Consider the following 131,382-nt stretch of genomic DNA (forward strand, 5'->3'; position numbering starts at 1 on the left):
AAAGAAAGAAAGAAAGAAAGAAAGAAAGAAAGAAAGAAAGAAAGAAAAGAAAAGAAAGAAAGAAAAACTCCCTGAGGAGGAGGGCAGCTTCATTTTTGTCTTTCAATCTGAAGCACTAACATAGTACCAGGCACAGAGTAAGCACTAAATAAAACTTAACTTGGTAGTTAATATGTTGTTTGATTCTTTTATTCATTGCACTAATCCCTGGCCTTGCCAATGTGTAACATCACATTAGAATGTCATCAACATAAAAAAGCTCTTATTAAGAACCCACCTGGGACTGTTTATGCTTGATGTTGTAATAAAGAGAGTGAATAAACATGAACCCTGCTCTCTGGAGTTTTTTAATCTAGGATAATGACCTAGAACACTGAGGAGGATAGGTATAATGGGGCATACAGGCAGCTGAACAAATATTGAACAAGTACTTAAATTAAATAAATAACATATTTACATTATCCTCAAATGGAGTGTGTGTATGCCTAGTTTCAGGCAAAGAGGGGTGGAATCTTAGGGAATATACACACAGAAGAGATGAAGCCAATGGAAATTCACTACCTCTCTCCCAACGAATCATCATGGTGCAATGAAGCAGGCTGATATTATGATTGTGGCCTATCTTGACCTGATTGAAAGGTATGGAATCATCCCGGGAAGGGGAGATCTAGCAAATAGCCCCAAGAAATGTCAGTCACAAAGGGGTTAGCTCTTAAGGCAATAGCTGGGTTGGTTTTAAGCCTTTTTCACTAACAGTAACAAAGCCTGTGTCAGTTATTTCAAGCATTCACTTCAATCGATATATATTTTATCACATGCATAACCCAGTCCTTGGCACTGTGGGGTATACAGGTAGGGGATGTGCACCAAGAGGACTCAAATAAGACATTCTATTCTCATGCATGAAAAATTCATATTCCATAGACACAAAAGGGGAGTCGCTGTTATGTAAGGAAGACTCCAAAGGTAGTGCTGCCCTACAGGCAAATATGGACAGAGGTCTGTACTACAGCTGTGCAAAGACAGAGACATAGAGCCAGAAGTAGAAGGAGATGAAGATGTAGCCACATTTGGACCTGGAGGTAGAGACAGAAAGAGACAGAGAGAGAGAGAGAGAGAGAGAGACAGAGAGAGAGAGAGACAGAGGCCTATGCTATCCTTGTACAGCCCCTGAAGGAAAATAACTGGCACTAGATGGAGCCACAGAGCTGCATACAGACCTGGAGAGAGGCCTGGGCCAAAGGCACTGCATCTACACAGACTGGGGATATTGATGTGGTTGCAAAGCCATTGGGCCCAAAAGAGGAAAAGGGGATCCACAGAATGAACAAGTGTAAGACAAGACAGAATCAAAGAGCAATAAGGCACAGAGCCATGATAGGGAGCGGTAAACTATATGTTGCCCTTTGCTTATATCATGAGTCACACAGGTCAGTCTCTAGAAACACCACCACCACCACCACCAAGTAACACTGGGTGCTTCAAAGGATCAGAGAATTCATAGAATCATGGATTTAGAGACGGAAGGGATCCTAGAGGCCATTGCATTCTACCCCATCATTTTAATATGAGAATAAAACTGAGCCTAAGAGAAGTGATTACCTTGTCCCAAGGTGGTAGTAAAGGACAGAGCTGAGAATCCAATCTAGACCCCATAACTCCAAAATCAGCACATTTTATCACTCTATGCATACTTAAGTCAGAAAGATTGTATTAGTCACTATTGAAAACTGGAAAACTTTATTGATTGTTTATGAGCTCATGTGCAAATCCTTTCTGTCTTTCCTGCGGGAAGGTGGAGTACTTTCTTAACTTATCTTTGGGCTCAGGAACAAGACTTTGTTATATTTTTGTTGTGAAACTGAAACCTTTTTTTATATTTAATGTCTAATTAAGCTGAGTGCTTTCAAGAGAGCTGAGGGCTCTTTTTGGAAGCAAAATGAGTCAGATAATAGTTTCCAGGGTTCCTTGGGTAGAGACATGATCCAAAAACAGCTTGTGAAAGGCATTCTGAAAATTATGCCCAGGTCCTTCCATAAGGAAGAATAATCATATATACATAACATACATAGGTAGAAGACATAATATTCATCTTTCTCATATGTAAAATAGATATACAAATACTGTTTTATTTCATCTCAGACTTAGATTAAAACGCAGTAATAAATTCAAAAGTATTTTCAAAAGTTAAAATTAGCAAACAAATTTATTTATTGTTATTATTTTTATAATACCTTTTTGACAGAGTATATTAACCAATCAAGAAAAATGTATAGAGCCCTTTTTGTTTGTTTGTTTGTTTTGCTTTGTTTTGTTTTTTGCTAGGCAATGGGGTTAAGTGACTTGCCCAGGGTCACATAGCTGGTAAGCCTCAAGTGAGAGGCCGAATTTGAACTCAAGTCCTCCTGACTCCAGGGCCGTTTTTTCATTTTTTGTTTTTGTTTTAGAGCCCTTTTTTAAATTGCAAGTACTATAAACTAGGGCAAGTAGGTGGCTCAAAGCACTGAGCCTGAAATCAAGAAGACCTGAGTTTAAATCCAGCCTCAGACACTCACTAGCAGCATGACCATTGGCAAGTCATTTAACTTATGTTTGGCCTTAATGCAGCGTAGAAGGAAATGGCAAATCACTTCAGTATCTTTGCCAAGAAAATCCCATATGTGGTCACATACAGTTGGTCATGAATGAATAACTGAACAACAACTATAAACTAAACACTGAGATAAATATAAAAAATACATGAAACATGCCTTCAAGGAGCCCACCTTCTAGTTGGAGGAATAGAATAACCCAAATGAATGAGCAGATTGGCTACAATTAAATGCTAAAGTATATGGTAGAAACAAGTTGCTAGTCTCATAGAAGGTCTCAGAACACACTTTCAGACATGAGCCTACAGACTAAGTTGAGGTCATTTATTATCAGTGAATACCAAGTGTTAATTGACAGCCTTAAGATCCACCTCCAGAAACCTCTAATCCCACAAAAAGACTCATAGGTCAATTAGTCAATTGGCAATCACTTATTCTTTTCTTTTTTCTTTCTTTTTTTTATTGAATAATATTTTATTTTTGGCCCAGTTACACGTAAAAACAATTTTCAACATTCATTTTTTTAAAAATTTTGAGTTCCAAATTTTCTCTCTCCCCTCCCTCCCCTCCCTCTTCCCTGAGATGGTAAGCAATTTGATATAGGTTATACATGTTTAATCATGGAAAATATATTACCGTATTAGTCATTTTGTGAAAGAAGACACACATCCGAAAGGGGAAAAAAACATGAAAAAATACAGAAAGTGAAAAATAGTATGCTTTGATCTGCATTCAGACTCCATCAGTTCTTTCTCTGCAGGTGGATAGTATTTTTTTTTTTGTCATATGTCCTCTGGAATTGTCTTGGATCATTGTATTTGCTGAGAATAGCTGAGTCATTCACAGTTGGTCATTGTACAGTGTTACAGCAATCATTTAAGTGCTTACTATGTTCCAGGCACTGTGCTAAGTGCTGGAGATACAAAGAAAGGGAAAAAGAAACCCACCATTCCCTGCCCTCAAGGAATTTATATTCTAGTTGGGAAGACAATACATAAATGACTAACTACATAGAAGATATTTTCAGAGTAGATGAAAGTAATCTGAAAGAAGGTACTTGGGGACTGTGAAAGACCATCTCTAGAGTGTAGGATTTGAGCTGATTCTTGAAGGAAGCTAGGGAAACTAAGAGGTGGAGGTGAGAAAGCAGAGTATTCTAGACATTGGGGACCGCCATCATCAAGGTAGTTCGTCGTGTTTGAGGAAATAAAGATAGGCCAGTATAGCTAGTGTATAGATTACATGGAGGAGAGTAAAGTGTAAAATGGCTAGAAAAGTAGGAAAGAGACAAATAATGAAGAGCTTTTAATGCTAAATAGAAGAATTCATATTTGATCCTAGAGGTAAAAAGGAACCACTGGAGTTCATTGAAAAGGGGGCAGTGACATGGTCACATCTATACTTTAGAAAAATCACCAGGGTAGTTGAGTAGAGGATGGATTGGAGTGGATAGAGATCAGTCAGAGAGGTCAGCTAACAGGATACTGCAATAGTTCAGGCAAAAAGGTATTGAGGACCTGAACTAGAGTGATGGCTGTATAAATGGAGAGAAGGGAATGCACATAGAGATACTGTGAAGGGAGGTAACTATAAACCAGCAAAGGAGTTCTGTTACCACAGGACATGAAAAACCAAACCATCTCCTCTGGAACAGACCCCACAGCACTGATCCAGGAGAGAGATCACAAATTTATAGTAAAGGGGGCAGAGGGACTAGCCACCAGACATTGCAAAATGGCATTTCAAATGCAAACTTTCTGAGCACTTGTCTCTCTAAGGCACATGGTTCTGTAATACTTTCTCCATGTGGAAAGAAGTCAGATTTCAAAGACCAATAACCAAACACATCTTGAGCTGGTTCTTATAATTGCTGTGGCATAAGGTGTTAGTAGGTGGTATAGTCACAGCTACTGAAGACCCAGAAAAGAAAATTTTTGTCACCAAAATCTTTGTCACTGTTAAAATGGTTCACCATCAGAAACTGATGGGATTTTATCAGTGGAGATGACATTAAAGAAGAGGTATTACCACTTGTTTTACACTTTACCCTAAGGACCATGAGATCTTTCCATCTAACTTGCAACTGAAACCTTTTATATGTATTGTCTATTGTATTGTATTGTCTATTGTGTCTGTATTGTCTATGAGAAAGTAAGCTCATTGAGAGCAGAAAATGGTTTACTTTTCTATTTGTATCCCTGGCATTTAGCACAGTGCTTTGTACATAATCAATTAATAAATGCTTTTTTCATTCATTCATTTATTCACCCATCCATCCATCCATTTTTTGATGTTTTGTGGCTGCTCTTGGGAGGGGAAATCTCTTCTGTGACTGTCACATTGCCTTAGCTGCTCTCTGCACAGAAATTTTATAACGAAGTTAAAGAGATACGAGCCATGAAAAACATTGAAGTGGAAAACATAACTGAAGAGGAAGACAGTTTTGATGATTATTCGATTCTATATATTCTCTGCCAATAAAGAAATTCAGAAAGTATAGAAATCAACGACGGCTAGAATCATCAGGGGAGGCTTTAAAAGGGAGGTAAAACTTGAGTTGAATTTTAAATAATAGGTAAGATTTGGACAGATGGAAGGGGCAGGAGGAAGAGCGCATTCCATCATAGAGGCCATGAGTGGTAGAGAAGTCAGAATGAGCATAATTTGTATAGATGGGAGAATAAAGAGATCCTTCTTGACTTTGCCCTTTTCCTCACACCATATAGCCAACCAGTTGCAAAATCTTGTTTATTCTTCCTCAACAATATTTCTTACATCTGCTCCCAATTCTCCACTCACATAGCCACCACCCTAGTTTAGGATCTCACTATTTCTAACCTGGTCTATTCTAATAGCCTCCTAATTGATATCTTTTCCTCAAGTCTCTTCTCTTTCCAATGCATCCTCTCTACAGCTGATGAAGTAATATTCCTAAAGTGCAGGTCAGACCAAATTTTTCCCTTGCTCAGTAAACTCTAGCAGCTTCCTATTACCTCCGGGATTAAATACAAACTACTCTGTTAGGCATTTTTAAAGCTCTTCACAACCTAACTTCAACCTACCCTTCCAGACTTGTTATATATCACTCCACTTAATTACTCTTTGGTCCTGCTAAACTGTTTCTCACATGTGACACTCCATCTCCCATCTCCATGCCTTTACACAGGCTTGTACCCATGCCTAGAATGAACTCTCTCCTCACCTCTGCCTCTTAGAAGGCAGTTTTCTTTAAAGCTAGTTCTCTTTTTTCCTTTTTTTTCTTTCTTTCTAGGCAATTGGAGTTAAGTGACTTGCCCAGGGTCACACAGCTAAGTAAGTGTCAAGTGTTTGGTCTGAGGCCAGATTTGAACTTAGGTCCTCCTGAATTCAGGGCCAGCGCTCTATCCATTGCACCGCCTACCTGCCCCCAGAGCTAGTTTTCTTTAAAGCTCATCTCAAATGCCAAACCCAACCTGAGGCCTTCCTGATCTCGCAAATGGTAGTGCTTCCGCTGTGAAACTACCTTGCATGAGATTTGTGTGTGTGTGTGTGCATGTGTGTATGTGATATATGTATATATATATATATATACATATATATATATATGTATGTGTGTGAGCATATGTTGTATATTTTGTCTACCACTATAAAATATAAGGTCCTTAAGACTAGGGACTGTATGTATCTTTTTTATCTTTGTATCCCCAGCACCTTGAATAGTGCCTATCAGTCAATCTACAAGCATTTATTAAGTAAGCACTTATTATGTTGCAGGCATTGTGCTAAATACTGGGAGGTACAAAGAAAGAAATAATCTCAAGGTGCTCACATTCTAATGGGGGAGATAACATGCAAACAACTATGTGAAAGAAAGAAAGGAAGGAAGGTGGATGTATAAATATGTGTGTGTGTGTGTGTATGTGTGTATGTTGTTTATTGTTTGTATATGTGTGTATGTGTATGTGTATGTATAAATATATATAAATATAAAATTTATATGTATGTGTAAATATATATTTATTATGTATAATATATATTATACATATGTATAAATTATATACATATATAAAATATATATATTACACATATGTATAAATATATATAAATATAAAAATATGATCAATTGGAAATAATCCAGGAAAGGCACTAACAATAGATACTCAATAAATGTTTCTTAATGGATCATCCTAATTAGAGCTGAGGGTGCATGTTCATGAAGGATGAAAAATAAGTTTGAAGGCCTGATAATGGATGATTTTGAAAACCAGTCTGAGAAATTTAGATCTGACATGATAGAAGAGACAGTGTAGTACAGTGGGAAAAATTCTACATCAGGCATTCAAAGATCTAAATTCTAGGCTGAGCTTTACCACTAATTAGCAGTGTTGCCTTGGGCAAATCAATTCACTTCTTTATGCTTCATTTCTTCAACTGTAACATGAAGGAGTCAGACTATTTGTTCTAGCTTTTATCCAAGATAGGCTCTTTGCAGTGTTAAAATCATGAGTCTTAAAAAAAAAAAAAAGAATCCATTGAATTGTCTTAACCAGGGTAGTGGAAGGATGAAAGTGGTATTTAAGGAAGAATAATCTCAAAGGATTGGTTAGAGGTGGACAAAGTAGAGTTATGTAAGTTGTCTAGGTGTTAATAAATTAGGTACAATGTAATGAAGATCTAGGGGATGATGGAAAAGAGAGGAAGGGATAAAAGACTTTTCATGGGAAGAAAAAAAATTACAGAATTTGGTGATTTCATATGAGGGACAGAAGAGTGTCAAGGTCTCAGTCCTGGTACAAAACTGATAGGACAAGGGAAATTGGAATGAGTGCCACTTTGAGGGGAAGAGTGGAATAATTTTATTTTAGACATGTTGAGTTGAGGTGATGGCAAAAGATTCAAATAGAAAAATTTGTTAGACAGCAAAAGATATGAAAGTAGAACTTGGCAAGAGGATAACATTGGAGATATACATTTGGGAGTCTTTAGCATAGGAGTTAAAGCTGAAGCTGTGAAAATGGATAATTCTAAGACACTACAAAGAGAGAAAAGCAGAGGCCCTCAGGAAAAGCATATTAAGAGGGCAGAAGAGGAATCAAAGAAGGAAAAAAAGGATTAATCAAAGAGGAAGAAGGAGAACTGGAATAGCATAGTATCAGTCAAGCAAAGAGAGGAATGTTTCAAGAAGGTAAGAGTGCTCAAAAGTGTCAAATACAACAAGAGGAATCAAGAAGAATGAAGACAAAGAAAAGACAATGTCCATTTTGGATTATGTCTAGCATCAAAGAAATCACTGACAACTTTTTCTATTATAGATTCAACAGAGTGATGGGACAGGGAGGGAGATGTTAAAGATGGAGTAATTGGAAAAGACATTTGTTCCTAAAGTTTGGCAGTGAAAGGAAGGAAGGTTTTAGATGGTAACTAGAGGGCACCAAAGGGTCGAATTAAAGATTTTCAAGATAGAAGAGACATACAAAAATTTGGACCAGAGAAAGGAGGTCATTTATCCTCCATTTGACTCTTTCTGGGAAATAGAATTCTCTCTTTGCATTGCTTTTATTCCTGTTCTACATTCTCCTCACTATGTCCTATAATTTTTAGGAGAGTGCACACAAACAGGCCCTGAAGAAATCCTTGTGGAATACAAATGGGAAAAGTATCCATGAATTGGATTCTCTCACCATGGCACATATCACTTTGATGTCATTGAGGAACATCTGCATTTGCTCTTTGAAAATGATTTTTCTTGTCAGTTCTTGCTTTTTGAATTCAGTTTCTCTGTCCAGGAAGATAGCAGAGTGAAATCATTATAAATATTTTCCTTTTTAGTCGTGTTTTCCTTTATGGTGATATTTTTCTTCTCATTAATGTTTTCCATGGCACATAATGCTTTGATTTTCTTGAGGATTGTCTGACTTTTCTCTTCTGAAACTGTTTGAAATTCCAGTCTTTGTTTCTCATATACAGTTTCTCTGGTTCTCCAGAGAGATAATAGAATTGAATAATCATCAAAACTGTCTTCCTCTTCAGTTATGTTTTCCACTTCAGTGTTTTCCATGGCCCATATCTCTTTAACTTCATTATAAAATTTCTGTGCTCTCTCTTGACAAGCTGTTCTTATGACCAGCTCCTGTTTTTTAAATTCAACTTCTCTGATTTTCCAGGTAGTTGCCAGAGTTGAAACATCATAACTAACGTATTCTTTTTCTGTGATGGATTTCAACCATGTCTTCTGTGGTAGCTTCATTGTTTTCCTTGTTCAATGCATTAACTGGTTTTGTTCATTGTTTTCCTTTTCTTCTTCTTCTCTTTTATTGTTTAAAAATATTTCTCATAAAGTGTATGGAGGTCTCTGAGAGACAGGAGGGACACTAGGAGAAATTGTGGAGATCTTGAAAAACAAAAGCTATTAATAAATTTTTTTGATCTAAAAAACATTATTTCAGTAGTCCAGGTAAGAGGTGAAAGCACCCTAAACCAGGTTGAACAGTGTTTCTGTGAGTTGAGAGAAAAGAATAAATGCCAGAGATATTATAGAGGTAGAAGTGCCAAGATTTGAAAACCTATGTGATGATATATAGATATAAGTGAGGATGGGCGAAGAGTCAGAGATCATTCTGAGTGCTGACAGCTAGACAGAAGGTAGTGTTCCCAAAAGAATTAAGCAAAGTTTAGTGAGAATTCTGTCTTAAAGAACATAGAATACTAATCTCCCAAACCATGTTCTTTGGCTGGCTAGTTGTTACTTTCTTAAATGTATGGGTGGGCTATACAAAAGTAGGGTGAGGTTGGGGTTGGTCTTAGGAGTTTTGAAAAATGGTCAAGAATAAATCATCATAGCTCTACTATTACTGAGTAGAAGGGTGCCTATAATCAAAATTCATCTTAGATAATTTATGTATCCATTGAGCTATGTATTCATTGGGCTACACCAGAGCCCAAGCTATTATATCCCAATAATAATTATCATCACTTCAAAGGAAAATAGGGTGAAGGTCACAGAAAGAGCCTATAAAAGCAGTAAGCAATTTTGGGGGAGAAAGGAGCTATTTATATAGAATGGTAAGTTTTGGGACCAGACAAATGGCCTACAACGTAGATGATAGGAAGCATCCTGGTGGGGCTAAGTACCAAAATATGAGATGAGATGACTCTGGTAGGTTAGTTTCTATTGCATCTTGGAGGTCACCCTAGTCCAAGCCCCCTCATTTTGCAGATGAGGAAACTGAGACCCCCGTTGTTTTTTTTGTTTTTGTTTTTTGTTTTTGCATTTTGGAGTGAAGCATAGCAGTATGATGGAAAGAATTTCACATTTGGAGTCTGAGGAACTACTTTCAAATCCAGGCCTTGCTACTTACTACCAGTATGACCTTGGGAAAATCAGTTCACCCGTTGGGGCCTCAATTTCCTCATCTGAAAAATGAAGGGGTTGGTTTTCGGTGCCCTCCACGATCCCTTCCAGCTCTAAATGTATGATCCTTTAATTAAGCAGAAAACTCTGCCCTCAGATTCTTCCCTGGCAGTTGCCATTTTTCTCCTTTAAATTCACACCGATCTATCATTTAAAAATAAAACAGGAGTGAAAAGACTTTTAACGCCCCCCCTCCAAAAGCATCCTTTGCTGGTGTAGAGTTTTCGTGATGATACATGTCCTCGAGTATGAGTGATAGGTGTCTTCCTGCTGCCGCAGTGTCAGCTCAGGTAGGTAGAGTAAAAAGCATGTGTGCGTATGCCTGTGAGCTTAATACATTGTAGATACTCGTCAGCCTAAATAAGAACAGGAGTGCTCTGCTGTTTGTTTTTTTTTTATCTCCCACCTCCCCAACCTTACCCAACCCCAACACATTTTGGGGTTAGAGTTACTCTCCACTGTAAGGTGCCCAGCCTAGTTGTCAGGGATGATCCTGCCCTTCCCAGCAACATTTAAACCAGCACCCTGCCCAACACCTTTAAACCGTGGTTCAACCTGTACTGCATTTCCCAAGAGGCCGGCGCGAGGAGGTTCACGAAAAGGCATTATGGGTATTGTAGTTCGATCCCGTATCTGCTCTTCTGCCTTTCTCTTTTTCTCCGGGTGCCTCGCCCTAGCTTTGTTGAGCCCCGTAGCTGCCAATTAGCTGGGGCCATGTCGGCGCGTCCGTGACCCAACTAAAGAGGCCGGCGTGCAGGACGGCGCGCCGCGATTGGTGGCTGGCTGACCCTGTGGGGCGGGACGATAGGGCGGGTGGGGTGGCTGCGGCGATTGGCCCCAGCACCCGACAGGATGAGAAGCGGATTGGCTACGCATCAGGGTTGAGGGGCGGGACGGGAGGGAGGGTGCTCCGAGTGGCCGGAGCAGGAAGCCGGGCGACAGCGGCTGATCCTGTGGCTGGGGAGGCAGCAGCGGCGACAACGAAGACACCACTGTTGACGGGAGGGTGGCATCGGCACCTGGGCCCCGGCGGCGGAGGCGGCGGCGGCGGTGGCAGGATGCGCGTCCGGGTCAGGCTGGCCCTGCTGCTCTATGGGGCGCTGATGGGCTGCGGCTCGATGTGGGCGGCTTCGGGTCAGTACCCGCCCCCCTGCTCTGGTCCGAGATGAGGGACTCCGGGGCCGCCGCCTCCTGCCGCCTCCCCCCTTCTCGGAGGCCAGGCCTGGGCTGCGAGGGGGACCCACCAAGAAGGCCGGGCTGGCGGCGGGATAAGGACCCTCTCTCTATCGGTCCTGGCCCGCCCCAACCCCCGCCTGGAGGATTCCGTCCCCACGCGCTCCCCCTACCCTGTCACTCCTTCCCTGGCTTCGGTTGACCCGGGTTGTGAACGCTTGGGATGTGTAGGGGCGTAGAGGGGCTGGGGGTTACAGAGACTGTCGGGGCCGGGGGGGAAGGGGGGTCCTGGAAGAGGCTGGAAATGGAGGCCTTTCCGACGCACCCCACACTCACACGCACACACAACCCACATAAACACCTCACTCATCCTGCCTCAACAGCTGGCAAGGGCACACATCCAGGAGTAGCAGGACCCCTGCAGCCCCCACCCCACTGGCTGGGTTGCTCTGGGACCCAGGAGGAGCAGGAGCCAAGCTTACGTGCTTGCCTCTTGCAAGGGCCCTGCCTTAAGCATTAAGGATACTCCAGACGTCAGGGCACCCCACAGTTTGGGTTTCCAGATTTTGTGTAGCTCGCGCTCTATGAGATGTCACTTTGGAGAAAGGGGACACCCAGTTCTAGTAGTTAACAGTGTATTGGTTGAGTACCACATGTGCTGGCTCTTTTCTAACCTTTTTGTGTCTTGGGATTGTTACCCTTGTTGGTTTTTTGTTGTTGACTGAAAATGAGGATGGGGAATCGGATTAGGAATTGCATATCTGAATGGCTTCAGGTTTGTTTGCGGTAAGGTTTAAGGAAGAAATTAGTTCAGAATGGGTGGCCAGTTGTTTTTGATGTTTTGATGTGTGGCACTAAAAAAGGCATCCTGAAGGAATGTCTAGAGATCTGTTTTGGTCTCTGCGCTTAGAGTTGTTGTTCTTTTCTGTTTATCTACTTTGGGGCCTTAACTGGAATTTGATATGCCTTTCAAGACCCTTCCTCAGTTGCCATCTCTGTAGGACCTTCTTAACGTATGAAAGTGTTTCTTGCCTAAACTAGTATAGTGTAATGCTAGAATTTCCATCAGGTTCTATAAATAAATAATAATGATAATAAATCTATATAGTGCTTCATATTAATCTCATTTTTAACTGTAAAAATAATTTTCTCTTGTCTTCTGCAAGAAAATTCATAAGTAATTATTTGGATCCCCAAATATCTGGCCTAATTCTAAATTGTTGCATTCCCTTAATTATTCTGCTTCTAAAATGAAAGTTTCTATTTTTAAATTCTATTATTGGTGTCTTATATAGTTTGATATCTCTCATTTTAAAAATGGACTACACAGTCGACCTTCTTATATAAATGAAATTATGTGACACATTGTCATTATTAGGACACGGGCCTTGAGTTGTTTTTCAAATGATATGTGAGGTTTGCATTAATGACCAGGTCTTGCCTTTGAAATCTTTGTCAAATGGAGTATTGTAGTCAGTCAGTATGCATTTATATAGCACTAAAATCTAGGCTCTAAGCTGGAAGGAAATCTAGGAGAAAAAATTTACTCCACCCTCAGGGAGCTTACATTGTTATGGAGGAGAATTTGCAAACAACCATGTATATAACAAATAACCAGTAAGAATTTGTATTGTTGAACTCTGGTTCAACTGATACTTAACCTGAAATGCTATAGTCCTTAACTTTGTATCTGTGTGAACAGGATGATTTTCAGTAAAGGTTTTTTGTCCTAGCTCCTAGCACAAGCAGTCAGTCAGCACTTAAAACCATGGCATTTGGATCATAGGAAGGGAAAGAACCCTAGAGACTAGTTCAACCCACTCATTTTACAAATAAGGAAGTTGAGGCCCAAAGAAGTTAAATGATTTGTCCAAGATCATACAAACAGTAAATTTCAGAGCTAGGATTCAAATTAAGGTTAAGTCTAAATCCCTTCTTCTTCCTACTGCACCACACTGTTTTTGCGTGACAGTTACATAATTTTCTTAAAGGGTTTATGACAGGCATTAAAACAATATAGATATTGCATGTTGGAAGATAACTCACCAAAAAAATCAGTTGTGTGCAAGATAGGTAAAAGCATTTTGAATAAGATTAAATCTTACAGATTATCGTCATGGTAGAAATTTAGGTGACTTTTGCTTTTGTTTTGTTTAAACTGCTTGTTTATATGGCATTTCACCCCTTTTTAAAAGTTTAAATGCTCAGATGTTGAAAAAAATTGCATACCTCTCTATAGTCTAATTGTAGGTGTTCTGTATTGATCAATTTTATATTTCTAATTCTGTACTGAAGAATTAAAGTGATACTGTTATCTGGTACCAGACACATTTTTGGCAACTTAGAACATGGTCAGTATTCAAAGAGTCATTTGTCATTTACAAATACTAGCTAGAATGTCTTTATTCAGAGACAGAAGTGTTTTTATCCTAAGTAGTTTTTTTTAAAAATAATAATATTAAATAATTTTAAAGCAGAAGGTTTGGGGTTTTTTTTCTTTGCACTGCCACAGGCACTGATAATTTATGGAGACAGAGATTCTTCATCTTAAAGAGTTACTTGTGAGTTATTTTTTGTTTGTTATTATTGTTAAATGTTTTCAGGTTTTTTTTTAAAGTTGCATTTAAAGGCCAGCCCTTTCCACAGTCAGCCATTTAGCAAGTAGGTTGAAATTTTAGAAATTTGGGAGGTAGCATAGTACAGTAAAAAGAGTATTGACTCCAGAGTCAGAGGAGCTGGGTCCAAATCCTGCATCTTATGCTACCAGTTGGTATGACCTTGGATAAGTACTTAACCTCTCTCTGAAAGTCAATAAGTATTTATTAAGCTCCTACTATATTCCAGGAACTGTGGGGTAAGCCCTGTTTCCTCATGTATAAAATTAAAGAGTTGGATTCAGTGTTCTGTGAGGGTCCTTTCAGCTCTAGAGCTGTGACCTAATGAATTAAGATATCTCTTGTCTATCCATAGAGTTGGGAATCTGTTAGCTTTTTAAAAAAATTTGTTAATTGAATTTGTTAATATTTTAAATTTGTATTTCAAAGTAGTTGGTTTCTTTTGGAGCATTACAACGAAAGATGAGCTTCAGTTTTTTCAGAAATGCCCAGCCTAAGGTACCTGCCTAAATAGCTGGCAACTGCTTATCTACTGTCTTTCTTATTGTTGTTGTTCAGTGTGTCTGACTCTTTATGACTTCGTGGACCATAGCTGTCCACAGGGTTTTCTTGGCAAAGATGCTGGAGTGGTTTGCCATTTTCTTCTCCAGTGGATCTTTTTGTCAGGCAATCAAAGTGACTTTGTCCAGTGTTACACACCTAGGAAGTATCTGAGACTGGATTTGAGCTCAGGTCTTCCTGACTCCAGGTCCAGTGCTGTATCTACTGAGCTACTAGCTGTCTTTCTTAGATCTTTGCTTTATTATTTTATCTAGCTATATTTAAAGTAATTCATAAAATGATTTGAACTGTCCTCCCAGTGATATTATTTTTTAATATTCCACTGAAATGACTGAGCATCAAATCTAATTGTCCCTGTCCCAAATGGACTGCAGAAAGTGTAAGACCTGCATAAGCTAACAGTTCACAACAAGGTCCTGGAAAATGTTGATACTTGTTAGCTGTGGAGAATGCAGCAACTTCGTAAGATAACTTAGGACCTTTGTTCCATCTCCCTCATCTTACAGAAGAAAAAAACTGAGACCCAGAAAGGGAAAGTAACTTGCTGCTAACACACGGTTAACAAGTGGCAAAACTGGGATTTGAATCAATTAAATTTGATATTGTTTATCTTAGATTTATATACTGACTTTCCCGTCTCCCAAAGTGCTATCATTAACCCTTACAGTATCAGTATGAGGAAAGTAAGGTGGTATCCTTTTTTTACATTGTGGGGAACCAAAGCACAGGGAACCTTATTATTTAACTGAGGTCAGTCAGCAAAGGATGGAGGGATCTCTTTTCTTCTACTAGATTGTTCAGTTTATCGCCTCTTTCTTTTTAAAGTCTGTATCATTCAATTTAATTTATGTGACAAATAGATTAAATTTTGATCACTTTTCTCTGAAACCATATCAACAGCATTATGCTGCTTTGCTAAATGATGTAAAAAATGTATATTTCCCATTTTACCAAAGGAAAATTTCAATTTAAAAAAAGAATCTAAGCTTTTACCTATGATGAGGTATGCTATCATGGATGTGACAGTGTTGAATGGAAAATCAGTAAGGATTAATTGAGCATGTACTAATCTCTTCTATGCCCTAACTTTTTTTTTCTTTTAGTTTGATCTTTCTAATTTCTGATTAACTGTAATGCTAAAAAACTAATAATCTGGAGTCTCTTTAACTATTCATCAAAAGCATTGTCTTTTTTAAAGGGTCCCTCCTTTAAGAGGAACTCCAATAGCTTCATTCACCCTTTGAACATATAATGTCAAAAGTTATCAAGTAAGTCACCATAACAGAATGTCTACTTGTTTCAGAGAGAAAATAGCTTATGCTTTGTGAACAGTCTTAACATTACCAGCTGGAGTAAATTTCTTTCCGGGTTTTATAGGTTAAGATCTGTCAATATTTTCTTTACCTGAAACCTGTTACTACTTAGTTGTTTCTAAAAAAGAGGAGCTGTGCACATGATGCAATAGGGCTGAAATCTGGTAACAGAAACTACCTTGTATTCATAAACAAATTTTCTCATTGTGACATCTTATATTTAGCCCACTAACTTTTTTTCCCTTTCAGTAGCTAAGTACAGTTACTTATTTTAAAGCATATTTACCATCATAATAAATATACATAATAATTTTTAGTGAATATGTAGGAGATATACATATTCATAAGGAATAATCCAAAAAGTTGATTTAAAAGTTTGAAAAATATAGATAATTCTATTTCTATGCATAGTGCCACTTTTATGTTCACTGAATAACCAAGCAAGAAACATATTTTTAAAATATCAGTAAGCTACAAATTATTTGGAATACATGTTAAACGCAACAAGTTACAGTGATTAACTTTTCATCTTTAAACATAAAGAAACATAACTATGTAACTTGCTTTGATAGCATGTAACTCAATAAAATTAGCACTGTAATTATTGATCAGATGCTACACTTAAAAATAAAATTTAGACATTTAAGAGTACATACCTGAAACTTTTCATTTTCTTTTCCTTGATGAGTGAAAAGGTGAATATTCATGAAGTTGCTGAAAAGCTTTGGCCAAAAAGAAATTTATTTTGAATAAAGAATCTTTCTTTAAATATCCAAAGAGAAGCTGAAATGGAAAGAAAACATTTGAGTTCCCCCACACTCACACTTTTATTTAGCCTATTGTTTTTCCTTGAATCTTATTGTTAAATTTAACCTTTGGGATAATTTGAGAAGAGATCAGATTGAAATTGTGTGGGAGGGAGCATTTGATTTTGGCAAGTCAATGACAATATTATCCATGTGTTATGATTACATAATCAAAAGGACAAAAACATTGCTTAATCATTGTGATAAATGAGAACAGTAACCATCATTTGATAATACTAGTTCCATACTTCTGTTTTATATACCATAAACCTCAATTATTCAGACTTTTCCAGCTGGTTTGTTTGAGAGTAATGTTAACACCATGTAGTGGAGTGGCACTTATATATAGTACGTAATGGATAGGTATCTTCAGGTAGACTAAATTTATGACAAGAATTTCCTCCTGTAAACTCTGCTTTTGATAACTCAAACCCAAAGTCTATTTGCATTGTGGTATTTTAGAGCAATGTTTCCTGAACCATTTTGGCCGTGGAACATTTGGGAGCTCAAAAATATATTGATGGAAGTTGTAACTTTGGTTCCCTGGGAGGTACTAGGAATTTAGTATGATCTAGGAATAAAGAAGGCTATGAGGAAGTTTTTCATATTGAAAATTTTCTGTACAAAAGTATTTTTGATAAATACTTTAATAGTTAAGATCTTGATTGGAAAAATATTGGTAGAAAGAACTTTTTTGTGGGCTTTCAGCACATGGCACAGAATACCAGGGTTTGATGGAACTTTGAGGAATGCTGAAAATTGGGAATTGCATTGCAATGAGGACTAAATGACAGCTTTGATAACAAATTTTAAAATTTCAGTGGGGGTAGCTCTTGGAAATCCCATTTGTTCATCTAACACCAAGATTTTTAAAAATAATCAAAATATGTTGCCCCAACTGGTCAAGACTTGTTTAAGACTATTTGGGGAGGAACCCCAAAGACAGAAAACTCCTGTTTGTTTTGACAATTTTACTGGGCAAAGAAAACAGACGTTTTGGACAGTGAGCCTTTGCTTGTTGGTTACATAAGAGCAGGGGGGGAATGCATAATAACTGAAGGAAACAAGAAGTAGCAGGAAAACTTGGGAAGAATAGGAGAAAGAGAGGAAACAGGATCAGAAAAACCAAAGCAGTCGGTTTGAATCAAAGAGCAAATGCTATTTCTCCTTGACTGGAATTGTTACTTATTTAGAACAGACTATTGATTTCTTAATAAAGAAACCAACAGCAGGTCTCTTTAAGGTGGTAAGTATGTTACTGTTTATTACCAGCTTTTGGTTCTGCTCCTGCAGTATCTAGAGTACAATTAGTAAAAATGCACTTTCTTGGTTGTTTAGTGACTCCCCATATCTATGCAAATAGAAAAGTGAAACTATGCATACAAATGGAGTTATCTGTATTTTAAAACCTTTTTGCATCAACTTTTTTTATTCTCCATGTGAATACATACATTTCTTTCTATTTAGTTGCCAAATATTTGTTATGCATGACTCCTAAATATATAAAGATATTTCTCTGTGGTCTTAACTTTGCCTTTGAACTCTAGTCCTATATTACTTACTACCTGTTGGGTGTCTCTACCTGCATGTCTCAAAAAGCATCAATTCATCTTGTCCAGAATGTCTCATTATCTTCCCTAGTGGGCACATCTCTTCACAAAATTGCCTTAATTCTATTAAGATACCACCATTGTTTGAGTCATTTAGTTGTGCCACATCTGACTTATTCTTGATTTCTTCCTCCCCATTCCTTGAGCCCTATCTGCAGTAAGTTGCCAGATCTTGTCAATTCTACCTCCATAAGTCTCTGGCACTCATCCCCTTGTCCCCACTCATGGCCACTACCCTGATTCAGGCCTCTTCTTTCTGCTATTACAATATAGCTTCTCAATTAGTTCCTGCTTCTGGTCTCTCCCCTCTTCAATTTGTGGTCAAATCTGACAAGTCATTCCTGTATTCCCAAAATTTCGGTGACTTTCTATTGCCTCTGTTATAAAATACAAACCCATTAGCCTAATAGTTAAAATTTTTCCCTTGTCTGCTTTCCACCTTCCCTACCCAATTTATTTCATATTGTTCCCCTTTGTTCTGCATCTAGCCAAACCTGCCTGTTATTTTGTTCCCCAAACTCAGCATTTCACTTCCTGTCCCAGTGCAGCCCCAGTATAGTGTCCCATGTCTGAAATGAACGTGTTACCTTTCTTCAAGGCCCAGCTCAGATGTGATATCCCAAAGCTTTCCCTGTCTTATCCACCCCACCCTAATGCACCCCAGTTTGTTCATTCTTTCTCTGGTGATGACTTTATATTTATTTATCTGTGAACATGTTACATTCCTTGGTAGAATGTAATCTCTTTGATATCATGGACCATTTTAATTTTGTTTCATCTTTATACCTCTAGCACCTAGCACAGTGCTTAAACATAGGAGATGTTTAACAACTATTTATTCAATTGTTGAACTATCTACTGTATGAAATGTATTTTGTTAGTGTGTAGAGGAAGAAAAAAGATCCATGATCCTTTCTGTCTTGAGGAACAGTTACTGATAAATTTAATGAGTTGTAAAATGTTGATAAGCAATAGGGGAAACTAATTTTACTCCAATCCGAGTGGATCAAGAAAAAGAGGAACAAAGTCAAGGAAGTTAATTCTGTAAACACCTTAATTTTTGTAGTCTTGTGTATTTGTGTTTCAATTTATATTGTATTAATCTTGTACATATCATACTTAAAGGTAGATTGTAAGTGTTTTGAAGACTGAGACCATATCTTATTTGTAAGACAATATCTGCCTCCAAGATCCAATGCTTGCACTGCCTTTAGTTAGTAGCTGATAGATGTTAGAAGGAATGACTAATTGACAATTTGTCACTTAGGGTATGTAGGAAATAATGAAATTAAACCAGAAGAATTGATTTGACTTTTGTCTTACCACCTGTGTGGTGATGAGGCACTTCTTCTGGGACAGTAAACATTTGCTGAATAAATTAATTTTAACCACCTCTGGTGTTGTACTAGGTATTTAATGAATTAATAATAAAGCATTTATTAAGCACTTACTATGAGCCTGGCACTGTGTCAATGAAAATGCATGCTAGACAGCTGCTGCCCTCAAAGGATTTACTTTTTTTTTTTTTTTTGCTCTTTTTGTGTGGCAATTCGGGTTAAGTGACTTGCCCGGGTCACACAGTTAGTAAGTGTCATGTGTCTGAGGCCGAATTTGAATTCAGGTCCTCCTGGCTCCAGGGCCAGTGCGTTATCCACTGTGCCACCTAGCTGCCCCAGGATTTACATTCTAATGAGGAAAAATAACAATGCCAGGCTAGAAGTGTGTGTATGGGGTGGGGGGGGGGTATTGGAGGTATAAAGAAAAATAAGACCTGGATTCTGCCCTAAAGGGCAAATCTGCCCTAAGATTATATTCTTAGGGAGATAAGTTGTTTGCCTTCCCTTCGAAATCATAAAGCAAAACAGAATACAAGAGATGTGGATGAGATGCAGTGACCTTGACACCTGTTGAATAGCAGGATCCAAAAAGATTTCAACAAACTAGAATGAAGATGTGAATATGAGTTTAAATCTAATGGGGGTAAAGTCCAAACCAACATTAAAAACCTACTGTGTGGAGGGCATGAGGTTCAACCTGACATTAGAGAGCCATTCTAGGAGTGAGGACCATCTGGGTCCAGTTCCTACCTCTGACACATGAATGAATGAATAAATTTTTGAAGTATTTATTAGGTGCTTGCTATATGCAAAGTACTGTGCTAAGCACTGGGGTTACAAATAATAATTATGGCTAGCATTTATGTATTGCTTTAAAATTTGCAAATATCTCATTTTGTTCTCACAACAACCCCAGGAAGTAGATGTTATTATTATTCCCATTTTACAGATGAGGAAACTGAGGCAGACATCAGTTAATGATTTGCCCAAGGTCACATAGTAAGTGCCTGAGGCAGGATTTGAACCCAGGTCAAGTCCAGATCTCTAACCATTACATTACTTAGCTGTCTAGAAAAGAAAGACAGTACTTACTGTTAAGGTACTCACATTCTAATATTTCACACATATGGAAGGTTTCATCTGTAAGTCAGACAAAAAGATCCTATGATCCTTAGAGTGCGCTGGCAAAGCAGATGGCAATCACTCTCCTATAATGTCATTTCTACTAATGAAATCATATCAATTTCTGATGTTGAACCATTTTACAGTGCCAAGGACTGTAGTGGCAAGAACTTTCTTTTCTGGGACTTTAATAGCTGTGGCTGTAGCACCTGAAAGAGTAGTTGCCATCTCCACAGGGGTTACTTTCCTAGGTGATGGCTACAGGCACTGGACAGGAAGCATTGCTATTCCCAAGGCTCTTGGGTTCAAGGTCCTGGGTTGTCTTCTTCAAGCTCTGATGGGAGATGGTTGTCGTGGTGATAGTGGTGGTGGTAGTAATGGTGTGATTTGCCTGGTATATGCTGCTTCTCATCTCTCCTTCAGGGTACTTCGCACTTCAGCTGGACTGGATTGCCTACGTATTAACTGTGTAACCTCGGGCGAGTTAACTGGCAATGCCGTGGTCAGCACTCTTAAAACTGTAAAATACAAAGTAATTGCCTATCTGCATCAGGAGAAGGAGTTTCTTTACTGGGAGTTCCCTAAGCCAATGAAATTGTGCCACGTCTTCCCACCTCTCATCCCCCTCATCACCCCCTAAAAAAAGTAGAGTATACATAAAGTATACTAGTGTTCAAGGAATCAAGTACACCAATATAGGATTGGACAGGCACAGCTCAAAGAAGATTAACCAAAAAAAGGATTTTAGAGACTGTAAGTTCAATATAGCATGACAGTAAAAAGAATTTAACAAAATGCATTAATAGATGTTCAGTGTCTAGAGTGAGTAGTGTAACTATTTGTATGTATCCTATGTCCATTCACAATACGTTTACAGTAGTGTGTTCAGTTCTGGGTACCACATTTTAAGAAGGGCATTGGTGGGCTTTAACTTGTGGAGACCATATTATGTAAAAACTCGTTGAAGAAACTATATTATTATGTGTAATAGCTGAGTATGTATATTGCTTTAAGGTTTGCAGATTGCTTTACATATTTTATTTGAACATCACATGAAGTGGGTGTCACTGGTATTCCCATTTTAAAGATGAGGAAACTGAGGCCCAGAAAGGTTAACTAAGATGGTCACATAGCTCAATAAGTGTCAAAGGCAGAATTTCAACCCATGTCTTCCTGGCTTCGATTCCAGTATTCTGTCCCCAGATGCTTAGCTTGGTGAAGAGAATGCTCTAGCATTGGGGAAGAGGAGATAGGGAAGGTGGAGAGAATATAGTAGCCAACTTCAAATGTTTGAAGAATCACGTGTCATATGGAAGAGACATTAGAACCCAGAGGTCAGGACTATAGTAGGAGCTATATATAGGTGAAATTTGCAAAGTGGCACACTTAGGTTCACTGTGGAAAAAAAAAGTTTTTAACAAATAGTTATCCCCACGATTTGACTGTCTTGGTTATGCTTCCCTGGAGGTTTTGAGGTAAAAACTGGAATGTCTCTGCTCAAGGGTATTATTGGGGGGATTCTTGCTTAGGTACAGGTTGAATGAGCTGACCTCAGGGTTCCTTTCCCACTTTAAGCTTCAGTGAGAAGAGATTATGACTGGCAGGATTCTCAGTGAGGGCTTCATGGAGGAAGTGACATTTTAAACTTGAAGAATGAGTAAGACTTCAACAAAGAAAGATTGGTAAGAAGGATATTCCAAGCATAGGGAACAGTGTGAGTAGAGAGAGATGGGAAAGCACCATAGTTATTCAAAGGTTGATGAGTAGTTAAATTTAGCAAATGTGTAGTATGAAATAAGGGTGAAAGGCAGGGTGGAAGCAGATTTTGGAGTGTCTTTAATTCCAGGATAAGTAGTTTACATTTTATTTGGTCCCATAGGAAGCCATTGAAAGTTTTTAATCAGTTCAGTAATGTGATCAGACATGTGCATATGGAAGTGGCACGTATGGTAGATTAGCACGGGCAAGAAACTGGAGGTAGAGAGAGAGAGAGACTAGTTAAGAGACTTTTGCAGTAAGCAGGTGGGAAGTAATGAGAACCTGAATTATGGTTGAAATGGAAATGAAGATATCACTTATAGGAGGTATAGTTGAGATAGATTGACAATGCCTATGTGCTGAATGGGGGGAAGGATGGCGACAGAATTGTGGTACCATTGACAGAATTAGAGCTGTCAGGAAAAGGAGCACATTATAAAGAAAGAAGATGAGTTCTGTTTTAGACATTTAGCTAGAATTGTAGACAGGACAGTTAAGTGGGCAGCTTCCATAAGTAGTTGAAAATGTGATTCTGGAACTTGAAAGTCTTATAAAAGAGGTTTGTAAATCACTTTCATAGAGGTGAGAGTTGAAGGGAGTGATTGAGGTTATCGAAGGAAAGGATATAGAGAGAAGGAAAAGGACCAAATGCTGAAAATGCTTATATTAAGGGAATGGGAAAAGAAAAAATACCAAAGAAAGAGACTGAGGAGGAGCAGTTAAAGAGATAAAACCAAGAGGAGGAAGGCACAGTATTAAGGAAGCCAAGAGAGGAAAGAGTATTTGAAGAGGAGAGGGGGACAGGAGACTGCATAATGTAGTTTGCCGAAGAAAGATCAAGAAGGGAAGATTCCTAGGAAAGGCCACAGGCTTTGACTGGAGGGCAGTTTCATTAGAATGATGAGCACGGTAACCAGCTTAGAGTGGGCTTAAGAAAGAGCAGGTATTGAAGAAATAGAAACAATATGTATAGCTGACTCCTTTATGAAATTGGACAATAAAAGGGAGATGAAGGGTGGAATAGCAGCTTAATGGGGCTGCAGAATTAAGGGAACCCTTTTAAAAAACAGTTTTTAGTTCATTCTAGACTACCACTTGAAATTCTTGATTATTTCAGGGACTGATTATCCAGTTTGTGGATACTATTTTGGTGTACTTTGCTAAATGTTTGACATTAGTAATATCCTTAATTTTCCAACAATAAAACTAGTGATTGATTTATTTAAACTTTCCTTACAGATGACAAAGGAGGTCAGGATGAATCCTTAGATCCAAAGGTATGAACTAAAAATCTTCATTATATTTGCTGCTGTTTAGCTAAGTTTATCAATCACAAGCCAACAAGGTTTCCTAAGTGACTGCTTAAGTGTGAAGTGCTAGGAATACAAAGAAAGGTGAAAAACAGTCCCTGCTTCAAGGAATTCAGTCTAATGAAGGAGACAACTTGCAAACAACTATGTACAAACAAAATATACGCAGGATAAATTGGAGATCATCTGTTTTAAGGGTTTGCACAGTATAACTAAAGACGATATAAAGAATCCGCATTTATGTGATAAGTAGAATTAGACCTTTCTTATTTAAATGGTAAAGGTAGTATTGCCCTTTTACCAAAAAAAATTAACTTTGTCCTATAAGTGATAGGTTTATATGTGACACCAAAGTGTGACACATGTCTTAGATGGAGCTAACAGAACAGTAAAGGTGTTATCTTTCTCTTCTGAAAACAAACGGTAAACTTTCCTCTTTTCAAAAGTATTGTTTATGTTCTACTTGAAATTTTTTAAGCACCTTCATGTGGTAGTCATGAGATGTAACTTGATTCACTGGATAGAAAACCAGTTTTGGAGTCAGGACCACCTGGGTCCAAGTCCTACATCTGACACATGTTCGAATGAATATTTAAAGAGCATTTTAGTGGGAGCCACTTTCAGTTCTGTTTTTCTTTATTTTTGTCCTTTACTTGTATTAATGCTTTTTTTAAAACAAATTTTTTTTACAAATTTTTAAATTAATCTGTCCCTCCCGATACCCTCATCACTCAATTTTAAAGGAATAACAAAAAAAAAAATAACCCACAGTACACAGCTACATAGTCTAGCAAAACAAATTTCCATTTTAGCCTTGTCTGAGAAATGTGTATTTCTCTTTGCATTTTAATTTAATAACTTTTCTGTTATGAGACAAGTATTGTGTTTCATCTTTATTCTTTCAGACTCATGGCTTATCATCATGTTTATCATGTTTATCACAGTTGTAATATTTCAAAATTGTTTCTCTTGATAATGTTATCCTGGCATACAGTGTTCTACTTTTACTCACGTAACTCTGAATCAGTTCATAAAGGTCTTCCCATTTTCCTCAGAAATTGTCCATTTCATCATTTTCTTACAACACAACAATATTCCATTACATTCATATACCATAAGATGTTTAGCCATTTCCCAGTGGCTAATGACACTCCCTTTTCCCCCCTTTCCAATTTTTGACCACCACAAAAAGCACTATTAATGCTTTTTTCAAGAATGTTTTTCATATATCACTTTTCTAATATATAGGACACTTGTAATATTAGCCCTATGCTTAAAAAAAATCCATCCCATGTAAAAGTACTATGGTTGACAGGTCATTAAAGGCGATTTTGAAATGACAGAAGAGTTTATTTTACTACTATTTGAGGAAATAACTAGTTTTGGAAGAAAGTTATATTAAAATAGTAGAAAATGAAATAATTTTACTAAAGTCAATTAAAAGGTGCTAGTAGGTATGAATAAGGAATCTAAAAGGAGGTTAGCCAAAAATATAGCTCAAAGGATAACAATCACTTCTACATCTAAGTTAACAGAACCTGTCAGATTAGTCTAACTATAACACATGCCAAATATAGGTCACATTCCTGAAAGACACCTTTGAAGGGAAAATATATCAGTATTCGCTGGAAAATAATTTCATGAAATTAATATACTAAAATTATATTTACTGTGAAACTTTTTTTGTGACACTTCTCAGACTTCCTTGCCATCAGAAGAATCAGTAAAGGACCATGCCACAGCAGCCCGAGTAGTAGCTGGTCAGATCTTTCTTGAATCAGAAGAAACAGAATTGGAATCCCCTGCCAAAGATAACAGCTTCAAGAACCAAGACAGAGATGTTGAAAGTATTATAGAAGACTCTAGCTCTCTAGAGATGCCAAGTCTAGAAAACAAAGACTTGGAAGAAAGTGAGGAAGTATTGAAATCAGGTATTGTATTGCATCCTTCAGGTTTTCCTGATTTGAAAAGAATTTATTTGCTTAACTTTAAAGTAAAGGTAGAAGAATGTTTACTATTTTTGCTAAATGTGTAGTAGGAAGAGCACAGAACTTGGGCTCAAAAAACCTATGTTTGGATCCCAGTTTTGAATTCCCAGCCTTTTGGAAAGAAAACTTCCACTTAACCATGTACTTTTAGTGAATTAATTTATTCATTGTTTCCCAAACACAGTCTTTGCTTTCCCACCTCCACACGTTTGCTTATACTACACTCTGTGTTGAGAATGCCCTCCCCTACCACCTTCTACCCATTCCTCATAGCTCAATTTACACAGTACCTCTTCCTTGAGGTTTTCCTTGTAATATTAGCCCTATCTTTAAAAAAAAAAAATCCATCCCAAAGTAAACATGAAAGTATATGGTTAACAGGTCACTAAAAGCAATGTTGAAATCAGGTAGAAGAAACTGAACTAGTAACTCTCCTTCCTCCAAAGCTTCGTATCACTTCTAGTCTTTCTTAATCATTTTACGCAACAAATTTTATCTCAGCTCCCACCTCAGTACGTAGCAAGTACTCAGCAAAAGTTGAGTTGATAAATTTAGGTAACATATAGAAAGCATTTTGAAAACCTTAAGACATATTGTAAATATCAGCTGCCATTTTCAATATCGTTATCGTTATTGTTATTAAGCTAAAATGTACTTGTAGCCTTCAGTCTTTTTTTCTTTTTCTTTGGACCCTTGTGAACACATGTGACTTCCCTAAGAAATATGCATCGTGTTCTTGATTGGTCACAATTGGACCTAAGCTAAGCTTCAAGTGGAAAGAAAGATCATGTTTGTCAAAAGGTTGTTGTTGATGAAACTTTTTTTAAGCACTTCTTTTGTGCAGAGCACTGTCCTAGGCACTAGGGCAGATACAAAAATGAAGAGATTGGGTCTGTCAAGGAATTTATAATCTAGTGAGAGGGGAAAAAAACCACAGCCTCATCATCATCACCATAATTGGCCTTTCTATAATGCTTCTTGCAAAACACCTACAACCATTATCTCATATGACCCTCAAAATAACTTTTCAAGGTAGGTAGAACAGATATTATCTCCATTTTACAAGTAATAATGAAAATTAGCACCTACCTATGGTTGTGCGATAATATATATATAAAACCTAAAGGGTTTAAAAAGTGCTATATGAATGTTAGCTTATTATTGTTATCATTTTGCAGATGAGGAAACTGAGGCTTAGAAAGATTAAGTGTGTTGCCCATGGTCATAGAGTATCAGAGACAGAATGATATCTTTTGATTCAAGTCCTGTGCTCTTTCTACTACACCACTCACATATAAAAATAAATTACAGAATTTTAGACATTAATGAATAAAAGAGGTACAAAGAGTTATGTAAGGTCTAAGGAAGGAAAGATAACTTTTGATTGGGTGGGAGAAATAGTTTCATTGAGGAAATAGCGTTTGTGCTAGATCTTAAAGAATAAGCAGAATTTCTTTTTTTGCTTCATTTTATTTTATTTTTTATTTAATTTATTTTTAAAGCACAGAGTTTTTTTTGTCTTTTTTTTTAACTCTAAATTTTCCCCTTTTCCTACCTCTCCTCTCTCCCAACTAATGAAAAGGCAAGAAAAACAAAATCTAAGAATAGGTAAGCTCTCAATAGGCATAAACCTAAGGAATGCCTTGAATAAAGGAATGGGGCATCAGGAATAAGTGTGGGACATATTTCAGGGACTGTGAATAGTTGTTGCTGCTTTGGTTCTCTTAGCATTAGTAGGTTTCTTAAAGTGATTGTTGTGCTACCAACATAGTAATTAATTAAACCTGGCTTCGTACCTTGACCGTAAGGACAGTTTATTATTATTTCTTAAGACCTGGAAACTCAGGAGACTAATAGAGTACTCATTGCATTTTTCTTTGCTTCAGTATTACTATTACTACCTCTTTGATATTTCAAGGTATGGATACTCCTTCCACCAATGCAAATTCAAACTTATCTAAGATTTAGTAGCTAGCCTTCAGAATTACTTCATTTGTCATTCTGCAGCCAACCTGGTGATAAACTTTTCCAAATTCTGCAGTTTGTCCTTAGCTGATGGACATACAATCTGTCTGTAGGCTATACCCAAAACAGCCAACAAAAACCCCTTCTAGCTTAGTAAGATTCACCAAAGCTTGAGCTCTGCTGGCATAGCTTTCAGGAGCTCTTGACCACAATTGCATCATGATGAGGCATTGGACTGCAAATTTAATGCAGAATTATTACTACTATTGATAAGAATACTTTCTTCTTCCTGTAAAAATAATTGGATTTTTTTTTTCAGTGCTCAATTATAAGGTGGTTGCAGAAGGTAATAACTTGTTCTTTGGGCTAAGTTAATTTCCAGATGAGAATGTAAAGACTGGCTATTTACTCTGCTGTAAATGTAAAGTCTTTTCATAGATCTGTAGCTAGAAGGCACCTCGGGATCCATCTAGTTTAACCCCCTCATTTTACAGATGAGGAAACTGAAGCCTAGAGAGGAGAAATAAGGTCAGATGATAAATGTTAGAATTAAGATCATCCTTCCCCTTTTAATGCATTTGCCGCAAAAATCAGAAGAGGAACTAAGAATCTATAGTTTTATTATTTTCAAACTAAAAATCAGTCAGTCGGTCAATAAATAATAAACATTTATTCAGCAGCTACTACATATAAGGTACTCTACTAAGCACAGATGATGGAAAGAAAGACAAAAGATAGCGCCTGCCTTCAAGGAGCTCACACAAAGGCCCCCTTCTAGCCTGCATTATCCCATACATCCATACATGTTGAGATCCTAAATTTGTAGTCTGTACCTTTTCATGTGGAAGTGCCTGCTTTTTTTTTTGGTACATCTTGCATGGAGGATCCATGTAAAAATATGGACAAGAATCTCACAGAAAGGAACCAAGGTGTTGTCAGTCATTAATCATTTATTAAACACCTACTACGGTCCAGACACTGTGCTAAGCATTAGATGTACAAAGAAAACAAAAGATAGTCCCTCCTCTTAGGAGACAACACACAGCGACATACAAACATGTAAATCTAGTTAGAGATATATAGATATATAGGTATATTTGTATTATATATGATTATCTCCAATTGGAGATATCTTAAATTGGAGATAGTCATCAGAGACAAGGGACTGGTATTAAGGGGAGGGGAGGAAGTCACAAAGGTCAGAAAATAAGATTTTATCTGGGACCTGAAGGAAGCCAGGGAAGTGAGGAGGAAGAACATTTCAAGCATGAAAGACAGTCAGGGGGCAGGGGGAGTTAGTGGTAGATAAGCGTATTTACATTGATGAAATCGCAAGCACATCAAAGCAAAGTAACTCCAAACCAGGGTTTGACCATTATACTTTTCTCAGCCAATATGATTAAAGGTAATTGTTTTTAAATAGCAGATAGACTTTTAGTATATAACTTGGTTTATTTTCATAATGTTACTGTATGATTAGGAGATAGTGATTAGACCTGTCATTTCTTTGGCACAGAGAAAGCCCAGATGAAGACTCTCCCTCTGCTAATGCTGGTCAGCACCTTCTTTGTGATGTGCAGTCTTTAGAGTAAACAGTTAAGAGTCTTGACCAGGGTCACATAGCTAGTATGTATCAGAGATGGGAAGTAGGCCACCCAGAGGCCAATTCTATCCACTACACCCTATTATCTCTCAATGTTATTCCTTTTTTTTTTTTTTTGTAGTTCATTTTCTTTTTTTTTAAATTAATTTAATTTTAGTTTTCAGGATTTATTTCCATAAGCTTTTGAGTTTTAAATTCTCTCCCCTCCCTCCCTTCTCCCTCCTCAAGACAGTGTGCAATCTGATTTAGGTTCTACATAGACATTCCTAGTAAACATATTTTCACATTAGTCATTCAGTGAGGTTCATTTTCTTTTTTTTTATTAATTTATTTTGATTTATCAATAATCACTTCCATATGCTTTTGAGTTTAAAATTTTTCTTCCCCTTCCTCTCCACCACCCTTCTCAAGATGGCGCATAATCTGATATAGGCTATACATTTACATTCATATTAAACATATTTTCACGTTAGTGATGTTGTAAGTAGAAATTAAAACCAATAGGAGGAACCATCAGAAAGAGGAAACAAAACTCAACAGAAGAGAAAAAAAATAACAATTCGGTTTCCATAGTTTCTTTGGGTATGGATAGCATTTTCCATCACAAGGCCTCTGAAGATGTCTTAGATCCTTGTATTGTCAAGAAGGGTTAAGTTTATCAATATTAGTCATCACACAATGTTATTGTGTACAACATTCTCTTGGTTCTGCTCACTTCACTCAGCATCAGACCATACAAGTCTTCCCAGGTTTTTCTGATGTCAGCCTGTTCATCATTTTTTATAGCACAGTAGTATTCCATGACATTCATATACCACAACTTGCTCAGCCATTCCCCAGTTGATAGGCATCCTCTCAATTTCCAATTCTTGGCCACCACAAAAAGAGCTGCTATGAATATTTTTGTACACGTAGGTCCTTTTCTCATTTGTGTGATCTCTTTGGGATATAGCCCTAGAAGTGCTATTGCTGGGTCAAAGGGTATGCACATTTTTATAGCCCTTTAGGCATAGTTCCAAATTGCTCTCCAAAATGGTTGGATCTCTCAATGTTATTCTTAAGGAAAACAATGTAAAGATTTAGCTATCTAATAAACATTTGTCCAAACTACATGTTATAATCTAAAGATTATATATGCTGTAATGTATTTGGGGTTGGAAGGAGGCTTGGCAAGAAAGGATTATACATTTTTTCTGAATCTGATCTAAGAAGCATTTGTTAAACACAGCAAGAACATTACAGAATAAATATAAAAGAATAGTCACAAATACAAAGGAGTTAAATTCAGGGTAGTTAGGGAGGGCATTAGGAAATTAGGAATTAGGAAAGAAATAGGCAGAAATAGACTGGTTGCAATCTGCATTGTTGGAGGGAGTATCCACAACAACAAGATCACAGAATCAGGAGAGTATGGGAGTATAGGGGCAAGATACTGTGCTAGGGACTAAAGACTTCAATGGTCAAGCTAAAGATTATAATTCAGAAGTCCTTTCAGTTTCCTCTGGACACTTTTACTTTGTCATAAAGCTACAAAAAAGACATAGCCGGGTATTGTTCTGCTTAGGTGGTTTCAATACAGTAGCCGTTAAGACTTGTTTGACTGATTTTCTGTTCTACTTTCAGTGACACAGAGTTTAAACCTCTTATACAATGCTTAAAATTCCTGTTCTCAGGTAAATGAGCTGATTTGAACCAAAGGGTGACTCTTCCACTAAAGTGCTGGTTAAAAAGAGAATTAAGATTTCCCTGGAAACAAAATTAGCCTGAAAGTAGGAGATTAGAAGAACATAAACATCTGCCAACAACGTCATCATTGTGCAAAAAGTTAAAGGGAAAATAGAGGAATACATAATGACTGTCTAGGAGACCATTTCTTTTAGACTAGCACTTACCTAAAATTCTAGATTTTTTTTTTAACGTGGATTTTTAAAATACAAAGAACAAATACTTGAACTTATCTATTAAAAAAAAAAAAGTTTCTTTGAATAGAATCTTCAGCAAGATCTATTGTATTAGATTTCTACAAGGTCTGCTCTTTCATTCTCACTAAATTTGTCAGGCTTCTTTTTTTCCATGAGCACATAGGCCATTGTTTCCTTTTTTGTGACTCTAATAAAATGAGTGAGAGGCAGGATGCTTTAGTGGGTAAGGAACTGGCCTCAGAATCAGGAAGACCTTCATTTAAGTCCTGACTTTGACACATAGAGGATTTATGACCCTGGGCAAATCCCTTAACCTTTCAGGGCTCCAGGCAACTATGTTAAGCTATATAACTTGCTGAACTGCATTGGTAGAGTTAGTTTCCTCATCGAGGAGCTCCCTGTACCAGTGAAATCATATACTCTGGTTAAATAAAAAGTAAAATTAGTTGTTTCTCAGATAGGGTAAGTTAGAACTGAGCTCCCTTCAGGGGAATCCTGGTCTTCTGGGTTGGGTTTTTTTTTTTATCCTTCCTGGAAAAAATACATTTGAGGCACACAAATGCATTACTTTGGTTCAGTTCTTAAATTTTTGTGTGACATTGAACCTAAAGCCCTCTTAAACAGTTCTCAGCTAGAATTCTGCAGAAAAACAATTTGACATCCCAGCAATTTCCACTCCACCTGTATCTTTTCCCAGGAGATTTCTGTCACATGTTTTCACACCTGTAATGTTAAGTCTCTATTTGCTTTCAGCTATTTTATTTATTTTAGGTATGTTTTCTTTAAGTCACCTAAAGTAGGTCTTTGTTCCAGGTGTAATTTATTCTTAGAATTTTGCTAAGCTCACTAAGTACTATAAGATTCCATTAAATTGATGACTTTTTTGGTTTTATATCAAATAGTAATGTACACATCATGCATGTGGAAATGCAGTGAAGCTTTAGTTAACCAGCTTAGTTGGGAAATGGATGTTGTAGTTTTAAGTAATGGGAGAATGGGGGGTAATTAAAGGTTTTTTTTCCCCTTACTTAGTTAAAAATGAAGAAAGGACAATTTCCTGAAAGTATGAGCTTGCAAACCCAAACTGTGTAGACTACTACTTCCTATAATAGGTTCTTACCACATTTTACTTGGATTTAAAATTCTGAAGAGTTTTTATTTTTAAATCAATAAGTGAATGACAAGATCAACAAATTCTATGCTCACAAAGCTCTTGTAAACATCAAATTTTTAGTCCTGGCAAAATATGAGATGTTACAGATCATTTTTGCTGTGGCTTTCTGAAACTTTTTTTTTGTCATTAGACTTCAGATAGTAGAGAGCTTTTAAAAACTTAGGTTTCTTGCACTGCCTGCAACCTGTACCTAGTAAAAAATTCTTATTATTTGAGGGCTCTAGTTATTTGTGATGCAAACAAATAAGATTTTACTATGCATTAGCTCCCCCAGTTTTGGAATTTTGGAATACCACTCCAGTGCACTTACTTGTCTGTTGGAATTAATTCAACTTCCAAAGGTTCTACTGTATTTCCAAGGAGTTGCTGGTTGTTCAGAAAGATCTAGTCCTCTGACTAATATTTAAGAATATTTAAACGTCTTTACTTGTAACTGAAGGAGAAAAGATCCTTGTTGTGTTAATTATTAAAGAATTCTACGCAGTGTTGCAGGAACCTTTCCAAACTATGCATAGAATTTTTTCCTCTATTTTAAAAATCTGGATAAATTGTGTTACACTTAAAAATAAATTTGTGTTGATATCTTTTTTAATATCACTTACATTTCCCAATGTATCCTCCTGCATTACTTACCCAGAGAGCTGTCCTTTATAACAAAGAATAAAAAGGAGAGGAATTAAACAATTTAACAGTACTATACAACATATTGAGATTGTCAGACATAATGAATAATGTCCCGTACTAATAGTTCCCCACCTCTGCATTAAAAAAAAAACAACTGAGAGTTAAGTGCCTTATGTATTTCTTCTTTGGGGTCAAGCTTGGTCTTTATAATTTCACATAATCTAGTTTCAATTACTTTGTTGTTCTTTCCATTTACATTGCTGTAGTCATTGTGAATATTATTTTCCTGGTTGTTTACTTCACTTTGCATCAGGTTCCTATAAGTTTTCACATGCTTCTCTGTATTCTTCATATTCATAATTCCTGAGGCACAGTAATATTCCATTGTATTTGTGTGCCCCTGCTTCTTTTGCCCTTCCCCAGTTGTTGAACACCTACTTTTTGGGGGGGGGGGGAGCTAGGCAGTGGGATTAAGTGACTTGCCCGGGGTCACACAGCTAGTAAGTGTCAAGTGTCTAAAGCTGGATTTGAACTCAGGTCCTCCTGACGCCAGGACTGGTGCTCTATCCACTGCCCCTCCTAGCTGCCCCTGAACATCTACTTTGTTTCCATTTCTTTGCTGCTACAAAACATGCTATCTTTTGGTGAATATGGAGCCTTTCTTTTTGTCATTGATCTCAATGAGAGATAGGCCTAGAAGCAGAATATCGAGGTCAGAGGATATGAACAGTTTAGTCACATCTTCACAATAATTCCAAATTGCTTTCCAGAACAGTTGGACTATTTCACAACTCCTCCAAAGTAGTATGCCCGTTTTTTTTTCACAATTTGTTCCACTTTAGCAATGTAGCGATGACTTAGGTAATTCCTTCAGAGGTCGAGGAAGTGTGTATTTCCTTAAATGAATGGTATAGATTTGAAAGTCAACTTTTTTTTCTCTTGTATCTTAGAAAACTAATAAAAGGAGGAAATTATGGATCCTAGTTATTTTTAAAGTCATGCAAAGCAGTTTGGACCTGTACTTGCTATTTTTAGGAAGTGTTTCAAACATTAAACAAATCAAACAATTCTAGTTTCATATGATATAGCACTCTGGTTATTTGTGGTTTCAAGTGAGGCAATTTTACAGTGGATAGATTATAAAGTATCAGAAGGTTTTAAATCCAATGTAATATTAAGAGTAAGGAGGCTAAAACTTCAGGCTGCACCTGGTCAGATTGTTAAAACTGAAACTCCTCAAAAGAACTTTTTTTGGTAACTCTTTTCTGAATAACTAGGCAGGTTACTAGAATGGAAACACTTGTTTTCAGTCAGTTATCTTCTCTAGATATACTGGAGTAAGTTCAGAGGAAAATGTCCAGTAAAGAAGAAGAGATGCAAAACTGTCCTAAAATGAATGACTAAAGGAATATTTAACATTAGAAGAGATGATAATTGCCTTTTAAATATATTAAGAGTTGTTAAGTGAAGGAGCCTCAGAGGACAGAACAAGGATCAATGAATAATCCAAAAATGGAATAGACTGCTTTGAGAGAGTGAATTTCGTATCCCTGGAGCTCTTCCAGTATAATCTAAATGACTACTTTTTGGAGTTGGAGAGAAGTTTCATTTTTTAGGTGAAGGTTGGACTAGATCACTTCTGACTAATTTATTTAGCTCTAACAGTCTATAATTCCATATAAATCCTCAAAAGGAAAATGACTACCTTTTTAAAATTGAAAAATTCTATTATAGTTTCTAGCGTAGCAGTTTCTATTCCTGGATTGTAACACTCCATCTGTTGTTAATTGCTCTAAGACAGCATTATCACAAGAGTCAATTTTTAATTCACTATATTTTCAGATCTGTACCTTGGAGTACTTACCTTCAAATCATGTGGTTCACGTTTAAAAACAACAAAACTAAAAACACTATCATAGCTCTAAAACTTCTGTTAATCACTGCATTAGGATAGTGATGATGACTTACTGGACAATGTAGTAAAGTGGAATTAATTGTGACTGAACTGTTATTCTTAGGCTAAATGGTAAAAAAGCTACAATATTTATCAAATTTACTTTTATTCCAAATTTCTGTGTTGTTTGTGGTGTTAAGTAGGATTGCAAGTACTCTGTTAAACAAAATTTGGAATACGTACCAGTGTATAGATTCCTTTTTTCATATCATAAGATGTTAGAGTTGGAAGGGACCTTAGGACATACTTAACCTAACTCCTGGCTGAATCATGAATCCCATCTAAAACATTTCCAAAAACCTGTCCTTCAGCCTCTATCTCCAGAGGCAGTCCATTCTACTTCTACATGGCTTTAGTTGTTAGGAGGTTCTTCCTCTAATTCTTATTCCCCCTTCTAACAGTGTTGCGGAAGACCTTACAAGTTTTTCCTTGATGGTAACCACATACTTTAATGTTATCTGTGATCTCCTTAATTTGAGATTGGAGCTTATCCAAACCTTCTGATCTTGTGTAATTCTTTCCTGTGTGTCCCCATAAACCTGCTATAGAGGCATTGATGCTTGATGCTTTCTTCTAGGTGCTTTTTCAACAGTTTCTAAATATAGTGTAGCACATGGGTTATCTAGCTGTTATCTTTTTGTCTCACTATATGACTGTCCTTCTTTTTCTCATCATGAGTTTTTCCTCGATGATAACATTTAAGCTACTTTAAGTACATAGATTATGCTGCTTATATGCTATCATGCTGCATACACCCATGATCCATCTTTCTATTGCCCTTTGGATTTTTAGTAATTTAGATTCTTCAGAGATTGTGGTGGTCCATGTTAAAAACCGTACAACATCACTGGAGAATCTTAGTGTAAAAGTAAGGTTTTGTATCAAGGAGCAGCTTAGAATCATATAAGGTACTGCATGATTTCCCAAATGCAAGCTAGCTTGTTCTCTTGCTCCTTTTCAGTTCTGGGCCTAGCTTAATATCCATCTGTAGTGTCTATCTAAGACATAAATATTGATGGACTAAGTGGACTTTCTATCCGGGTGTATATCACAGTTTAGGCAAAAAGCATTTCTTATCCATTAATTTTTTTCCCACGTGGGTTGTTAGGTTGATCTCTCTTGAATGGTCATGAATTTCATCAAAGAGGCCCTATAATATTCTGTAATAGAGAAATCCTATTCTAGTGCTTCACCATGATGTGAAGGTGACTCTGGGTTTTAGAAAGCTCTATCAGTAAAGTACAAGCCCTGGCAGGTTCTCCCAAGTTGAAGAGCCTTCAAGTAGAGTCCTTGTCATAGACTTATCCTGTTAAGGACCAACCCAAAAAAATATGGGGAAAACTTATTAGTAAACTGGTCAGTAAGTAAAAAAATAATTCTTTGACCACAGCAGCTCATGAAAAAAGGAAAATGCAAAGTGACTCTGAGCCCTGTGTGGCCTCTTTCTGCTTCCTCACTGACAGTGGCAAAAAACTGGAATAGAGGGCAGAGCATGCTAAGAATCACACAATTATTATTTAGTGTCTATAAATGTTGATTTAAATGTTGATAGTCCAAATGTGAGATCTTTGTCCAATGACAAATTCATTGGTAGACTGAGACATTGAGCCATGTTAACATTGACATTCTTGCTATAAATGAAAGCAAAATACTTAAATAGATTGCATCTAAATGGAATGATGACTCATAGGCCTCCCTTTAGAGAGGCAAATGAAGCTTTTGATGAAGTTGGTGTCATCATGCTTTGAAGTACTATTCATGAAGAGAATAATCAAAAAGACCACCAGTACAGTTTATACATCATATTTGATTCACTGACATTCTGTGAGGTAGGTAAAATGGCTTGAGGGAAATATCCAGGCAGCATCAAACCAGCAAGTCCAACTAGGTCTTCTATTCAGTGGTCTTTTCCATTACATCTTAGTAGAGTAATTTATTTCCCTGGTTTATCCAATACAAGATGACATTAAGCAATATTAAGAGGACAAACTACCATTTAGGTATGACTAGACTATCTAATAAGAAATTATATATTAAAAACAAAGGATGACATAAAGTGAAATGAACTGAAAAACCAACTTCCTTTTCTTTACGTATTTAACTCAGTTTCTGTAAATAAAATTATATAAGTCATTTGAGTTGTAGGAATCTATTGGAGGGGTGCTCAAGCATTGAAAAAACTAGGATAAATGGATATATAGATGATTTAAAGAGAAGGCTCCTATATTTTATTTACTGTTTGAAAGGGGAAGGCTGGCTTTATGACTAAGCTGAATAAGTCTTTTAAATCAATTCAGCTTTGTTTTGAGACTCAAATGATGTATTTAAAGTGCTTTGTAAAACCTTAAAGTGCTATCTAAGTATTTATTATTGCTGTTTCTTTTATAGCAATAATAGCAAAAGGCCACCTGGCACAGTAGTACCCTGAAATTGTAATCAGGATATCTGGATTTATATCTCTCTTCTATTTTCCTCATCTGTCAATAAAAGGCTTAAACTAGATGACATCTGGTGTCCCTTCTTTCTTTAAATATATGATCCTATGATCTCTCCAAGGTTTAGTTTCCTCATCTAAAAAATGGGGACAATAATACTTGAACCACATATTTCACAGGGTTGTTGTGAGGATCAAATTAAATAATATATGTAAAGTGTTTTACATGCAGCATAGTGTAATATAAATGTCATTATTAAGAAGGAGAAAATATAGACTGGTAAGAAACTCAGAGTTGGAAAGAACATTAGAGATCATCTAGCTCAATATGTAATCTCCTTGGATAACATCCCCAACAAATGCTCCTCCTCTAATGAGGAACTTATAATTAGACTAATCTGAGTGGAATGAGGTGAGTTTCAGTTCATTGGAGGTATGTAAGCAGAGGCTGGATGACTATTATTGGTTATATTGTAGTGGAGATTCCTTTACAGGTATGAATTGAGTGTTGTGTATGAGGATTAATGAAAGCAGTTTGGTCAGACTGTAGTGTGGATAAAGGGAAGTAATGTGTAATAAATATGGAAAGGTAAGTTAGAAGCAGGTTGTAAAGGACTGTCAAATTTTGAGTGATGTGATGTCATCAGGCCTGTGTTTTAGGATGGGACATAGATTGGAGTGGCAAGATTCTTGACTAAGAGAACAATGAGATCTCAAGGGTATTGAGATATTCCAAGAGGTGATGATAGCCTGAGCTGGGGTTGTGGCTGTGTAAGTGGTGAGAGGGGATCAGATGTAAGAGATGTTGTTGAGGTAGAATTGAAAAAAATGGTAATTGACAAAGGAAAGAAATTTGATAATGACTTAAGGAAATGATAAGGTCTACTGAAGATTTTGTAAAGATGGAGGAGACTTGATCAAGTTAGTAGGAAGAAAGGAAAGGGTTAGGAGTTAGTGAGATGGCAGAAGAAAGGAATGATTATGGAAGCAGTTTGTCAAAAATCAGGTTTTCCTGATTTCAGGCCCAGTGCTCTATCCACCACACCACCTAGCTGCCTCATTGTAGGAGGAGTAAAGACATAGGGAGAGATGGAAAAATAAGCTATAATCTGATAACAGTGTTTCCAAGTTCTTGATCATGAAAGTAGAATTCTTGTGGGTTCGGGCAAGATCAAGAGTAACTATCTCTTTGCAAAGCTAAGGTGGGAGTAGAGAGACTAAGGAACTGAGAGGTTACAGTATTTAAGGGAACATCAATATGTATGTTGCAGTCATCTCATATAAGGGCAAGAGGTGAAATAGAAAGACTGAGTCAGTTCCTGAACTTCTTGAGAAAGAAGAGAAAATAAAACCAGTAGATAACAGCAGCCAAGATCTGGATTGGGAGAGAAATTTGGAGAGAGTGAATCTCAAAGAGGGAGAGGCAGCTGAGGGATGATGGGAGATGGAAATATATTCTTCCCTTCAGTGTTGTCAGTCTTCATCCTTCTAGACACCTTGAGCAATGGTCCTATCCATTTTTTCACCCCCCTCTTCCCCCTCCCCCACAATTTGTAGTTTTCATTAGCGACCTTGGCTCATTCTGAACTTTAGCACTTCTGATGATTGCTGTATTGCTGAGAATAGCTAAGTCATTCACAGCTGATCATCTTACAATATTGCAGTTACTTTGTACACAGTACATTTCACTTTGCATCAGCCCATGCAAGGCTTTCCAGGTTTTTCTGAGAGCATCTGCTCATCATTTCTTATAGTACAAGAGTATTCCATCATAATCACATACCATAACTTGTTCAGCCATTCCCCAGTTGATGGGAATTCCTTCAACTTCTAATTCTTTATTCCTGGAGAAGAGCTGCTGTAAATATTTTTGTATATATAGGTCCTTTTCCTTTGCTTTTTATCTCTTTTGGGATACAGACCTAGTAGTGGTATTGCTAGGTCAAAGAGTTGCATGGTTTTATACCCTTGGGGAACAGTTCCAAATTGCTCTGCCGAATGGTTGAATCAGTTCACAACTCCACCAACAGTGCATTAAAGTTTCATTTTTCTCACATCCCCTCCAACATTTGTCATTTACCTATTAGCCAGTCTAATAGGTGTGAAGTTGTACCTCAGAATTGTTTTAATTTGCATTTTTCCGATCAATAGTTAGATTACTTTTTCATGTGACTATAAATAGCTTTGATTACTTCATGTGAAAACTGATCATATCTTTTGACCATTTATCAGTTGGGGAGTGGCCCTTATTTTTTAAAGTTTGACTCATTTCTCTGTATGTTTGAGGAATGAGGTCTTTATCAGAGAAACTTGCTTCAAATTTTTTTTTCACAGTTCCTATTGTCTCCTATATTTCCCTCCATCCTATCCCCTCCGTTTGTTCTATTTTCTCTCTCCTTTCACCTTGTCCCTCAAAAGCGTTTTGCTTCTGACTGCCCCCTCACCAAATCTGCCCTCCCTTTTGTCATATACATTCCTTCTTTTATCCCCTTCCTCTCCTACTTTCTTGTAAGGCAAGTAGGTTAGATTTTATACTCAGTTCAGTATGTATGTTATTACCTCTTTGAGCCAGTTCTGATGAGAGTACAGTTCACTCGCTCCTCCTTACCTCCTTCCTCTTCCCTTCCACTGTAAAAGCTTCTTCTTGCCTGTTTTATATGAGATAATTTACCCCATTCTACTTCTTACTTTCCCCCAATACATTCCTCTCTCTCTCAAGCCTTAATTTTATTTTTTAGATATCATCCCTTCATATTCAACTCACACCTGTGTCCTCTGTCTATATATATTCCTTCTAACTACCCTAATAATGAGAAAGGTCTTATGAGTTACAAATATCATCTTCCCACGTAGGACTCTAAACAGTTTAAACTTATTAAGTCTCTTGTGATTTCCCTGTCCTGTTTACCTTTTTATGCTTCTCTTGAGTCTTGTATTTAAAAGTCAAATTTTCTGTTCAGTTCTGGTCTTTTCATCAAGAATGCTTAAAAGTACTCTATCTTATTGAATGTCTGTTTTTTTCCCCTGAAGGATTATACTCAGTTTTGCTGGGTAGGTGATTCTTAGTTAATTCTAGCTCCTTTGCCCTCCAGAATATCATATTCCAATCCCTCTGATCCTTTAATATAGAAGCTGCTAAATGTTGTGTTATCCTGACTGTGGCTCCACCTTACTTGAACTGTTTCTTTCTGGCTGCTTACAATATTTTCTCCTTGAACTGGGAGCTCTGGAATTTGGCTATAATGTTCCTGGGAGTTTCATTTTGGGATCTCTTTCAGGAGGTGATCAGTGGCTTCTTTCAATTTCTATTTTACACTCTGGTTTTAGAATATCAGAGCAGTTTTCCTTGATAATTTTTTTTTTTATAATTTCTTGAAAGATGATGTTTAGGCCCTTTTTTTGATCATGGCTTTCAAGTAGTCCAATAATTTTTAAATTATCTCTCCTGGATTTATTTTCTAGGTCATTTGTTTTTCCAACGAGATATTTCATTGTCTTCTATTTTTTTGACTCTTTTGGCTTTGTTTGATTGTTTCTTGATTGCTTATAAAGTCATTAGCTTCCGTTTACTCCATTCTAATTTTTAAGGAATTATTTTCTTCAGTGAGCTTTTTGACCTTTTTCATTTGGCCAATTCTGCTTTTTAAGGCATTCTTTTCCTGTGGCTTTTTGGACCTCTTTTACCATTTGGTCTAGTCTATTTTTCAAGGTGTTATTTTCTTCAGTATTTTTTTGTGTCTTCTTAAGCAAACTGCTGACTCGTTTTTCATGGTTTTCTTGCATCACTCTCATTTCTCTTTCTAATTTTTCTTCTACCTGTCTTACTTGATTTTCAAAATCCTTTTTGAGCTCTTCCATGGCCTAAGTCCAATTCATATTTTTCTTGGAGGCTTTGGATGTAAGAGCTTTCTTGTCTTCTTCTAAGTGTGTGTTTTGATCTTACTTGTCACCATAGTAACTTTCAGTAGTCAGAGTTTTTTTCTGTTGTTTGCTTATTTTCCCAGCCTATTAGTTGACTTTTAATGCTTTGTTAAGGTAGGTATCTGCTTCCAGTGTGGAGGGCACACTGTCCCAAGCTTCAGGGGTTTTGTGCAACTGTTTTCAGAGATACTTCTAGGGACCTGTAAGTTTTCAGTTCTCCCAAGGTGGTATGATCTAAGGAGAGGTGTTTACTCCTCTCCTGGCCTGGGCTCTGGTCTGGGAGTGACCACCAGCACTCTTTTTTGTCCTGGCACTGTGAGGAGGATCCCCACTCCACTGCTGCCGCAAGCTCTGCTATGCTAGTGCTCCTACTCCCCCTAGGACTGCCACCTAGGACTGCAACCTGGATCCCATTATGGGCAAGGCAATAGAGTCCTGCTTCAGTGCTAGCAAAAAGATTCCTGTAATCTCCTTCTGACCAGTTATTTGACTGTCTTACCATCTCTGGGTTCAGAGCTCTGGAAGCAGCCACCGCTGCTGCTGATTCAGTCACTCCCATGGCCTGCTCCTGGTTTCATAGGGCTGGAGCTGTGCTGGTAGACCTGTGTTGGATTGTGCTCCACTCTCACCCAGGTGCAACAGACCTTTCCTGCTGACCTGCCAAGTTGTCTTTGGCATCTATGGGATGAGAGCTCTGGAAACCGCCTCTGCTGCCTGTGATTCAGTCACCCCAAAGCCTGCTCTCAGTTTGCTGGGGCCTGGTCTGTGCCACGACCTGCATTGGATTTTGCTCCTCTCACCCTGGTGCAAAAGATCTTTCCTGCCAATCTTCCAGGTTGTCTTGGCCTGGAAATTTGTTTCACTCTATCCTTTTGTGGGTTCTGCTGCTGTAGAATTTGTTTAGAGTCATTTTTAAAGGTATTTGGAGGGATTTAGGGGAGAGCTCAAGTGAGTCCCTGCCTTTATCATCTTGGCTCTACCCCTCAGGAGTTGCTTTTTTCAGTGAATGCTTTTTTTTTTTTCCAGTGGGAATGATAATGCTTGTTATATACACTTTGTAATTTTTTCTTTCCAGTTTTGACTGCTATTGAAGGTACAGCGGATGGGGAGCCCTGTCACTTTCCCTTCCTCTTCCTTGAGAAAGAATATGCTGAATGTACATCAGATGGGAGGGAAGATGGTAGGCTGTGGTGTGCCACAACCTATGACTACAAAACAGATGAGAAGTGGGGCTTTTGTGAAAGTAAGTATATATTCAGAGACGTGTCTTTTTAATTTTTTTTTTTAATTTTTAGGCAATTGGGGTTAAGTAACTTGCCCAGGGTCACACAGCTAATAAGTGTCAAGTGTTTGGTCTGAGGTCGGATTTGAACTCAGGTCCTCCTGACTTCAGGGCCGGTGCTCTATCCACTGCTCCACCAACGTGTCTTAAGAAATTCCTTGTCCTAGCCAAGTTTTAAGAACTTTATCTTGTGGGACCTTTTTCTTCCCTCTTTCTCCAATTTTGGTTATTTAAAAAAAAATTATTTTTGTTTCAGTTTATTTTCTCTCTCTCTGTCTATCTCCTTTTCTCTCTCTCCCTCTCTTCCTCCCTTCCCTCTCTACCACTCCCTCCCTTTCCCTCTCTTTCTCCCTCTCCCGTCTCCTCCCATGACTCCTGAATGAAAAAAAAAAAAAACAAAAAAAAAGAAAGCCCAATCCCATATAACAAATATGTATGAGTCAAAGTTAATTTGTCTTTACAGAGTTGTATAAATTATTCTTCAGGTTCTACTTACATTATTCTTCATAAATTTATACAAGTCTTCCCAGGTTTCTCTGAAATTGTCCCTTTCAACATTTCTCATGGCACACTAAAATCTATTAACATTCATATACCATAATTTGTTCATCTACTTCCCAATTTATCCTGTTACTTATATTATTATAACATACATGGTATATATATGGGTCCTTTTTCTCTTTCTTTGATAAGGAGGAGGGGTGGGCGGGAATTAAGTCTAGTAGTGATATCTCTGGTTCAAAAAGTATGCACAGTTTAATGACTTTGGAGGCATAATTTCAAATAGTTTTTCAGAATAGTTGGACCAGTTTATAGTTCTACCAATATTTTACTAGTATGTCTATCTTCCTGCAGCCCCTCCGACAATTGTCATTTTCCCTTTTTTGTCATTTTTGCCAGTCTGATAGGTATGAGGTAGAACTTCATAATTGATTAATTCACATTTCTCTAATTATTAGTGATTTGGAGCACTTTGTCCTGGTTTTTAATATTTTGAATTTCTTCCTTACTCTCCATATCCTTTAGGATATGGGAACTTACTCTCCATATCCTTTGACCATTTATTAATTGGAGAAATTTTGTTCATTGTTGACTAGGTTTGCAACAGGTAAGAAGTATCCTTATAATCAGAACATATTAATTGCCTATTTGTGGGCTATACCTAACAAGTACAGTACCTCCCCAAATAGTAGATGCTTACTCAGATGTTCGTTAAATTGAATTAAAATACACGGAGCAACTGTCCCATTTATCAACTTCCTCCATCTTCCAATTATGCTATTAGTATGCAATTTTTTCATTTGCCATAATTTTAGGAAATTTGAGATTCATATTCTCTAATTTTTAAAGATATTGGATTATTCAAATTAAAATTATGTTCACATTTTGCGTACTGTATTTCATTTGACCCCCCTCTCTCTACCCAAATATATTCCAAAGTTAAGCCAGGCATTAATAAAGATCCTTTTGGCATAGTAAAAGTGATGTCTTGGTATCTCTAGCTACAAAAGATAATACATATTATTGCAGATTAATCTTTAGGCTAAAACTGAAATCACTTTTAACTTATGTGGCTTACTCTCTTAATTTTTAGCTGAAGAACAGGCTCATAAGAGACGACAAATGCAGGAAGCAGAAGCTGTTTACCAGGCTGGCATGAAAATTCTCAATGAAAGCAGTAAAAAGACCCAAAAGAAGGAGTAAGTGGCTTTGCCCTCACCTCCTGGTCTAGTACATTTCTAATGATAAAAATAGCCATTCTTGAAATAAATGGTTAGATATTTATTTAAGCCAAGAAGCCTTAGGCTGCCAAAGAACCATTGTTTTTCTTAATTATATCACAAAAGGAGCCTAATATGTTAGATAAACTTAAATGATACTGGGACCCCTTGACTTTTAAAGGCTGTTTAATATTATTTGAATATATTTTCAGAAGTGGGGGGAGGGGATGCTTGGACTGCCAACTCCAAGTCCTAGATATTGGCTCTGAGCATTGAAATGTAAACCAAATCTCCTGTTATTTTTCCTACAAAGATAAACTATCCTCACTGTGAAACAAAAAGTCCTTTGTAGTTTTAAGAAAGCTGGTTTCATAACATTTGAGTAACTTCTGCTGATTTTAATGAACTAGAAATAATACGTATTTACTTAAAAAAAAAAAAAAGGTTGTCTGTAGTAAGGGCGTTCTGCCAGACTGCCACAGGAAGGTGGAACAGCTCTATCCAGTCCTATTTTTCATGGATATTTTCTATGTAAAGTCAACACAAGACCTCTTTAGAAAGAGTAACAGTCAGCTTTATAGACCAGGCTCTCAAACACAAAGATTTTCACTAAATTCTTTCACTCCCTAAATCCATATATAGTTCCTTTGCAGTGTTTATTACCCTTGATCTTCATATTCAGAGTTGACTTTCCCACAATGTTTCTATCTATATGAATATGAGTGATGAAGGCAAGTAGTGCAATCCTTTCCACAATGAGTTCTCTGGTTAAGAGTTATATAGCTAATAATATAGATATGTAGGGCTTCTTGCTATTTCCAGTACCTGCTCTCATTTTAGGAGCTATACACAAGTTCATTTATTTAAAATCAACTGTACGCTATCCTGATTGCTACAGATATACCTAATTGTATCTGTTGCTGCTGCTCCTAGGTAGTACAGAATGGTCAGTTTTTCTTCCAGGTAAAGAATAAGAACCTAGGACTAGGACTAGAACCTAAGATTTCTACTTGAAACAGTCAAACATTTGTTCACAGTGTGTCTTGTGCTATTAATTCCATCTAACTCTGGCACAGCTTATGAATGGCTTTAAGTAGAAGAATTAAAACATCATTAAGATCTTTACCTCATGCCACTGCACTGAGATTCTGTAGTAAAAGTCTTGTGTTTAACTATGAACTTTGAAACAGCATTTTTGAACTACAACCGAATTCAACCCAAATATCTCATGAATAGGAAAAGTTCAGGTCTTGGGGGGAGGGGCAGGACTACAGAATATTTTATTCATACCAAATTTTCTGAACAATGTAACCTTAATGGAATTAAGAGCAGTAATATTCTGCAATGTCAGGGAGATCCATACTGTATATCTTAATTTTTATTTTCTGTTTATAAAAGATGCTAACTCTTATTATTGGTCTTTTAAGGGCATATCGATATCTTCAAAAAGCAGCAAATATGAATCATACGAAAGCCATGGAAAAAGTGTCTTATGCTTTTTTGTTTGGAGATTATCTAAAACAGGATGTCCTTGCAGCAAAGGAACTGTTTGAGAAACTAACCGAGGAGGGTTCTCCCAAGGGACAAACAGTAAGAATGCTTTTAGGGGACCCTCTGGGTATATACAGATTCCCTTGTTATTTAGTAGTACATTTTCTCACTCTGTATACTTCTGCATGTTGTAAAAGTAAGCTCAAAAGGTAAAATAGCTCTTATGAATGTTCCCATCATGTAAGTTTGATTGTTCAGTCTTTCTGCTTGTTAAAAGTAATGTTATAGTCAGTTAAAACAGTTTTATGCTACTACTCAGTGCATTGCTGTTGCTGAGGCTTATTTCTTTAAGTCTACAGAGTGGAAGGAAACAAAGGTACCCATAACATGAAGTCCATCACCACATCTTCAATTTCAAAGCACACAGAATTATCACTGTACCTTAAAAGCTTTGTTGTTATTAATCTGTTGAATTTATTTAAAGGTAAATACTAACCACCATTCAGTAGGTCTTGTTAAGGGATGAAAACAGCATTAATACTCTTGAGGATATAACTTACTCAAAACTGTCTCCTATCCTGTGTATTCTGGGTTTTAATACGTAATCATTTTAAATATGAACACCTTTTTTGTGCATAATCCATAGGGTGTGTGCATGAATATATATGTTACCCAGTTTCAGTGGTTGGACATTTGTGATTTGTTTTGATCTTTGCTTTCTTTTTATAATGTAACTTCATAAATCAAGAATCAACAATTCATATATCAGCATAGTCATCCTTAGGTTGGGGCACTGGGGAATGAAAACCTTCCTCTTTTTTTGGCCAGGTTATATCTCTGGCTGAAAACTAGAGAAATCTTTTACATAATCCTAAAATGAGTAAAGAGAACTTTTTTTTCCTATATCATTTACATCCCCTAGAGTGATTTTCAGGGCTGTACAGTTCCACAGTATTCCTGGTAGTTCATATTTGGTATTAGTATCCCCTTGTACAACTCTTTTATTGTAAAAACTTAAGTCTCATTTTGAACATCTTTTACAAAGAAACAAGTTTTATTTGTATCATGTATTTAATTTCAGGCTCTTGGCTTTCTCTATGCCTCTGGACTTAGTGTCAACTCCAGTCAGGCTAAGGTAATGCTCATAGTTTCATTTTGCTTTCATTTGAACTTGATAAAGTTGTGTCAGTGTTTATTTAAACCTTTTCTGCTCTCTTGTAGGCTCTGGTTTATTATACTTTTGGAGCTCTTGGGGGTAATCTAATCGCTCACATGATTCTGGTAAGTAACACCTAATTTGGAGGAAAATATTCCTGTCACTAAAATGGAACTTAGTAAGATTGCATGGCAATGGAGGAAGGTTGTTATATTTATAAGAGCTATGAGTATTTTTTTTAGTGCAGCTTTCAGCGTTACATTTGCTTGCATTAAGTATTTTAGACCAAAATCCATCAAACTCTATTTTGTGTTTGTGTGGCATACTGTTCTCTTAGGTGGATGATAATTGACATAGTTCACAAGTCTTTATAGCTTTAATAGTAAGAGTTAACATCTGTATAGTGCTTTAAGTGCTTTATGTGTTATCTCATTTGATTCTCAGAACCATCCTAGCAGATAGGCACTGTTATTATCCTTATTTTACAGGTGAGAAAAATGAGACAGATGGAGAAGTTGAATGACTTGCCTAGTGTCATACAGCTAGTAAGTGTTTGAGGCAGGATTCAAACTCCAGTCTTCTTGACTTCCGGGGTCAACATTCTCTTCACTATGCCACATAGCTCCTTTAAAAATAGAAGAAATAAAAAATAATAATTTGGCCCCTGGAAATCTATATTTGTGCAAATATATCATATCATTTTCTAGTGAAGTCATCACAAACTGTACATTTTGGTTGATAAGATTGTATCCTTGTTATGGCTCCTCTGAAAGATGTAGCATGGACTCTTTTTACCACAGCTGCTTCTGTTTGGGTGCCAGGGTGATTTGTATTGCATTTACGTGCATTTCAGTTGCCATGCCACCTCTAGTTTTTGTTTCCTTTTGCAAAATGAGTATATAATAGATTTAACTATCGGTCTTCTTACTGAGAATAGCAAGTCGTGTATTGCATACTTTCAGAGCTGTAAAGGAACTTAGAGATTATCTGGTTTAATCCCTTTGCTTTATAGATGAGGAAACTGAAACTCAGATGGGGTGAAGTAACTTACCCAAGGTCACACGACTAGTTAGCTGCCAAGCTGTTAATAACAATTAGCCTCATCTAATGGACTTTCCTCACTCCTTATCCTTCACCTCCCTACAGCTTTTGACACTATTGACCATGCCCATATTACACAGTAGAAAGAACGCTAGATTTGAACTCAGAGTTTCTGGGTTGAATCCTAGCTCTGCTACTTACTGCCTTTAAGATAAAATTATATCTTTGTTCATATCTCATTTATAAAATGAGGGATTTGGATTAGCTCAATCTCTAAAGTCTCTTCCTGTTCAAAATCTATGATCCATGATCCCTCCTCTTAAATACCCTCTCCTTGGATTTTCAAGATGCTACTTTCTCCTAGTTCCCTTCCTAGCATACTGCTCCTTCTGACTCTTCTTTTCAGGATCATCATCCTGATGTGTGGGTGTGTTCCCACCATGTCTAGCCCAAATCTTTCTCTGAGACCTCTGTAATGAATCACCAGAATCACAACTGGATGTCCCAGGCATCTCAAACCTATTTTATCCAAAACAGAGCTTATCTTTCCCAAAAAACCCATTCCTCTTCCTGACTTCTATTGTTGAGAGCACTACCATTTTTCCAGCCACCCTCATTTATCACTTTGGAGTCATTCTTGATTCTTCCATCTCCCTGACTCATCGTGTCTAATCCATTGACACTTTTTCAGTTCTACCTCCACAGTATATATCTCCTGTCCATACCCTTCTCTCCATTCACATGACCACCTCCCTAGTTAAGGTCCACATCTTGTCTCTCCTTGGCTTTTGTGATAGTTTCCTAATTTATCTCTCCCCCTAGTCTCCACCAGGTGTCCCCCCATCCAAGCCATCTTCCACACAGCGGCCAAATTGATATTCCTAAAGCACCAGTCTGACCATGTCATTCTCCAATGCAAGAAACTAGTGGTTCCTTCTTGATTCTAAGATAAATTAGAAACTCCTGTTTAGCATCTGAAGCCATTAACAAACTGTCTTCTGCCTACCTTTTCAAGCTTACTGTACATTATTCTTTCACGTACTTTATATTCCAGACTAGCTGGACTTACTGGTCCCTATACCAACATTCTATCCTTCATCTCCATGAATTTGCATAGGCTGACCTCATGCCTAGATTACATTTTTTGGGGGAGGGTGAGGCAGTCTGGGTTAAGTGACTTGCCTAAGGTCATACAGCTAGTAAATGTCAAGTATCTGAGGCTAGATTTGAACTCAGGTCCTCCTGACTCCAAAGCCAGAGCTCTATCCACGGTGCCACCAGGCTGCCCCTCCTAGAATACATTCTTTCCTCATGTCTGTCTTAGAATTTCTAGTTTTCTTTAAAGATTGGATCAAGTAGCACTTCTTGGGTCAGGGGACCCTTTCCTCATTAACCCCATCATCATCACCAGTTGCTTGTGCCCTCTTCCTAAAAATTATTTTGTTATGTATTCAGCGTTAAATTTTCTTTATACACATTATCTCCCCCTGTAAAAACAAACTCATGGTGGGCAAGGGCTGTTTTGGTTTTTTGTCTCTGTATCACCAGTGTTTAAGGACAGTGCATGGCACATAGTAGGTACTTAATAAATGCTTAATGAGTTGAGCTGAAACAATTTTGATTTTTTCCCTTCAAAGCAAATAATTCTACATTCTTCTAAATCTATTTCATCTACAGTAATACCTCATTTATCTGAAATTTTTCACAAAATGAGGCATTATAAATGTTTTCCAGATAGTTAGAGTTTACTCTTCTAAAGAGCTATTTTTAAACCACTTTTTATGAAATTTTTTTAAAAAATTGTATTACATACTCTGTCATACAGGATATGAAACATAATTCAACCTTTTGTTGATGTTTAAAGTCATCATTACAACTATTCAGAAATTAATGTAATGTTATATAATACAGCATAACATTAGTAACTATTCAGAGATGTAAGACAATTTGGCCCTTCACTCAGTATCCCAGGTTGCTTTACTTTTGAATTATGTCCTTTTAATAATTTTTCCTGATTATTTTTTGCAGTCAGTTGTCATTGTAGCTATTGTACCCTCTCTCTTACATACCTTACTCCACCCTTCTTATTTATTATTTTAAATCTGCTGTGGTTTGGGAAGCCAATTAATCAATTTTTTTTAGGAAATATGTCTAATATAAAAACAAATAAGTTCCAAGTGTGGCTTTCCTCTGTGAGCAAAATGTGTGATCGTTAATGCATGGCCTTTCATTTCTAGAGGTATTGCTGGAAACAGTTGTTAAATTTTTGGTGTGAATATTTACCCCTCAAAAATCAGCAAACCCGATTGTCTAGGCTTAAGAAAAGGATGGAGAATATGTTAATAATGCAGATCAAACTTAAAAATTTGTCCTGCACAGGTCCTTTTTTTTCCTCCAGAGAGCTGGTTATTAAAACTTTTACCAGCATGTCCCTGTTCTATTTTAGCATTAAGAGGCTTTTTTTTTTTAACTTCCCTCCCCAGTTCCCAACTGTGTTTGAAATAATTGAAATTGTTTAATAAATTGCTTTATGGTTAATGAGTATCATCACACTTGGGTGAAATAACAGCATAAAAATGTGTTTTCATGATGATTTAATTACTGCTTCTGTAAATAGCGCTACTGAAAAATACTATCCTTGTATATCATTGACTGTCAGTACTTTCCTGTTTCTTTTTCAGGGTTATCGGTACTGGGCTGGGATTGGAGTCCTACAGAGCTGTGAATCTGCACTCACTCACTATCGTCTTGTAGCCAATCATGGTATCTTACTTTTCTCCTTTCCTTTATTAATTTCAGAATTTGTCCCTAAAATTTGTATCTGGATAGTTAACTAATAAGATTAGCTAACATATATATTGAGTTTTAAGGTCTCCAAAGCACTTTACCTCTGTATTTTAAAATCTTTCCACATGTATTGTAGCCTGCACTAGAATACTGTCTAGGCTATCATAAAATCTCAGAATTGAAATGGCCTTCAATGGCCGTCTAGTCCAACTCTTACCTAAATAAGTATCCTTTCTACAAAATCCTAAGTGATCATCTGGCCTCTTCAAAAATTCTGGTGAGCAAGGACTAATTGCCAAAGCAACCCATTCCACTTGAAGAAAACACTAATCATTGCCAGGAAGTTCTTCCTTACATTAAACGAGAATCTTCCTTTCTGCAACTTCCAAACAATGTTCCTAGTGCTGCCCTCTAAAGCCAAACAGAGAAAGTCTAATCCAACCCATCATCTACAAGACAGCCCTTCACATAAAACTTTTATCTTATTCCCTCCACCTTGGTCCCAAGTTTTCTCTTTAGTTCAAACATTACCTCCTCTAGATGCTCTCTAGTTTATCAATGTCCTTTCTAAAACATGGTGTCAAAATTGGACACAGTATTCCCAGTGTAGTCTGACCAGAACATACCACAGTTGGACTATCATTTCCCTAGGCCTGGTTACTGTGTCTCTGTCAATGTAGCCTAAGAGCTCAGTAGCTTTTTAAACTGCTGTTATCACCAATGTTTATTCATTGAGTTTACAGTCCACTAAAACAATATGATGTGGCATAGGTTCTAGTTAAACTTCTCCCATCTTATGCTATCCCAGGTTGAAAATACAGTAACTAGATCCCAGTATTGATTGGGAGGGAAGCTTTAATTTGTTCTGTTTTTCCAACTGAGGCCAGTTTATTCCTCAGGCAATTTGTGGCCTTCCTGTGCTCAAGGGCACTCACCATATTGGTGTCAGAATCAGTAGGCCTTTAGCCCTACTACATCTCAGAACTCTCCAACTCATTGGATCCACCCACCTCAGTCATCCCTGCTGTTGGGACTACAGGCAAGCCCCACCATGTGTGGCCCATTGCTTCCCCTTCTTACTGCTTACTACCTCTTTGTGTGTTCTGGAATTTTGTCAGGAACCAAAGTCAAGCCCACTGGCCTATAGCTTTCAGATGCCACTCCCTTCCCCACCCCATTTTTTAAAGTCCTGTAGCTCAAGTCCTATAGCACCTCTCCCATTTTTCATCTTTTTTCAGAGGTCCTTGTTTAGAAATTTCATTTATCAATTCACTAAATAATTTGTATATACCAGCCAACTTAAATTCATCAAGGACATCTAATTGTACTTTTACTGTCTCTTTTCATGGGAGACTAGTTATTACATTTTTCTTCTTTTGGCTTCTGCTTTCTAAATTCTTTAGTGTGGGAAGGAGAAAGGAGCAGAAGTCCTTGATCTTTTAATATAACTCATTGTTTGCCTGCCATGATATTGAAAAATTCTTTTAATTATGAATAAGTCCATACAAACATTTGGTAATTTCCATTGCCAGTATTTCTACGTGGGACATTGTGCTTCCATGTGGTGTATTAATGCTGTTCTCCCTTGTTTTCAGTTGCTAGTGATATCTCACTGACAGGAGGCACAGTAGTACAAAGAATTCGTCTGCCTGATGAAGTAGAGAATCCAGGAATGGCCAGTGGAATGCTGGAAGAAGATTTGATTCAGTATTACCAGTTCCTAGCTGAAAAGGGTGATGTACAAGCACAGGTACATTTATCCCTCCTGGGTGGGGTGAGGTGAGGGGATTATATTTTAACCAGTTTGATTTGAGTTGTAATGAACACAAAAATTGTCCCTGGAAAAAACAGTTATCTATCATTGGCCATCTTGTGAAAAAGGAGATCACAAAGATATGATAGATAATAGAATGCTTCAAAGATCAGAATTTAATGATGACAGAGAATAGCATCCAATATTGACTAGAAGAATATGTCATTTGGGATTGCCTAAGTTTTTATGAGTAGGGGACATTCTTTAAGCATTACTGGTCTTAGATTTTAAGCTCCTGAGGTGATAAACTTTGTCTTTAATTTGGATTGTATGGGATACAAACTCACAGAACACAAAAACACTATAATCCATTAATCATTTTATGTATGAATTATTCAGTCACATTCTAGGCTACGGCAAGATAATAACACTTCTTTTAAAGAATTATGGAAGTCTAAGTTTTTGTTTATTTGACTATAATAGAACCTTTTTTGACTGATTTCTTTGTTGGTCTAATTTTGTGTTCCGATAACACCATAACAATAATATATGATGTTTTTATAGCATCAGATTTAGGGTTTCCCTGGAAAACATTGTACTCAGTAACAGCATTATTGTAATGATGATCAACTGTGAAAGACTTACCTATTCTGATCAACGATTTAAGACAATTTCAGAGAACTCATGATGAATAATACTAGCAGCAGCTAGGTGTGCAGTGGATAGAGCTGCGGCCTTGGAGTCAGGAGGACTTGAGTTCAAACCTGGCCTCAGACACCTGACACTTATTAGCTGTGTGACCCTGGGCAAGTCACTTAACTCCGATTGCCTCACCAAAAAGCAAAAAAAAAAAAACAAACATAAAAACTATCCACCTCCAGAAAGAGAACTAATGAACTCTGAGTGTGAATTGAAATATATTTTAACTTTCTTTTTCTTTCTTTCTTTCTTTCTTTTTGCAATATAGCTAATACGAAAATCTATTTTTTCACAAATTCACATGTATGATAGGTGTCATATTGCTTACCTTCTCAGTAAGTGGGGGAAGGGCCAGAGGGAGGAGTAGAATTTGGAACTCAAAATATTTAAAAATTTTTTAAAAGATATAAGGTTTACAGATATTTTACATACGTTTTCTTATTTAATCTTCACAACAACCTTGAGCTGTACGAACTATGAGTATTATTATATTCATTTTACAGATGAGGAAACTGAATTTTAGAGAGCCTAAATGGTCATAAAACTAGTGTCAGAAGATAGATATGAGGGGGCAGCTAGGTGGTGCAGTGGATAGAACACTGACCCTGAAGTCAGGAAGACCTGAGTTCAAATCCGGCATCAGACCAAACACTTGACACTTACTAGCTATGTGACCCTGGGCAAGTCACTTAACCCCAATTGCCTATAAAAAAAAAAAAAAAAAGAAGAAGAAGATAGATTTGAACCCAGATCTCTCCTGACTCCAAATCTAGTGCCCATAACTTCAACAATTAACCAGGCAGGTTTACTTGTGATTTTTCTTTAATTTCAGGTTGGTCTAGGACAGCTACATTTGCATGGAGGGCGAGGAGTAGAGCAAAACCACCAGGTAACTTGCCTTTTTTTATGCTTTATGTTTTAGCCAGATCTTGGAAGGAACAAAGTATAGAATAAGAAGGCTGCAAAAATAGAGTCCAAAGAATTATTTAGATGTATGTTGTGAAATACTGTATATGTATAAATGTCATATTTCTTGCCTTTTCAATGGATAGAGGAGGGGTGAAGTGAGGGAGAGAATATAGAACTGAAAATAAAAATAAAATGTTTGAATAAAAAGATTTTAGATGAACTTATGGTATCACAAAATCTAAGAATTGCTGTTATTGAGTCATTTCAGTCATGTCCAACTCTGTGACCCTATTTCGGGTTTTCTTGGCAAGATTACTGGAGTGGTTTACCATTTCTTCTCCAGCTCATTTTACAAATGAGGAGACTGAGGTAGATGGGGTCAACTTGCCCAGGGTCACACAACTAGTAAGTGTCTGAGGCTAGATTGGAAGTCACGTTGTCCTGACTCTAGGCCAGTGCTCTATCTACTTCACCATCTGAAGGCCATTCAGTTTGTTACCTGACCTAAAATTCCCTCTGCAGCACTGCTGTCAAGTGATCATTCAGTGTCAACTTAAAGATCTCCTATAAGGGGAAATGTACCATTTTCTGCAGAAGTTCCTTCTACTTTTGGACAGGAAGTTGTTATTTTTAATTATATTGAACCTCAAGTTGCCTCTTTGCAACTTCTACCCATTGCTCTTAGATCTGTCTCCTTGAGCAAAGCATACCAATTTTTAGACCTCTTCACAAAACAGCCCATTAATTATTGCTGTTGTGCTTGTCTCGGGGGAAAGAATACCAGACCTGAAGTCAGAGTATCTGACTCTGCCATTTATTACCTGTGTAACCGTGGTCAAGTTATTTCTCCTCTTCAAGTCTGAGTTTCCTCGTCCATAGGATGAAAGCTGGACTAAATAGCTTCTAAGGTCCCTTGTAGCTCAAAATGTATGGTCTTACATTCTCCTTAAATCTTCTCTTTGCTAAATACACTCAGTTTCTTTAACCAATTCTATTATGGCACGGTATTTAGTCCCCTCACCATTCTAGTTGCCTTTGGACATGCCCAAAGTTAACAATGTCGTTCCTCAAATTTTATCACCCTCAGCTAAACACGGTATTGCAGAAATGGTCTGTTCAGGGTTGAATGCAGCAAGGCTATCTATCACCTTTCTTGTTCTGGAATGTGCCACTCATTATACAGCCAAGGATAGCATTAGATTTTTTTAGCTAACACTTTTCACATCATTTATATCCTTTCAAGCTTAGTAAAAATTGGTCCATCATTCTAGCTCATCAGAATATGTTTGGATCTTGACTGTATTATCTATCGTGCTAGTTATCACTTTCACCTTAACATCATTTGCAGGGTATATCTTCTATGCCTTCTTCCAGAGTATTCATAAAAATGACAAATAGCACAGACCCAGGAAGATCTCTGGGGCTCTCCGCTTCCAAGTTGACATTGACCCATAAGTCATTACCCCCAAGGAGTGGTCGGATTCTTCAATCCAACTGCAATATCTTCACAGACCCAGCCCATGTCTCTTCATATTGTCCACAGTGATGATGCCTGAGAGACTGTCATATGCTTTGCTGAAATCAAGTTTACCATGTCTGTAACATTGCTCTGACCTAAAGTCAACAAAAAGTAATCTCAAAACATTTCGGCAACCAATGCTGGTCAGTCCCTCTTCCTCTTTCACTGGATAACCCCTCACCTCTTGGCACTTGTGGGATCCATATATTACCAGACTCATAGAATTTGAGATTTGGGAGGGACCTCAGGAGTCAGCCGGTCCAATCCACACACAGAAGAAATATTGGAGAGCGTGTCTAAACAATGGTCAGTCTCACCTCTGCCCAGAGACCTCCGAGGAGGCAGAGCAAGCCTTTGTAGTCAGCACTACTTGGAAATCCAAAAAGACTTCCGTCAGAAATAATCCAATTCTCCTTCTAAAGGAAAAGCTTCACACACACAGCATCACTTAGTTTCAAATATAAGTGGGCCTTCTTTCCTATTAGTACTTCACTTTCTTCCACCTTGAAACTTCTGATAAAGATAGCATTCCTTTCTGCCTTTGCTGGCCTTTTCTTCTTTATTTCTTCTCTGAAACCCTTCTATTATTTCAAGGAACATTTTAGTCTGTCTGACAACTTGTATAATAGAGATATGCTCCTCTAGTCCTTTATCCTGCTGTGGTCTAGGATTAAGACCAACTTGTACTTATAGTGTATATTTCCATGTTATTTTGTAACAACAGAAATACACACTCTGAGTATACTCTGCAGGATTTCTTTATGCTTCCTTGAAGCAAGCTCCCTATCAATTTCTTGCCTTCTTTTTTGGTAGTTCTCTTTGCTAACCCTTCTTGCTAACTATTTACTGTGTTGTAGTACTAAGGGCTTAGCTGAAGAGAGCTTCTGATGGAGATTTTTTTTTTAGATGGACTTCTGTCTTCTCTTAAAGTGGGATGACTTAGTCTGCTCAGATGCCTTTCATTAGCAATTAGCACATTATTGGTATGTCCTAATGCAGATGAAAGCTGCCACCAGATGCTGATCCATAAGAAGAAAATATGATTAGCTAAAGAAACCTTTTCACCTTGCATCTCCTTGCTGCTTATTTTCAGATAGTTCCTGGTTATTCCTTGGCTTCTTGGTTCTCTTACCAGTTTTTATACTTCTAGTACATATCACCTTTCCACTGTTTTTCATTATGTCTTGTTCTTGTCATGTTCTTGTCTGTGTCTTCCCATAAATCCTCCATAAAAGTTTTTTTCGGAATTCTTTATGTGATTCTTTTAATATCTTCAGAGTACCAATGCAGCACTCAAGCTCTCCATGTGTTATCCCTCTCTTTAACTGTGTATGACCAACTCACCTTTTCTTTCAAATTCATCCCTTGTTGACTGCCAATATCACCTTGCGGTGCTTAAAACAATAGATTAAAATTAATATCAAGATCTAATCAGATATTGAGGAAGGCAGAGAATAAAACTACATCACTGCATCCTTGCAGTCAGAGCTTCACTACATAAGACAATAAATTCAGTTCTTTATGCTTAGTATGCAGTCCATTGTTGTTCAGAATATTATAGAAATGAACATTTTTAGGTAAGCAGCAAGAGATATGTATATCTTGGGATTCCTATTAGAAAATAGTTTCTAGAATAAGGAAAGAGTAAATAGGAAGCAAGTCAAGTGGAGAGGAGCTTTTAATTAGAAAAGTATGTTAGTCAATCATACTTTTTATCTGATTATCTAATTAAACAATAGTTGCTTTGGTTAAATAATTTTGTCATACACAGTTGCTCAATATCCTATACAAAGGTTGCCAGTTTATAAAGAATCAGAATATATAATTTCATTTTTCTGTGATTCACAGTACCCACAGTTTTTTACCATGCCTCGGGGCCATCATTTGGAATGCTGGTTATCATTGTACCAAAAAATCATGGAACAGAATTCCAGATAACAGAATTGAGTGTGCACTTTTTAAAAATTTTTGCACTCCTGATTCTGCATGCTGCAACTAGCATTTTTGTATAATTGCAAAAGTCTTTGAAGGTGTCCTTAAGGAAAGAAGGAAGAGAAGGAACTCCTAAAGCATATTAATTCTACGTGGGCTTAAGAGTGTTTCCAGAAAGAAGGATTTTTCTTTTTTTAAAGTTTTTAAGTAAATCTGAAATTTGTATGTGTGCCTGTATACACACGTGTACACGGGGTGGGGAGTAGGAGGGCAGAACGCAAGTTGCCTAGTCTCAGCTAGAGCTAAAGCAAATTGAACAAGTTTAGGTGTCTTCTTTCTTAATCTGTGGTTCTTTTCCCTGTAATGTATCCAAAGAAGTATTCATGGTTATTAAGTTTAGGTCATGTATCAAATTTCTTTGCATTTGCAACCACGAAGTAACTTTTATTGACATATTGTGGGCCGGTTAAGACTTTCTGACAAAACAAACTGCTTCAGGATTAAATGGGTTGCCATTTTATAATCTTGTTAGTTAAATTGTTTCATATCCTTGTTTCAAACCACTGCAACATATTTCAGTGTTTATAGGAAAAGTATTTTGATTGAAAGTTATGTAGAATAAAATGGACTAAACATTTCTTAAATTGTTTCTTCATAGAGAGCTTTTGACTACTTCAATTTAGCTGCCAATGCTGGCAATTCACATGCCATGGCCTTCTTGGGAAAGGTATGGTACATCTTTGGAATATCTTAAGCAATAAAAAAGATATGGTTGTATGTTTAGTACATTTATTATGCTATCTCCTGCTTTGCCAAAAATAAATAAAAAATTAAATCATCCTTTAAAGATCATTATATCATGTTCTAAGTAGAAAGAACTATGCTGAGAATTTTTTGGGGGGCGGGGCTAGGCAATGGGGTTAAGTGACTTACCCAGGGTCACACAGCTAGTAAGTAAGTGTCAAGTGTCTGAGGCTGGATTTGAGCTCAGGTCCTCCTGATTCCAGGGCCAGTGTTCTATCCACTGCGCCACCTAGCTGCCCCCCTATGCTGAGAATTTCTTAACTATTTAAACTAAAATGTACACAATTCCTTTCAGAGTTTTCATTTCCCCTTTTAAATCATCTGTAAAGATTTTTTTCCTAGTTGTTTCCCTTGTAACCTTAGTTCTACCAGATGTGCAAAACCTTTTAAATTTTATATAGTCAACTTTTCCATTTTATCTTTTGTGATCCTCTCTGCCTTGTTTGGTCATGAACTTTTCTCCTATCCATAGATCTGATAGATGATTGTTTCCATATTTTTCTAATTTGTTTATGATGTGAACTTTTATATCTAGGTCATGTGCTTATTTGAAGCTTATCTTTATTTAAGATGTGAGGGATTGGTCTAAATCTAATTTCTTCCATAATGCTGTCCAGTTTTGCCAGCAATTATTGTCAAATAATGAGTCCCTATCCCCATAGCTGGAGTGTTTGTATTTATCAAATACTAGGGCATTAAATAACCTTTGCTTCTGTACATTGTGTATCTAATCTTTTCCACTGATTATAAGAAATTTGACTTTTTACATTTTACATTTCTTATTAAAAAGCTAAAATGTTTGTATTTATTGTAGTCATCTTTCCATGGTGAGAACCAGTAATTAGTATTTGCCACAATTTTCTTGGTATGATAGCTGGCAGTCAATTATTAATCCATAGTTGTTTTTTTACCTTGTAGCAGGAAAATATATTTATATATTTTGATGACTTACTGAGTAGGTTGCCTGTATCTTGGCATGATCCTATGATACTATTTCAATCTTTTAACTATTAATACTATGTTAACAATGTGCTAAAAATGAATTATTAACATAACTAATTAAAACAAGTTTACATAGGACATTTCAAAGGCTGTTGGGCATAGGTAAATAAAATATATGCAAGGTGACCAAAAGCAATTTGGTCTTAATGATTATAAATTACAATGTTTCCAACCACTATGGTAAAATTTCTTGGCTGTCATATGAGGTAAATGAAAACTTTTTTGTTATTCCTTTGAATCTTTCCATTGTTACATTGCTGGGTATTTCATTATTCTGAAGGGTGTGTTTTCATTTTCTTTAGCTTTATAAGGTCACTTGACCCAAATAAAAGCAGTATTTGAGTATTCTAGGTGCTGCTTTTTCTTTGTGGCCTATGTCACATAGGCACTCCTGATAATCCATTGTTTAGGATCTTTTGAATTAACTTAAATGTTTTGTTGTTCTTGTTAGAGCTACCTAGAGAAAAGATTCCTTTTGTGTTAGGGAAGAAAAATTACTTGCTGTGGGACATTTCTAGGTACAAAATTGTATAGACTTTGTTAGAATATATTCATTTAAAGGAGATGTAAAATATATCTGAATATTAGAATATCTTGGCTTTTAAAAAATTTTACTCATCGTTAATGCTGCTTCACATGTTTGTTTGTTTGTTTTATGGAAAATAAGCCTTAATATAGAACTTTCTTTTAAAAAATCTTATAGGGAAAATGGAAACATTAAATTAGAAATGAGAAGAAAATATAGAGGTTTTTTGGTAGGATAAAATTGTTCTTACCTAAACTGGTGTTTCTTTCCCAGATGTATTCAGAGGGAAGTGATATTGTACCACAGAGTAATGAGACAGCTCTACATTATTTCAAGAAAGCCGCTGATATGGTAAGCAACCAGCATCAAGTATGTGGCAAAATTTGCTAACTATAAGGATTTAGCTCCAGTTTCTTTGATGTGAATTATTTGAATTGAATTGGTAAGGAAAATATTCCCCAAAAAACCATTTTTAAAAGGAAATATTTTGAGAAAACAGGATAGGATCCTGAACCTTGGTTATTGAATTCCTCTTTTTATTACATTGAGAGACTTTACCTATTGAGGAAATATCTATAATCATATACTCTTACTTTTAAGATTTAATGTAGTATTTAATTTAAGTATAATATTTAACCAATGAGCTATATTTGGTACTCTGAAATTCTTTTTACTAGAATGGTTTAAAAAAAGAGGATATAATGAGAAGTCACATATCCAAGATGTTTCCAAGAGGCTGACTTCTTTCCGTGCTGTACACATGGTAGAACACAACTCAAGCAATGGGACTAGTTCTTATACTACGGTGCTTCCAAAATGGGTTTCCTTGGCACTTTAGATATATTGTTAGCTCATTCCCTTTTTGTTTAGGATAGTGCAGGTCTGATTATGTCACTCCACTGTCAGTAAACTCCCTAGGTTTCCTATAATTCTCAAGAACAGCTGTAAACTCTTTTATTGGGGATTTAAATCCCTTCATAATCTGGTCCCAACCTACTTTTTCAGCCCTATTACACCTCTTCATGCATTCTTTGATATTGCCAAAGTGACCATTTTAGTGTTGCTTATACACAGTACTTATTCCTGTGCCTAGAAGGCAGTTCCTCATCACTTCCACCTCTTATAATATTACCTTTAACATCAGGTATAGACTCCATTTGACTTTTATTGGATAGATGTAAGAGGCTTCATGAATTTGTATGGGAAAAATTATGTCTTTATTTTTACTTACTGTTCACTGCCTTTGTAACTCTATATATCTCAATTTATTCATCAAAAAACATTATTCTGAGAAAGGGGTACATAGACTTCCCCAGACTGCCAAAGAACTCCATGAAGCAGAAAGGATTAAGGAACTGAGTCTTTCCTGATCCTCCCTCAACTACCAGTATTCTCCTTCCCTAACTCCCCTATATTTAGTATGTACATACAGGTGTACACGTCTCTCCTAATATAATATAAATTCCTTGTGGAAAGGGATTATTTCATTCTTTGTATTTATAATTCCAGCACCTAGCAGAATATCTGGCACATAGTAGGTGTTTAATAAATATTTGTTGATTGATTGATTAAAATCCCTAATCCCTAAAGTCCCTATGACTAAGCTTAAGCACAACCTTCTGCATGAAGTCTATCCAGCTGCTAGTACCTTACTCTATTCCATACTCAATGACGTTATATTTATTTTGCATTCATTTTGTACATACACATATGGAGTGGATATTTATATATGTGCATGTATGTATGTATGTATACACACACATACAGAGACATGTACACTTACTCTTTAAGAGTATGTAGTGTTTCATTTTTGTCTTAATGTTCCCAACACCTAGCAGAGTGCCTGGCATCTAGGAAGTACTTAATAAATGCTTTTTGAATGATTGATTAATACTTGTTTTTTGTCCTTTGGGGCACAAAGAAATGACAGACTTTGCTTCTTAACTTTTTCTGGTTTATCTACTGACTTATGTTAGCAATGTTGCCCAAGTAAAGATCACTGAAACTTTGTTACTACTTTAACTACCCCATGACTCAGAGGTGCTAAGGAAAAAAACATTCACATAGGTTTCTACATCCTCTCAAACAGAAAAAAATTGAGAACTGCTCATTTTATATGGGATACAACAGACCCATTTTGTAGAGGACAGTAGTAATTTCAGTTAGTCATGAAGAAAACGTGGAACAGAATATCCTTCAGAAAAGTAACTAAAAACAGTTTCTTTCTTTACAGAAAAGTTGTTAAAAGTTTCCTTTCATCTTGAATTCAGTATTATATTGGTCTTTGCAAAAGCATTTAATACTTGTATATACATACATCATTCCATTTGCAGTCCCTTAATATCTAATTTGTGGATGGCTTTTACTTTGTATTTTTTAATTTTCCTTTGCCTTGATCTCTTTCTTTCAGGGCAACCCAGTTGGACAGAGTGGACTTGGAATGGCTTATTTATATGGGAGGGGAGTTCCAGTGGTAAGCAGTCATTCTAACATTTCTTCCAATTTCTGCCAAAGAGCTACTTGTATAGTTGATTGGTTATTCCTTAGATCATGGGTAGTTTTCCTGAGGGAGGGAAGCATTATAATCAATCAAAGCTGAGCCTTTTATTATCACTCAAGGATTATTTATTGTTTAGTTGTTTTTCCCCCTCTCGTTTTAATAGTAATCAAAGAGATAACAGCACATCCTGCATCAGACCTTCAGTGGCTCCCATTTCCTTATATAGAAGCTAAATCCTTAGTCTGGGATTTATAGCCCTCCAAAATCTAGGTCCTATTTCCCTCTCCAACATTATCTTCCTCTGGGAACTATGTTCCAGTCCAGCTTGTCTGTTTGTTGTTCCCTAGGTAGTCAATATAGCAACCAAATCTTTCAGATGCTTACTGTATATGAAAGCACTATGCTAAATGTTTTGGAGTATACAAATTAGAAGACACTTTCATTTCAATTTTTTAAAATTGTTCCATGAGTACGGGATGGAGAAGACTTGAATAGACATAGTTAATGGCATTGTGTAAGGGTTCAAAGGAGTCTCATTTTCCTAAATAGCTCCAGCAATGATCTAAAAAGAGCCTAAGTTCAAAAAAGTGAACAAGAAATCCGAAGAGAAACATTAATAAATTCCTTAATTAATAAGCAACTTTTGTACGGCCAAGGTAAGCTGAGGATGTTAGCATGGCCTGAAAGTAGATGGAATGAAGGGGGTAATGGTAGCACACAGGTGAGGAAGATTTGTTTCTCACTAGGAGTTTAAGGGGATAGAAAAGGCTTTCCTAGCCCATGACCAATTTTACTCTCCCTTAATGGCTCCTGGACAATCTGCTGTAGTGGAAATAGCAGTGGATTTTAAGTCAGGAAACCTTGGGTTCTGCTTAATAGAAGTGGGACATTTAACTAGGACATAACCTCTAAAGACTTCAGTTCCTCATCAATAAAATTAAGAGATTGGACTGGGTACTCTCTGTTTGCCCTTCTAACTTTCTGAGGCTTAGGAGACAAGAAATGATAGCAATTTAAAGCATGAAGGGGAGACTAGCCTTGGGCTTTCTGATATAAACAATAATGAGGTTACAGAGGACAAGCAGCCACTTTTATCCACAGTGGACCCATAGAGTCAGAACACCACAGTAGGACCTAAATACCATGCAAAGGATTTTGGACATAATTTGGTAGGCAGTGAGGAGCCATTGAAAGTTTTTAGTCAGGAGAATGACATGATAAGAGGGGTATTTTAGAAAGATTAAAATAATAACTGCAAGATGTATTAGAAGAAATAGTGTCTGACTACAGGGATATCTAGTAGTTTGATATGACAATCACCTAGTCATGAAAGAAGCTTTTGAATAAGAGTGTTAGAACATAGTATTGAAAAGAATAACTGCAACAGACAGGTCAGATGAAAAATGAGTGAACTGGGAGTGTATATATAATTTCATGGTGTTCCCTATCAATAGCCTCATTAGTAATTTTGTGAACACAGATTGAAAGTCTTCAGCTCTTCCTTCATAATTGCAATATTCCCCCTCTTCTTTATTGTCTTTTTCTTTCCTTAGTGTCAAGTCATCCCTGGTAAGAGGCTCTCCAGAATCGCTGTATTCAAGGCCCCAAATAGTAAGGCCCTTTCTGAAATACTGTACAGGCAAACCAAAGGGCATGTTAATGGAGGCCTGGTCAGTTAGCCTAAAGCAGGCCAACCAAGTTAATTGAAAAGTTCAAAAGTGAATTGTTGGCTTAGTATGGCAATACTATTTCACAATAGCAGGCCAAAAAAAGAAAAAAAGAAAAGAAAAAGAAAGAAAGAAATGTCATTATTGGGCTAAGATTCTCAAAAAAAAAAAATTAAAGTCGATTTGTGAATTTAGTTCATTTTTTTAAAATTTCTAAAAAGTTTGTTGATGCCTTTTGCTTTTACATCATAATCATTTCATATACACATATCCCAAATTGAAACTCTTCCCTTATGAATAAATTAAATAATTTAATAAAAACAAGTAAAAGTGAATTTAAATAAAATAATTTAAAGCATTCAATACAGCAACCATATCTCTCTCTCTCTCTCTCTGTGCATATATATATATATATATATATATATATATATATATATTTATGTATAATATTCTGCCCTAGCAGTCTTCTACTATGAGAGAGTTAGAGTTTGACTTCCTTTTAGTGATCTTTCATTACCTTTTTCTAGTTGTTTCTATAGTTCCCTTAGCTCTGACATTAGTTCATACAAATCTTCCCATGGTTCTCTAAATGCCTAATATTCATCTTTTCTTACTGCACAATAATATGTTTCATATATCCTACTTTTTTCAACCATTCTCCAAACTATTAATACCCACTTTTTCAGTTCTTTGCTACTATTAAGAGTACTGCTATGAATATTTTGGTATCTAGTGAGGCTTTGAATCTGTCTTTAACTTCCTTAAGGAATATGCACAGTAGTGGAATTGCTGGGTCAAACGTTGAAGACAATTTAGTTATTTTCCTTGCATAATTCCAAATTGTAATCCTGAACAGCTGGAATACTTCACAGCACCCATCAAAGCCCAATCTTATATTATCTTTGCCAGTTCGTATGGTAAGAGGTAAAACCTTGGGGTTCTTTTAATTACCACTACTTTAATTACCACTATACCTCTTACTTTTTTAAAAATTATATAATAAATTTTATATTACTTTCAAAACTGTCCTGCATGTCTTTGCTTCTGAATTTCCTTCTGTTCTCTTCTGTACATTTTAAAAAATGGTCCTCTCCTATTTTTGGTGTCCATTCATTTAAAAATAGAAAGGAAAGGAAAAAAACTTGTAACAAATTATCGTAGTCAGACAAATAAAATCCACACAGTGGCCATTTCCAAAAATGTATGCATCTTTTTCACCTTGAATCCATCACCTGTCTTTAGTAAATGGGTAAAATTCTTCATCATGGAGACATGGTTGGCCCTTACTTTGATCAGGATTCTCAAGTCTTTCAGAGTTGGTTTGTTTTTGATTTGTTGTTTGTTTGTTTTTTTTTAATTGTTGTCTTTGTATAAATTATTCTTCTGGTTCTGCTTAGTTTAATCTGCAGATAAGAGTAAGATTCATCTTATTGTCTTGTCCCTTTCCCCACATTTGTATATTGTCCTCATATACTCCAATTAGAAGAAATAGTGAGTTCTAACCCTTCTTCCTCCTTTCTACATTAAGGTATTCCCTTTACCCTCTCTTCTTCAGAATGTTTTTAAAGTATTATAGAAAATGCCAAATTTCAGTTAGTGGTTAGTGAAAATAAAGATTTTACCCCCACATCCCAATTCACAGACCTCTTGAAATCTATCACTAAATCCAAGGTTAAGAACCCCCTGCTGTACTGGAATGTTAGCACTATATCATCATACAGCCCTTTCTAATTGCTCAAATAAATTTACCTTTTTGGTTTCTCTTGATTCTTTTGTTTTTATACTTCAAAGTCCCTATTCAGCTCTGATCTTTTTATTAGAAATGCTTAAATGTCCTTAATTGCATTAAAGATCCATTTTTCTCCATAGTACTACACTTAGCTTTGCTGATTGACTTATTCTTGGTTCTAAGTCCATATCTTTTGCCTTTTGAAATATTATATTCCAAGATCTTCTCTTTGTTTATAGTAAAAAACTTCCAGGTCTTATGTGATCTGAATTGCAGCTCCTTGGTATTCAAACTCTTTTATGATTACTTTCAGTATTTTTGCTTTGATATTGAAGCTCTGGATTTGAGCTGACATTCCTTGGACTTTTCCTTTTGGACTGACTTTCAAGAGGTCATCATTGAATTCTTTTTATCTGCACTTTGCCCTCTGGTTCTAATCGATCTAGGCAGTTTTTTGTTTGTTTGTTTTGATTCCTATAATAGTGTCAAGGCCTTTTTAATCATGGTTCTCAGGGAGTACAGTGATTCTTAAATTCTCTCTTCCTGACCTTTTTTCCATATCAGTTATTTTTCATATAAAATAACTTACATTTTCTTTTTGTTTTTCCCTTTTTCAATTATGTTGCTATCTAGTGGAGTCATTGGTATCTTTTTGGTCCATACTGATTTTCAGGGAGTGTATTACTTAGGTCAGGTTTACAATTTTTTGTTCTAAGTTATTTATTCTCCTAGTTCTTTACTTCAGAACTCTTATTTCAATTTTTTTTTATCTCTTGCTTCAGAGAGATATTCGTGTAGTCCTTTTTTATTTCTTTCTTTGAGTTACTAACTTGAAGTCGTTAGAGGGTTACTATCATCTTCTGATTTGGAGTATTTCTGGATTCAAAATTATTTGGGATAGTTTTTGCTATCTTCTTTCCAGCATTGGTTCTTGAATTACAACTTGTTTTAGTGTCAGGCTACACTCTTTGCTTCACTTTTGGGTGTTCTTTGACCTGGGTCTCCTGAGTTCCTGTGCTTACCTCTACATCCCAGGGACAGGCCCTTCTAGATCTTTGATTTTCAGAGTACTGGATCTTCAGGGCAGAATGCAAGTGACCTGAGTGACCTCGTGTGAGCACTAGCATGATCACTGGTTCCTGCCACTCTCAGTTGCTTCCAGCATCCACACTGTAGGTTTCTAATTATCCCTTGGGGATTTCTTGGGGACCCGTCTATTCTTGCTATCTTTAAATAGAAAGCCTCACATTCTTCAAGTGTCTCTGGCTAGTTTCTGGTCACAAAGAGAGTATGCCATCTCATTTGCCTGTGCTAACTCTTTGTTTTGCTTGCAGCTATTCACTTTCTGCCATCCTCCTTCTTAACCACCTCCCTCCCTATCTCTACTTGTTTCCCTGCTGAGTTTGAGATATTTCTCTGTGTGTGTGTTCAGCACACCTTTGTGTTCAGATAAAAGTGAGATTTATCATATTTACTTCACCCCTACCCCCACATTTGCTCTTCCCATGCCCCAATTATGAGAAGTAGCAAGTTCTACCTCTGTCCTCCTTCCTCCACTAATTTTCCTTTTATCCTCTGCTCTTTCACCTTTGAACACCCTCAGAAAAGAACCAATTCATGTCCCTTCCCCAAACCTCTGTTTTATTAGTAAAAACAATATTCTTTGAAGACATTAAGGTGCTTGAATCTTCTCCTGTTTACAGGGGTTCCTAACCTTTTTTTGTGTCATGAAACCTTTTGGCAATCTAGTGAAGTCTGTAGCCCCCTTGGCAGAATAATGTTTGGTGGCACTCCTCTTTCTTTTTGCCCATGAGTTTCTGGCTGACTTTTTGTCACTTTTGGGGTAGAAATTACTTCTTGTAGTTTTCTTTTATATTTTTTGTGATCTCCTCTCTCCTTTGTTTACTTAGACATCCTCTCCCTAGCCATAGTTGTAAAAGGTTACCTTCATTCTTTTCAAATTTGTTATGGTATAACCTTTTATTTTCCATTTTTGAGTTTTCACCATTTTGAGCTTATGGTAGTATATGCTATAAGAATTCTGCTAAGTTTTTATAAAACAACATTTACAGTTTCATTTACTAGAGATGTTTAGAAAGTTATAATTAAGCAGTAATTAATATTGTATTCCCCTTCTAGCTTAAGGCTTTCTTTCATGAAGTCAAATCAGTTCAACAAATATTAATCAAGCAGCTCCTACTTGCAAAACACTATGGTAGGCTATGTGATAAAATGAAAAGAAAAAGTCCCTCCCTTCAAATACATTCTGCTGGGGAGTAGGGGTATGCACATGTGCACAAGTAAATAAATGCAGTGTATATATACAATACTACAAAGTCATTTCAGGAGGGAGAAACTACTAAGGTGAAAGATTAAGAAAGGTGCCTAGGAGGTAATACCCGAGCAATGCTTTGCAGTAAGCTAGGAATCCTAAAAGATGGAGGTGGAGAGAGGTTCTTTTAACTACTACAGTTGCTGGTGATCATTTTTTTTCTGAGTTCCCATAGCACACATTTGGCACTTGGCGTATGCATCTTTGTATTGCTATTAAACTTTATATGTGCCCTATTTCCTTAACTAAATTTTAAGTCCTTAAGCCTTCCAATGTCTCCATTCTTCTCTCTTCTAGCTGATGATCTTGCCTCCTACTCTAATGAGAAATTTGAGGCCATATGTCAATTTTCCCTCCTCCACAGCTCAGGACTTCTCTATGTCTTTCCCTTATCCTCTTCTCCTTGGTTGTGATCTTAAAGGAAGAAATGACTCTTCTTTCTCCTGGTCAAGGCTCACCCTTCTAATTGTGTTCTTAGAAGAGACAGTGTGGTACAATGGAAAGAATACTGGATTTGGAGTGGAGAGTCTTCTGGGACTTAGATCATCTTCCAGCTCTGCCACTTTCTTATTTGTGTCACCATTCCCAACACTTATTCTGTGATGAAATTCCCTCCCATTTCCCCTGGAGCTTACCCCTTGATCATTTCCTCCCTCTTTTTCTTTCATTAATTCATTCAATATTTTCTCATTTACTGAATTATTCTTTATTATCTTTTTTCCCAAGTCTCTTCCATCTTTAAAAACAAAAAGAAAACTTTGATTTGACCCTGCTGTTTCCTCAAGCTATCATCTTTTGTTCTTCCTCCCTTTCATTGTCAAAATCCTAGAAAGATTATCTATACTTGCTACTCTCTTCTTAACTCTTTGCAGTCATCCTCATCCCACTACTCAATTGAAACTACTCACATATAGTCTCTTACTTGCTAAATCTAATAACTTTTTTTTAGTTCTTTTCCTCATTGGTATTTCTGTAGCTTCTAATATTGAAAACCCCACTCTCCTTGATAATCTCCCTTCTCTTGGTCTCTGTGGCACTTTTCTTTCCTGATTGTTCTACCTATTTCACCCATCTTCTCTCTCTCTTTTGATGAGTTCACCTGATCCAATGCATATGAATTCCAGATGCACATCCAGTTTTAATCTCACTCATGAATTCCAGTTCATTGTATGTAACTTCCTGCTACCTATTTTCACCTGGATGTCTTGCTTAAACCTTAAACTCAGTGTATCTAAAACAGAACTCTTCATCTTTGATAACTGATAGATCTACAAAGTATTGAAGGAATTGACACAGATGTAACACCAAGGTTCCTAACCTTAGAGTCATCCTAGATTTCTCCTCTCCTTCATTGCACATATTCTTTCAGTTGTCAGGCCTTGTCACTTCTCCACATCTCTTGCATTCATTCCTTTCCCTGTATTCTGACAGCTACACCTTAGCTCAGGCCCATATTCCTCTCACCAGAATGTTGTAATAACTTATTGTAATAACTTTTAATTAGTCTCGGGTTGTTTTGTTTTGTTTTGTTTTGTTTTCAGTCTAATCCTCTCATTCATCTTTCATATAGCCATGAAAACAATCCTCCTTAGGTACAAATCTGACCATATCATTCCCATACACAAAAACTTTTAGTGGTTCCTATTGTGTTTAAGATGAAATATTAGCAACTTAACTTAGCTTTTAAGGCCCTGCACAGACTGGCTCCAGCCTACATTTTAAGACTTGTCTCATTACTTCACACATTCTAGCTAAAGTGTCCTACTACTCTTCCGCAAATGCTATCCCCTACTTCAGTTTGTGCAAGCCATTAATGCCCCTCTCTTTATCTCTGCCGGAATCTTGTTCTCCTTTCAGCATATTGCCCAGACACTACCTCCTCCATGAAGCCTTACCTAATCTTACCCAGTTGTTAGTTCTTTACTTCCTTAAATCTTCCTAGAGCACTTTGTTCTCTTCCATGACCCCATCACTGCCTACTTTGTGTTATACTTATCTGTATATATGTTGTATCTCATTAATAGAAAATAAGTTCCTTGAAGGCAATGTTTTGTCTTGTTTTTTTCTTTAGATATTCAGTGCCTTGTACTCTCACTTAATATGTCCAAATTACTCCAAAACAAAATCCACCATGGAATCTTGGTCCTAGGCCTTCTTAATTTTGTTGTACTTCTAGAAAGCTTAATAATACTGCAAAGAACTATGGGTATATGAGATATTGCTACTCTGAAGGACTATGGGAAAGTGTTTTCCCATGGGAAACCTTCCTTCAGGAAAAACAACCAAAATGCTTATGTAACTTGCTATATTGATTCTCTCTTAACATTTTACCTTTTTCTTTGGAACATTCCAAACCCCACTACTTAGTTACTAAGCTCCACTGACTCAACTTTATATACCTTCATTAATCTCTCAACTTTGTATACCTTCATGTATATCAGCTTTATATATCCTCATTTATTTTGTTCACTCTGTACCAAGCACACTTAAAAGAGGATAAAAAAGTACTTGCTTTTTCCAGCTCACTGAAGAGCTTCTTTTTGGCACTAGTTGAGAGAAAGTAGAGTGTGGAAGGGTATGTGCAGGATATCTCCTGGCTTCTCTTATTCAAAACACTGATTTTCATAAGACTAACCACACACTAGCTTTTCATCTCAAAGATCCATGAAGGTTATGAATGTGATTTCCTGGAAGTTTTATTCATTTTAACTCAAGTTCCCCAAAAATAAATGGGATGTCCTATCAAGTTTGATTAAAAATCAGGGCAGGTAGGTAGCACAGTGGATAGAGCACCGGCCCTGGATTCAGGAGGACCTGAGTTCAAATCCGGCCTCAGACACATAACACTTAGTAGCTGTGTGACCCTGGGCAAATCACTTAACCCCATTGCCTTGCCAAACAAAGGGGGGGGGGTGTTTCCTATATTAATTTCCACTAGTATTTTTGGAAGTCAGGCATCCAATGGCAAAAACTCTTTAATTTTTGTTTGAAATTTAAGCCTCTAGATCCTAGGTTTCTCATATTAACTTTCAAGTATTCCATAAACTAAAACTGAAAAAAACAACTTAAAATAATTTCTTATTCCTTCTTAATCATTTATGAAAACTAAAATTGATATTTAGCAGTGGTATTTATTTGAAAGTTGAACTGTGTATGTGTGCAGTTAATTCTTCCAATGACCCTGTATAGCATTTTATCAACTTCATGGTTTGAGGAAATAGTAGCAAAGAATAGTCCCAGTTTTACTACTGGAGAAATTGAGGAACAGAGTTAAGTTTTAACTATTTCTATTTAAAGATCTAACGTAGAAAGAGATAAGATAGTGTAGTGGATAGAGTACTGGGCTCGGGATCAGGAGTTTGATTTCTGGGTTTGATTCCTCTTTTGAACCATGTGATCCTGGGCAAGTTATGTAACCTTTCATTGGCTCAGTTTTTTCATCTGTAAAATGTGTATAATATAACAAAACTTCATTTATTTACCTCACACAACTGATGTGAGCAGTGTCTAAACCTTAAAATGATATGTGTGTATGAGTTATTACCATTAATATAGAAGTGTGATTTTAAGCTAAAACTTTTTAGCCCTTGGAGGGTAGGTATTTTTAATACTCAGTTAACTCAGGGGAGAAAAAAGGACATATAATGTTATCCTTTCTGCCTCTTACTAAAAGTAATAAATACATAGTCCTTACTTGTTCCTATAGAGTGTGTGACAGGTACTTTTTTTCCCCCTTCCTTCATGAATGATTGACCTGATTATTTGTCATCCTTTTAAATTGTCAAATAACCTAACCCATCCTTCTACAGAATTATGATCTGGCATTGAAGTATTTTCAGAAAGCTGCCGAACAAGGATGGGTAGATGGACAACTTCAGCTGGGCTCTATGTACTACAGTAAGTAGTGTAATACCACAGTAATAAATTTAATTTGTTGATTTTTCCACTAGATGGCACTAAGACTATGCAGTAGGAATTATACTATCAATTCATTGATTTACTGCAATGTAATGCAATCTTTGGGACATTGTGTTTGTATTTGCCTTCATAAACTATAAGTGTTAATCTGGTTAAATTCTTATTGTGTTTGCCTTTGTAAACTTCTCCAATAAGATTTTTACCGTTTTAATAATTCATACAGGCTTACTGCTACTAAAATAGACCTGATTTTAGGCCAGTATTAATGACATTGGATGCCATTTTTCTTGCAGATGGCATTGGTGTCAAGAGAGATTATAAACAAGCCTTGAAATATTTCAATTTAGCATCCCAAGGAGGGCATATCTTGGCTTTTTATAATCTGGCCCAGATGCATGCCACAGGCACTGGAGTAATGAGATCATGCCATACTGCGGTGGAGGTGAGTTCTCTTTCCCACCTTTTGGTATATGTAAACATGATTTGTAGAGTAGGGAATTTACCCCCCACACACACCTTTTTTGTAGACATGACCTCTAGAGTAGAAATGGACCATGAATGAACTTGATAAGCATGGGACTTTAAGGGGTTAGTGTTTTAAAGTGCTTATGCTAAGATATGAATCACACATTTGCCAAGACCATTTCAATATTTCATATTAGCAACAATGTGCCAAACATTGGGCTGAGTGCCAGGGATGCAAAGATAGACACAAAGCATCCCACTTACAACTCCTGGGGGGAAAAGATGTGTACCCACATGATTATGACATGGGATAGGGTAAGAGTAGTACAAAGAAAGGACTATAGGCACAGTGCTCTGAATTGTACATCGTATTTCCTTTTTAGCCTTACAAGAGACCCTAGAGATGTCTTAGTCTTTTCTCCTGGCTGATAAATAAACTTCTTCCATTCATTTCTGACAAATAGTCTTCCAGCCTCTCTTTGATTACCTCTAATGAAAAGGAGTAACAGTACTCTTTCATTGTTTAGATAGCTCTGATTGTTAGAAAGTTCTTCAAATTTCTACAGAGGTAGAATCTATTTCCATATAAGTGCTATCCTTATGTCCTAATTTCCCCCAGTTTTCTTTTGGATCAGAACTGTGATTTCATTGTTACAGGGAGCTCCAGTTGAGAAAGTTCCCTCTAACAATGCAGGTCAGCACCTGCTCTGCTACTTAGAATCTAAGAGAGTTGCCTAGGGCATTGAAAGGTAAAGTGACTTCCCCAGCATTGCATATACAGTGGTGTGTCAGAATAGAACTTGAAACAAATTCTTCCTGACTTCAAACCCGTATCTGTCCACTGTGTCACATGCCTCTCTTTCTTAGTGTCTCATCTTTAGCTCATGTAAAAGACTTCCTTTAGGATGTGTAGTAGCTATGCATCTAAAACTGATAAATTCTGAGGAAATTGATAGATTTTTATAAATTCTGAGGAAATTGATAGATTTTTTTAAAGGTTTGTTGGATTCTTTATAAGAAGACTTCCTGCAACTAAAGTTACAGAATTACAAAATATTTCATGAGAATCTTTCTTGAGGGGAAGATAATGTATAAAACTGGTGATCAAACCTTGAGGGGAAGATAATAAAGCTAGTGGTCTGTCAGATTCAGGTTTCAAAACAATTTTAAATAGCTTTCCATGATGCTTGGAATTACAAAGTAAGTTGAGGGAGACTATACCTTTGATTTCATTGATATAGGAAACTTCTAGATAAGGAAGCTCCCTCTTACCAATGCAGGTCAGCACCTTCTCTGTAACTTACAGTTTTAGAGAGTTTCCTAGCCCACCTCAAGGTTAAGTGACTTGCTCATGGTCACCTAGCCAATATATGTCAGATGTTATATATGATGTGTTGTGTACATTAAATGAATTTAATAAAATATCCAAAGAATATCCTCAGTCTTAACTTCAAGAGTTTCTTTAAAAATATATTGTACTGTGGCAGAAATTACTAGTAGAGTTTTTTTCTGGAAAAGCTTATCTCCCCTTCCGTTTATTTCTTTTCTCTTTCCTCAGTTATTTAAAAATGTGTGTGAAAGAGGCCGTTGGTCTGAGAGGCTCATGTCTGCCTATAACAGTTATAAAGATGGTGACTCCAATGCTGCTGTGGTCCAGTATCTCCTGTTGGCAGAACAAGGCTATGAAGTGGCCCAAAGCAACGCAGCCTTCATTCTGGATCAGAGTAAGGGTTTAGAACATAGCAGTTCACACATAGTTAAAAAGTTTGAAGTCACAAAGAAGCTATTTCTCTTAGGAAATCTTCATTGTTGTTTTCTCTGTCTTTTACATTTTTAGGAATTAGTAGTAACTGGAGCTGTTAAGAGTTCTAAGTTCTCACTTCCATCTGATCCGTCTTTAGGTGTGGTATACAGTTAATGAGAATCAAACAAATGGGACTCTTGATATGGAGTCAACTAACTGTTAGTTGTAACTAATTGTTTCAGCTTTAGTATTGTATCTATTTAAAGGCAATTTCTGTGGCCTTCATATGTCAGCATTGAACTAGACTCTCCAACCAGATAGTATACCAAGTCTAATTTCATTTGTCATTTAAGCAAATGGTAACATTTCTCTTACTGACTTACTGTCTGATTGACAATGAGAGCCGGGGTCACCAAGCAGTAGATCTAGTTCTACTAGTAGATATTGAAGATGCTATTAAGTATCCAAGCCAGTTGTTCTTGACACTGTCTAGCTCTCTTTACTCCCATAGTCTTACCTCCAAGCCCCATTGTCATGGAACCTTTGCTGCAGGCCCCCATCTGGGCCCTGGGAAAGCTCAGACCTTTGGGGAAGTAAAAAAAACCGAGTCTGAATCCAGAGCATCACTATGACATTACATATGGGACAGAAAGTTGATAGAGGTTATGACCTCATTAATTCCAGCAAATCTAATAACCATAGTATTTGTATTTACCACATATTTAGTATTTGTACTAACCGTACAAGTTAAAATACTTTGAAAATAAGCAGAATCCTTTCATCACTAGGGCTGAAGAAGGGTTTAAATGCTGATCTGTCTTATATCCTAGTTCTATAAGTGCTTTTTACCTGGACTAAATATATTTTTGATCATTTTCATTAGAATGAGGTTTTTTCCCTGAAACATTATTGGGAGTTATCTCTACCACCTCCGTGGTCACACCTTGACTGTACTAGTTAAGTGTAGAATGTCTGTAACCAAACAGATACCATCCACAGAAGGATGATGTTGCTGTGAAGCTAAGCTTATAATTAAGACTTAGTAGCCAATATTTTAAATCCTCCCTCCTAATAGAATAAATTCCTTGAGGTCAGGTACCTTTTTGTTTCATTTTTTTCCTGTTTCCTCAGTCCCTAGTACATTGTAGATGCTTAGTAGGTGCTTGTTGAATTGAATTGAATAGTCATAGTCTAAAAATGGGATTTTGGTTATGAAGTCACTTTGACCTTAGCCTTTTTTAAAGATGTAATATTTTCTTGTAATTGTAATTGTACTTGACAATTCAGACAGACTTGAAACTAGACATAAAATGATTAAGCACTTTAATTGCTCAAGTAGCAGAATAATGTAAATATTGGTAGAAAATCTTTTGGATGTTTTTAACACTAAGTAAATTTATTAAAACAAAATAAAATAGAGGTTTAATGTAGTGATGACAAAAAACAGGCTGTATGTATAGTGACTTTACTTAATAGCTTTTCCTGAACCCAGCTTTCATGTCAATTCAACATATATTCATTAAGTACCACATTTGTGCAAGACACTATGTTGGTGTGGGGATACTGCAGTTCAATAATATTAGTATTTTGGAATGAAGTGTCTTAGCCCAGTATAGAAGAAACATTTTAAAATAGATTACTACTAAAAACACCTCACATCCAGCATTGTCAGTTAAGCAAGGCAGAAATTGTGCCTTGATATATAGTGTCTTACTGGTATCTCACTCTGTTTCCTCTAGAAGAAGCCAGCATTGTAGGTGAGAATGAAACCTATCCCAGAGCTTTGCTGCATTGGAACAGGGCAGCCTCCCAAGGTGAGTTATCATTCCAATAGTGAATTTCACCAGAGTGTCCTGCCATATTTGCTGTATCCTGGGTAAAATTTAAATGATGTCATTTTTTACCTTGATACTAAAGTAGGAAAGATATTGCCTGTTGTTAAACTTCTATCCATCTCTCCTGAGTTTCACTCCCATATCAGCAGTCATCTGTTGGATGCTTCAAACTCGATATCCCTGAGACATCTCAAATTCAACATGTTTAAAAACAGAACTTAATTAACTGTCTTCCAAACATTTCTATTTCTAGTAAAGGCATTGTCATTTTTCCTAGATTTAAAACTTTGGCACTGTCCTTGACTCCTCATTCTCCATCACCTCACATCCATTTAATTTCCACATCTTGTCACTTCTGTACCACTATAATATACCATCTTAATACAACCCTAATTATCTGTCACCATTATTGCAATTGCCTCCTAACTGATCGTTTGACTGACTGACTCCTAAACTTCACAGTCTTGCCAAATTGGCCTTCTCACTGTTCCTTTTACACACCCGTCTCCATACGTTTCCACCAGCCATCCCAAAGGTATGGAATGCAGTCACTTCTCACACCTGCCTCATGGAATCCCTCACTTTTTTCATGATGCACCTCCTTATCCCCACAACTATTAGTGCTCTTCCTCCCAAACGATCTTTTATTTAACTACTTTGTATTTATTTACATCTGTTCTCTCAGTGTTCATTCTGTGTGCCTTCGTATATAGTACTCATCTCCCAAGTTCCTTGAAAGAAGGACATCCCCAGTGGCTCGTACTGGGGATAGTAGGCCCTTAATAAATGCTTACCAATGGATTGACCTTTTGAGGCCCAGCTCAAATGCCATCTCTTTCACAAAGCCTTCCACGATTTTTTCCAGTCTGTAATTATTACCCCCTCCCTTCCCACCCCACCTTAGAATCTTTTCATCTCTAGAACTTCCATGCTGAGGCCCTGCTGTCCTGTTTGGTGACTCTCCTCCTTATCTCAGTACTTTAGACGAGTCATACTTCATTCATTCCCAACTCCACAGCCATCTTATTGACAGCTACCTTGTCTCAACACATACCCTCTTCCCATCTACCTTTTAGTTCTAAAACCATGATCAGACTAATTCTACCATTTTTCTGGAAGGAGTGTGTCATTCTGGTTCCCATGGCCCTACTCCCAATCCTTTTAACTTTCTGGACCTTCTGTTCACCTATGTCTCCCCCCATTAGAAAGTAAGCTTCTTGAGAGCAAGGGCTGTCTTTACTTTTGCATTTGTATCCTCAGAACTCAGCATAGTGTTTGGCAAGCAGTAAATGCTTAATTAAAAAAAAAAATTCATTCTTTTACTGTATACTTACATCTGTCATGATGAGCTCCAGGAGGGCATAAAGTGTCTAATTTTTCTTCCTCCACAATTACATAGTTTCTCCTACATAAGTCATGCTTAATAAATGTTGAAGTTACTGTGTAACAAATTGAACTTTAGCACAGCATCATAGTGTAATGGAAAGAGCCTTGGACTTGGAGTCAGAAAGACCTGGGTTCAGTTCTCAGTTTCACCACTGAGTAACTGTACTACTGTGAGCATGCCATTTGTTTTCTCAGGTGTTTGTCTCCTCACCTTCATAGTACGACATGTACCCCCTACTTCAGGCTAGTTTTGGGAAAGGACTTTGTAACCCTGAAAGTACTATGTAAATGTGAGCTTCTCTTATTATCCTTTATTAAAATAGAAATGTAGGTCCCGTGATCACTACTATTAAAATCCTAGTTGGAAATTAGCAATTATCCTAAAATATACCTTTTAGTAACACTTAAAAAGTTGCCTGAAACTTACATAACTCTTCTACAGGGCTATCATTTTGCCATATAGCACATAATTACTTTTGAAATTTCTTAAGAAGAGAATACGAATGAAAGATAAAGTAGAATTAGACCATCATCTCATAATTTTGGCCTCTCTCCATCCTGTTCACCATTCCCTAACCCTCATCTAGCCCTGTGGATTGGCTTTCTCTTTCCACCAAGCTTCAGCGCAAGCCGCCCTATGGTGCTTTAAAAACTTGGAAAAAATGATGGAGACAGTGGTTGAGCCCTTGCCGAAAAGTATCAGTGAAGGAAAGAGCCATCTCCAGCCACTTAGAGGGGTTGTTCTTTCTATTCTTTAGCCTTCTATCTTAGCCTTTTAGGGAATAAAGGAGTAACACTTTTAATTAACGTTTTTACCAAATATGCAGTTTGACCGAAAATTTGCTGGTAAAATCTGCATACTGAAAATAGAAATTTAATTCAGTAAAAATTTATTAAGTACCCAACTGTATGCTAGGTGCTGGGTGTAGAAAGAGGAAATAAGGCAGTCTCTGCCTTTAAGGAGCTTACGTTAGAATGGATTAAAATTATAATCTGTTTTATGGAAATACGCTTAATATTAACAGAGAAAGAAACAACTAGTATAGACCTTTTTAAAATTAATGTTTTAAATTAATGCTTTGGTATGGTTTTCTCTTAGGCTACACTGTTGCTAGAATTAAGCTTGGAGACTACCATTTCTATGGCTTCGGCACTGATGTTGATTATGAGACAGCATTTATTCATTATCGACTAGCATCTGAGCAGCAGCACAGTGCACAAGCTATGTTTAACCTGGGGTACATGCATGAAAAAGGACTTGGCATTAAACAGGTGAGCACAGCTAAAGCCCAATTTTTGTCTATTAAATGTATCTGTAACTTTTGGTAATAATCTTGAATTTATTTTATCTACAACAATGTTTCCTAAACCCTGCTTCATTGCACATTTTTACAAGTCTCCAAAAAAAATTCTTAATACCAAAAATTCTTACTTCTTAAAACCTACATACTTAAAGATAACAGGTAAGAGTTTTCCTAACTCTTTGACAACTTGATGAAATAGAAATTAATGCAGTAAATCCTCTGTGGAAGATCTACCAAATATGCTAGAGTCCCTCTTTGTTTTTAAAAAATATTTTTTATAAATAGATATTTACACATACACAGAGAGAGAGAGAGAGAGAGAAAGAGAGAGAGAACTAGGTGGTTTCTCAATGAATAGAGTGCTGGGCCTGAAGTCAGGAAGACCTGAGTTTAAATCTGGCCTCAGACACTTACTAGCTGTCTGACTTTGGGCAAGTCACTTAACCTCTCTTTGCCTTAATCCACTGGAGAAGGAAATGGCAAATCATTCCAGCATCTTTGCCAAGAAAACCCCATGGACAGTATTGGTGTGCTGTGGTCCACAGGGTTATGAAAAGTCAGACATGACTGAATAACTCAACACACACACAAACACTCACACTCATATATCCATATGTGTTTATTTATTGGAAATCAGTGCAATACTTCACAGTTTTGACTTAAAGAGCAATGGAAAGAAATATAATGAATGTAATGCTATAGAATAGTACTATTTAGTGGAAAGAATACAGGATTTAGAATCAAATATTCTGGGTTCATAGGATTATCGATTTAAAGCTGGAAGGGAACTTAAAACCCATTGAATCCTCCCCTCTTGTATTATGAATGAGAAAACTGAGTCACAAAGAAGTTAAGTGACTTGCCATGGGTCACATAGCGTAGGTATCAGAGGCTACATGTGAGCCCAGATCTTCCTAGGTGTAAATCCATTGTTATCTCTACTATTTTACTTCAAATCCCTGCCATGATACTTAGTATCTGTTTTCACCGATGGCAAGGCATTTTGCCTCTCTGGGCTTCAGTTTTCTCATCTGTAAAATGGGGATGTTGGGCTCGATGATCCTTTCCAGCTCTAAACCTGTGATCCTATGATCCTGTGATTTTTGTTCAAAAAGTAGCTAAAAGATTTTATTAGGATCAGGTGTGAATAGATAAGGAGCTAATCAAATATCTAGAGCAAGTGTTGATATATACAAGGGTGTATATGTTTATATAAGTATGCTGAAGGAAGTGTGTGCATGTGTTTGTTGAAAAAAAATCAAAGTTTATCCTAACTTTCAATAGAAAGGTAATTAAAAATGAAGAGTTAAATGATGTGAATGAGGACTATGGGGATAGTTGTAGGAATTGTTAAAGCAAATAAGTAAACATCTCAAACAAACGAAAATTTGGTAAATTCTTTTAAGTTTTCAGTTAACAGTTTCTTGTTAAATTAGAAGCATCTACCTTGGCTATGCAGTAACTGCAAGTTAAACAGGTTTGGTTTTTTTTTTTTTAATCTTCTGAAATCAGTATTAAATATATTGTGTGCTGCGTTGTAGGATATTCACCTCGCCAAGCGCTTTTATGATATGGCTGCTGAAGCAAGCCCAGATGCTCAAGTTCCAGTGTTCCTGGCCCTCTGCAAGCTTGCGGTTGTTTACTCTTTACAGTACATACGTGATGCCAGCGTGAGTGATTTTTTTTTTCTTTTATCTAAGCTAGAGACCTTCCAAATACCATAGCTTTGTATAATCTTTTTTTTTCAAGTGTTACCTCCAAATACTCTTTTTCAAAAAATTCTCTATCCCAGTTCCAAAAATAGTTCCTTTTCAGTTCTCTGATCACATGTAAGAATAAGTAGAGGATAAGTTTATAACTTCCACACTTAAAAGTATCATAGACTTCATAGGTAGGTCTTTGTCTAATAGACACCTGTAGGGATAGGGACTAGACCTCCTATGATTTCGTTGATTTAGGGAATTTCTGAAGAGGAGACTCCCTCTACCAATTCCAGTTGCCATCTTCTCTGCAATTGATTATCTTAGTGAGTTGCTTAGAGCCATGGTTCTATGGGTCACACAGCCAGTTTGTTTCAGATGCAGGACTTGAACCCTGGTCTTCCTGGCTTTAAGTCTGATTCTCCATCCACTGTACCATGCTGTCACTTTGTTTTCTTTAGTATAAGTGGAGATGTTATTTTTAAAGGGATTTTTTTTGCTAAACCCTAAAGAAAGAATTCACCAAAGACAGTTCTCTAAACTTTGAAATCCTTTGTTAGCTCCCCCAGAGAAACAGTGTAGCCGTCCAATTTTCATTACTAAAAGAGAGCTGACATACAGAGGGGAATAAATACATCATCCCTAAAACCAAACATTTTAATCAAATAATGTGGTATTGATTTCCAGTTTATTGGCATTATCGAACCATTTTTAATACTTTCCTTTCTAACATTCTACGAATGTAACATGATATTGTATTTTCATTAAGATACGGGAAATCTTCTCCTACTTTGATATGGACCAACTTTTGGGACCAGAGTGGGACATTTATCTCATGATTATCATCGCGTTACTATTGGGAACAGTCATAGCTTACAGGCAGAGACAACACCAAGCAATCCGGAGGCCTCTAGGGCCACGGCCAGCTCCACCCCCTCAACAGGAGCCTCGACGAGAACAGCAGCCCCCTCAATAACAGCTTCCCTGTGGAGCCTTAACCATCGTCAACCATGAAGGAATGGGATCTGTTTGTTGAGAACACTTGCATTGTGATAAGGACTTTGGATCAGTGGCCACCTCCCAAAAGAGGCACAAAGAAGCATTTAATTCTTAAAGCTGCTTAGAATCTGATGCCTTTATTTTCAGGGATAAGTAACTCTTACCTACACTGAGTTGAATGTTTGTTTCAGTGCCATATGAAATAATAATTTTCATTGGCTTTCATTTAGTTTTTCCTGGAAACATATGTGAGATACTCAAAGTAATGTCTACTGTATCCAGCTGTCTTTCTTAAGTTCTGTTGGTCATTCTCTTAGTATGCAAAAGTCCTTATATCAACTATATTAAGGTCTTATGCACTGACACTAGAAACTGATCAATGTACGAAAGGAAAACTCAATTGCAAGTTCAACTTTTAACATGTTTGAAAGTCTGAAAACAAAACTTGCTTTTTAAGTAAAAAGAAATTACGTCATCAAAGTGTTCCAGAACTGTGATAAATGAGATAAATTATTTTACTGATCCATATTGCAAGTGTACATATCTACATATTCACATTATTTTAAAAGGAAGAGTAAGAGCTTCCTTATTCCTGATGTTAGTCACACTTTACAAGCATCTCATTAATTACTCTGGGTCCTGCATAATTTCTCTCCTCCAAAGATCAATGAAAAATTAACATTAAAAAGTTTTATGTGAATTTCCTTTGATAAGAAAAGGAAATCTGTAAACATAGTGAACCATGTCCTGGCTCTACTACATGACGTTGCCCATCATCCACCCAAGTATAATTTGTTTATTTTGGGTACACAGAACTGTGATACAGAAACCAGAGGATGGATTAAATGTGAGAAATCAGAATACAATGTCAGACACTCTGCATGGTGTACCAAAGTTGGAGCATTTGCTTCTGGAATTTATTTCTACTTGCATTTCATTTTGCACAAGCACAGAAAGATAGTTGGATCAACATCCTGAATCGTTAAATGTGAAAGATCTTTGCCAGGAAACAGTGTATGGTGAATACCATTACAATATTAAATTCAAATGGACAAGAGAACTAAAGTTTGGCTAACCTCAGCAGTTGAAGAAAACCAAAGCCTTTTAAATTTTTAAAGGTAGATTCTCTCCTCTGCTGGTTTGTCAGTTGTATTGAAAGATGAATCACTTGCTTAGCTATCTCATTTTTACTATCTTCCCACAGAGCATTGGGACACTTGATATTATCCCCAGTTTGAATCTGGCTGGGATCTCAAAACAAACCGAGAACTTGGTTTTCTTAGGACGAGAGAATGCATGTGAATTAAAACTTCACTAGATTTTTATTATTAGGAGATGTGAGCACTTCAGTAGTTCAGCTTACTGAGCAGGCTTTTTCCTTCCCCAGCAGACCTCATCCTACTTAAACTAACTTTGACACTCTTTTCCCATAACCCATTATCTGTGGTAATATGTAAAGAGTTAATTGCTTCCATTGTGGCATGGCTTTAGTTTCTGGGGCTGACATTTTGTTTAGAAATAGATTTCGTCAGTCTCCAGTGAACATAAAGACTTTGAGGTGAAGTTTTATACTTCATGTGTGTTACCAGCTTGGTCAGCGAGCTTTCCTTCCAGGTAACTTGCTTCTAAATTAAATATGGGAAATTTTGGGAATTTTTCCCCTCAAAAGTTAAAATGGTTGTTTTGTGAAGTTCAGATTTTAAATGCTAACAAAATTTATGCACACTCTTAAATTTATCAGTTTGAGTGTTAATGGTATTGAGTGCATCTTCATTTTCCCTGCTCCTTTCTTCCCTATACACCCCCTAAAAGTAACTGCAGTGTAATGCAAGGTGAGACCAGGTTGTGATCTCACTTCAGTCGAGTGGAACAGTATTGAATTTATTTAAAAACCCAAACTGTAAGATTAATATAAATTCTAGTAACTCACCTTTTTAAAAAACATAATCTCTCTTCAATTTCAAATTTGTTTCCCCATAGAATTTTTGCTTCATTTCCTCTCTAGTAGTTCTGTAAGAATCAATTCTGTTATGCAGAATATTCATTACATAAAGGCCGGATGGACAAATCACAGCCTTATTCACCATTTAATAAATTATTTTATATCAATTCCCCAATTGCCATTTCCCAAATCCTTGATTAAAATAAAAAATATCCCATGTCCCTTTCTCTGTGTCTCTTCATTTCCTAATTTCCTCTAGTGTCAGTACCTGCAGGTCTATATAATTCAATTCATTCGCTATATTTAAAAAATCTATGGAAGTGAGTAGACTTTGCCCCATTTTTTCTCTGGGATAAGGAAGTTTGGTTTTAGTTTTTTCCCTAAAACAATAGTCAACGCTAACCTAATCAAATGGCATCCATTTGAATAAAATGACAGTAGCAGAAGCTAGTTAATGTCAGTGACATTAAACTAACTCAGGGATTCAGGAGTTTTAATAATAGAATTTATAGGTAACTGATATAGTATGGCTTCATTTCTCCATGGTAATCCCATGCTCTCCTGATCCATTTTGTATTGTATCTTCTTCTGAGAAAGAAAACAATAGTAGTACTTTAGGCATATTTACTATTGTGCATTTAGTTTTTCCAACTGTTTCAGATTCTTGAGTATTTCCATCATATCATCCATTTTATTTTACTGTAGTGGTATTGGGTTTTCCTTTACCTTCCCAATTTTTGTAGTAGGTCTTATTTTCGGTTAACATATAGTGGCAGAGAGAAGAGAGATCAAATGACTTTTACTCAAAATTCATTATTTAACATATAAATCAAATTGTGAATCATTAACATTTTTGAGGATCTGTAACCTTTCTGCATATAAAGGTTAGTATATGACTTTTTTGTTTTATTGCTAAACTGTTTGATTTCACACCACTGGGAAATTTTGGAAACTTCCACCAGAGACCTAGTGATACTCTGATGCTTTATTTAATTAAAGAACTATTAATGCCTCTAGGAAGCTAAAAATAATTCATTATAGATTTTCTCCTTCCCACTTTTTTTCTTTATTCCCCTTCCTTCTTACTTTCTGTCTTTGTTCTGCCAACCAATACTTCAGAAACTTGCATGCAGATAGTCTTAAAATGAATACCACAGCAGTCGGTGTGTGTAGCATGTGTAATTACATTCTCACAAAAAAAAAACCTCACCTGTATATAGGTTTGGATTTACATTTCAAAACAAAGTACTTAAAGAAAACAGTCCCTTTAGCTGCCAAAAAGAGCATTGTGAGGTATGTATTCCCCCTCCAACATATATACACACGTACACACACACACTCACACACACATATGCCAGCTAGTGTTGTTCATTTTTGAAAATGAGTTTAATGTATAGTGCACATTATTATGACTTTAAGGATAGAGCAAATAACAGTAGCAAAAGAAATGGAACTTAAAAGATTCTGTCTTCATGTGAATTTTTCATCACACTTGACTTTCCAATTAAAATGGAAGTATAAGTTTTCTGAATGCAATATTGTCCAAGGCCTTCGATGGTCTTTAAATATGTAATAATTAATGAAAAGAAGCTCAATAAATTTCTCCTTTGATCTTCAAGAAAGTTAAAAGCAAGGTAAAGAAAAAATTTTAAACATATTCTAACGTGTCTGTTTCCGCTAATACAATTCAGATTTAGTATATTTAAAGGAGAGATTAGGTGTATATAAGGAATCTTATTTGTACCATTATTTTCCTATTTAGACAAACTAACTATGTGTTCTATTTCGTACAAAAATAATTACAAGGTTTGGTATGATCAAGATAACCACTATATATATATAACTATATATAGGGGAGGCAGAAGTTATAAAAGACCGTAAAATATTATCAATTGGCATTGTGAAGAAATAACATGGTAAGCTTTTTTGTAAATTTATTTTGTACTTTTTAAAATGCAGTATAAAGGTTGGTGAAGTGTAATATAATTGTGTAAACAAAAAAATCCTGTTAATAGAAAGATGTACAGATTCGTTTTGTACTATATCTTGAATCTTGTGAAATAAAGATTCCACCTCTGGTTAGCCTATATGCTCTAATGTACCTTAGTCTTAATAACTTTTATTTAAATTTCTTGGTTTTTTTTGTTTACATCTTATGAAGAAACATTAGAATCTCAGAAGATCCTGGAAAATTCCAGGCAATTTGACTCTTTTATTCACTTCTGGCTCCTAACTCTCACTACCCCTAGCCAAACTTCGGCATCCTGAATCTAATAAGTTGTCCTACGGGTCTGGATCAGCCAAGAGGACAGTATGCATATGTATACACATACAAACATAGATGTATATGTGTGTATTCACACCTCTCTATCAGGACTTCTTAAACTTTTTCCACTCATGACTTCTTCAGCGCTTCTTAAACTGTGGGTCAAGATCCCATATGGGGTCATGCTAGATTACATCCCGATTTATTACTCATCTGGGGCATAAAAAAGAAGTCCTTCACTATACCTGAACTAAATGCAAGTACAACACTCAGTAGTAAGGTAGAATGGCATAGGTAGAAGAGGAAGAGAGGGACAGTCATCTTTAAGCCTCACTTCCAGTATACTTGTTGCTATGGGGAAAGGTATAGCTGTGGGCAGCAGTGACAGCTTCTCACAGAGGCAACTCAGATAATCCAAGTGTGATGATAAATCACCACGGCCCCCTTACCGACTGCAGATAGGATCCAAAATAGGAGCCTCAATTCCAGCGGCCATTGCTTGATGGGCAACCCTAAATTCTCATGCAACACAAATTTATTTGTTATACCATCCTTACTTGAATTTGAATTTTGCTAAAGTACGATCCATTTCAGTTTTGATGATTGGTTATGACCCAATGAAGTACTATAGGATCACAGAATTAGAGATGGAAGGAAACTCCAAGGTCATCTAGTCCAATGCCTTCATTTATTTATTTATTTATTTATTTTGTTTTATTGTTTGTTTTTAGGCAGTTGGGGTTAAGTGACTTGCGCAGGGTCACACAGCTAGTAAGTGTCAAGTGTTTGGTCTGAGGCCAGATTTGAACTCAGGTCCTCCTGACTTCAGGGTCAGTGCTCTATCCACTGTGCCACCTAGCTGCCCCAATGCCTTCATTTATTGATGAAGAAACCGGTGCCCAGAAAGGTTAAGAAACTTGCCCAAAGTCACCCAGGGTCACAGCAATAGAAGCAGAATTTGAACCCAGGTCCTCTGATTCTAAATCCAGCCCTCTAATCACTTCTCACCTGGAGTATTGCAGTAGCTGCATAATTAGTTTCCCTGCCCCAAGTCTCTTCCTATTCCACAAACCTTAGAAAGTGATCAATTGTTCTGAAGTGCTCGTCTGACCATGTTGCTTCCCTAAACAAACTCCACTGTTTCCTTATTTCCTCTTGGATAAATCAAAATTTGTTTAGCATTTAAAGCTTTTCACAACCTAGCCCCCAACCTACCTTTCCAGCTTCATTACACATTACTGTCACATACACTGCAGTGTAATTAGATGAGACTTTTTCTTGTTCCTCAAATACGACTCACATCTCGTTCTTTTATACTGGATGTCCCCCATATCCAGAAAGTGTTTCCTCCTCATCTCTAACTTCTAGAGTCTAAAGTTGCCTTCAAGGCTCAGTTCAAACACTGCTTTCTACATGAAGTGTGTCCTCATCCACAAGGATAGAAAGCAGCTAGGTGGTGCAGTGGATAGAGCATTTGATCTGTATTTGAGAAGACTCATCTTGCTGAGTTCAAATCTAGGCTCAGACACTTAGTAGCTGTGTGACCCTGGGCAATTCACTTAACCCTATTTGCCTTAGTTTCCTCATCTGCAAAATGAGATGGAGAAGGAAATGGCAAACCACTCTGGTATCTACACTGGCTACTAGGTTTCCTGACTCTACCAACTCTGTTCTAGAATTTTGCCAGGAGTTGACATCAAGCTTATCAGATGATAATTTGCAGAAACTACCCTTTCTCCTCTTAGGAATTCAAATGCTTTGTCTTTCTCCAGTCTTCTAGTACATATCCTATTTGTCGTGATTACTCTAAAGTTACCAAAAATGGATTCAGCCATATCCTCTACAAGCTCTTTCAGTAACCCGAGGTGAATTTCTTCTATTCTAGGAAACAAACTCATTTAATGTTGCTGGATGTTCTCAATATCCCTTCATCTATTAGGGCTTTAGTTCCCTCTTAACCAAGTTTGTTCCATCCTTTCTGATATGAAATTAATTTGCCTTGACAGAAGGTAGAAGCATCATTCACCCCCAAGCATTGGATTTGTCCTGTTCTTCTTTCCTCAAACATAGGGAAAAGCACCTTTTTATTGCCCCTTACATACTTTTCATAAGGTTCAACTCATTTTGGGCCCTAGCCTTCGTATTTGGTAGTTTGAATACTCTTACTATCTCGAAGGGTTAGCACTTCACTGGACCTCAGGCCTGATGCCCTCAATCCTAGGGCACCTTCCAAACGTTCAACATCTGATGGGGTAGCAACAATAGAAAACTTTCTCAAGTCCGGGAACATGGTCAGTTATATCTGATTCCATGGTAGTCTTCCAGAGTGTATCCTTCCTAATCAACTATTCTGAAAACAGGAGTCTAGGATAACTCAGATCATAAACATCTCTCTTCCATTCAGTACTAGTGAGAGTTGGGATGCTATGGGATGGAGAACTGGTTTAATCCAGATTTAGCACAATAGAGGCAAACGGTAATTTTAAATAATAATAATAACATTTATATAGCATCCTAAGGTTTGCAAAGCACTTCACAAATATTACCTAATTTTATCCTCACAACAACTTAGGAGGTAGGTCCTATTGTTATTTTACAGATAAAGACTCTGCTAAGACAGATAATAGTAAAGTGACTTACCCACAGTTGTACAAAGTATCTGAGACAGGTTTTGAACTCAGGATCTGAGCCAGGTCCAAAATTCTATCCACTGTACTATCTAGCTGCCTGATAGAGCTAGGGAGAAAATACTGGACTTACCACCTAAGTTATGAGGAAGCACAGTGAAGAATCTCAAGAAATAGCTTTGTAATTTTTTGAAAGATATTGGTAAAGAACCATACTTGGTCTCCTACCTAGAGGGACCCTCAGGAAACAGAACTTGACACTTCTTTATAGGTTTCCCTAATCTCTTTTTTTTTTTTTTTTTTTTGGTGGGGTGGAGGGAAGGTTTAGAGAGTGGCTTAGGCCACTTCCTGGTAATCATCTATGACAAGAATTTGAAGTTGGGAGGTAACAGCCAGGAAGACTGGGATAAAAGCCATAGTTCTGAGTGGCTAAATAAAAAGATGTTATGATAAAACTTTATTAGGGCCAAAAACTTTATCACATCATGATAGGACTAACATCTACCAGTGTTTCCCCACAAAATGTCTTGGGCCCACACTTCTTCCTTCCCTTCTTTGACAGTGATTAGTTTTTCCTAAAAGGAAACAAAGTGGTCTGGGGATATAATTTAACCTCCTGTTTCCCTGATGTAGCTTCCTGGTCACCCAAGGGCATAAAAAGTTGAATTCACATGAAGTCATGATTCCTGTGACTTGGTGGATTTCTGAAGCCCACAAGAGTCTACATGTCCTTTACCACATCCTGGCCCAATGACCAAATGAGATTCTATATGGAGTCAAGAGGGGGCCATATCCAGAGAAGCTGGGTACCACAGCATTGTTGCTCTATATCCTTGCTGTCTTAGGGCAAAGTAAATATCCTCTTGTTAACTGTTTACTCTTGGGTGCCTCATTTCATCTCAACATCAAACCTGAACTGAGTACTGGCATTAGTCATAAACCTAGAACCTTGCAATCATGTCTTAGTCTTCCCATTCTTTTTTTTTCCTTTTTTTAAAAAATTCATTAATTTATTTATTTTTAGTTTTCAACATTCACTTCCACCAGATTTTGAGTCCCAAATTTTCTCCCCATCTCATCCCTCCCCCAACCCCAAGACAGCATGTATTCTGAATACCCTTTCACCTAATCTGCCCTCCCTTCTATCTCTCCCCACTTCTCTTACCCCTTCCTCTTCTGTTTTCCTGTAGGGCAGAATAGATTTCTATACCCCATTGCCTGTATGTCTTATTTCCCAGTTGTCTATGAAAACAATTTTTTAACATTTGCCTTTAAAACTTTGGCTTCCAAATTTTCTCTCTTCCTCCCTCCCCACCCACCCTCATTGAGAAGGCAAGCAACTTGATACAGGTTATACTTGTATAGTCATGCAAAACACTTCCATAGTAGTGATGCTGTGGAAAACTAACTATATTTCCCTTCATCCTATCCCTCCCCCTGTTTATTCTGTTCTCTCCTTTGACCCTGTCTCTCCTCAGAAGTGTTTGCTTTTGATTACCCCCTCCTCCAATCTGCCCTCCCCTCTATATTCCCCACACTGTCTTATCCCCTTGTCCCCTATTTGCCTGTAGGGTAAGATAGGTTTCCATACCCAATTGAGTGTGCATGTTATTCCCTCCTTAAGCCAAATCCTATGAGAATAAGATTCACTCATTCCCCCTTACCTTCCCCAACTTTCCCCTCCACTGTAAAAGCCTTTTCTTGTCTATTTTATGTGAGATAATTTACCCCATTCTACATCTCCCTTTCTCCGTCTCTCAGTATAATCCTCTCTCACTCCTTAATTTTATTCTCCAGATATCACCCCTTCATCTTCAACTCACCCTGTGCCATCTATCAATCAATCTATATATACATATAATTTTTTTTCCTCCAACTACCCTAATACTGACAAAGGTCTCATGAGTTACAAATATCATCTTTCCATGTAGGAATGTAAACAGTTCAACCTTAATAAGTCCCTTATGATTTCTCTTTCCTGTTTACCTCTTCATGCTTCTCTTGAGTCTTGTATTTGAAAGTCAAAATTTCTATTCAGCTCTGGTCTTTTCATCAAGAATGCTTGAAAGTCCTCTATTTCACTGAATGACCATTTTTTCCCCCTGAAGGATTATAGTCAGTTTTGCTGGGTAGGTGATTCTTGGTTGTAATCCTACCTCCTTTGCCCTTCAGAATATCATATTCCAAGCCCTGCGGTTCCTTAACATAGAAGCTGCTAAATCTTGTGTTACACTGATTGTGTTTCCACAATACTTGAATTGTTTCTTTCTGGCTGCTTGCAATATTTTCTCCTTGACCTGGGAACTCTGGAATTTGGCTACAATATTTCCTAGGAGATCCTTTGGGGATCTCTTTCAGGAAGTTATCAATGGATTCTTTCAGTTTTGATTTTGTCCTCTGGTTCTAGAATATCAGGGCAGTTTTCCTTGATAATTTCCTGAAAGATGATGTCTAGATTCTTTTTTTGATCATGGCTTTCAGATAGTCCAATAATTTTTAAGTTATCTCTCCTGAATTTATTTTCTAGGTCATTTGTTTTTCCAATGGGATATTTCATTGTCTTCTATTTTTTTACTCTTTTGGTTTTGTTTGATTGTTTCTTGATTTCTTATAAAGTCATTAGCTTCCATTTACTCCATTCTAATTTTTAAGGAATTATTTCCTTCAGTGAGGTTTTGGACCTCCTTTTCCATTTGGCCAATTCTGCTTTTGAAGGCACTCTTCTCCTCATTGACTTTTTGGACCTCTTTTGCCATTTGCCATAGGCTATTTTTTAATTTTTTTAATTTTAAAAAAATTTTTTTTTCAGGCAATTGGGGTTAAGCAACTTGCCCAAGGTCACACAGCTAGTAAGTGTCAAGTGTTTGGTCTGAGGCCAGATTTGAACTCAGGTCCTCCTGACTTCAGGGCCACTGCACCACCTAGCTGCCCCTAGGCTATTTTTAAGGTGTTATTTTCTTCAGTATTTTTTGGGGGGTCTCTTTGAGCAAGCTGTTGACTAGTTTTTCATGATTTTCTTGCATCACTCTCATTTCTCTTCCCAGTTTTTCCTCTACTTCTCTTACTTATTTCTCAAAATCCTTTTTGAGCTCTTCCATGGCCTGGGACTGATTCATATTTTTTGTGGAGGCTTTGAATGTAGGAGCTTCGACTTTGCTGTCTTCTTCTAGTTGCATGTTTTGATCTTCTTTATCACCAAAGAAAGATTCTATAGTCTGACTTTTTTGTGCAGTTTGCTTATGATCCCAGCCAATTACTTGAGTTTTAAACTCTTTATTAAAGTAAGGGGTCTGTTTATAGTGTGGAGAAAGTACTGTCCCAAGCTTCAGGGGTTTTGTGCAGCTGTTTTCAGAGATACTTCTAGAGACCTGTAAGTTTTCAGTTCTTCCAAGGTGGTATGATCAAGGGTGAGGTATTTACTCCTTTCCTGGCCTGTGCTCTGGTCTATGAGTGACCACAAGCACTCTTTTCTGCTTTGGAACTGTGAAGAGGATTCCCTCTCCACTGCCATGACAAGCTCCACCACGCCAGCACTCTTCCTCACCCAGGACCACCAACCAGAACTGTGGCCCAGATCCAAGCACAGGCAAAGCAAGAGAATCTTGCCTCAGCACCAGCAAAGAGATCCCTGCAATCCCCCTCTGATCAGCCACTCAATTCCCCCTCAGTCTGTGGGCCGGACATTCAGGAAGCAGCCACCACCCCAGGGCCACATGTGGGTTCTGGGTCTGGAACTGAGCGAGCTTCTCTCTCACCACAATCACAGACTTTTCCTACTGACCTTCTAAGTGGTCTTTGGCATTCGTGGGCTGAGAAGTCTGGAAACTGCCACAGCTGCCTGTGATTCAGTCCTCTGAGGCCTGCTCCAGGTTCACTAAGGCCTGGTCTTTGCCTGTGCATGTGCCCATGCTGAGCTGTATTTCTCTCCCAGCCCGACTTGATAGACTTTCTAATCAGCCATCCAGATTGTCTTGGGCTGGAAATTTGTTTTACTCTGTCTTTCTGTGGGTTCTGCTGCTCTAGAATTTGTTTAGAGCCATTTTTACAGGGATATGGAGAGCTCAAGCAAGTCACTACTTTTACTCCGCCATCTTGGCTTCGCCCTCCTAGTCTTCCCATTCTTGGCAGTTATGAACTCTCCAATGACACAGTCCGTTTCTCCCTATATTCCCATTGCTTTTACTTCACCAACCTATTCTCATTACTTATAACTAGAGTACAACTGGTGATGCAGTGGATAGAGCACAGAGCCTGGATTCAGGAAGCACTCAGTCAAATGCAGACACTTACTAGTTGTTTGATCATGGGCAAGTTACTTAATCCCTCACTTACCTCAGTTTCCTCATCTGCAAAATGGGGATAATAGTAACAACTGCCTCAAAGAGTAGTTGTGAGGATCAAATGAGATGATATTTGTAAAAGTGCTTAGCACATTGCCTAGCATGTAGTAGCTGCTATATGAATTCTTATTCCCTTCTCACTTCATAATTCATTCCAAAATAGCAGATCAAATCATCACTTTCTCTGCCTTCAAAGAGATGAAATTGTCAGCAAGCCAAGAATTTATTGAATCTTCTGTTTATAGCAGAATGAACCTTTCAATATCATTACATTATCTTGTTTCATTGCTAGTATGTGATGTTTTAGGAAAACATCATTTGTGTCCTGATACCTCCACAACAACATGGGCTCTCTCAAGAGGTTAGTGGGTTCCCCTCCTTGAAAGTCTTCAAGCATAGATTGAATGACCACCTTTGGACATTCCTTCCACTGGTGACTGGGATTTGATGGCCTCTTGAATTCTCTGTTACCATTTCGATTTCCTTCTCCTTTCACTTTTACTCAGAAACTCATCATGAATACTATTTTGAAGAAGAGAATTGGAAAGTACAGATTATAGTAAACATTGAATGAAATAATTATCCCTTCCACATTGCAACTTTCCTCATCACAGTTTCCATATATTGCAGGTTGGCATAAGAAATTAAATGGGAATTTGGGGGGTGTTTTGCAGGAACCTCAGATGACGTGTGAAGGCCAGCAGATGACACAGGAAAAGTTTAGAAACTCAGAAATGCATAAAACATATGTGTAGTATTGTATAATATAACCTATGACCAAGTACTTAACCCAGATTTTACAATACGGTACTGTAAACATTCCATAAAAGAAAAAGAGAAAAAAATTCAGACTTCTTCTCTGGTATGGAGGGCCAAAGAATTTCACAAAGATTTTCCAGATGGCAGGGGCACTGCGCCCCTAATTCCCATGATGTGGAAGGGATACCTGTAATAAAAAATTGACTATACCAGAAAATGACTGGTCACAGAGCATTTTTTTAGAATCCACTTAATGCTGCCTACGGAAAGCAAAAGTCAAAGTAAACACTAAATTAAAAGAACAACAAATAGCTACAATATTTATACAGCACATTGAGAGATGGAATGGAACAGAGGTTAGAGAACCACCCTTAGAGTCAGGAAGACCTGGAATCAAGTCCTGCCTTTTACAACTGCACCAGCAAGCCCGTGCCAAACCCTGACCTGGTCCTAGCCCAATTGCCTCTAAAACACCATTTGGACACTATCAGCTTCACTATTCATCTGCCACCCACTCTTACCCCACCCTGTCCCTATCCCTACAGTAATCCATCACCAACCATAAAAAAATAAAACTATCCCCATCCTCCAACTCCTGTTCTCTCATCATCCCCATATCTTACTCCAATAGCATCTACCTCCTCCTCTGTGCCTTCACGAATTCCTGTTCCATAATTAACAAGCTTCCCCTCATCCTAGACCTCTTTCTCTCAAATTCCTTCTCTCCTCAAGCTTCTCATACCTCCTCTTTCCCCTTTTTCATATGTGTGCTTCATCCATCCCCTCCCATCCAGCAGATTTCACTCCCCCATGCAATCCCCTTCCCCCTACCCCCCACACACACCTCTCTCAAATCTTTAATGTCTCCTTATCTACTGGTTCTTTCATTATGGGCTACAAATATGCATGTCACCCCAGTCCTTTAAAAACCTTCACTAGACCTTATCATTTCAAGTAATTTTCCTGCATCTCTCCTCCTGTTCTCATGCAAACTCCTGTCAAAAGTCATCCACACTAGAAGCCTCTCCTTCCTCTCTTTTCATTTACTCCTCAATCCTTTGCAGTCTGGCTTTCAACTGAAGTTGCTCTCTCCATAGTTACCAAAGGTCTCAACTGCCAAAACTGATGGTCTTTTCTTGGTCTTCATCCCTTCTAACCAACTGCTGTATTTGACCCTGTTGACAGACCTCTCCTCTTTGATACTCTCTCCTCTCATGAACTTTACTGTTTTCTCCTGGTTCACGTCCTATTTTTCTGAATGTTCTTTCTTCCCCTCTCTATTTTGTTGATTCATCAAATATATCACAATCTAATTGTGGGTGTCCAACAACGGCTTGTCCCAGGCTTCTCTTCACTTCTCATTTTTCATCAGTTCCCATAGGTCTTCCTGTCATCTTTATGTAGATCATTCCCAGATTTACATATCTAGCCCCAGTCTCTCCTGAGCTTCAGTCCTGCATCAAAAATTGCCCCTTATAGAATTCAAGCCAGATATCCCAGAAATATCTCAAATCCAACATGTCAAAAACTGGACTCATTATCTTTCCCCTAAAATCCTCTCCTCCAAACTTCATTATTTTTGTTGAAATCATCACCATCCTTCGAGTCTCCCAGATCTGTAACCTCAGCAGTGTGCTTGACCCCTACCTTTTACTTACCCCATATATCTGATCAGTTAAAAAACTGCTTCCCTCTTTACCTCTGCTTGTTAGAATCTCTTACTTTTTTCAAAACTCAGCTCAACTAAGTGGCACAGTAGATAGAGCACTGGCCTTGAAATTAAGAAGTACTGAGTTCAAATCCAGCTTCAGAAACTTACTAGCTGTGTGATCCTGGGTAAGTCCCTTAGCCTCTTTGTGCCTCAGTTTCCTCCCTGGAAAAGGGAGATAATAATAGCACTTTCTTCACAGGGTTATTGTGAGGATCAAATAAATTAATATTTGTAAAGTGCTTTCCACAGTGTCTGGCACATAGTAAGTGCTATTTATAAAATGCTTCTTCCCCTGTCTTCCTCCCTGAAGTACCACCTTCTCCATGTAGTCTTTTTCCTACTTGCTCCCTCCTAAAACTACCTTGCTTTCATTTTTTATGTATGACATATATGTATACATGTGTGTGTGTGTGTGTGTGTGTGTGTGTGTATATGTTGTCTCCCTAATGGAATGTAAGTTTCTTGAGAGCAGCGACTCTTTTGTTTTTCTCTTTGGCTCCTCAGCACCTAGCACAGTACCTGACACACTTCAGGTGATTAATAAATGCTCATCGTTTGATTTTTATAACAAACTATTTTTATGCCATCTAAGTAGCTTAAATGATTTGTCAAGAAGACACTTGAGAAGAAATCACTCTAAACAGCAATAAAAAGGATCACAGAAGATAAAATGGACAATTTTGATGAAAAGTTTTTCCAAACCAAATCAAATGCAGTTAAAACTAGAAGGGTGTGGGAATTGAGTGAACCACATTGACTCCATCTTGCGACTCAATTTTGGATCTATCTCGATTCCTTTTCAATTCAAGTATGGGTCTACTCCAACTTCTGAATTGAGAGAAAATTTTATTGAATTATTGGAACTATGAGAAAACTTTATTGTACTGTTTTAACCTATTCCTGTATGGTTGGAAAACTGGATTACCTCTACCTGTTACTTAGAAACCCTTAACTAAGAAACAGATGCAAAGACGATGCAAGGAGACTTCTCACAATTATATATCTCAACCAATCCATATCTCTTATCTGAAAACTGACCCCATACTGGTCAATGAGTTACACATATACATATAGACATGAATATGCATGCATATATACATGTATGTATATGCACACATGTACACACACCATTCTCTCCTAATAAAACATGGTTAAGAGGGAATTGAAATCCATGACAGATGAATTGGAAATCTTAACACAAGACAATAAGTATGGCTTTGTAAAAATGCCACCTTCTACAAGAAGCCTTTCCTGATCTCCCTAGTGCCTTCCCTTTGTTTGATTATCTCCAATTTATCCGGACTATCACGCATTTGTTTGCTTATTGTCTTCTCCATTAAACTGTGAGATCCTTGAGAATAAGCTCTGTCTTTTGTCTTTCTTTATATCCCCCATACTTAACAGAGTGCCTATTACATAGTAGACACTTGATAAATATTTATTTACTATTGACTGACACTAAAATTATTCAAGATTCTGACATGCAACTACAGATAAAAATGTGTTGAGGTACCCATTGGAGGAAGGTGTAAAATGCTCCCCTAAGGTACTCACTAGTCTTGGAAATTTTCCTATCAAAGTTCAAACAAAAGGATTGTTTATTGATGTGCTTCAGGTGCTCCTCTTCACAGATAACATTGGACTAGTTGAAACCAGCACCACGCTGCTAAGCCTTCTCAGAGATGCACATGGGCACACAGGATCTGGACTTAAATCTGGGCTCCTCTATACTTTTTCCATCACACTATGTCAGTCTACCAAAATGACACTCATGAATGATGAGTTGGGCCCGGAACTGAGTAAAAGGAAGAGATGAGTCTAGTTCAGGTTTATGGAACTGCACAGTTCATTCAATAATCCCAAACTACTCTTTATTACAAAAGCCAGGATCACAAGATCAATGTTTTCCAGGTGATACTATGTGGCAGCAAATCATGAAATATTCCCTACTCTCAGAAGAAATGAAATTGCAAATAACCCAAAGGTCAACAAAAAAAATCATGGCAGGCAATGACTGGCAATGTGAGAAGTCCTATACAAATCATGCACAATAAGGAAAGAAGATAAACCAGGTGTGCATAAAGAATGACACGTGTATATTTACACATGTGTGTATATTTGTTATTTGGAGGAGTTTATTATTCTAGTGCACAAGTAAGTAAAAAAAAAAACCAATATAGACTAAATAACATATGCTGAAAAACTAATAATATGCATATATATGTATACACATGTATGTGTTCTTTGGAAGAGTTCATTATTCTAGTACATGAGTAAGAAAGGAAAAACTAATATATGCTAAAAGTTAATTATATGTGTGTATGCACACATGTATGTATGAGTATTTGTTATTTGGAATATATTATTCTAGTGCATGAGTAAGCAAAAAAAACTAACAGACTGAAAAACTAATAATATTCATATATATGTGTGTATGTTCTTTGGAGAAGTTCATTGTTCTAATGTATGAGTGAGCAAGAAAAACTAGTATATACTAAATAATATATGCTAAAAACTAATAATAACATATATAGATTGTATATTATATGTATATATATATTATATATATATATATTTGTTCTTTGGAGGAGTTCATTATCCTAGTGCATGAGTAAGCAAAAAAACCTAATACAGACTAAATAATACATACTAAAAAAAACTAATAATGTATGTGTGTATACACATGTGTTATTTGTATGTATATATACATATGTATGTATTTTTGGAGGAATTCATTATTCTAGTGTGTGAGTAAGCAAGAGAAAACTAACTTATGCTAAAAGCTAATAGCATACATGTGTATGTATGTATATATGTGTGTGTATTTGTTATTTGGAGTTTATTATTCTGGTGTGTGAGTAAGCAAAAAACTAACATAGACTAAAAAAACTAATAATATTCATATATGTATACACATGTGTGTATGTTCTTTGGAGGAGTTCATGTTTCTAATGTATGAATAAATAAGAAAAAACTAATATATACTAAATAATATTACTAAAAACTAATAATATACATATATAGATGCATGTGTATATTTGTTTCTTTGGAGGAGTTCATTCTTCTTGTGCATAAGTAAGCATGGTAAAAATTTAAATGTTTTTTTTAATTCAGTCTTTCTCAAACAAATCCCTTTTTTGTCATTGACCTTCATTAATTTCTGTTCCTCTTCCACTTATGTCATTTCTCTCACTGATTTCAAAACTATTGTGATTTCACATAGCCTTGAGTATGGGTTCAGAAAGATATACTAACCTTTAAGTTCATTATAAGAATTGACATATGTGGAGCTTTTACCAAAATCCTTTTTTGTCTTAAACCTAATTTCCTTTTGGCTCAAGTTAATTACTTTTAAATCTTGGTCCTGCAGACTTATGTTGAATTATGCTGAATTTAAACTCTGAAAGATATCAAATCATGTAAAGCAATTCATTGAATTATATACCAAATATTCAGTTAACTATGACTTCAGAATACAGTGACATGTCATGATTATGACTTTTCTTAATCCAATTTGTGTTTCTTTCCCTCATACTTCCTTTTATATCTCTGTCTAAATGAATTAGTCCAGGTCACAGGATTATAACAATAATAATCACAATAATAACTAGCATTAATATAAACTCTAAGGTTTGCAAAGCACTTCACATATATTATTCCATTTGCTGCTCATAACTACATTGTGAGGTAGATACTTCTATTATCACCATTTGCTAGATGAAGAAACTAAGGATGAGAGAAATTAAGTGACATACATCTAATAAATATCTGAGGCAGGATTTGAACTCTGGTCTTCCTGATTCCAGTGTCAGCATTCTAGCCACCACAAGAAAATTTAAGAGCTTATTCATCCAGTCCCTGAATTCACAAACAAGGAAACTGGGGCTTAAAGAGGTAAGGTAATTTCTCCCTTGTAGTAAAGGTCAGGGCTAGGATTTGAACCCTGGTACCCTTGCTCCAAGGGCTGCTAGATGATGTAGTAGATAGAGCACTTAGCCTGGAGCCAGGAAGACTCATGTTCCTGCCTTCAAATCTGGCCTCAGATACTTATTAACTATATGACCCTGGGCAAGTCACTTAGCTTTGTTTGCCTCAGTTTCCTCATCTGCAAAATGAGCTGGAGAGGGAAATGGCAAACCACTCCAGTATTTTTGCCAAGAAAATCTCAAATCCCAAATGGGGTCCAGAAGAGTAGGACACAACTGAACAACAATTTCTTATTCCAAATCAAATGTTTTCACTATACCACAGTTTCTTGGGGTAGAAGTTTTTTTTTTCTTCTAATGCAGTCCCACCACAGATATAAAACCAGGCAATCAAGAAAAAAGATTTTTGATTTGAAAGCATATTTACACTGGGCTTAATGAGAGATTAAAGATGTAAATGTCAGTGAAAAAAAAACCAGGGGAACATCTCCTACCCACCTTCCTTCTCTCCAAAGCCTTGAAGCAGATTTATTTCAAGATATGAAAACACAATGTTTGACTGACTGGGTTTCCCCCCATCTTTCCCTGGTATTACCCTAAACATACTTTCTTAGTAAAATCTGATTAATGAAACTCCTTTTAATGAAGTCTCTAGAAGCCTGTAGGAAGCATTACAAATTGGTGTTGAAAAAAAAGTATATGGCAATAATCCAACTGGGCTTATTTCCCCTCTCATGACTCAGGCAAGGTACCTGTAGAAGTGTTTCTCCTAGTTCTATTCATGTTTGTGTGTTTTCTACTCTCTCTGTTATTGAAAAGGCTCAGGCTGGTAGCATTACTGCTTGACATTTTGATATTCAATGTAGAAGGGCAAAATGGATGTCACAAATAACACACTGGATTTTACTGCTTAGCCAGAGAAGTGAAAACAGAGCTTGGTATTTTCCCCATGGTCACATTTGGATTCAGAAGAAATATGTTTTTTGAGCTGAATTGTCCCCACTAGAGCTATGGAGGATAGCCCTTATTATCCCAAAGGTGAGAGGTACAGTCACTGAAGAAGCCTGAGGCTTACTTAATTGGTATTTATCTTTTGTTGATCATCTGAGACTCTCAACTTTGAAATTAATATACTTCATAACAGAGCAAAGGGAGGTTCTTTGAAGTTTTCAGATTAGCCCACTAAAGAAGAAAAGACCTAGGGTTCTTGCCTTAGGCAGGAAGTAAGTTAAAGGTAGGTTGGGTATAATTTAGCACTCTCCCACCTCTCTCTCACTTCCCCCGAACTATACTAACAATAGCTCACATATCTATAGCACTCTACAGTTTACAGTTTCTACATAGCCAAAGTCAACCAAAGTTGTAACTAGCAGTTTCTGCACCTGGGACAAGAGGCAGGGAAGGAGTGGAGGCTCAGTTGAGGTGACATCTAGGGAGTGGAAACCTGCCTTGGAACACCATAAAGTTTCTATGCTGCTAAAGAACTGGCTCATACTGGGAGGGGAGGTGTGGCTTCCAGGGGACACCAGAATTGTGCCTTTAGACACTAAGAATTGTCTTTGTTGTTGAAGGAGGCAGTGCTTCCATGATTGGGGCTTAGAAATAGAATGAGATATGCCCTAGTACCATGCTATTCCTTTAAAAGGAGCAAAATGCTTGGTATGGTGGAGAATGCCTGTAATTCCCACTACTGAGGGAACCTGAAAGTGATGGATTGTTTGAGTTTAGGAGTGTTAAACTGCAGTCAGGCTAAGCCTGATTGGGTTTCTGCACTAAATCCAGAACTAATATTGTGAAAGGGGTGAATCAGTCTAGGTCAGAAAAATAGAGCAGGATCCATTCAGATCAGCATTGGGATCAGACCCATGAGTAGCCACTGTACTTCCAGCTCAGAGAGATAGGAAGGTTCCATCTCAATAACAACAACAACAACAAATGATACACAAATGAATAAATAAATAGAAAGGGCAAAATCTCAGTGACTAGGCTTTAGTTATGTCTCAGTTCATGACAGCCCTGTGAAATATATTGCAAACGTGTAATTATTCTTATTTTATAGATGGAGAAGTCCAAGGCTCATAGTATTTAAGTGACTTACCCAAGGTCACACAGACAAAAAGAATGTAGAACTCAAATTTAGGTCTTCTAACTACCAAATCCAGTGCTCTGTCCACTATACCTGCATACCCTGAGTAAGATCCAACATTATGTAAGTATAGAAGAGGCTACAATTAATTTCATGCAAGTAGATTATGAAGAAGGGTAGAGGCCAGCAGGGTACCCTGAAAAGTCCTAAGAGTCACAAGACCTGGATTCAAGCTTCAGCTTTGCTATTTGCTAGCTATGTGTCTTTAGGCAAATCATTTATGTTTTCAGGTCCTCAGTTTCTTAATCTGTAAAAGGTGTTAAAATAGGCAATTTCTAAGGTCCCTTCTGGCCTAGCATGGAGCCTTGTACATATTATTTAATAAATTCTTGTTAGATTGAATTGAATAGAATTCCAACTTTGATGTACTAGATTTTAAGGCATTTAACAAGATGGCAGAGGGACAAATGTGTCCCTCTGTGGCTGTTGATTAAATTCTTTGATCTCCAACTACTTTCTCCACACATACACACCTCCTCCAAAAAATACATTTGATCAATACCTCTTATGTCTCAGTCTCACTAGATGTTACATGAAATGCAGATCCAGAAATTCAGGAAAGGAGAGATGGGGAAGTTTTAAGGAGATGCAGCATGCTGTAGTGAAGGATTAGAAGACCTCGTTCTAGCTCCAGTTTTGCTCCTCTCTAACTAGTCATATGACTTTATTTAAGTCACATAGCATCTTGGGGCCTCAGCTTTATCATTTGTAAAATGACATTGGACCAAATAATTTCAAATGTCGTTCCAAACTCTAATATTCTATAGTTCTGAGGTCTGCTGGCTAGAAAAAAACTGGAAATAGCCTTGCCTTTTTCATATCCATTACTATATTGAGAGAAAGGGGGGGGGTGAGGGAGGGAGAGAGAGAGAGAATTGTCTATTGTATCCTAGGAGTGACTTTTTTCATAGAAGTAATTGTTTCCCAAAATTGCCAATGATTATACATTTTATATTTTGGAATAATGATATATTAACAAATTCTCAAGGGATACATAAGTGCAGGATTGACAGGGTTTAAATAGAGAAAGTATTCAGAGTATCTATAACCCAGCAGAATTTTTGAAGGGGCTTAGGAAATGTATAAAAGCTTTGAAAAGGGGGCTTTAAAAAGTAAACTGTACCTTACACATAGAAAATGCTTAATAATTATCTAATTTAAATGAGCTTTAATCATTTATTTTCCTACAGGTAAAGAGAGAGAATTTGAAATTAATGTCTCCCATGAACTTTTACTCTGACCAAAGCATAAGAATGGGAAATTGATCAATTTTTTATCCTATCAAATGCTGAACTCCTTACCTTCAGGCTTTAGAACCATCCTTTTAGTAGGGTTCCATCTGCCTTCTCTTTATCAGCTTTGCAACTCTCACTAACCCTGGACCAATTTATTTTTTTACTGATATCCAGCAGACAAGGTAAAGGATATACCATCCCTTTCCCCAGACTGACTTAATGGCCCTAATCCAGACTCTTTTCCCAAGCCCTTTCAAAAATTCCACTGGGTTACAGATGCTCTGAGTACCTTGCCTATAAACAGGCCCTATCAATTCTGCACTTACTCTCCCTCCCCCCCTTATGGATTCTGTTACTATAAAATCATTATTCCAAGATAAAATTCTGATCAAAAAAAAAGCTCGACATTTCTTTGTAATCAACACTATGTCCACTAGAGGGCACCAAATATCTATTCAGCCACAACAAGTTGGTCTCGTAGGAGGAGGTACAGCCCAGGTGTTGCTGCTGACCACTATAGTACTGTTTTTATTTTGAAGATAATGTAAGGTCATTTTAATATTTTATTTTTAACATGAATTAGTGTGAATATTAAGCTCCAATTTATTGGTTTCTTTTTTTTTCTCCAGAAAGGAAAGAGTCTCCAGACTTTTGTCCATCTTTGAATCCACTCTTGCTCACTCCCCTCTCCAGTTAGTGAGCAAGTCAGTCACTAAACACTTACTGAGCATCTACTATGTGCCAGGCATTGTGCTAAGCACTGGGGATATAAAGAAAGGTAAATGACAGTCCCTGCTCTCAAAGGGTTGACAGTCTAATGGAGGAGATAACATGCAAACAACTATCAATAAACAAGATATATACAGGATAAATTGGAGATAATCAATAGAGAGAAGGCATAGCATTAAGGGGGATTGGGGAAGGCTTCTTGTAGAAGGTAGAATTTCAGCAGGCATTTGAAGAAAGCCAGAAATCATGAGGAGGAGATGAAGAGTAATAACCGAAAAAAGCTGTTCAAAAGTGAAATGGGTAACCTTGTGACATATGGGATTCTGCCTGACAAAAAGTCTTCAAACAAAGGCAGGATGGTAACTTCTCAAAACAGGTTTATGTAGATGGGATTCCCATACCAGTTGGACTAGATGGCTTTTGAAGGCCCTTCCAACTCAGAGATTCTCCAGATCATCATGAACATCTCAATCAGTCAGTCAGTCACATTTATTAAGAAACTGCTATGTGCCAAGCACTGTGGTAAGTGCTGGGGATACAAACATGAGGAAAAGAGAGTCCCTGTCCTCACGAACTTTACAATCTAATGGGGGAAGCCAAAAGGGTAGCTGAAAAACCAGAACAAAAATATCAGTTATGGGAGTAGAGAGAAGGGGGCAGATGCAAGAAATATTTTGGAGATAGAATCAATAAGATTTGGCAACTGATTGGATATGTGGGGTGAATGAGAGTGATGAGTTTAGGAGAGTCAATCAGCATTTATTAACTGTCCACTATATGCCTGCCAGATGAGGTTGCAGACATGGAAGTGACCGCAAGGATGGCGGTGCCATTAACTGAAGTGAGGAAGTGATAAAGAGGGGTGGGGTGGGATGGGATGGGGGGGGAGATAATGAATTCTGTTGTTGTTTTTTTTTTAATTTTGAGCTTATGGTGCCTACAGAAATCCAGTGTGAAATGTCCAGTAGGCAGTTAGTGCCGAGAGAGACTAGACCTGGATATTTAGATCTCTCAAGTAGGGATGATCACTAAATCCATGGGAACTGATACTGAGGTTCCCAGGAGAAAGAGTGTAAAGAGAGAAGATGACCCAGAACTTGTAACATACCTACAGTTAGGGGGCAGAATATGGATGAAGATCTCACAAAAGAGATGGAGAAGGAACTCTGATGCAGATAAGAAAATTACCAAGACAGAACAGTGTCACAAAAAACGAAGGGAAGAGAAAATATCTAGGAAGACAGAGTGGTCAGTTGTGTCAAACGCTGGATAAAAGTCAAGAAAGATGAAGACATATAAAAGAGCTGCAGATTTGGCAATTAACAGATCATTGGTAACTTTGGAGAAAGTCATTTTAAAAGAGTGATCAAGTCAGAAGCCAGATTGCAAAGGGTGGAGAAGTGAGATGAGAGGAAGTTGGGGCAAGGAATAGTGAGAGTTTGCTTGTTTGTTTGTTTTGAAGGAATTTGGCTAGAAAGGGGAGTAAAGAGGTAGGGTGATACTTTGAGAGGTTTTTTGTTTTTGTTTTTAATGATGGAGAAGACATGTTTGCAGAGAGCACACAGAGAGAGAGAGATTGAATATAAGAGAGAGGAGATGGTGATGGGAGTAATATTTATTATCATCATCATTGCTATTATTTTACTGATATTAGTGATTACCACCTTGAATAAATCAAAGCTAGATTTTTAAAACCAAATTTTTATCCTGTTAGCTGCTTTTTGACTTCTCGCTCTTCAGTGACATATAGCCAGCTCAACACACTTTGTACTTGGCTGTTTTCCATCCCCTAGGCAGTAATGAAATTTTATAGTATTTGAGTTTCCGAACTGGAACTGAAATAAATATAAATGTAATACACTGGAATAAGAAATGTTTCTGGCACGTTATTCATTTCACAATCTGTTAGGTCATTTTTAAGTCAGCCAAGTCAACATTTATTAAGCCTTAAGTATCCAAATTGTACCCAGGACAATAAAAAAGAAATAGAAAAGTCTTTACCCTCAAGGAACTTAACATCTAGCTGTGAAGTCAAAACACAAATAGCGCATATGCAGAAGCTTTTAGGAAAGTCAGAATATGTAATACAGATAAGTGCAAATGTGTATAGTACAAATCTATTCCATCCTACTGAATGGAGCTTGGGGCTTGGAGATTGACTGGAGTCCTACCCCCAGCACTGTGATCTTTAATGAGTCATGTATTGGATTGATTGATTGACTCACTGTGTCTCTGTCTCTCTATCTGTAATATGAGGTTAGTAGAATCATAGAATGTTAACAATGGAAAGGACCCTAGAAATCATCTAGTCCATTTTGTACATTTTATGGAGGAGGATTTTGAGGCCCAGAGAAACAAGTCATTTCATTTCTCAGGGTCTCATTTCCTCATCTGCAAAAATGAAGGACTACTAAAATAGTGATAGATTCAAGGTATAGAATGAGATATATTTTTTGAACCTAGCCTATGAGGGAATTAGTTTATTTGCCTATGTATGTTTGTTACAAGGAATTTGTTTTCTTTTTTCTTTTTCCTTTGGAGTGGTAGTGGGAAGGAGAGAAGAAAGTAGATTTCTGTCGATTCTTTAAATTTAATTTAAAAAATAAAAGCAGTGTGATAGAGTAGAAAAAACACTAAATCTGACATCTGGGTTCAAATATTGGTTCTACTATTTAGTATCTATATGACCTTGGATAAGTCCCTTCATCTCCCTAGACCTCAATTTCATCATCTTTAAAGTGAGGAGATTGGATTAGGCAACTTTTAAGGTTTCTTCAAATTTTAAGTTCTATGAACCAATGAAATGGGCTCTAAGGGCCCTTCTTGCATTACAATGATGTGATCTTCTAATTCTCTCAAGGGTAACCTTGGAGAGAAAACTAATTCACAAAATGGCAGCTTGGTGCTCATTTAGACCTGATGCCCGTTTAAAAATGCTGGGGGAGGGTTGGGATAAACTGTGACTTATCCCTGTCCAGGGGCATGCTAGAGCCAGCTTGGAAAGGTTTTTGAGAACCAGTTGTTAAATTTCCAGTATAAGTATTTACACTCAGAACGAAAGCTACAGAACAGGGCTTGCTTTATGGTTTTGTTGATTGTGACTTAATTAAGTGTTAATAAAGAGAAAATGTTAATAAAGCAGATCAAACTTTAAAATGTATCCTCTGTACATTTTTTTTCTGGAGAGCAGGTTGTTAAACATTTACCTGCACACCTCTGTCCCAGCCTGAACCTTCACAGAAAATGTCCTATACACAGGGCTATCTGTGTGTGTTCTGGCAACATTTAAATACACCATCATTTAGGCCAAAGGGGGAAGTGTCCTGAAATGGTGCCAGCAGGTATTCATGACCTACCAAGCATTTGTCCAAAGTGCTGCCACTTTATTATGCTACATGGGAATGCATAGCCGTGCTTCTTGAACACAGTGTGTGTAGACTACTTTGGGGTCACAGAGCATTTTGAAAGGCAGCTGAGAGAAGCTTTTCCCCATCATTTGCTCCTCTGAGATGCAAATGAAGAATATCCAACTACATTATTTAAAGCAGGTACATTTGGCAGTTGAATGAAGCCTATGGACCTCTCCTTAGAAAAATGTTCTTAAATGCAAAAAATAAAATATATAGGCTTACAAAGGAAACTAATCATTTTGAAATGTAATTATCAATTTTTTTTAAAAAAGCACATAGACTCCAGATTAAGAAACCCTGATTTAAAGGTTACTGAACTTATAGTCAAAGGACTTGAGTTCAAATTCTGGCTCTGATTCTCCTGCCTATGTGATCTTTGCACCTGTTTCCTCATCCATAAAATCAAGGTATTGCACTAAATGACCCCTGAGGTAATTTCCAGCTTTAGAACTAAGGTCCATAACTCTGCAATCCTGGGTTTGAAAGGATGGTATGGTCTAATGAAAATAACACTTGGTTAAGAGCTCAGGCAATTTGGGTTCTAGTCCTAGCCCTACTTTAAGTAGATACATGGGATCTACAGCAAGTCATTTCTCCTCTCTGGTGATCCCATTTTTCATTATCTGTGAAATGAGCATATTGGACAAGCTGATAGAAGGTTCCTTCCAGTTCTAACATTGCCTGATAAAATACACCCTTGATTGAAGGGTGGTGTCTCTGAAATAGAAGCCCAAGTGTCCTCAGAGTGGTGAGGTCATGGTGCACAGCTGTGACCTATTTCAAGTAAGCAGGTGATAGCTTTTGGTCTCCTCCTATGATATTACTTCACAGGGAGAAGGAGACTACTTAAAGGCTGGTTTGAAAAGCAATTTGAGATCCCCTTGACTATATAAAAGGAGGAAGGGGAAGGAAGGTTTTCCTCAGAAACAACAAAAAAAAATTCCTTTCTTGCTCCCAAAAGAAGATAACTTTTAGTGGCAAGTTTTTGGAGTAAGATACTACGACACACACTCTCTCTCTCTCTCTCTCTCTCTGTCTGATATGGCCACTTCATGGCCAGTGTCTAATCTAGTCATTTCTGTCTTGGGTCTCCTGACACCTGGACTGGAACACAACAAACAAGTCAATCCCATATGCCTCCAACTGCAGGATTGTTTTTCCTGTTGGAAACATATCTGGGAAGAGAAAAACAATGAAAGGGTGTAGGTTCTCATAACTACCACAACTGCAAATGCCAAGTGCTCTCTGCCAGCTGGAAATGGAAGGGATTTTTGGAGGGGGTGGTAAGGAGGGCTTCATGAAGGGAATTTGAGAATTAACCAAATTGAGAATTAACCAAGTATTTTGCTGGAATTATCCCCCAGGGCACTGACAAGCTTGGCCCAAATTGTTAATATAATAAATGTATGAATAATTGCTGGCATATCTACAGCAAGGCTGTTTACATACATTCTATCATTTGACTCTCACAGCCCTGTGAAATAGGTAATACAGGTATTACTCCCATTGCTACAGATGAAGAAACTGAGGCTCTGAAAGGTTGAATGATCACACACCCAGGGGCACAAAGTTAGTAAAGTTTTGGAAGCAGGATTCAAATCAATGTTTTCCTGGCTGCAAGTCCAGCACTCTGGCTTCTACTACTCCATGTTGGAGGTCCTGTCTATAACAATAAGCATCTGATAGCATTGACTAATATTGTGTTTTTAAAGGACTTTTCATGTTTTCATTTTTTAAAATGGTACCTTGAGGCAGAACCACATTCAGGAACTTTCGTCAATTATTGGATCCTCAGAAATAGCTATGGGGCACATAATTTGATTTCACAAACCCTGATTAACTGCCTGATATATGCAAGGCATCTAGGTGGTGCACTACATAGGCCTGGAGTCAGGAAAACTTAACTGCCTGAGTTCAAATCTGGCCTCAGACATTTACTAGCTGTCTGACCCTGGGTAAGTCACTTAATCCTGTTTGCCTCAATTTGTCATCTATAAAATGAGTTGGAGAAGGAAATGGCAAACCACTCCAGTATCTTTGCCAAGAAAACCCTCAACAGGGTCACAAAGAGTTGGGCACAACGAACAACAAAATGTGCAAGGCACTATAGATACAAAAAGAGGAAAATTAGACAACCTCTGCCCTCTTCCAGCTTACAGTGGAGTATGGGGGAATGAGATGCATACACAAATAACTATAATACAATTAGATTAAATATGTAGATGAAATCAGACATCCACAGGTCAAACCTTCACTTCCCTCAAGGATTCTGGCTCAGGAGATCAGGAAAAGCCTAATGGAGGAAGTAATACCTGAGTTGGCCTTTGAAGGATCTCAGTAAGTGAAAATTCGAGTGTGCCACAGTCTGTTCTAGCCACAAGGGGATGGTGTGTGCTAAGGCACAGGAGGCATGAAATAAGACTGGAGATGTATGTTGAATTTGTATTATGGAAGGATTTGATCACTGTGCTAAGGAGTTTGCATTATTTTTTTATTTCTTTGTTTTAGGCAAGGTGGTGTAATGGATAAAGTATTAACCTGGGTTCAAATCTCACCTCAGTTACTTACAGGCTATGTGACTATAGGTAAATCTCAGATGATTTTCCTTATTTGAGGCTCTCTGAGCCTCAGTTTCCTCATCTGAAAAACTGAGATTATAACAGCACATATCTCACAAGGTTGCTCTGAGGATCAAATGATAATATTACCATTTAGTTTTATATAGTGTTTTAAAGTTTGCAAAACACTTTACAAATGACATATTTTATCTTCACAACAACCCAGGGAGGCAGGTGCTATTGTTATTCCCATTTTATAGATAAGGCAATCCTGGCAACAAGTGTTGCCCAAGGTCATATGACTAGTAAATATCTGAGGCAGGATTCAAACTCAGATCTTCCTGACTCCAAGTCACTCTATCTACTGTACCACTTATCTGCCTAAGATGAGATGTTTGTAAAGTACAAATCTTAAAGTTCTATATAAATGTGAGCTGTTTTTTTTTAATTTAGTAAGCAAGGGGAAGTTGCTTGGGTATTGAAATTGTTTGGGTATAATTGGATCTGAATATTAGAATTATTACTTTGGCAGTTGTATGAAGGATAAGTTGGACATGAGGGAGACTGGAGGCAGAGAGAACAGTTGGTAGTTATAATAGTACAAGTAGAGGTGGTGTGGACCTGAACTAGGGTCCTTGTAAATAGAGGTGGGAAGGCAGGAATAGAGGTGAGACAGATTTTAGAGGTAGAATCAATAATGTTTGGCAACTTACTATATTTTGGGAGTAAGAGAAAGGGAAGAGTCAAGAAAGACTCTGGGAAGTCATTTAAGCCTGGGTCATTGAGTGAATGGTAGTGCCAACAACAGAAATGAAGAATTTAAGAAGGTGAGCAGGTTTAGGAAGGAAGGTGAGGAGTGGAATTTCATATTAAGTAAAAGCAAAAAAAAAAATCATGTTATGTATGAGTTAGACCACTGTGGGGCAGATTACTTTTACCCTATAAATGAACTCAAAGTAATTGCTAATGGGATAGCCAGGTGGAAGTAGCCAGGAGGCATTTGAAAATGTGAGACTAGAGCTCAGTATAAGGGTTAGCAATATAGATTTGAAAGTCATATGTGTACGTGAAAATTAGATCCAAGAGGGTAGGTGGGATTTTTCAAGGGAGAGAAGAAGAGGATCAAGGATCCCCTGAAAGATGCCTCATCTGGAAGATTAAGAAGAAAAAAAGAGGGCCAAGAACAGGGCCTTTAGGAATTCTCACATTAATGAGTTGGGAGAAGAAGAGAGAGACTGAGAAGTAGCTTCCAGAGAGGTAGCAGGGTAGCTGAGATAGATTTGTATCATGGAATCCAAAGAGAAGACTATCATAGGAGGGACAGCCAACAATTAGAGCCAGCATGGTATAGTGAGAAATGGTGTGATTTCATGAAAAAATTACTGGATTTGGAGTTAGAAAATTGGGTTCCAATTTTTGCTCTGCCCCTTACTATGTACTAAACATGTGACCTTGGGCAAATCATTTAATCTCTCTGATCTTTGGTTTCTTCACACATAATCATTTTTGTAAGACATACTTCATAAAATTATTGTGAGGATTAAATAAGATAATGGATGTAAACTGCTTTGTAAATAAGAAACCATTGACATCAATGTAAATTACTATTATTATAAATACTATACTGTTCTATCCAAAATTTCCTATGCAAGATATAAAAGTCCCCAATGACCCACTGATGAGGACTTTGTTCTAATATCAATGCCTTTTTTTAAATAAGATGAAAATTTCTTGCCTTGTCCTGGGTTACCCCATTTATACTAACATAGAAGGTGGCTGTCAGTTCACAGATGGTTCATAGACCTGGGTTAAACCCTTGAACTTGGTTTTGGAGTTTAAAAGGGAGAGCTAAGATCCAGAAAAATGGATCATCCGAACTAGGAAGTTAGACAGGAACAAGTGCTACACTCATGGACTTGGTTCCTTGGTGAGAAGTCTACCCAGCTATATTCTCCTTCCAGGGAATCATGTGCATCAAAGCACTGGTGAGAGATGAAGAGAACCAAACCAAGCAGGACATGGAATCACGAGTAGCAGCCAGGGCCAGAGGCGCAATGAAAGAGCAAACCTGGAACTTGCCCTTCACTGGGTCTGTAAATTAAGTGGATTGTGCAGGTTTGGAGAAGGTGTTGAGCCACCTTACTGCTGTTCCCTTGCAGGGGGTCCATGACCCAAGGAAGGTACTATAAATCTAGAGAACTCCAAAGCTCCCCGGAGGGCAAGAGTGTGCTGGTAAATATTTAACAACTAATTCTCTGGGAAGAAAAAAATTTTAAAGTTTAAAACTTTAAAATTTAGTCTGCACTATTGATGTTTTCTCCAGTAGATAACCAATAAAATAACAAATCAAACCCTGATGTTTGCTCATTTCAGAGTTATAGATGTTCTCTCTGAAAATTCAACAATGGGTTCACAGGAAATGGTTTGAGCTGCCTCCAGGATCCCTGCTCGAAGGGAGAGTTGCTTTATTCCCTGATAAACTTGTATGTGGAGGAAGGGTCACCAGGCTAGTGTATAGAAGACTGTATAAATCCATGGAGGAAGGTAAGGCTTACCAAAAAGGACCAAGAGTTATTTTGACTGTTTATGGACTCAAGTATGAACCCTCTGTATTTTGAACTTTTTGGCAGGTTAAATAAAGAATATTCTATAATCAGTGTTAGCCTGAGTACTTGTGTCAGACCTAGGGAACCCTTTCCTTTTTTGCAGAGATCTAGACATCAGCCAAGGGCAGTTAGGTGATACAATAGACAGAAATATTGGGCCTGAAAGTCAGGAAGACTTAGCTGCCTGAGTTCAAATCTAGCCGCAGACATTTACTAGCTGTCTGACCCTGGGCAAGTCACTTAATCCTGTTTGCCTCAGTTTCCTCAACTGTCAAATGAGCTGGAGAAGGAAATGGCAAACCACTCCAGTATCTTTACCAAGAAAACCCTAAATGGGGTCACAAAGAGTTAGATACAACTGAAAAAAAAAAGACTTAAATGACGAGCCAAATTCTGATCATCCTAGGGGAAAACATAAGCCAAAGAGTAACTTGCATGAGAAACTCCGCCAAATTGAACTCAATTCATGTCAACCCAAAGCTTCAGTTCTGGGTCACGAGTTAGATAACAAAGGTCAAAGAAGATGAAGACTGAATATAAACTATTGACTTGGGCAATTAAAAGGTTTCTTATAATCTGGAGAGCATTTTCAGTAAAGTAGGTAGATCATGAGCATTTATTGATCACTTAACTATGCGCTGTGCTAAGCAGTGGTAACAGTTGCAGAGAACTGCACAGTGGTAAGAGAGAAGAGACAGCGAACATAGATTGCTGCATGGGAAGGGAACTTCCAGGTGTACCCAAAGAAGGCAGTGTTTACAAATTCTCCAGCATGGCTACAAATCTACCTTAAAATGTGGCCAATTGTGAAATAAATAGCAGAGAACTAAATACCAGAGTCATTGTTGAAACCCACTAAAGGAATCAGGTGGCATGTAGGAAATAAAAAACAGTGAAAATGGTATTTAGGAAGCATGTGAGAGTGACTGGGATATGGGGTGAAGCTTATGAGGTAGGAACTTCCTGAACATCTGGATTCAGATCCTGGAAAGAGCCATGACTTGATAACAATTAGCAACAAATCCAATAACATTACTGCTCCTATTCATAATGAGAAAGAATGGGACTAGATTTGTCTTTTTGAGTTGGATAATTTCAAACGATTGATGATGGTAATTATTACTGATTCATAATACCTACTGGTCTTGGGCATTATGTATATGATCTCTGACTCAATACTATCTTTGACTAATGGAATATTTTCTTATTAAAGTTTGGCATGTTATCTGTTTCTTGTATTTTCCTCTCTCTTCCTGAGACTTTAGGAGAGACTTTAAGTCTGAATGACTGCTACAAAAGATGCCCTTTATCCATTTGCAGCCTCAAAGTTTGAAGTCTTCTCTTTCATTCTCTTTTTCCACTTCTTGTAACTGAAATCTATCAGGTTCCTCGAATAGGAAAACTGCACCTCTTTCAAGGAATCTCATCTGATTAAAAGCCTACTTGGAATGGTAAGAACCATACACATTTTGAATTTTGAATAAGCTGACAAGCAGACTGTTATGAAATTGGATTCCCCACAAACAAACCCACAAACCAGAGTATCACTTATTCCTCATTTTGGAGATATTTTCTTGTAATGGCTATCGTTTAACTTGGATCCCCCAGCACAGTCAGATGAGAAAAGCATGGGAGTCAGGAAGCAGGTTCCATCTCAAATAGCTATGCAATATTAAATTACTCTCCTCAGTTTTCTCAGGTCAAATTGGGATATACACATACTTATACACTACCTATAAAAGTCATTGTAAGCCTAAAAAAAGATAATAGCTTGGAAAGTACTTTGAAAAATTAAAATCACAGCTAAAGAATGAAATTATTTTTCTCACACTCTTTTAGAATAGGCACATTAATCAGTCAGGATTCCTCCCATGATTCTACCTAGAGGTGTAGTAGGCAATGATTGTTATAAAAACAAAAGCAAAAAAAAAAAAGCAAATGAACAAAAACATGTGTAGTATATAGTATATGGAGGACTATATAAGTACTTGGGAGAAGATAGGGCTTACCAAGGAGGAAGGAGAATTATTTTAACAATTTATGGGTTTGAGCATGAGTACCTCTATACTTGGCAGTTTTTTTTCAAGTTAAATAGACCATGTTCTATTAGCCTGAGTACTTGCCTGAGTGTCTAAAGGAGACCTGCACAACTTGGCAGTAGGTAGGGACCAAGATTAAAATAGGCTAAACTTCTTCGGGTGCAGATAGGTTAGACTAGGGACAGACTGATGATGGTTGGTTGCCATGGATCATGTGACAAAGTTTAAAAATTAATGTACATGAAACAGTTATAGCACAATTAAATGTTGAACTGTTTAATACTGACTCTAAGTATAATAGAATTTCAGGGTTAAGAAAAAATTCCTATCAGTTGGAGTGGTTGATAAGGCTCTGTGGAGGAGGTGAAATCTGAGCTGGGCTTTGGAAGATAGTTTAAATTTAGATGATAACTTGAAGAGCACAGCTCTTCAAGGTTTGCAAAGCACTTTCCTCACAACCACCATTTTTGCAAATATTGTTACTCTCATTTTACAAGTACCCCTCAACTCTGGGGATTCCTTCCCCTGAGAAGCTCTGACTCACATCAACACAGATTCATCTGAGGGGGACGTCCTGATCCCAAATAGGGAAGGCCAGTTTTCTCTGTCTCTAGTTCATTGCCCCCATTTCGAACAAAACTAAGGGGAATCTCTAATTCCCCTTAGAATCAAAGTAGGTTTAATTCATGTGCAGAATCTCCCTAAAAGTATATATGCATTTACCTTCTAGAAAATGTTTTGTTCAGTAGTGTCTGACTCCATGTCCCCATTTAGGGTTTTCTTGGCAAAGACACTGGAGTGATTTGCCATTTCCTTCTCCAGCTCATTTGACAGATGAGAAAACTGAGGCAAACAAGGTTAAGTGACTTGTCCAGGGTCACACTATCAGGAAATATCTGAGGTCACATTTGAACTCAGGAAGATGAGTCTTCCTGACTCCAGGCCTGGCACTCTATTCAGTGTGCCATCTACCTGCCCTTATCACTGGGGGACCAATTAGGAGTTGCTATGTCATCCTAACAAGGCACTTGTCACTCAGTAAAGAGCCAAAGTGCTTGGAGGAGTTTCTCTGATTACCCTTGTTACATATAGATTCAGAAACAGCTCATAAAGGTTAAATGACTTACCCAAATTCACACACCAGTAAGTATCAGAGCAGAGATTAGAATCCTGCTTTCTCTAGCATTTGTTCTACTTATACCATGATAATGCTTTCTTTATAGACCAAAAAAAATGGAGGATGGACAAGAATTCCAGGATGGAAGGAACAGTACTAGACTGGAATGCTGTTCAATAGATTAGAAGCAGGAAATGAGCATGGTGTGTTATAAGACAATGAAAATTCCAGCTTGGCTACAGCAGCAGGTGTTTATTGAAGATGAGGAGTGGGAAGATTTATAGATTTCATAGAGAAAAAGAAGCCAAATGATAAAGGTCCTAGAAAACCAGACAGAGGAGTTTGAGTTGATTTGGTAAAGAATAGAGAACCTTTGCAGGTTATAATTCAAGAGAGTAATGGGAGAACTACATGATTGACAGAAAGCAATGTTTTAGGAAGATTAGTCTGTCTGTATGCATGCTGGATATATTGGAGTAGACGGGGGAGGGGAGAGAAGTCATAGATAAGGAGTTAAGGTAATCTAGGCGTGAAATGATGACAGATTTAACTAGAATAGTGATGGTCTAGGAATAAAGAGGAAGAACCATTTCTAGGAAATAATAGGACTTGTTGACAAACTAGTTTAAGGAAATGAAGAGTACATCAAAGGTGGTTTCAAGTCTAGGTGAGTCAGAAAATAATGTTGCTATTGGCAGAGCCTGGTGAGTTGGGAGAGGAAGACTGAAAATAAAATTAGTTTCAAAGGGGAAGAAAACAACATGAATGGAATGCTTATCTAATTTGCAGCTGACTGACTCAAAGGTGGGAAAGATAGGTAATGTGTTAGATAACAGAATTAGGATCCAAACAAATCTAAATAGACTCAAAGGATAGACCTAGGGATAAATGTAAAGTCCTGCATTTGATGTTTTTTAAATGAGCAATGAAGTGAATCAGGGAAACATGACTATACAGCAGTTTATGTGGAAAAAGACAAGGGATTTGCATGAACTGCTACCTCAGTTTGAGTCATTGGTGGGAATGACAGCCACAAAACCTAATGTAACACTCTGGTGAATGAGGACAGATGCAACCAGCTTCAATCTCATATACTTATCAATGATGTCCATATTTCTACATCGCCTCCTTTAGCTCATATCTAGGGTATTTAGTTCAGCTCATCCACAAAAATCCAAAGCTTCAAATCAGCATTTAACCATAGGACATTTATTTATTTGGGACAGTAATGAGACAGAGAAGGGGTTACTTTACCACCTCCTCTAGAAAAAAATCAGTTAGAAAGTATTTCTTGCCCATCTTTTTGGTGAGTACCATTTATAAATCCCTCCCTCTTTCCACACCAGTTTCATCTCAATCATCACCAAAAGAGGCTCACACCCATTGGGAGAGTCTGAAGGAATGAATAGTCAACTATCTGGGGAGCACTGCTGGATGAATCCTATGACAGATACAACTTTTACATCCTCATCTTCCAGGTTGTTCCACCTGTTCACCATATTTCCAACATGCCCCCTATAGATCCCAGCTAACCTTTTGCCCTGTAAACAGTTGCTTCCTGAATATTCCATTTTCTTAAAAGCCATCTGTTCTTCCTCTTTAGTCATTCTTCTAGCTTTCCTGCCCTGGTCCTTTTTGATCACATACATTCAGTCCACGTTATTCTGTGAAAAGTTGTTTTTTCTCTTAACACTGCCTGCTACAGAACAATTCGTATGCATCTTTCCTCTTCTTTATCCTTCTATGCCTCTCAGGAGGCAGGAAAGGAGAAAAAGCTCAGCCATCTGTCAGCTCTTATACATGTCTGCTACACTAATATTTCTTTAATCTTCATTAATAGAAAAATGGTGCCAAGAACAAGGGAGGAGATAGTCATACCGCATTATACCCTGCTCAAAAAGTAACTGGAGTTTTATGTTTACTTTTTAGGACTGAAAATCAGTGTTGCATAGTGGTAAGAAAGCTGTCCTCAGAGCCACAAAAGCCAAGGCTCAAGTCCCACCTGTGAAACATATTGGCTTATGTGACCCTGGGCAGGTCACTGAATCTCTCCATTCTCAATAGGCAATTCTCTGAGACCACAAATTACAAAGAAGGTGCTGACCAGCATTGGTAGAAGGAGCTTCCTCATCTGGCAGTTCTCTAAAGCTATGAAATCACAGAACCTCTCCTTATCCCTACCTAAAGACTACTTTTCAGGAAAGGTGTTAACAGGAACACATACAGATGATCCTAACCGTGATAACAAGGGTACTCTGAAACTATGCCATATAAGGATCAGTTGAAGAAAATGGGAATATTTAACGGGGAAGACTTGTTGACAACATGATTAAGGTCTTCAAATATCTGAATGTTTCTCATGTGAAAGAAAGATTTAATTTATCCTGCTTGGTCCTAGAGGACAGAACTAAACCAATGGATGGAAGTTACAGGGAGGTAGATTTTGACTCAGAATAAGGAAAAACTTCCTGACAAAGGTATCCCAAAATGCAATGAATGGACTAGCAGGAAGTATTGATTTTCCTCTTCTTCATTTCTCACCAGACTGCACTTGGGACTTTTCCATCATGCCCCCGAAATCTCTTTATCCTGGAAGATCATTTTAGTCCTGGAAGTCACATGTTGGAAGCACTTTCTTCTCTTGTAGCCCCTCCTTCTGATTGGATGGTACTTCCCAGAGTCTCCATTTAAAGAGTGTGACCAGGCCAGCCATCTCTTTATTTCTCACCAGACTATAATCCAGATTTGTCCATCATGCTCCCTCAACTGGGTGCCTTCCATCCCTTACCCCCTTCCTTTTCAGCTTCCTTGTTATGTGTCATCTTCCCCCCTTGAAATGTAAGCTCCTTGAGAGCAGGGACTAATTCTTTTTGCTTCACATTCTCATTCTCAGTGCTTAGCACAACGTCTTTCTCATAGTAAACACTTAATAAATGCTCATTTACTGGCTGGCTGATTTCCCATTATATCAAGCTGAGGCAGGATGGCCACTTTTCACAGTTGCTGAAGTCACAATTCGCCTCTTAGGAAAAGGGTAAATCAAATGACCTAAGGTCCTTTCCAACTCTGAGGTTCTATGATGAGTTCAGTTTGGAATATGCTGGATTTGCTTGGTTGAATGGGGAGATTCTGTAGGCCAATGATTAAAGGTAGAGATTGAGATTTGAGACATCCACATAGAAGTGGTAGTTGAAGCATAGGAATAATAATACATAACAGTAATACTCTCATTTGCATAGTATCTTATATTTGTAGTACATTATAATTTTCAAAGCACTTTCACATGTTTGACCTTCACATTATTTGACCTTCACAACAATTATGAAGTAGACCAATAGGTAGCATTAGTATCACTTTAATAGTTGAGGAAACTGAGGCTGGGAAGGCTAAATGACTGGTTTATCATCTGATAGAAGGAGAGTTGATGGTAACCTCAGAGGGGAAAGTCCTAGTAGCCAGAGGAATGGGGAAAGGACTCTACACAAAATGGGATTGGAACTTATTCTTGAAGAAATTCAAGGAAGCTGGGGGAGGCACAGACGAGGAGGAAGAACATTCTAATTATGGGAGACAATCAATGTAGAGGCATTTTGGTGGGAGATGAAGTGTTTTATTCAAGCAACTGCAATGAGATCAATTTGACTAGATAAGAAAATAAATGAAGGAAAGTAATTTAGAATAAGTCTGGACAAGTAGATCAGAGGTAGGCTCTGAATGTCTTTAAATGCCAGACAATGGAATTTGTATTCCATTGTAGAGGTAATAAGCAGTGGAGTGACATGGTCCAACCCACCTACATTTTAGAAATATCACTTGGTAACACCTGAGAGAATGCTTTACATAGAGCTGTTGTAGTGAAAGCTTGATTTCAGGGAATTAAGAAGGTAATGGATGGATAGGAAGTAGAGACAATGGGTGTAAATGGTTAGTTTGAGGAATTAAACAGTAAAAGAAAAGAAACTTGGACCACAGCTAGGAAAAAAAAAGATATAAAAATCAGACAGGGCACAGGAGGCCCTGAAATGTAACCTCCTTCACAACACTTTTTTAAACTTTCAATCAAAGCTCTCATTGTAGGGAACTCTCTGAATAGGAAGAATTCCAAAGAGACCAGCCAAGATGGCCTAGCAGGAAGAAGCAGTACAGCTGATCTCTTCCCCATAACTATTCCACAAAAATTATAAAATGGACAAATCATCATCAGTAAATACAAAAGAAAAAATACAGTAAGTCATTTTTTCCAGGCGAGGTTTGCATATGGAGCTAGAGAAGTAGATGGTTACCAGGGACAGAGTCTATCCAGGAGAGACAACATAAAGCAGTCCAGGGTGGGGAGTGAACCAAGGGTTTGCCTTGGACAAGAAGAGGTCCCAAATCTGACACAGGAGAGCCCAGCTAGGCATGTCTTCATAAATGTTTAACAATCAACTTTCAAAAAAAAAGTATGCATGACATGCTTTTAAGTTTAATCTGTATTATTACTGTTTTCTCTAATACTTTCTTAAGTCTAGATAATCCAAAAAATGATAAATCAAGCCCTGATTTGGAGTGTTTGCTGATGTCTGATGTGCAAATGCTCATGTTGAAAATTTAAATTGGCTCTAGAAGTCAGTTAGAGCTGGTTTCAGCAACCCCAGGGCCTGACCTTGTATAAGGAGCAAAAACAAGGTGCCAACTGGAAGCTCTGTTGCTCACTGCCCAATTCTGGATCACAGATTCAACGCAGACTGAGGAGGTGTGGTATTACAGGACAAGCAGTGATTTAAGGCCCTCGGCTGGCTGTGTACTGAGCAAGAAACATGTACAGAAGGAAGCAGCAGTTGGATGGATTTAATCCTGAGAGCAGAGTAGAGTATCATATCCAGCCTAGCACAGTCTGAAACCTGCAGCTGAATAACCAGGGCAGGAAGCTCAGACCAAAGGGGAGCCTGGAGCTCTGTCACGGAACCTTCAGAGTTTTCCATTTAGCTAATGGTGGTGGCTGAGTCCAGCAGCAGTATACAAGAGTTCCAACCAGTGTTTTACTTATATCCATATCCAGAATAGGAACTTGCAAAGCTCAGACCAGGGGGGTCTGATTTCACCCTGGATTAGACCACTTTGGGCACACGAAAAGACTGTAGGTCCTTTGCCTGAGCTGTCCTCGATCTTAGAATGACACTGAATACCCAAAGAAAGCAGCAGCACAACCTAAGAGGACACATAACAGGACCAACTGTGGCCCACATATTTTCTCCAAAAGTACACACAGCTTGGTTCCAACAGTCAGAAGTCAGAAAGCAAGGCTAGGAAGAATAAACAAACAAAAAAAGAATTCCATCAAAAAGAGCTATTATGGATGCATGCTCAACAAACCCAGAAAAAAGAGAATGACTCCAAAATATCTACAAGCCAAGACACAAATTAAAACACAGCCTGAGCATAAATTCAACTAGAATTCCTGTATGAAGCAAGAATTTTTTAGAAGTTAAAAATGATTTTATAAATGACACGACAGAGTTAGAGAAAAATTGGAAAAGAAATGAGAATGCAAGGAGGGAAATTGGGAAAGCAATGACAGCCAGGGAAGAAAAGCTTGGAAAGAAAATTAATAGCTTGGAACTTTAAAGGGGGACTGTTTCTTTCCTCAAACCTAAACTTGAAACTGAAAGGAAAAAGGCAACTTGGGGAAAAGCAGCAGAAATGAAAGTGGAGGAGATCAAGGAGAAAATATATTTGTTCTTTGGACAATATCATATTAGGATAGAATAATAATGGACAATTTAAGAAAAGTAATAGAAGTTGAGGGTATATCCCTCATCCTTTATTTCCAACTAAAATGCCTCTTCCTTCACGAAGCCTTATCTAACCATTTCCCCCCATTCAGATATCATATAGTATTTTGCTTGCATCCCTTGTATAGACTTATTATGCAGTATTTTGTATTACAGCTATGTTTGCATGGGTCGGTCATATGGGTCAGACTATAAGTTCTAATAGAGAAGGAACTTGGGATTTATCTAAGCCTTTTATCTTTCCCAGGGCCTTGTACATTTCTCTCCATACAGTAGATCCTTAAAAAATGGAAGGCAATTCTCAGGATGTCCAACAAAACAACTTTTGGTGACATTACCAGAGAAAGATTAATAGATTAAATAACTGGTCTAGTACAGTATGGTATTTCTGACATATGGCAGACTTGGTTTCCTCCTAAAGATACCACATCTCTTGGCACTCTCTCCTATGTTGACTGTTCCTAATAAATAAAGATGAAAGAAAGTGTAAAGAAAGAGACTGTAGCCCAAATTCCTCATTTTCCAGATGAGGAGACTGAGGCCCATTGGGTTTAAGTGACTTATCCAAAGTCATACTGGTAGCAAGCATCAGAGACAAGGTTTGAATGAAAGTCCTTTGATTCCAAGATACAAAACTACCTTCTTTCATATAGACCTCTGACATCCTGGCCAAGAGTTGTGGGCAGTCTCCTTGTTTATTACTACTACTTTTAGACCCTTCATCTATCACCTCCATTCAACAAACCATCTGTCCTCCTTAACCTTTTCAAAATTCCTTAAGCTCCCATTTTCCCAGTTTCCTCAGTTCCTATGACTTCTGTTTGCAATCTATCTTGACCCTTGGATTTAAATGAAGAAGGGTTGTGCAAAGTCACTAGCCTCACTTTCTCTTCCAGAGACATCTGAGTCCAGCAGCAAGATATAGCTCAGTATGACTGGATTCAGTGGGAGACTTTAGCCTTTTTAAGCTAAAGGTCCTTAACAGGTCTCAGTTTGACTGAGGCAACACCCATTCAGTGATTAAGGCTCCCTGCCCCCATCTACACACACTGAATTTCACCCCAGGTAAGAGAATTCTTAGCTTTGGCTCTGTTGGATCAGCCATTCAAACACCTGGTAATAATGTGAACCCAAATTGAATTCCTGGACCAGTTTAGGAACAGGGAAAGAACTTTAGTAAATTTGATTGATGCCTAAACCCACTTCCCACCTTTTATTGAAAGTTCCCTTCACAAGTATGAATCAATCCATTTCCTGCCTAAATTACTTTTCGAGAGAGGCAAGGGGTTTGCCTATAACCAGTCTGTCACTTCTTCCAATGGGAAATCAGCTGTTTGCCAATTAATATGGGCAGGAGAAAACTTGGCTGTTCTTGCTGCCTGAGTTCTGGGCACAGAGGCTCCTCAAAGTAAATGACCTTATGCTTTACCCTTCAGTAAACCTGAGAATAATGGAATGTTATCCCATCTGAATTTCTTCAAAGTGGAGCAGGGCAGTTTTTCAAAAAGCTCTTTAACTACTTCCCTGACAAGGCAAATTATTGACTCAAGGGCTAGCCTGTCAAATCTGAAAATTTATTAGATGGAAAAATAGTATTAAAATGCTAATATAATGGTTTTCAAAAATATAAATGTGTCTAAACTTAAGAACCTTTAAAATACTATGAATGAATGATACAGCAATTAAGTACACCCAGCTAAGTGCTAAGGATACAAATGCAAAAATTGCAACAGTCTCTGCCCTCAGGGAGCTTAGATTTAAGTGTTTGTGTGTATATATATGGAGATTGCCCTTAGAGGAAGGAAGGGAATTTTTGTCCGGAAGTCACAGGGACAGTGAGTAAATCTATAGGATAGTCAGTTGACATGCCCTAGATTTGATGACTGTGCCCAAAGCATGAGGTTGAAAATTGGAGATCAAAGGTATGTTGGTCAGTGACTGGGCAGATGGCAAGATGCACTGGATGGTTGAGTGTTGAAGCATGAACTTCACATCTATTAAGCTAGTTCTAGGATATAGGTTCTGGTTTACAGTAGGTGTGCCTTCACCACTTGACAAATCTGTAAGTATTTATTAAGTGCCTACTATACACCAGGCACTGTGCTAAGCTCTGGGGATAAAAGAAAGGCAAAAAAAAAAAAAATTCCTGCTCTCAGGGAGCTCACAGTTTTAATGGTGTTACTTGGTTTTCTTTTTTATGGTAATTTTTATTTATTTTTTTGTTTTCAAAGTTTACTTCCACAAGATTTTGAGTTCAAAATTTTCACCCCATCTCGCCCCTCCCCCCACTCCAAGATGGCATGCATTCTAAATACCCTGTCCCCTAGTCTGTCTTCCCTTCTATCTCTCCCCCCTTCTCTTATCCCCTTCCCTTTCAATTTTCCTGTAGGGCAGGATGTATTTCTGTACCCCATTTCCTGTATTTCTTATTTCCCAGTTGCATGTGAAAACATTTTTTTAAAACATGTGTTTTTAAAACTTTGTGTTCCAAATTTTCTCCCTTCTCCTTCCCCACCCACCCTCATTGATAAGGCAAGCAACTAAATATTAGTTGTATATGTGCAGTTATGCAAAACACTTCCACAGTACACATGCTGTGAAAAACTGACTCTATTTCCCTTAATCCCATCCCACCCCCCCCATTTATTCTATTCTTTCTTTTGACCCTGTCCCTCCTCAGAAGTATTTGCTTCTGATTACTCCCTTTCCCAATCTGCCCTCCTTTCCATCATTCCCCTACTCTCTTGTCCCCTTTGCCCCCTATTTTCCTGTAGGGTAAGACAGATTTCCACACCCAATTGAGTGTGTATGCTATTCCCTCCTTAAGTCAAATCCTATAAGAATAAGATTCACTCATTCCCTCTCACTTTCCCCATTTCCCCTCCACTGTAAGAGCCTTTTCTTTTCTGTTTCTTTTTTTGTGGGGTAATTTACCCTGTTCTACCTCTCCCTTTCTCCTTCTCCTAGTATATTCCTTTCTCACCCCTTAATTTTATTCTCCAGATATGACCCCTTCATTTTCAACTCACCCTGTTCCCTCTATCTATCTATATCTATATATACGTACATATAATTTTTCCCCTACAACTACCCTAATACTGACAAAAGTCTCATGAGTTACAAATATCATCTTTCCATGCAGGAATGTAAACAGTTCAACCTTAATAAGTCTCTTATGATTTTCTCTTTCCTGTTTACCTCTTCATGTTCCACTCGAGTCTTGTATTTGAAAATCAAATTTTCTATTCAGCTCTGGTCTTTTCATCAAGAATGCTTGAAAGTCCTCTATTTCACTGAATAATCATTTTTTCCCCTGCAGGATTATACTCAGTTTTGCTGGGTAGGTGATTCTTGGTAGTAATCCTATCTCCCTTGCTCTCCAGAATATTATATTCCATGCCCTGCGGTCCCTTAATGTAGAAGCAGCTAAATCTTGTGTTATTCTGATTGTGTTTCCACGATATTTGAATTGTTTCTTTCTGGCTGCTTGTAATGTTTTCTCCTTGACCTGGGAACTCTGGAATTTGGCTATAATATTCCTAGGAGTTTTCCTTTGGGAATCTCAGGAGGAGATCGGTGGATTCTTTCAATTTCTATTTTGCCCTCTGGTTCTAAAATATGAAGACAGTTTTCCTTGATAATTTCTTGAAAGATGACGTCTAAGCTCTTTTTTTGATCATGGCTTTCAGATAATCCAATAATTTTTAAATTCTCTCTCCTGGATCCATTTTCCAGGTCAGTTGTTTTTCCAATGAGATATTTCACATTGTTTTCAATTTTTCATTTTTTTGGATTTGTTTTCCATGTCTTGATTTCTCATAAAGTCACTAGCTTCCAATTGCTCTATTCTAATTTTTAAGGAAGTATTTTCTTCAGTAATCTTTTGGACTTCCTTTTCCATTTGGCCAATTTTGCTTTTTAGGGCATTCTTCTCCTCATTGGCTTTTTGGACCTTTTTTTGCCATTTGGGTTAGCCTATTTTTTAAGGTGTTATTTTCTTCAGTATTTTTTTGGGTCTCCTTTAGCAAGCTGTTGACTTGTTTTTCATGATTTTCTTGCATCACTCTCAGTTTTTCCTCTACTTCTCTTGCTTGCTTCTCAAAATCCCTTTTGAGCTCTTCCAAGGCCTGGGACTGATTTATATTTTTCTTGGAGGCTTTGGATGTAGGAGCTTTGGCTTTGTTGTCTTCTTCTGGTTGTATGTTTTGATCTTCTTTGTCACCAAAGTAAGATAATATAGTCTGACTTTTTTTGCGCTGCTTACTCATGATCCCGGCCAATTACTTGAATTTTAAACTCTTTGTTAAGGTAAAAGTCTGCTTACAATGTGAAGAGTGTACTGTCCCAAGCTTCGGGGGTTTGTACAGCTGTTTTCAGAGATACTTCTAGGGACCTGTAAATTTTCAGTTCTTGCAAGGTGCTATGATAAAGGGCGAGGTGTTTCCTCTCCTCCTCCACAATAAGCTCCACTGCACCAGTGTTCCTCCTCACCCCAGGACCGCCCCTCAGAACTGTGACCCAGATCCAAGCACCTGTAAAGCAAGAGATTCCTGCCTAAGCACTGGCAAAGAGATCCTTGCAATCCCTCTCTGATCAGCCACTTGATTCCCCCTCAGTCTATTGGCCAGAAGCTCAGGAAAAAGCCGTGGCTCCGGGCTACGCTCGAGACTTGCAGCTGAGACCTAGTTCCTCTCTCACCCCAGTCACAGACTTTTCCCACTGACCTTCTAAATTGTCTTTGGCGTTCAGGGGTTGAGAAATCTGGAAACCGCCACAGCTGCCGTGATTCAGTCCTCTGAGGCCTGCTCCAGGGTCGCTGCGGCCTGCGCACCCACGCCTAACTGTGCTCCTCTCCCCTCCCGGTGCGATATACCTTTCTGATCAACCATCCAAGCTGTCTTGGGCTGTAAATTTGTTTCACTCTGTCTTTTTGTGTGTTCTGCTGCTTTAGAATTTGTTTAGAGTCATTTTTTTAGGCATTTGGAGGGCTTTGGGAGAGAGCTCAAGACAGTCACTGCTTTCCCTCTGCCATCTTGGCTCCTCCCCCTTAATGGTGTTACTTGTATGTATGCCCTTCCACTTATGAACTCTATGAGTGTTCATTCTTTTCTATGACACTGCATATTTGTGGTAATGTACCATAGGCTTAAGGGGTGAAATGTCTTGTTTCTTACTACGACATTTTGTAAATGTCTTTGTTTTGAACTAGTTATGACCTCTGGATCACTTTTGAAAGAAAACACATAGGGGTTGACTTGTGGGTTATAGTTTCATGAATCTCAAAGACCCACAGAATACTTTGAACCTGGGGTAGATGTCAGGGTGACCCAACCTGCCAATGTGAGTTGGGGAGAGGGGGTTTCAAGGAGGGGAGATAACCCAGAGGAGCCCAAACTGTTGACTTACTTTGCTCTAAAATTGTCTTTCAAGGTGCCAGGGGAGAGAGGTAGGTGCAGTGAACTGATGGAATCAGCATAATAAGACCTGAAGAAGAAAACAGATTTTTATAAATTTTTTGAAACAAGGGCTTAGCCTAAATAGGAGTAAGGAGAGCTGAGGTTCAATAACAGAAGGAATACCTTGTATTAATTAATACATATTAATTAAGCACATACTATGGGTCTGGCCCTGTGCTAATAGTTGGATGTATAAAGGGAAACAAAAGTGAAATAGTCCTTGCCCTAAGACATTTTATCAGGAAAAACAGCTTATACATATAAAAAAGAGATACAAAATATTTATCAAATAAATAAATACAAGATAATTTTGTCAGGGAGACAGCTGAATGGATGAGTCAAGGTCCTGTAGGTGATGGCCCTTGGGCTGAACTTTAAAGGAAACTTGAGGATTCTAAGAGGCAGAGGTGAAGAGAAAGTGCATTCCAGGCATGAGCGACAGTCTGTCAAGGCTCAGAGATGAGAGAGAGGATATTTTGTATGAAAAGTGGCAAGTAGGCCAGTATACTTGGAAGGGAGAGTACATGAAGCAATATGATATGTAACATACCTAAAAAAATTCATAGATTTGGAAAGAACTTGAAAGGCTATCTCCCCTCCATTTACTTTACAAAGGACAATACTTAGACTAAGAGAGATTAACAGTCTTGCCCACACAAGAAGTATCAGAGGTAGTCCTCTGACTCCAACATTTTGGCTGTTTTTCCTTTATCGCACTGCTTCCAAGTGGCTCCCTTTAAGGTGTCTGGAGCCAGAGTCTGAAGGGCTTCAAATACTAACAGAGTTTTATTTTGTCTTAGAGGCCAAAGGGAGCCATTGGGGCTCATTGAGCCTGGGCATTACAAGGTCATATTTGTGTTTTAGGGATAGCAATATGGCAATTGTGTGGAGGTTAGATTAGAGATGGGAGAGACTTGAGGTGGAAATATTGGGATTTCGCTGTTTTGTGTCCACTGTTCTAGAGTTTCTGTGCCCAGAATTCAGGCAGGAAGAACAGCCAAATTTTCTCCTGCCTGTGTTTTCAATTTTACTTTTCATGTGAAAATTTTATTTATTATTAGAGCTGTAACTAGAAATTCTAACGCACAGGCCAAACACCAGGAAACACACTGTGGAGAAGCAATACAAATTGTACCATCATATCAATTTTTTGTTGAAAGTGGGGGACACAAGGCCTGTACAAAGAGTAACTCTTGGACACTGTCCACAGCAGAGACTCTGAGACGCCCCAGAGACTTCTGGGAGAGGAGGCAAGATTGTATCAGGAAGGCAAGGAACTTACCTAGGATACAGTTGCCTGGAGGAAGCTCTCATATGGTAGATTCCCATTTTAACTAAATATTTTGACATTAGATGCTAGTCTTAATTGTACAGTGCTGTCACTGCCCTCTAAATTTTAGTGTATTGAGCAAATATCTGATCACTCCTCCCTAGCTATAATGGTACTCCCTATCTCAAGATGCTAAGCTCTGTGTCAGCAGGATCATATCTTTTTTTTTGAAAGTAGCAATTTTATTTGAGTTAAAATTATTTATAAAAACCCAAAGACATACTTCACGAAACTGTTACAAACTATTTTTTCCTGCCATTGGCTTTTGCTCCAAAGATCACAGCTGAGAAATACTGCATAAAATAAAAATAAGATTGGATTCAGAAAAGTACTCTACTGTTCTAATTTCCAATTGATAGTATTTACAGAAATGTTTACAATGGAAAAAAAGTTACTTTAAAATTTTAGTTAATTTTCGAGTCAGCCTCAAAGACCCTTGAATGCAGAGTTCTCTGAGGGTTCCATAAACACAAATGCACTGCAGTTCAAAGGTGACCACTTTGCCCTACTCCCCTCATCCAATTCTGCATCTCTATCAGCTCTTGACAATTGGTTATTATATAAAAAAAAAAAACCCTGTTAAACCTGAGGTAAATCAATTCCCATTCAAAACGATTACCAGTGTAACAGAGAAATAGAGTTAGCCCTGATTTTCTTCATTATTTCTGAGTTTTCATTATTTCTTACCATCTGCCACTAGTCACTTTAGCCTACATCTGTCTTCTGAAATCCAAAGATCAACGAAAAAAACATTATTCTAAAATTAATCAAACAAGAGACAAAATGCATCTAGCTGATTTATCCAGCAGGATCATGTCTTAAACAGATCCACAGGAAGGGTTAAGGCCCACAGGATCTAGCATAGTGCCTTATACACCGTGTGTGTGTGTGTGTGTGTGTGTGTGTGTGTGTGTGTGTGTGTGAATGTTCTCATGCTTCATCTTCTACTATAGGAGAAATCATTGTGCAAGTATATAATAGTGAGGTGGAAAGCTTAATTGGAGCAGTGGTCATTCCAATGCCTGGAACCACGTGGGGTAGAGAGTACTCAGCATCCTCAGTGTTTTACAAGCTGGCACTCAGGGACTGCGTGGGTGGGAACTGCCAAGATGTGATCATATTCCCCGCCCCCAGTCCCCACCATCCCCACCAAGCACATACAGACTTCACCGCCCCGGAGTCCCTCAGTTCTGGCCTGAGCCACGACCTGGAGAGTTGCGCAACTATGGATTTCGGACTCTGAACAACCTGAGGAGGAAGACTTGGGAACACAGAGAAACCCCGAGTGTTTGCCCTGCCCCGCATCCCCACTCCTCCTGCTTGGCTTCCCGCAGTGCCCAATCAGGTCGCTCCTCCTGCTTCTCCCCTGGCCAATCAGGAGAGGCGGGAGCGAAGCTAGGGTAGGGAGCTCCTAGCCGTGGGCTCAGAGCGTAGCCGGAGCTCTCACTCTCCACTATTCTTCAGCCGGGAGCCTGTCGCCTGCATCGCCACCGCCACGGCCACCGCTGCTGCTGCTGTATGACTTCCCTGCCGGCGTCCGTGGACCCTGCTGGCAGTTATCGAGGTAACCCCAGCCGTGCCTTCCACCTCTACCGCCATCCCTTCGCCCGCTCCTTGCAAGCCTAAGAAGTGTCTCCAGAGACCCAAGGGGAAGGCAGGTGGAGCTAGGGGAGAGAGAAGGGACGTCTGCTAGGTCCTAGTGCCATTGAGGTTCCCTTCACCTCTGGCTCTTCCTTCCATGGACCCGAGGAAGCGAGCTTGCTCCTGCTCCTTCCTCTGCCCACTATTCTAGCGTCAGCTTCCCTGCAACCAGTCTGGGTGCTTCTGTTCGGGCTCGAGCTTACTATGAATCTGGTTCATCTAAGTGTGTAACACTTAGGGGGGCGGCGGGATATTGGGAAGAAAAAAAAGTGTTAGGAATGGGCGTTAGGAGGCAAGATACCCCCAAGAACCTTCACCAACCTTTCCAGACGCCTGTCCAGGGTAACTGCTACGGCCAGCTTAGAGGGATGGTAGGGCTGCGCTGGGGTGAATAATTCATGCGGGGGTAGGTTGTAGAGAAAGCTGGGAGGCACGTTTGCAAGTGTGACCTCCCCTAAGGGAGATCTGGAAGTGTTGAAAATTTCCTCTCTTGGGGTGTGTATGTGTGTGTGTGAGAGAGAGAGAGAGACCAAGTACGAATTGGACTTCCATCCAGGACGGTGGTGGTATGGGGTCTGTTCAGAGATTGCTGGGCAGAGCAGGTGACCGACTAGACAGATTTCCCTCTCCATGTCTCCCTCTGCTTATTATTCTCCAATGCTTTGTCCTGGAGCACCTCAGCGTCTGTCTCTCTCTTTAGTGATGCAGATACCAACAGCTTTCAGTCCCACTGCCTACTTGTCACCCGATAGACATTGGCTCTGGTAATGAAGATTCAAACCTTCCTGTTGCTGAAACCTCGTAGTCTTGTTTCTCTGGTGGTTTTCTCTTCAATATTCCCTCTCTGTCCATAGTGCTTACTTATACCTTCTGCTTGCCATCAATAAGGAGAAGGAAATGCATATTTATTTGCCACATCTAAACTATAGCTTCCTTCCAAATCGTCTGGTTGTCTTTTGGGGCTAGAGTTACCCGTGGATCTGCTTATCCGAGTGTGTAACACCTGAGGGGGGCACTGGGATGGTAGGGGTGAGAAAAGTGTATTTGCATGTCTCCTGCAGCCCTTTAGAAAAGGAACTGCTGAAAGCCAGCTTCCCATCGAGAGAACATACTCTCTTGATGCCCCTACAGAAGGGAGCTGGCAGTGTGGGATGAACTCATGAGTGAGTCATTAAGAATGGTATTTGGAAGCTGCTGGCACCTCTACCTGAATCAGCAAATGTTCTCTACCATTTCTCCATTTGTATGGCTGACTATCACTATTCTTCCAGGCTTGAATAAATAAATTGCTCCCTTTAGCTTAATGTATTGAAAATGTATTTCCACTGTTGGGGGGGGGATTAAAAAAAAACAATCTTTACCTACGATCATAAATTTTACATCTGTTAGAGAGATCTGTTACTGGTCAACTAGCCCAATTCCTTCATTCTACAGATAAGGAAAATGAGGCTTAGAGAGTGAAATTATTGGCCTGAGTTACCAGTGATAGTTAATGGGAAGCTGAGACTCAAACCCAGACCTCCTCATTCAAAATGCAGTGTTATTTCCACTATCTTGTTATATTTTATTCCAAAATCCAAACATCACATTATAAAAACAAGAGGATTTGAGTGTCCTTTTGGCTCTTCTTAGCTCCTTACTCCCTTCCTGTTTGAAGCCAGATAGAATTAGATAATTCTCTTGGCTTTATTCTCTTTCTCCATTATCTATGTGTTTCTGTTGAAATAATTCTTTCCCTCTTTGAAACTTGTCTGTGCAGCCTTATTTTTTAGAAGATGTACCTAAAGAGTAAGCCAGTATTGTTCAATGTGTGGCCCTGGGCCTGCCTAGGCTTCTCAATTCTATGTGATTAGTGACCAACTAGGAAAGAGAGGGGCATTGCCATTTGTATTCATGTTGTAATTAAAAGAGACGTTACATACTTTGAAAATGCTAAAATATTAGAATATAAAGACATACGAGGGGGCTTTAGCCAACTAGCAATAGAAAAGACACTTTTTGATGCTTCAGTAAATTGGAAATAGAAATTTGGGGTGGGATAAAGGAAAGACTAATCATTGAGGGATTTTGTTGATGACACTGGCGAATTCTGGTTTCTATTCTTAGAGTAAATGTTTAAAGCTGTATTACTCTTTTCATTGGTAATTTCAAGTGTTCTGGCCAGTTACTTATATGCCCAGATGATTTGATTCATTTATGTATCATTGTTTCCTGTTTCTTTTCCTTGCTTAATCCTGTGGCTTGTTCAAACAAACATCCCTGCCCTGTTTATTTTCTTTAAAACTGAAGATAATCAACACGTAGCAGCTTCAGTTAGTATTCTGAATTCTACCACTTCTCTCTCTCTCTAGCACACACACACACACACACACACACACACACACACACACACACACAC

At 37.6% G+C, this 131,382-nt stretch overlaps 2 protein-coding genes across 6 annotated transcripts in view; both read left to right on the forward strand.

The window, feature by feature from the left end:
* The first annotated feature begins 11,017 nt into the window (after positions 1-11,017).
* On the forward strand, positions 11,018-88,938 carry SEL1L (SEL1L, ERAD E3 ligase adaptor subunit). Of its 2 annotated transcripts, none has more exons than XM_027844754.1 (21): positions 11,018-11,115; positions 23,516-23,553; positions 25,286-25,517; positions 42,247-42,414; positions 44,048-44,153; positions 45,602-45,764; positions 46,747-46,800; positions 46,887-46,946; positions 50,544-50,625; positions 52,245-52,399; positions 53,934-53,990; positions 58,120-58,188; positions 60,067-60,144; positions 62,204-62,266; positions 71,831-71,918; positions 72,233-72,381; positions 73,963-74,128; positions 75,888-75,962; positions 78,469-78,641; positions 80,215-80,343; positions 81,143-85,403. In XM_027844754.1, the coding sequence occupies exons 1-21, from the start codon at positions 11,040-11,042 to the stop codon at positions 81,347-81,349; spliced, it is 2,388 nt and encodes a 795-aa protein (XP_027700555.1). In that variant the 5' UTR covers positions 11,018-11,039; the 3' UTR covers positions 81,350-85,403. The 2 variants fall into 2 exon arrangements, with proteins under 2 accessions (XP_027700555.1, XP_027700554.1); XM_027844753.1 differs by lacking the exon at positions 81,143-85,403 and adding an exon at positions 88,841-88,938 and having other exon boundaries at positions 11,023-11,115.
* A 39,851-nt stretch (positions 88,939-128,789) lies between these two features.
* Positions 128,790-131,382, forward strand: part of STON2 (stonin 2) — a 185,460-nt gene continuing 182,867 nt past the window's right edge. For all 4 annotated transcript variants that reach the window (XM_027844755.1, XM_027844757.1, XM_027844758.1 and 1 more), the window contains exon 1: positions 128,790-128,907. The gene's annotated coding sequence lies outside the window, so the exon portion shown is untranslated. The remainder of the gene's footprint in view (positions 128,908-131,382) is intronic.

The sequence above is a fragment of the Vombatus ursinus genome, unplaced genomic scaffold (assembly GCF_900497805.2).
Source record: "Vombatus ursinus unplaced genomic scaffold, bare-nosed wombat genome assembly UNPS02014945.1, whole genome shotgun sequence".
NCBI lineage: Eukaryota > Metazoa > Chordata > Mammalia > Diprotodontia > Vombatidae > Vombatus > Vombatus ursinus.

Excerpts from the sequence above, each read along its gene's own strand:
- SEL1L (XM_027844754.1), top strand. The coding sequence starts at position 11,040 with ATGCGCGTCCGGGTCAGGCTGGCCCTGCTGCTCTATGGGGCGCTGATG. Across the intron at positions 52,400-53,933 it reads AGGGTGATGTACAAGCACAG|GTTGGTCTAGGACAGCTACA; the intron begins GTACATTTATCC and ends CTTTAATTTCAG. Across the intron at positions 62,267-71,830 it reads ATGGGAGGGGAGTTCCAGTG|AATTATGATCTGGCATTGAA; the intron begins GTAAGCAGTCAT and ends ATCCTTCTACAG.